This window comes from Lygodium microphyllum, chromosome 4, assembly GCF_053477565.2.
Source record: "Lygodium microphyllum isolate KBCC chromosome 4, Lygodium_microphyllum_v1.1.10, whole genome shotgun sequence".
Classification (NCBI taxonomy): Eukaryota; Viridiplantae; Streptophyta; class Polypodiopsida; order Schizaeales; family Lygodiaceae; genus Lygodium; species Lygodium microphyllum.
The window spans coordinates 172,245,710-172,389,888 of record NC_141138.1 but is presented as its reverse complement, the minus strand read 5'-3'; the positions used below and the strand labels follow the sequence as shown (position 1 = coordinate 172,389,888).

Below are 144,179 nucleotides of genomic sequence, written 5' to 3'. Positions count from 1 at the left end.
GCTCTGATTGATGAAAGAGCAGATTTTAATATCTTGACCTATGAAGCATGGACCCTACTAGGCCAACCAAAGCTCACACCGACTAATGCAACTCTTAGCCCTTACGGGGGACACCCACAAGCACTCATAGGGAAGTCCAAAATCCTTGCGACAATTGAAACTGAAAGCTTGCCTATCCTATTTCATGTTCCTCCAAATATTGCTAATTGTGGGAAGGAAACCCTCCTAGGAACACCCTTTAAAAGGGCGACCAAGTATGAGGCCGACTATGTAGCACAGAGAATACACCTGACACTACCAGGTGTGAGGATAGTCACAACCTTTAGCAATGGTAACCTCATCTAACCTCGAGGGAAAGGCAAGGAAGGTGCTGACATAACAGTTAAGCCTACTAACGAGAGCAAGGACTTGTTGGAAGAGTTGATACAAGCACAGGTCGAACAACGAGAACCAGTGAGTAAGGCCATGCTTGAAACAAGAAGGTCAAGAGACAATGCCAAGTATGGGCTTTGGACTTACAAATATCGTAGAAGACCCTAAAAGAAGCCCAAGCCTTATAGACGAAGGCATCGATGGAGAGTCAGCACAATGACGTGATGGATATCCAAAGCATTGTTACGTGCTCAAGGGTATTACGCAGGTAACCGATGGATTTGGGTGCAAAAACCCCCTGCTAAACCTCCTTTGTCGACTGAAGACCAAATCGTATCAAGAGCAAAGAAGCGTAGGAGGAGATCTAAACGAAAAACCAAGTCTCGAGTCAAAAACATTGGAGTGACCGAGCCCCTCACGGTCAAAATCAAGAAACCAAATGGGACTAATCGGAGGGTAGATCCTTAGCCTAGCATGCTTGACAAGCAGATATCAAGTGTAATTGTTGAGGATACGCAAAAGCCACTAGTGCCCAAGGAGCCTTTGATTCCCCAAGAGGATAGCAGGCATCATAGGCACAACATTGCTCATGGCAAGGTTAAATGCTCAACAAAGCAAATGGTAAAATCATCTAACAACCACCACGAGCAAATCTTCCAGCCAGTGTCGGATCCACTTAAGAGTCTCAAGTCTCCTACACTCTCTTTCCCACGAGCAAATCTTCCAGCCAATGTCGGAGCCACTTAAGAGTCCCAAGTCTTCTACACTCTCTTTCCTTAAATGGACACATGAAGCACAACACCAATCATCAAGTGCAGCTGCTCAATCCCAATCTCTATCTCCATGTAAGCTTCCAAATGTCCAAGAGGTGGGACATGATACCATCTATAGCTCTCGGCCCAAGGATATGCCTGTGCAACCTAATGTGACTAGATCAATTCATGCTCGATCTACACAGGTGAATGCTCAAAGGGCAACAAAAGACACGACCACTTTCGATCACCCTAGGGACTTGACACCACAATCCACCAAGAGTAGCCACCCCACTGAACTAGCTGCTACTACTTCCAATCAGGGATCACAATAGTCACAGCCCTTGGCCATGACAATGACCCTTGCGGAACGTGTCCTTAGCAGTTCACTTGTGGAGGAGGTGCCGCAACCAGCATCCTTGACAACTCCAGCGCTTCCAAAGCACTTGAAGCCTAGGCTTGAGGAGAAACCTCTCAAAGATGTGGCCAAGGAGATGGCGCATCTGACCAATCAACCTAGCAAGGCTGTCCAGCAGGTCGCAGCTATGTTCCATGAGGACACACCAGAGAAGGGGAAAGCTAAGGCCCAACCAAGCACATCAACGGGGCTGACCTAGTTTAGGGTCCCAAGTCATTAAGTTATGCACCTTCACTGACCAAGAAAAAGAGGAGAAAACAACGAAAACAACAGCAGCTATAGGTGGTTGTGGACCCCAAGAACATTGAGACCAAGAGCACTGGAGAGCTAAGGAATAAAGCATCGAGTCCATCCACCAATGAACCCATTGATGTCTCTCCTAATAGTGGTGAAACCTCAGACACATCCATGTGTTCTGAAAAATCAAAGCAACTGTTACCATCAACGGTTGCTTGCAACCCTCAATTCACCAACAACGGAACTCACATTGACCAATCAAGAGTGGATACAACACTGTCACAACAAGATGACAAATGTATACCAGTCATGTCCGAGGAGAACCATGACAAAATAGCAGCAAAACCTTAGGAAAAATGCACAAACCTCGAGAGCATAAGCAATCCTAGTGTTGACCAATCTTGCTCATCTAGGCCTGAGCCCCCAGCTATGCTAAAGCCTAGGGAAACTCCTAGAACCTTGCATGAGATAGCAACCAAGCAAGCCCTTGTTGAACATAGAAGTGTCGCAGAATGCTTAACCGAGTTGGATGCTAAACTCAGGGTATTTGCATGTATCTATGTCCTTGCAAACATGGGTACATTTCCTAAGGAGCAGCTTGAAGAATACTTGCCATTTCCCCTATCCTAAGAAGAGCAAGAACATCTTGACGAGCACTATGACAGGCTCCTACATGAATGCATGCAACTCACCTTTGATGAGGAAGCCAATAAACTACGCTTAACTATAACATTCAATGATGTGCTCTACCAACCCAATCTCTTAGAGATAGAGCAACTAAAGTGATAATCAGAGAGTCAAAGTCAATTTGAAAAACGTTGGTTTGAAAACCGTGTTGCAATGGCTAAACTAGGAGCCCAAACTATGACAGTCTCAAAGGAGCGATTGGCCAAATGGTGACCCAACCTATGTGGCACCAACTTCCTTTCGAGTGTACTGACTGCCATTCGAGGTACGAACTTAGCTGGAGCTAGCCAAGAGAAATATTTGGCTGATAAGGTTCTCACTGAGAAAGAGTTACATGTTGTCTGTAGACTCGGACAAGGTACCATGCTACTCGATGTTGCAAAATATCTATCGTTATTGAGTAAGCTACCACAAGTATTGGATGTGTGTGCCACACTCTAGTACAATCCGAAGTTCTACAATTGGTTTTTATCCTCGTGAAGTGACATGGATTCGTAAACATGTACATAAATACACAATGAATTTTGTGACCCTGTATAGATAATATCAACACACACAAGCAATGATAGTCAAGCGCAAGGAGAAGAGTTGGGTTTAACAGGCTGAGCTCCTTAGGTCCTACTCTCACCACACATTTAAAAGTCGTGTGACCATTCCTGCCTCCAGATGGAGGGCATGCAACCCTCATTACCGCCATAGGAAGCCATGACCAACATCTCTGGTAGTGTAGACAGGGCACCGTCCCTTTCTATACACCTTTCCCCTTTTTCGATCTATCCTTCCGAGGATGAGCCCTGGCCCACTCCATGACAACCAATCCATGCAACTTAGCATAAGCCAAGTTCTACTAATGGATGAACATCATCACGGGGGCTGTCCCTCTACAACAAACAGTGCATGCCTCACCTCTCCCCTCCTTGTCATATGCGCTTGATAACCCACTGTAGTTTTATCCTGCCTCAGGGGCCTAATCCTTGGTTTGCATTTTGTAGGTCCCCCTATGGTAGCAGTCATGGACCACATAGTGCAATTGGCATGCAAGGAAGCTATTCGCCGTCGGAGGGAGCATGCAGCACAAGCTCCTCCGCCGAAACGCTACGTACCTACCCTTAAAAGGTATGCAAAGAAACGAGGCCCCAAGCGACACCGCCCAAGACGTAGGCCAAAAAATCCCCAGGCTAGGGGAATAGAAGCTCAAGGGAGCACACGGGGCATGGCAACATCGATCGTACAGCCCCCCACCAGACGCTTGGGCACCAAGTGCTCGAAAGAGAAGAGGGCAGCTCGAGACAAGCAGGAATTTGATGCATTATTGAAAAGCATTCTGGAAACAGTTGCGGCTAGGGACTACACCATTCAGGTCCCGGTCGACATCTTCCCTGCCCAGCCTCATAGGAGCCGCTCACCAGTAAAGCCTCAATCGCTCGACCACCGGGACTCGCCCCGCCTCGTACAAATAGAGTAGCCCCATGTTGTATAAAAGGCTTATCAAATGCTACCTGACCATGACTTTTTGTCTCTAAATGGTTCCCCAATTGTACAAACTTTTCATATTTGCGTTTAATATATTTCACGGCTTTAGCAAAAGAAAAAGATAATCAAGCATAAGTGATAAGTATCTAAGTCAACACCATGGAATTCACATAAGTGATGTCTTCTTGCGTTGCACTGGTTTATTATAGTTGTGGCATGTGTTGTGCATGTACTCTCATGAAGTGACAAGTGGATGCAGGATGACACAGGTCTTTGTGTGAAAGTGTTCAATACCCAAGACACCACAAGACCACCAACCCCACGAAGAGCCACGACAAAGCCACGCTACCGAAAGTGAAAATCACCCTTGCTGATCACCCACATTGCATGGCCCAAAGCATGATCATAACCACTTTCTCTTTTTGGGTTACACTCTACACCAAGCACTCACAACAGCTCTTACCTCAATTGTACCAACATCACACGTTCCAAAGAGGGTTGCAAAATCTCAAGTGTATCTCCCCATCTCAACTACTGTTTCTCCAACAATGAGGCTAAGACACACTCAGCACTGTAATATCCATTTCCTGAGCCTTCAAAGCTTGACATTTTCCAATCCATTGAAAGGCTGATAGCCTCATCATATTGCAATGGTTGTACTCAGGCAAGTCCAAAAAAAAAAAAAAGAACAAGAAAAACAAAACAAAAAGAAAACGAAAAAAAAATAAAAGTAAAGAAAAGTAAAGAACGAAAAGATAAAAAGCACCCACGATCACAACACAGCACCTAGGGGTGCTCAAATTAGGTACGTTCAATGGCCTTGGTCGGCTGGCTTCGTCCCTAGTCCCCTAGCCCTTTAACATCACCCACAATTGTTCGGGGCACATCAAGGGCAGGACATACCTAGGGAGCTTGTCTCGCCTATGGTTAGACCTATCACCTTGACCCATTTGCACGATTCCCTCTTGCACTTTGCCTTAATACCATTGCAATCAATCATGGTAAGCACCACACGAATGGCCTTGAAAAGTACACTATCCTTATCACGCGAGTCCAATAGCTACCTGCTACCGAAAGTGTGGTACCCTTGTGTTCAATTATGCTACGTCGTGTAGTCACAATGCAAAGAATGTCTCATACATCTTCACGTGTACTTCTTCTCAACATCAAGAACTTTGCTTCACCCACACGTTGTTACAAGAAACGAGCTCGCGGTCTTCTAACTACATAATATCTAAGTATGCATGAGCACTCACATAATATCTACACCGAAATATATACACAGTTTGGGTCCTCAAGTACAGGACAATACTCTCAGCTTACTTAGAGTTCGACCTCTCTCCCAAACTAATTGAACTACGTCTTGTGCACAATAAAGAAGACTAGCACTATCCCTAGGGAGAGACCACATATGAGAGGTTTTCACTTGCAGGTATTGAAGACTCCAATGAAAGTGTCGTTCACTCTTCATCGACACTCACCTCTGAATTCTTATCCTTTATCATTCTGCAAGCCCGCCAAGAATCGTCATATGTAGAATCCCCAACAAACCAACACTTGTGCTGGTTATCAGTGAAATCCCCAGCAGAGAACAGCCCTACCACCAACTCCAACAACCCTACCACCAGCCACCTAGGCCACCAACCTGCCCCCAATGACCTTCCTCCACACCACCACCAACACTCCTTCATAGCAACCACCGATGTCCCTTCCATCCACATCTTCAATGTAGGCCAAAGCCTACTACCTATGAGTGCCATGGGACTGGCACTCATCTAGGAGGGGGGTAATGTTAACCGTCAGATGAACAAGGTGGAAAATCTGGAAAATCTAAAGCAGAAGACAAAGACTAAGGCAAAAGTGAAACAGAAAACGAAGGCGCGCCAAAGAAAATATGGAAGCACAAGAAGTGTAGACAAGTCCTAAATAAAGAAAAAAGGCGCACAAGAAAAAGCGCAAGTCAATACTTTTGTAAAAGAGCGCAAGCGCATCTTGATTTAATTTAAAGAGCATCGGGCTCTCACCTGTGCAATTTGTAAAGGTAGATGGGCAGTAGGAAGGAAGCTAGGAAGATAGAAGGACAATGGGAAAAAGGGCCTAGGCCACGATCGGCCATGTAAAAAAGGGGATAAGCGGATGACCGCCCAAAAGGGATTTAAGGTTTTGTATATAAAGTTGAAATGTGAATGAAAAGCTCATTCTTGTGTGTGGACAAAAGTGGCTCTCTTCTTCTTCTTCTTATTCTTCTTCTTGCTTGCTTGAGCTTGTGCTTGAGGGAGGGAGTGTGAGAGTGTGAGGGAGTAAGTATGTGAGGGTGACGGATTGAAGAGGAGACGCTCTCCATCTTCTCCTCTCTTCTTCTCTTCTCTTCTCTTGCTCGTGGCAATGGAGCTTGGAGAGTGGAGCTTAAGGATGGAGCTTACTTGAAGCTTGCACATTGGATCGTGGAGCTACCGGAGTGCGCGGGAGAGGAGGTAGCTCTATCGGCATGGAGGTAAGCTCACTACACCCGTAGATATGGATGGCGCATTGGCTATATGAGAGGTAGCCATTAGTGCTTGGCTTGGAACGCTTGAAACAATAAGTGGTCTGTGGGTCTTGGCGGTTGAGCAAAAGCTCCCACACCACTAAGGCTTTTTTCCATGCCAAGTCTCATACGAAATAACGAACTAGAAAGTCTTAGTGGAACTCCTGTTAAGTACATAGACTAGAAAGTCTTATTATGACTCCTATTACATCTTAGTGAGCCACAAATGACTTTTTTCCATGCCAAGACCCATATGAAATGAGAGACTAGAAAGTCTTAGTGGGACTCCTATTAAGTACATAGGCTACACATGAAACAACCTCAAGCGAGAAACTATCTGGTAAAGCTTGACTCTTAATCATACATTGTGCCATCTCTATGAGTGATCTATTTCTCCTCTCAAATACATCATATTTCCATGGTTCTTCATCCCACATTCAGCCAAATATGCATTAAAATCCTTAGATGTATACTCCCCCTCTTAATCTAAACAGAGAGTGCCCATTTTACATCCCGACAAATTTTCTACCATGTTGACAAACTATTTGAAGCACCCAAAAAAAATCAAACTTAGCTTTCAAACCATAAACCCATGCATACCTAGAATAGCCAAGAAGTCACATGTACAAGTAGTTACCAAAAGATGTTATTTGCATTAGACTGCAAACATCACTATATGTACAAGTTGCAATTTGCAAACAGCTCTTAATGAACATCTTTTGAAAATGAAGAATGTTGCATTTTTCCCAATACACAGCCTTTAAAAATATGTTTTCTATGTATCTCAAGAGTAGACAATGAAGTCACCATATCAAATTTCTATAGGTGCAGTAAGCTAGCAAAATTCAAATGACCAACACATGCATGCTAAAGTTTTGAATTTGAAATCACTTGCAAATTCACAAAATAGGCATGCCACATCTTCCACACATTCATTATAATGATTGAGCTTATAGGGCCCACAATATACTCGACCAAATACAATTATTGTATCGTTGTAAGAGAGATCATGAATTGTGCATTTGTCATCAACAAACTTCACAATCAAACCAATCTTGGTAAGTGCAAAAGTTGACATCATTTTCTTTTTTATCTCTAGCACATGCAATGAATCCATAAGTGTGAAAATACTAACATTTATAGAAAATTGCTCAATTTTTCCAACTCCTTTAATAGGATAAGAGGAGTTATTGGCACATGTCACAGTATTCTCCTTAGGGGCATGCTCAAGAGAAGTGAACAAACTGCATAAAGAAGTAATGTGCTTTGTGGCACCGCTATTAAAGTACCATACACATCAGAAGCCATAATAGACATGCAAGAATCATGTCAAGAAGGGTTGTAACTGCATTGCATACTAAATGCCCACTATGTATCATGCACAACATTTGCAGATTCTCGCTTAGAAAAAGAGGCATCTCTGCAAGCCATACTAGTATCTTTTTTCTTAGCCTCTTTTGCAGCCAATTTAGGATAGTCCTTAATGAAATAATATTTTGCCTTACAATACTTGCAAAATATCTTACTCTATTTTTTATTATCATCCTTATTAGCTTTCTTATTTTGAAAAACATTTTTTTATTTCTACTCACTAGTAGAAAAGGAAGCCTTTCCTTTATATTTCTGACTAACCACAAAAACTTGACATGCAATATGCATAATGGACGTATTTTTGTTGGATTGTTCTTCTTATAGCAAAACAAAAACCAAATCATGAAATGACAAAGCATTTGGATTGCCTTTCATCATCAAATGAAGGGTAGATGCAAAATTTTGATAAGAATTGGGAAGACCGTTGAGAGTAGTTTGCACAAGTGAACTATATAGCAAAATAGCACTCTAACTACTTGCACAAATAAGCAACATGAGCCTCATTTCTTCCTTGATACAAACATACAAGTGTATCCCAAGCACCCTTAGTCGTGTTACATGAGCAAATATATGGAATCATTGTATGTTTAACAAACAATGCAATCAAATTGTGCGCCTCTACATTCCTGACATCCCAACAAATCTTCTTGAGAGTAGGTGGTGGTAGTGCTCTAGCATTAACTAAAGAAAAACCTACAACATCCTCAACAAAATATACTTCAATTATTTCTTCTGTACTTATAGCTAATAGCAATGCCCCTTTTTCCATCGATACATGATGTATCATATAAGCCCAAAGTTGGATAGTTAGTTCCATCCAACTTGTCCTCAACAGCCAACATACAAAATAGATTATTGTTGCCAGCCATGGGCATCAACTATACTTGATGTAAAAAATTTCCTATTTGGAGGAAAATATACACAAAACCAACCTATGCTATGTAGCACAATAGGAAGGAGACTGTAAGGGTTCTTACTTAAAGAATTAATTGATGTCAAATATTCTACAAAAAATGACAAAATAGCCTACATAGTACTGGTAGCAGTGCAAATGGAGGCCAAAATGAACCTGAATCAAAAATTTAACAATGCTTAGATTAAAAGGGCTATGTACAATATATGTTGACCTAAGAATGCTTGTCAAATCTCATCTTAATATGAGAAAATCAAGTAGAGGGTGTTAATGAATCTACCCAAAAGGCCGAGGCTCACTCTAATAATAATTGTTGGTTTTAGAATCACGGGAATGATTGGCTAAAGGGGAAGCTTGAGACAGCACAACTCAAAGTGTATTGAGGGGTGTGGAAGAAGCAGATTTACAAGACTATGTATGCCCTAAAGTGAATAGGCATACATACAAGTATGAGGGGAAAAGAACCTCCTAAAGAGGGAAAAAATCACCGTGGCAATCCTAAGTGTGTTTATATACATCACTATTGAAATATCATAACACCATGAATCATGTACCAAGTTTTAGCTTTTGATACATAAGTTACACCTCCAATCCTCTCTATAAGGTAGCCATTCGGGGCTTAAGCCTCTATCATACAAGAAGATAACCACTAATGGATTAGGATGGGCAAGATATGGAGCTTTAAGATGGACGAGAACATATGGAGTGACCATTGGTCATGTTGATATCATGCCTCCTACAAATAAAGAGCTCAGCCACACATGAAATCATTAGAGCAAAGATGGGGACAACTATAGTGGTTGAGGCCTTACTCAAAGCAATGATTTTCATATGTAGATTATGGGAGCTCCTTTAAAATAGATATTGGTGGCTAGCATTGGCTTCATCTTGATAATTATCAATAGAGGGTGATGAGCATCCTAGGGTGTCACTCATAAATATGTAAGTGTATTATGTGGCTTCAACAAAAGGGATTTTTAAAATATCATTTTTACATACATGAGGATACCATATAAAGGAAATAGAAAAAGGGTGTGTTTTATTAAGGGAAAAATAATGGATAAGTGGTTTTTTTTAATATGCATTGAATGCATGTAATATAGAGGGTTTACATATAGTGAACTCCCTGATGATAGAGCAGACATTGCTAGTGTGCTCACTCAAGTACCTAGACGAGTTTTCATGGTCTAAAGATTGATATATTATCCACCTTTGATCATAGTCTAGATTTCCTTACACTCAACCTCAATTGAAAGTTGAATCATGTGATCAAAGCAAACATATTGAGACTAGATATTGAGAGGAATTGGATTAGAATCATTTTCCCACATGGACATGGCACGAGGATGGAACACTATCACAATCATTTTTGTTAGCTCCTTGAGGATGGTTTCATAACCTCACTGAGCTATATGGATACCCAGTTGCCACATGGGCTACATATAGCTATTAGCTAGATTTGTATCTCAACACATCATGTAAGGCTTGAGATGTATATAAAAAATTATGGAGATAGATCACTTGTACTAACCTTATGAGAGAGAGAGAGAGAGAGAGAGAGAGAGCTAGAAATAAAGGAGCATTACATATGTTATTATATGGTATAATACAACATGTGAGACGAATACCAATCTCTATTTCAAGAGGGTTTTGGCTATTTGTGACAAATGATATAGTTTGAGGATGAGAGGTGTTTCACATTCTTTATTTTAGAGCTTCAAAGGACTAGAGGCATTCTATGATATAAGAGTCCCTCATATCTATGTCCACCCAAACAGAGGGTTGTTATTGATTTTTTCACTACCACAAGATTGATCACCACTACAAACAAATAGCCAATTTTTGATACATCATAAAGAGCTTCATTTTCAAGGCATATTCCCTTGGATATAGTAGTGGCATTTAGTTGAGCAAGACTCCCATGTCCACGTTATTGAAGACCTAGAAATCCTTATCATAGATAGATCAAAGCTATCATTTGAGAAATCACAAGAGATAGATGTTGAGGCATCTCAAACACATAGAGCTACATTTCCACTTGAGGGAGATACTTCACTAAAGCATACCATCCATTTCTAGAAACTTCCCCCTTTTCATCTTCTTGACAAGACCATTTCAAGTATCTCAAGTTTGTTTAGATAAAAGGAGCAAGCCAATGTGTAACGTGCATAAGGGAAAACCCTAGACTTGCATGGTTTAAGGGACACTTGGAGAGTCTTCATGTAACCAACAAGGTCATCAAATTCACACCCAAAAATTTGAGAAAGGCATTGAACAAAGTCTTGAGCGACACAAAAGTTATCATAATGCATGACGCCATTAGAATCCCTTATGATGGAGATTATTCCTATGCTACTCTCCATTCCTACATAAACTTCCCCCTTTTCATCTTCTTGAGAAGACCAACTCGCTTTGTGAAATGACTTGAGAGGTGTAGAATAAGTGGGAGCCTTTGGCGCAAGTGAAATACCACTACTTTTAACGTTATTTTACTTACTCCGTGAGGTGGAGGCAGGGCTTGGCCCCTGCTTCTAGTCTTAAGGCATGCTCGCGTGCCGATCCAGGCGGAAGACATTGTCAAGTGGGGAGTTTGCTTGAACAAAGGGGTAGGCCAACATACTAGCACATGTGAGGGGAAACCCTAGACTTGGATTGTTCAAGGGACACTTGGAGAGTACCCTTATAACCGACAAGACCATCAAATTCACACCAAATTTTGAAGAAAGGTGTTGAACAAAGACTTGAGCAATATAGAAGTTTTCATGATGCATGGCCCCATTAGAATCCATTATGACAAAGATTATTTCTATGCTTCTCTTCGTCTCCATGGCCTAGAAGAAGAAGGGCAAGGTGGTTTCCCCTTAAATGTCAATCTTAGTGTTCAAGTTGGATTTTGAGGCCTCTAGTTGGTCTCTCCCCTAAACTTGATGATAATCCTCAATATCATGTAATAAGCACACGAGAAAGCTATCATTAGCACTAACAAAAAGGGAAGTAAGTACAACATCATGATAGTTGGTAGAAGCATCAACATGCATCCTTTTATATCTAGCTCTTGCCCTGCCATGGCTTTTAAATATTGCAATGATGGCTTCCATGCTTTTGTAGCTTAATTTAAATGGGAGTCCTCATTCAAGAAGGAGACATTAGTTTCAATTGCAATAGACTATAACATGATCCTCAAGGCTAAAGAATTTTGTGTGTCACCTACAAAGGGACATGATCCAAGGTTGTAAGTTCTGTCAATACTCTCACCTTGGATTTGGGAGTAATCCATAATGAGTTACCTCGTTTAGCCTTGCAACTCACCCTATTTCACATTTTTGGTGGTTATTCCACATGTAAGATTGATTTTTAGAGCTTTCAAACATGTGTTGCATGTCCACTAACTCATTAGATAAACATAGGGAATCCCATGAAATCTTCTTCTTCCTGAGCTGTATAGGCTACACGTGATATGTCTAGCTCGCCCCCCTCACCATGTTGAAAGCTCCTATGATTAGGGTAGACGAATGTGAGACTTTCCTTTCAATTATGCTCCACTTCTTAGCTCTATTGTAAGAAGCATTGGGCATGTCTCTTGTAGGAAGCATTGAGCATGTACACATAAATCACTTTGACATCATCTTGTCTAGGTCGAATTGGAATAGTGATCATATGGCTTTCTTTATCCTTCCACCTAAAGAAGGGTCTCTAAGAATCCTTGATTAGCAAAAGCATGCCTCTGCGACCCCTATAGCATGGCACCATGAAGCATCTATAAAAAGGGAAGTTATTCTCATTAATATCACCATCTTGTATTTTCATTTCTTACAAACTCGCTCCCATTGCACACTCATCCCAAAAAATTGGTATCAAAGTTGCGGAGAAAGTATGCACACTTCCCAAGGGACAGTGCGAGTCAGTTCAATAGCCTGCACATGCAAAGGAGTCAGGTCATCACTTTTCAGTCAGTTGAGGAACAACATGCATTTGTTTTGACTAGGCGACAAGGTTTCTGATTAGGTGACAAGTCAAGTTGGTCATGTTGGGGGTAAAGGCGCATGTGCCTAGCCGCCCATGTATTACTACACTGACAGTACCCACACCTACACACTATAGGCGATGGGCGCCCATCACTGTCACTTCATTCTTTATTCTTTTAGTGACATTTGAATAAAGGGAAGGTCAAATTAATATGTCAAGCTTTTACTTCTTCAGTAGGTTGCTATAGATCATCTTCTTCTTGTCCATATAGAGCTTTTTGAGGATTCCAACTCATGAAATTTAGTTTAATAGAGTTACATATTGAAGAAATTATCATATTCTTCTAGTGCCTTGTCACCACCAAGCATTAAAAATGTATTGCAGTCAACTAGTGGGATTCCACTTTTTTATGGTTCTATTTGGTAGCCTTTGTTTGAGTTGGATCCTATCTTCTAGTCTTTGTAATTCAAGTCAAAAAAATTTATGTAAAAACACAATGTGCCCATTCTAGTTAATATGAATTCAAAAATTTATTCATTTGCAAGTATGTAACTTCCCACCTATGCATTGATGCACAATATTCTTACCACTACATTTATAGAAAGCATAGCTATTGTAAGTATTATAAATATATATATGTGGAAACTGGTGAGTGTGGTAAATAAATGATACCTTGAGATAAGTAAAGTTGTATTTAACTAAGGAAATGCCTAAACCATAAAACAATCGTGCTAATACTCTAAGTGTAAGTTACAAAGATAACTAAATTCTAAGACCAAAAGATGCCATTTGTGTGCAACACATACATCCCAATGGGTCAAAAATATGCTCAAAAGAAAGAAGAGGGAAGTTTCTTACAAGGAAAGGGCCCTTCAAAAGTTAATCATTGGATTGATCCCATTGGAGGATAGTCCAATTTGTGCAAGCTAAATGGATTAAGCCACTCTCTAATATGTGCAAGCCTAGTTTTGAACTTGTGGCATCAATGATTAAGAGGATTATCTCATCTCAATAATAGGTGGTGACTAGAGCTATGATAGACAACTAAGGCTGAAAGCTAAGCAAGAAGTTAAATTGTGGAAATGAGCTAGAAGGAGGCACAATCTATAGTCTTAGCATGTTGACATCTTTGAGGATCAACTTGGAGTGGTTTCAAAGGTGTTAAGGAGAGGATTTTTGCTTGAAAAGTAATGCTAGGTGGACATGAGTTAGAAGAAGTAGGCCTTTTCTATGGCAAGTGCCAATGCAAAAGGGGGGAATCAATCTAGCATGTGTTCTAGGATGGTTGTCTTGCTTGGCATGTTCTTCATTCAAGTATACATGGAGAGAATAGAGAGAACATGTTGTTCAGTATATTTGGATTTCTATATGGATTGAGTGTAGTTAATCCTTATGACCTTCAAATTATTTAGATCTTTATCTTCTCAAAGCACTTGATGGCTAGAACTAGAGGGCTTTTTTAGGGCATTAACATAGTAGTAAAATGGGCATTTATTGTATCCAATTCAAATGGCTTTTGAGGATTTTAGACACAAATAGATATTTTGGATTTATAAATATCTGAGATTCCTAAGCCCTCTCATGTCCCAAGTTTGGTAATTCGATAATTGTTTAATACACAATATCTATTTTCACCCAAATACCTTCTTGCAAAAGGCTCTTATTGAAAAATACACCTTCTTAGAAAATTTCAAAGTACTCACTAATATGCCAATACTACCTTCATTGAAATTATGTACACCATATTTTACTATGGCAATGTTTAAATAAAGAAGAAGACAATAGACAACTCCCTACACCTCTACTTTTCCATGAGTCACCTACCAAAAATAACAATGATGAAAAGTGAACAATATGAGGCACATGGACCTTGCACATAATGGCACCCATATGTATGCTATCCATAGTCATAGTCATAATGCCCACCAACATTCTTATTTGAGTTATGGCTATCCAAATTCATAAAGGTAGGGATGTCTCCCTAGTTAAGTAGTAGCTTGAGACTATCACCACTTCTTCACCACACTAAGATTATAACATCAATTTTCTTTTTATTAGCTTAGTGATTCTCTAGCCAATAGCTTATAAGTAGTGCCTAAACATAGTCATTTAATGGAATCATATAAAAAGTCTTTATAACTTTGTGTCCAACTCATATGGTTAAAACAAAGCTAAAATACTCTTGGCAAACCCAATCATCAATATTATTATCGCATGGATGTTAAAGATAAGGGAGATTTGGAATCAAAGATGGATTTGCTTTTAATAGGAAGATCTCGACCTTCCATGTGTCGAGAAGTAAATTAGAAAAGCCTAGTAAAATAGGATGACAAAGTAAACTAGGTTAGCTGGTGAAGGGTGACCACCATTAGAAAAAAATAGAAACGAATTCCAAAAAAACAAACATACAAGAATAAAAAAGTTATCAATAGTGTAATGTCTGGCCCAATGGTTGAATCACTAGTCTATTAATAAGAGATCATGAGTTCAAACCCCTTTCCTAAGCTTAATTTTTTATGTTTTAGTCCCCTTTCAAGCTTATATATGTTTTTTTAATGTTCCTTGTTAAAAATTCTTAAAGATTTTGAATGTGGTAGAAGAATTTTATGTGCATGTCTCATAAGCCCAAAACCCTTCCAAAAAAATAAGGAGAGATTGAAAACTTTTACTCAGCCTAAATTTTTGAAGCATCAAACCACACATTGTGCATGTGTTATGAAAGAAACTTTCAACTTATTTCTACTTATGTTTCCACTTTTCCAAAACTTATTTTCCAATGGCCCTTGTCTATCCACACATCCTAAATTACTTGCGTGACAGGATATCTTAGTGAACTGATCAAGGTTTATTTAAAAGTGAGCCTCATTTTTAGTCGTCGATCCCAACTCTCCCCTAACTTAATTTCCCATGTGATATCATCATGAGTAAACCTAGTATCTAGGGTGATTCAATGGCACTTTAATCAACTAGTCAATTACTTAACAAGTTAGCTAGTTAACTACCTAGCAACATGTTAACCTTAGATGAACAAGGTGGAAAATCTGAAATATTCAAAGCAAAAGACAAGGCCAAGGAAAAAGTGAAATGGAAGACGAAGGCATGCCAAGAAAAATCTATAAACATAAGAAGTGCAAAAAAGTCCTGAATCACGGAGAGAGACACACAAGAAAAAGCACAAGTCGATACTTTTGTAAAAGAGCGCAAGGCACACCATGATTTATTTTGTAAAAGAGCATCATCCCGTACAAATTGTAAATGGTTAGAGGCACGGGTTGAGGCCATGCCAAGAGGAGGAGAAGGGTTGGAGGAATGGGCCAAGCTCGGACCAAAAAGCGGATGACCGCCCAAAGGGAAATAGGGTTAGGGTTTTGTATATAAAGTTGAAAAGTGAATGAGAAGCTCATTCTTGTGTGTGGCCAAAATTAGCTCTCCTCTTCTTCTTCTTCTTCTTCTTATTCTTGCTCGCTGGAGCTTGTGCTTAAGAGAGGGAGTGTGAGAGTGTGAGGGAGTGAGTGTGTGGGGGTGAGGGACTGAGGTGGAGAAGCTCTCCATCTTCTCCTCTCTTCTTCTCCTCTCTTGTCTTGCTCATGGCAATGGAGCTTGGAGCATGGAGCTTGAGGATTGAGCTCGCTTGAAGCTTGCACCTGGATCGTGGAGCTATCGAAGTGCTTGGAAGAGGAGGCAACTCGATCGGGCATGGAGGTAAGCTCACTACACTCATAGAGAGAGATAGTGTGTCGACTATGTGAGAGGTAGCCATTAGTACTCGGCTTGAAACGCTTCAGTTCGTGGGTCGACTATGTGAGAGGTAGCCATTAGTACTCGGCTTGAAACGCTTCGGTCCGTGGGTCTTAGTAGTTGAGCAAGAGCTCCCAACACAGCATTCACTAGATAGCTAGCTTATAAATACCTATCAATGTTGTTGTTATTCTCACACCCATTTCTTATTCTATACTACTAGAAATAGATGGATAATAGCATGGTCTTCATGTATGCTATGCTCATCACATTGGGAATGGGACTTGATCCAATGCTAGCATTCACGATATGCCTTATTCCTAAATTATCCTTTTGAATGGCCTTGTTTAGGGGGGCATATGTGAAACATATACGAGTGTGCTTCAACTCTTGGATGTTTGTAAGGAGCCATGAAGGAGACTTGGCTAATAGATTTTTATGTGCTTGTTGCTTATGACATGAAATAATATTTTCCCCTCAAGACATGGACTCCCTTTGGCATCTATAATAATCTCTTGCAATCACAACTTTGTTCTCTATATCAGAAGATTGAGGATACCCTCAACATGCCCCATTGGAGGGGGCAACAACTAGTAGACATCAAGTTGGGGCATTAAGATCCATGCCATGCCCAAGTCACAAGCTTGACTTGGCATAGTCATAGTTTGCAAAGAGACATGGACATGCCTAGGTCATTAAAGGGAGTTAAAATGTCTATTCAACTAGTTGGAACATTTTTAACATGTATTTTCCCAATTTTTCCTATGCAACTTGTTTGGCTACACAATGCCCAAATCAGCTTTCTTTTGCCCAAATCCATGTTCTATGCCTTGCCCCCATGTGCTTTTGCACCTCTCTCTCACTCACTCCCACACACACACACACACACTCTCTCTCTCTCTCTCTCTCTCTCTCTCTCTCTCTCTCTCTCTCTCTCTCTCTCTCTCTCTCTCTCTCTCTCTCTCTCTCTCTCTCTCTCTCTCTCTCTCTCTCTCTCTCTCTCTCTCTCTATGTGTGTGTGTGTGTGTGTGTGTGTGTGTGTGTGTGTGTGTGTGTGTGTGTGTGTGTGTGTGTGTGTGTGTGTGTGTGTGTGTGTGTGTGTGTGTGTGTGTGTGTGTGTGTGTGTGTGTGTGTGTGTGTGTGCGTGCGTGCAAGCTATCCATGCCTTGTCACAAAACCCACAAATCATGCTCTAGCTCCACTTATTAGCTGAGGATCTCTCTCTCTTCCACCCTCTCTCTATGCAATCAAGTAGTGCTTCCACACTATGTTCGTAGATTTTATCTACATCTCCCCTCCTGTATCTATCAGTCTCTCTCCCAGAATCTACCTCTAGCTATCCTTCATCTATGACCCAGCATGCATTGCATAGATGTATTCAAACATTTTGGATGTGGGTGTTCTATAGTTTCAAAATTTGTTTTAGACTTTGCATTTTCATTGGGCAAAAATGGAAGGCATTTGTTGCAATGGACTCAAATAAAGTTCAAGCTTATGGGGATGAAGGGGGGATTTCAATCACTCTATTCTTTTCCAAACTATTGTGGTGCCATTGATGCAACCCACCTTAAATGGGATCTACCTCCCCTTGAAAATTATCTTGATTGGTACAATCGATATGGATACTATAGCATGATTGTCCAAGGAATTGTGGATACAGGGACGCATTTTCTTAATGTGAACATAAAGTAGCAAGATGTGCTCATGACACAAGAGTGCTTTGTAACACTACTTTCTTCAAGCTCTACCATGGCCAAAGTAGATTGGTAGGTGCTCCATTCAAATTTGGTGATCTCTAAATCAAGGAATACATCTTGGGTGATGGAGGGTATCCTCTTCTTCATGGTTAATAACTCCATTCCAACATGACAAGCTTAGTGACTATTTCAAGCGCAATTACAACTACATGCAGTCCTCCACAAGGATCGTGGTTGAACGTGCTTTTGGCAGCTCAAGTGGTTGTGGATTTATCTTTGCAAAACCATTCAAAACCTTGACTTGTGTTCCTTGCCCAAAATTGTAAGTGTGTGTTGCATCTTACACAATATACTTATAGACATGAGGAGGAGGAAGTGGAAACCCATGAGTAAGTGGATTTGAATGATCCACTTATTGACAATCCCCATCTCTATACACACATTCACTTGGACATGGGTCTTTTGTTTAGAACATGTTTTCACATATTTTGTCTCTAAAAGCTAGCATTTAATATAATATCCATCTCAAGGTCACTTTTCTATTTTTCTAATTCAACTTAAGTGTTTGCAACCAATTTTGGATAGATACATCCGATTTGATTTGATTTCCTTTTCCTCTCTCTTTCCCCACACCATTATGTTACAATTATCATACCATATTGTATATGGCATTGCATTGTAAAATGTCAATCCACCAAATAGATAATATTTCCTCTCTCAATGTTAACCTTAGTGCAAGATAGAGAAAAAGAAAGCAAAAGAAAATTCAAAAATGTAGAGCAAAGCGGAGAAAGGTGGCCCCATAGAAGGATAAGATGAGAAAAGGCCAAAGCACAAGGGCAACCTTAAAAGTCAAAGCAAAGGCAAAGGCACATTTTAAAATGTAAAGGCACCCCCAAATTTTTGTAGAGGGTGAGGGATCGTGGTGGAGAAGCTCTCCATCTTCTCCTCTCTTATTATCTTCTCTTGTCTCACATGTAGCTATGGAGGATGGAGCTTGAAGGTGGAGGATTGAGGTTGCTTGAGCTTGCATCTCAGATCGTGGAGCTACCAGTGTGCTTGAAAGAGGAGGGTACTCAATCGGGCATTGAGGTAAGCTCACTACACTTGTAGGCTTGAGAGTGCGTACGGCTATGTGAGAGGTAGCCATTAGCATTGGGCTTAAAACGCTTGAGCAATAAGTGGTCCATGGGTCTTAGCGGTCGAGTGAAAGCTCTCACATTTTGGTTCTATTGCCGGGACAAACAGATTCGAGCCTTGAGTGCTTGCGTGCTCCAAATCAAGCATTGGAGGGTTTTTCCCAAACCAATGCTTGAGGCAGATAGGTAGGAAGAAAGGGCATTTTATCTTCGTTGCAAGTAAGTGTTTTGGATTTTTTAAGTTTGGATGAGTTGGTTTGATTAGCATTGGTGTTTGCTTGTGATTTGTAGGCATTTAGGTAGGAAAACATAGGGGAAGAGAAAGGAAACCACAGTAGGTTTTTGTGCAACAACAAGCCTAAATCGAAGAAAAAAAGAAGTTGAAATTCGATAAAGGAGAGGAAAAGGCATCCAAGGAGTGCTAAAGAGGGGGCCTAAAATCCTAAGAAAGGGGGAAGAGAGCTCACTTTCAGTTTCTGAGCTTTGAGAGAGAGAGAGAGAGAGAGAGAGAGAGAGAGAGAGAGAGAGAGAGAGAGAGAGAGAGAGAGAGAGAGAGAGAGAGAGAGAGAGAGAGAGTGTGTGTGTGTGTGTGTGTGTGTGTGTGGGAGTTCTAGGGAAAAGACGAGATGGAGCACACCGATTCATAGGTTTTCGACTACTCCAGGTACACACAAACCTTCCTCTATATCTAATCATTAATTCTGGAAGTTCTGAGCACTTGGTATCAACCACGAAGATTAATCGAATCGAAATTGCACCTCGCAGGCTGTTTGCACCGTGCCGGATAGCTATCGTGGAGTCTTATTCATAGAAGTTGAACACTCAAACTCGGACAGTCTGAGTCGGCCCACTCGAACACCTATAGCACTCCCTGTGATTTAACAATGTCGGTCAGTCCGAGTTGAACAAGTTCAAAATCAAACAACCAAACTTGGACCCCACCCGATCGACTTGGAGCGTTCAATACATATAATCACCTCAAACATGAGACTTGGACTTGAACCACCTGATTTTTGTGCAATCGAGCAAGCCTAAAATTGAACAATGTGATTCTGGAAATCAGACACACTAACCAAAACTTGAAAACTGACCAATCCAGCACATCTCAGGCCAAGTAGAGCTTAACCCAAGAAAGACAACACCCCTACAGGCACCCAGACACATCGAATGGCTGATCGAGTCTCCAGACTTCAAGACCATGACTCGGCCACCTAGGAAGCAACCTTGAACAAAAGCCCCACAAACCCCCCCATCCAAAACACTTCAAAGGATCCAACCGAACCTGTTAGAGTGAACACCTAAGGGAGCGGACTAGAAAAGTGTGTTGCATCACATTGTTTTTGTCACAATCATGCACTGCATGAATAAACAATTGAAGTGCACTCAGAAAGAAAAAAGCATGATTTTGCACTGCGCACGAAAAGAAGCACCCATGAACACTTGAGTGCACTTAAATTTGAGGACTGACTGAACTAACAAGGAACTCATATGCAAGATAAGTGACCTAAATGAAACCACTAATAGGAGAAGACCCTCAAATCGCAAATGTGTAGCCAAGGATACAGGTATCAAAAGTAAGCCTTTTGGAGAGCGAGAAGACTGGTGTATGATTAGGGACTCAACCTTACCTGAGTTGATTAATTTGATTGGCAATCTAGTGGCCAAGAGGCTAACAAGATGTCAAGACCAAGCTCCAATCATGAGAATGACCAGCTCAACTTGGGAGAGTTCCTAGTCGATATCCAACAAATGATTAATCAATACAATTTACAAACCAAGATTGAGCATCATGGTAGACCGATTGAGGATATCATAGCTGACCTTGAGGAAGAGCGAAGATTGCCCAAGAAGGCACTGTAGAGCATAGCTACTTACAACCACGAGTAGCAAGCTCAAAGGCTAAGGCAGAAAATAGAAATGTGAGTCAGCAAGTTTTAGTACTTGCCAATCGAAAATAAGACAAGACTCAATTTCGGAGAGGGAGACGGCACTAGAATCCAATCTCGCATTGAGGGAGCTTCTCACTAAGAAACTCATAGACAACATGGCTACTGCAGAGCAAAGTGGAGCGGGCCTAGTAACTTTGTAGCAAGACTGGGAATCGCTTCAAATTCGAGGAGCCCACCGAAGATACCCATGGTTGCCAAGCAACTCAACAAGTTTACCAACCCAATAATGACCCATATAGCTTCGTAGAGCAATTCAAGCAAGTGTGCAAGGTGAATGGCCTAACAGACCCTACTCAACATGTGCAAGCTTTCAGTCTTTGTCTTGGAGATAAAGGACGAATGTGGTATACCAGTCTAGATGATGCCGAATGCAACAACTTTAATGCCCTCAAGAGTCTCTTCATCAAGAGATTCTTTGAGGTAGGATATTCGGATAACCTTATTGTTCGACTTATGAATGTCAATCAAAAGGATAAGGAGGACATTAAAGATTACATCACCCAAGTACGAAGTCTTTTTAAGAGAATCCTAGCCTGTAGAGTGACCTAGTGAGCGAGCAGTCTCTACCATAATCATAAGCAGGATTAAGAGTGAAGAGCTCTACAAGGCCTTGGTGGGCAACTCGAACCTACAAAGGGATGTGCTAGCTAGGATCTTTGAGGAAGTCATACATGTAGACAACCTACTCAAGGAGAGGATCTCAAGAGCCACAAGCCGAGATAGTGCAGCCTCTAAAGCCTCAGAAAGAACTGCCACTACAAGAGAGAGAGATCTAGTCAGAGTAATCAAGAGAAAGGGAAGAGCATTGACCCTAGCCAAGAATTGGCATACGTAAAGCTAGAGCTACCAAGCTCCAAGAAATGATTAGAAGACCTGTGCAACCTCATGTGCAATGGGTCCATTGTGGAAGGAACCACCTCCCGACCGAGTGCACGGATCCTCGATCTAAACCTTGTGCCAACTGCAGTAGGTTCGGTTATCACGATGCTATGCATTGCCAATTATTGAGGAGATTACCATATCCATAGCTTTACAAACAACCATACTACTTAGGGAATAAACCACCACAATTCAAAGGGGAGCTCCATTATCTCTCTCAATGCCTAATAATGCCAAGCCAGCTATCCTTAGAATGGACATCAACCCTACAGGCATACCTAGACCACTTGGACCCTTTGTCACCCATCCACCAAGTGATGCTCTAATACATTACGAAGAGGAGCCGAATGAGAACGAGACATATGTAAACCCTTACATCTCGTACAGTAATGAGAGCAATCCCATCTTAATGGACTTTAGACTAGTACCGGTGATGGCATTTGATTTGGGAAGGGGTAGAGGCCTAGGAGGGCAAAGCCAAGACCCGGACTTGCAACCACCCAAGGGATATCTCATCTCATTGCCCTAAATGAGAGCAAGCTAACTGAGAAAAGGCCAATTTGAGGTGCCTCGAGTGTGGAATCACTCACTTATACACCGAATGTCCCAAGTGAAAATCATCTATGACCTCAGCCATCATACCTTTTGTACCTTTGGGGCTATTTGGAGTCGAAACACTTGATGGTGAGGCCACTCCCATCTTGTTGAAAGTCATGACTAGGACACAAATGAAGCAGACTGGTATTTCATTGTCAAGACCTAGCAATCTAGATGCAACCTCGATAGGAAAAAAGACTTGCAGAAGGAGGAAGAGGAGGGTGGACACCAAACTAACATTAAAAATGGACAATGTGACCACACTAATGAGAGAAAAGCAAGTGGCAAATGCAGAGGCTAAGATTTCAACACCTAAAACTGTGTAGAGAAGGGGAGTGCCAAGGTTGGGAAATACCCTGATCCAAAGCACCAACTAAAAATAGTGAACAAGGTTAAGGAGTGGATGAGAGAAGCCAAAGAGCATCGAGCCCATACTAGAAGACAAGATCAACGAGTTCTCCAATGTAAGCATGTCAGTCTCGCAAGCATGCATGAACTCAAGAGAAGTATCCACACTTCACGCAGAGTCATGAAGACGAGGCTTAGGTGCCACCTGAAAGTAAGCTGCCCAAGACTAGTGGAAAATAGTGAAGGGTAAGATGAAAGGCAAGCAACTGCTACTACTGATGGCCTACTTGCGACATTGCTAGTGACTCCTGTAACATTGCCAATGGGGGATCTGCTTAGGCAAAGCCCTTCATTATGGTGAGAATTGAAGCAATGGGTAGAGGGATCTAATAAGCTAGGAATAGCTGACTTGCATGAGAATGATGCAATCACATAAATACCCAACCTTACGTTGAACTCACTGTCTAAGTCCTTGCATGCGAATGCTTTGTGGGAAAGTATCAAGGTGCATGCAATCCTACTAATGGTAGCATTAGGAGATGTAATGAGAAAGGGGATCGTAGACACAAGAGTAAGAGTCAATGTACTTAGCCATGCAGTTCTGCAGGTTTGGGGTAACCCGCTAATGGAAATTGCAAGGTTTAATGTCACACTAGCTAATGGCATGAAAGTTATGCCATTTAGAGTGTTGAAGGACTAGCCCTTGAAGATAGCAGGTGTCTAGTTCTTGGTGAATTTCATTGTTATGAAGGGAGTAGACTAAGACAACTTGCTAAGCAAGCCGATTGTGGATGAGGAACATGCTAGCAATCAAAGACTAGGGTAATGGCCTCATATTCCTAGGCAACAAATCGGAGGCAGTGAGAGTCGAGATGGACATCTCCACGACCACATTGGTCGACTTAGATGCCATCTCCTCTATCTTGAAAGGAGACACCCAAGCCAGTAACTCGTGTGGACCATTGATGAAGTACATTCTTTGCCGCGAAGACGAGTGGGACTGGATGCACATATTAGCCACCAATGACCTGCCATTTTCAGATGAAGAAGAAGATTATAAGCAAGCTATAAGGGTAGCAAGTGAGTCCCACAAAGCCACCACACCAGAATTTCCAAGGAGCAAGACCCTACCATCAGTGCCACTTTGTATGATGGCCAAAAATCATAGCAGGCAATAAATGCCCACTCCTTTCCATGTCCCGTTTAGCAGGCTTGAACTCTAGAAATTCTTGAGTATCTAACAAGGGAGCTAGCGAATCACTCAGTTGCTAATTTCAAGCCACTCCAAGATCTCATGGATGAACCAAAATGGATGGACCAAAGTGCACAACCTATACCTTAGATACAATTGGGCATTTATCAAATATGAAAGGAGAGCCGAGAATGGAGACTCAAATGATGACAAGCAGTCAGAGAGTAGCAATTCAGATGATAAGTATGAGGATTGCTATTCCTCAAGTGAAAGCAATGAAGAAGAGGTCAAGACGATAGAGTACGATACTGATGGCTGAGTGATCAAACAAATAAAAGTAGAGTCCAAGCTGCAAAGAGCCAATGCAATTACAAATGAAAGACAAGGCCTCAGAACCAAATGTGATCGCACTTGGCTAGATCACTTAGGTGTGATGGACTACAAACAAGCAAGGCTAGTCCAACCAAGTGTCACACCTCTCTTTAGGATGGAGTCAACCTCAGAGTTGCAACCACCAAGGAAAACTCCATCGTCTAGCCAGGGTTGTGAGTTCAACTCAAAACCGGAAGTAAGCTCTGAGAGTAACCTAGAAATACCCTGACCACCTAGAACTAGATGCACCAAAGGGGACTTGCTGGTCCACCATAGGGGCAGATAGTTGGAGAAAAAGAGAGAACAAACCAAAGGGACAGAAATTGAATACCAAAAGAAACCCTAAGACCTACCAAAACGCTTCACTAAATTCAAGAAAGGGGACAGGGTATGGTCTTGTTGGGCACAAAAAGATAAGGACAGACGAGTGAACCAATAGGAGGACCTACTAAAGTCAAGGAAGTTGACTTAGCAAGGGAAGGGGAGAAACCTCGACCCGTGTTCTATACAGCTAATGACCTGACTAAGCAAGAGGAGGCTGATCTTATTGCTCTCTTGCTAGAGTACATAGACATGTTTTCCTAGTCCTTAGACGAGAACTCAAAGGAGTCTATCCTAGGTTCATGGCACATAACATCCCAATGATTCCACGTGCAACGCCAGTAAAACAACAACCTTATCTTATGAATCCAAAGCATGCTCATGCCATGAAGGAAGAGATCGATAGGCTATTGAGGGCGGGATTATGAGATTGAGCACACATACTGGGTGTCGCTCATTGTGATCGTCTTGAAGCAGAACGGAAAAATCTGAGTGTATGTCAACTACAAGAAAGTCAACATTGCAACTAAGAGAGACAATTATCCATTGCTCTATATGGAGCACATGCTCGAGAGAGTACTAGGAAAGGAGGCCTATAGTTTCTTGGATGGCTTCTCAGGTTACAAACAAGTTCAAGTACAATTATCCATTCACCACAGAGTGGGGTGTATTCACATACATAGTCATGTTGTTTGGGCTAATGAACACTCCTGCTACCTTTCAGTATATCTGGCATGATTAGACAAGAGCTAGAAGTATTTGTTGACGATCTATGCATGCAATCTAGCTGGAAGGAACACCTAGATAAGATTTGTGCAGTCTTTGAACGATGTAGGTTCTATAGTCTCTCTTTGAACCCCCTAAAGTGCCAATTTTGGGTGAAACACGGATGCATCTTAGGGCATGTGGTGTCCAAGAAGGGCATTGCCATTGACTTCTTGAAGATCAGGGTTATTGTTGACTTACCACTACCAACCAACTATAAGGGAGTTTAGTGCTTCCTAGGACAGACAAGGTACCATCAATGCTCGGTTCTGAACTACGCATTGATCGCTATACTACTGTACAAGCTGTTGATTATATTCAAGTGGACTAGGGAGTGCCAATGCACTTATGAGAAGTTTAAAAGGGCCCTCGCTACTTCACCAATTTTACAAGCCCTAGACTGGAACAAAACATTCCATATGCATATTGATGCGTCAAAGTTTGTTGTTGGAGTTGATTTGTGCTAGCCTAGGCGAGCATAACCTTGATTATCCACTAAGCTTTGCTAGCAGACAACTCGCAGATACATGGAGATGAACTACTCCACAACAAAGAGGGAAGGTTTGTCCATGGTATTTGCTGTAAAGAAAATTTGACACTACCTTTTGATTATGCCCTTTACCTTCTTTATTGTGCTCTATCTAGTAAACAAACATTGCGCTATGGGACGCATAGCTTGATGGTTACTTCTACATTTAGAGTTCGGCATTTCCGTGGTTGTATGCAAGGGCAAGCAACATTACATGGCAGATCACATGTCCTGCACACCCATAGGAGAGGCTGCTAGACAAGGCATTATAGATAACTTACTCGATGCACACCTTTTTAGCGTGTCTAGCAAGAAGGATTTGTTTAGAGTCGACTTGTTGACAACTTATTGGGCTAATGACATAGTCTAGATCCTAAAGCACGGACTACCAAAGAGACCTATCGAGAAGGCTAGGCTAAGGCACATTATCCTTAAGATTCAACCCTATCAATTGATCGCCGAGCAACTCTATAGGTTAGGGCAAGATAGCCTATTGTAGAGATGTGTGTGTGAGCATGAAATGCATGATGTGCTCATAGAAGCGCATGGTGGAATTGTTGTCACCTTGGAGATACTATGACCCACAAGGTGCTACAATATCAACTATGGTGGCCCACCCTATTTTGCGATGCTGCTAAATTCATAGAACCATGGCTAAGTTCCTTTAGGAGCAAGTGATCTCATGATTCAATTGCCCCATCGAAATAACTAGGAACCAAGGCACTCATTTCATTGATAAAGTCATTGCCCACTTGCTTTCCACGTGCTTGATCACCCATAGGAAATCATCATCCTACTACCCTCAAGCTAACAGTCAGGCAAAGTCCACAAACAAGATCCTAGTGAATGTCCTGACTAAGGTAGTCTTTGCCTCGTGCAGTGACTAGGATAACAACTCATGGCAGCACTATGGGCCTATAGGATAGCCTATAAGATGGTAGTTGGGAAAACACCTTTCAAGCTGACCTACGGAACCAAAGTGATTCTGCCAGTAGAGTTTTTCATCCCTAGTTTGAAAGTAGTAGTACAAGAACAATGGGATGGAAAAGAAGCATGGACGGAATGCTTTTACTAGAGCTAGAGCATCTCTCTGAGAACACAACTCCTAGCTACTCATGTGCTAATCTATGAGAAGGCAAGACACAAGAGTTGGTTTGACAAGCATGTCAAACAACATGACTTCAAGCAAAAGGACCTAGTATTTCTATACTCAATGAAGGGCCATAAGCAGAAGATGAAATTCAAAGAATTAGGGCCTTTCAGATTCTATAATATTAGTCGACCGAGCAGGCAATGTAGAGCTCAAAACCTTATAGGGAGAGGGCATAGGCTTCTTTAACGGCAATCCTCTCAAGAAGTACTACCCTACAACCCATCCATTGCACGAGTCACTCATGTTGCAAGCACCTGTCAATGTGAGAGTAGCCACCATCATCAAAATCGAGGAGATGGTCAAGGAGGCAGTAGCACTTGCTTATCTATAAATCACAGTTGTTGCTCAAAAGATATGCACTTTTGATGCGCTCATTGATGAGGGAGCTGACTTCAACATCCTTACTCACAAGCATTGGACTATCATTGGTCAGCCCCAACTGCAACCCACGAATTGTATGCTCAACCTGTTTGGGGGACAATCCTACCCTCTGCTGGGGAAATGCAAAGTAGTGGTCTCTATCAAGACTGAAAGTTTGCCCATGATTTTCTATGTGCTACCTAACACCAAGGCCCCATGTAAGGAATCGCTACTCTAGGACATGCTTTTAAGAAGCAGACACATTGCAACATCAACTACAACTCACTCTGCATTCACCGCCATTCTCACTATGAGGATAGTAATGGCTTTCAGCAAGGGCAGCGTGGCTCCACCCAAGCCCATATCACCATCGATAGTAATATCAGCACAAAGTCTAAGGAGGGGGGTCATGACTTGTCCCATCCTGCTAGGATGACTAACCAATCACAACCCAAGGAAAACACAACCAAGACCTCTAAACAATAGCTAAAATGGGTACCTAAACGCCAATCACCTCTCATCTAAGAGTGGACCCGCAAGGATCCATAACTTCCAAACATCACGAGGACAACAACTGGGTTTGGGTGCCTACTAAGACCAAGAGTAGCACACGCCCCTCAACCACTTGCTAGTAGCCCATCTCCAAATACGAATGAGCCACCTAAACCTGCTAAACCGCTTGAGTCAAAAACCAAACCCATCGAACCTCAATAGGTCTACCGACCATGGCTCTCCCTAAACTAACTAAACCTAACATTGCTCGCACCTCGACAACTTCACAAACAGCAAGCAGCACAACATCTGAGCCACAAACTACTCCCCTTACACAAATGGCTAGACCACACCCTAAGGATCAGTCGAAGTGACAGACACCACTTTGCTGAGCTCTCCAACCCACTAGCCAAACCCCAACCTCCTATTTCAAGCCTTAAACCCTCTTATGAGAGGATATCTATTCTTATGTTGGCCTCTAATCTAGCTATGAACACGAGGGATGACTTGGTCACATGCATTAGGTGCTTAGATGCTACCTTCACAATGCTCGCTAAAAGCTACAAACGGTTTTGACCTAGGCCTCCTAGACCAGCCTTTAGCGACTAATGTATGCACGATGCCATGCACATGGGAAGAATTCGAGTTCATGTTTATCAAATTTCCCATGGTAGCCAAGGAATTGATCGCTACTGAGATTACTCCCGAGCAAGCTCGTAAATGAAGGCTAATCACCTCTTATAACAAGAGCAAAGTCTCTGCCACCAGCCAAGTGCTAGAAGAACTTAAAAAGCTGGCTATCACTGACTCCTTCTTTCTACATAAATGGTACGCTCTACGTCTTCAATGGGAGCAAGAGGGCTGCCCAATCATGACTAACGTTGAGTAGAGATGCACCATCAAAACCTACGAGTATGACCCTACTTATGTAGCTCCTACCTCCTTTAGAGTATTGGCCATCACTCGCAATTGACCCTTAGAAGATCATAACATAGCCCACCCCTATTTAGATCAAGTCCTTACCAAGGAAGAACTACACATTGCCAGAAGGATCAACTCCAATGACTTCCTAACTGATGTCCTAACCTACATTATGCACGTAGGTATTAGACCTCACGACATGGACCATCATGCTCACTTGGTGTATAACCCACACTTCTATCCCTAGCTAATGCAAAGTGAAGCAGCACAACCCTCTGCTTAATACCCTTAATCCTTCATTCTCCAATCCTAAGAAGGATTCACATCATACCCGGGGGAGGGGGTAAGGTGGAAAATAAAACATGTCTCAAAGCTCAACCAATGTTTAAAGGAACAAAAACCAACTTATGACTGAGGAAAATTGACATAATTTCTTTTGGATTGTGTGGACTGCTTGAAGGAAAAGTCTTTATTCTATACTGAAGCACTCCACCTTTCCATAACTTACATTCATTGTCTGCTTATCAGTTTGCAAAAGTTATCTCAAGAAAACTAATGGTAAGCTATGGCATTGTGAAAGGAATCTACGATGGTAGGCCAGGACAACAAAGGCAAGCTTCCATTCATATAAGAAGAATAGGTAAAGTATGGCCTAATGGTGAAAATCGGGGCCTTCAACTGGTTCAAGTTTAGGAACATCATGAACTTGGATGACATGGTCATGGAAGAACTGGCCATGAAGCAACTTGTCAACTAGTGCAACGTGGGAAAGTACATGGTGAAGGTAGATGTAGACTACAGCATGTGCACAGAGTTCCTATGGACCTTTGATATGCTAATAGGAACCACGACATTGTAACAATGTGACAAGGAGAAGAGTCCCTAGATGAAGTGAATTGGAATGGCTACATGCAAAAAACCATTGAAGCTTTAGCAAAGGCACTAGCCACGGGGACAAGACTGGCGGGCGGGGAGTCTTCGGCTTCCACAATAGGGATAATAAGGAAAAAGTCATCATCAAAACCATTCATTATAGGGTTTGGCGGGGTGCTCACTGCTATAATCCAAGAGGCTGTGGGAGAGGTAGAAGGTGAATAGGAGTGGGGGAGACACTTGAAAGATCACCACCCTAGGAGAGCAGGAGCAATCAAGTGAAAGGACAGTGAGTGAGGGGAGAGAACCGAAGGTACCATCTAGCCAAGGAGGGCCTAGGAGTCCAAAGAGGACAACCCCTCAAAAGCAACAGCAAGCGACCAGGGAAAGAATGACCAAGGAAGAAAAGGCCCAATTGTAGAGAGTGCAAGCAGAGTCAAGGAGGTCTAAAGAAGAGAGAAGGAGGAAAGCAGTAGCACAAATAGAAGAGCTAGATTGGAAGGATGAGGAAGATTTAGCTCAAGCCATCCATATCTCGGTGGAACAGCCCTTGAGGGAGGAGGAGTTAGCCACAATGAGTCCACCAAGGGAAGAAGGCCCAAGCACCAGCACCAAAGTGCGAAAAATCAAACCACTACCAATGGTGTGGCAGAAGGCAAAGGCAAGGGCCTGCTATATCCAATCCCGTCTGCTCTAGTGCCCCAAAGGCGTCATTAGCACAGTGGATGCAAGCAACCTCATGGCCTGGGTGGTGCAATACCTAGTGAATAAGGTGCAAGAAATAGCCCCAGATTTGAGTGGGGGAGCTTCGATGATTGGGATGAAGAGAGCGGCAACTGCAAATATGCTGAATCTAGGCAAGACCTCAAGAAGTAGAGGATCAAGGCTTCTACAACGGCTGTACCTACAGCACTGCCACCATGTCCATGGACTATGATGAGTATGTCAAAGAGCTTCTTGCACAATTAGATAAGGCAAAGGCGGAGAAGAAGACAATTGTAGCTGAATTGGAAGCTCAAAGAGAAGCATTGGCAGCCTTCCAGTTGGAAAGAACTCACCAAATAGTAGGATACCAAAAAGAAATCTACGAGCTAAAGGAAGAGCTCAAGGCTAAGGAGAAGGAAGTAGATAACCGGTAAGGAAGGATCGAAGAAGAATGATAGGAACTGATAGGGCTACAAAGGGAGTACAAGCTCATCCTCGTGCAACATGAAGAATTGAGAGAGCAAATTGAAGAGGATAGAAGAGGCAACTGATAAACTTGAGGCAGCAAATGCAGAAAAAGCTCAGAGAGAGGAAGAGCATCAAAGGGCATGGACCTTAGGTTACTAACAGAGCTGGAAGAGCAGGGAAGGCTACAAAGGGAAATTGAGCACATGAAGAAGGAGAAAGAACAAGAAATCCAAAGGTGGAAAGAGCTGGAGCCGAGGATGGTGGCCTTGGCACAAAGGCAAAATGAAAGCCTAGAGAAGATGAAGTGGAAACCAAAGGAATGGGTCGCCAAAAGCAAGGGAAGAATGAGAGAACTGGCACGCTGTCTAGCCCATGCTGAAGGGAATAGGATGTTGGTAGAGATCACAGCAAAGGCCATATAGACGATCATGAAAGCCCAACAATGTACCTTTCTCAGCATTATTTTAGATGTCATGCATCCAGATTACCCACAGGGCCATAAGGCACATCCTGTGTGTCTAGGTGTACAAAGCAAAAATGAGCCCAAGCCAACGAGAGCAAAAGGAGTACCTGCTAAGGGAAGGACTAACAGTTCAAGAGACACAATGGCTATGGTATATGGAGGAGCAAGGACCATAAGAGCCAGTGAGAGAAGAAGAGCAGCAAATACCACTCCCTAAAGTAGGGTAGGATTTTGAAGGAAGGCAACAAGACAGGGAACAAGTTCCCCAACCACCCTCCTCCCATCTTTTTGCATGGCCCTACTAGAGGACATGAACGACAGCCGATTTGCTAGGTATAATCATCCATTTTTGTTAACAACCCCTCTAAATGTACGTATTAATCTAAAGGACTATATGCAGGGTAGGAACTTCCTTAGTAAATCACTTAAGCCCCCAGCCTCCTGCTCTCACGACCATGAACATGAGGACTAGTTCCTCGTGCACATTCAAAAAAGTAAACAAACAAAAATAGAAAAAGCAAAAAATGAAAGAAATAGAAAATAAGAAAATCAAATAGGAATCGGGAAAACACACCTCACTTGATGAGTGCCACAATCATTGCACCTCTAGGGGTCCTCAAGTTAGGCACGTTTGGTGGCCATGGTCAGCCAGTTCCATTCCTAACCCCCTAGCCCCTTTTCCCCCATTTCACACTTAGGGAATATTAAGGAGGGCAGGACACACCTAGGGAGGTTACACTCGTCTATGGTTAGACATGTCTCCCTAAGCTACACCCAAAGCACTTTTCCCATACACGAACTGGGTCCTCAAGTGTGGGACAACACCCCGGTTTGACTTAGCTTCTAGTTCCACTAGCACATGGACACAATGCATGACACGGTGAGGTAGGCACACTCCCCAAGTAGTGCACTCTCTTTTCTTTTTCAAGTGAATCTAACAACCTGCACCTAACCATCAACTTTGGAGGCCCCTATCACCCACTCAATATACCCTCAGTCTCCATAGCCTCAACCATTTTGACGTGCTTCTCTCCCATGTCCAATCCCCACAAAGGCCCCATCATCAACTCACCTAACCACCCTTCAATCATCCCAACCCTCATTGAACAAAGTCCCGCAAATGCCATGGATCTGGCACGACTAAGAGGGGGATAATATTAACCCCAATGAAATAGAGAAAAATAAAGCAAAATCAAGAAAATTCAAAAATGTGGAGCAAAGTGAAAAAACACGGCCCGACAAAAGGATAAGAGGAGAAAGGGCAAAAGTGCAAGGGAAACCTTAACAGTCAAGGCAAAGGTAAATTCACATTTTAAAATGTAAAGGCATCCCCAAAATTTTGTGAAAGAGTGCCAAACTCCCTCTTGTGCAAGTTGTAAAGAGTAGACATGTATGGGTGAAGGCATAATGTAAATAGAAGGGAGTAGGAAAAGAGGACCTTAGCAAGATGGCTGGTCATGTAAAAAAGGGGATGGATGCCCAAAGGAATGAGGGTGTGTATAAAAGCCAAAAAGTGAATAGAGAAGCTCATTCTTGGTATGTGGAAAAAGTGGCCCTTTTCTTCTTCTCCTTCCTCTTCTTCTTCTTCTTACTTGCTTGTGCTTGTGATTGAGAGAGGGAGTGTGAGAGTGTGAGGGTAAGGGTGAGGAATCGTGATGGAGAAGCTCTCCATCTTCTCCTCTCTTCTTCTCTTCACTTATCTCACACACGGCTATGGAGGATGGAGCTTGAAGGTCTTCTATTCTTTTCCTTCCTCTTTTTCCCTTCTTCTCCTCCTCTTCCCTTATTTTCCTCTTCTCCTACTTTCCACTTCCCCCTCCTTCTTCTCACTATCTTCTCCTCTCTATCTCCATCTTTCTTTCTCTTTGTCCCTCTTCTCCACCCTCTCTCTCTCTCTCTCTCTCTCTCTCTCTCTCTCTCTCTCATCTTGGTGGTTGCATGGAGGGGAGACACATGGTGGATTGGGTACTATGTACAATGCTTAGGGAGGGTAAAGCTCATGACATGGCATCATTGACTATCTTAGCGACTTGATGATGGTGGCAACACTGATGTAGAGCTCAAGAGGATGGTGGTAGGATGACTAGTATTGATGGCGACTGGAGGTGACTAAGGTAGCTTTTTATCCTCTCTTTTTTTAAAACTAAAGGCTTTTTACCCTTTAAAGATTCCCCCCTCCCAAGCCTTAATTCACACGTGGGTAGAGGGCCAAGACACTACATCCTCTCCCCCTTAGAGGAATCAAGATGTTGTCATCTCAAAGCTAGGGACTAAGTTAGATCATAGGGCTTGTGGATTAGGATCCACCATGTTCTCATTGCACTACTCAAACCAGGCATGAGTATGCGACTCCAAGATAACTCAATGGAGTCAAAGAAACATTTATTGCAACATGTTATAACTCAACTATTATTGCAATAGTAGGGAGTCATTACAAATTTAGGGCTTATTACATCTCAAAATCTTTCTAGGACTTCTAATTATCTTCAAGTATTTTTGGGAATTCTAGGCATTCAACATTATCTAACTCATGAGGGAAGCTGAAGGTTGAGCTTGTGTGAGCTTCACTTAATTGCCAATTCCTCTTCTTCTTGATCTGATTCAAGGTAATCGGCTTGGATATATCCTAGCTTATTACAAAGGAAGCATGGATGATTGGGGCATCTCCTTTGAAATTTCTCTATCCCATCTCACTCATGGCACTTCTTTCCTTGGTCCTTTAAATTATCAGTCTTCTTTAGGGTTCGCTACTAGGAAGTAGTCATCTTTAAGAAGTTGATCTTCGTTAGGCCCAATCAAAGTGTTGGCTCGTATGAGAGGTCTTGCAAGTTGGTCAGCCTTAGGGATTCTAGATTTGTGTCTAGCAATGGATTCAGTCCATGGTAGAATTTGGCCACCTATTGGGTAATATCCATTGGTGGCACACATTTTTGAAGTGTTGCAAACTAGAAATGACAAGCTTCTAGGCTTAACCCTAGCTAGCCCAAGGAGAAGAACTTGTTCATCTTGATGGTACAATAGGAAAGTGGCAAGTATCTCTATATTATGGCATTCTTGATATCCTTCTAGCTTACAAGTGTTTCAATGGTACCACTACTTCCACCATAAGTGTGCCTCACCTACCAGCTTTAGCTTAGCAATCATGGCCTTGTTAGCTTCACTTTTTAAAATGAAAATATTTTGCTAAGATATAACTCTGTTTAATATTTATTGTCACAAGAGGTTTAGCTTTATCTGCATATCTAATAGCACTAATGACCTCCACCATGTGAAACATATGAATATATATCTACAACCAACCCCTTCTCCATCAAGCATCTTTGGAGCTACATGAGGGAGTTGCCTTTGTTCCATTGGGAGTAGAAGTTGTTATTGTGATGCTATGATGAAGAAAAAACTCTCTCTCTTCGAGAATATGAAAGATTTTCAGTGTGGGAATAATTGAGGCAAGGGTTTCCTTACTCTAGTGATCATGGCTTTGGAGTGCCTATACCTTACCATAGCTAATCCTTATCATCATCAAGGTTTTCTTTCACTAATAAGTTTGGAAATTTGTGGTTTGAGTAGTGGTTCTTTTTCGACAAGGTTCACAAGGATGCTTCATGTTTTAGTGTGGAGGAAAGTAATGATACCCAAAGAAGCACAAAAATATCCATGCATACAACATCTTTCCATTTTTTTATAGAGAGAATAATAATCACATTATTATAAATTTACTAAAATGAGACCATAGACAAGGGAGCCATATCCATCAAAGTTAGTGGTATGCATAAATGTACAAATGTGTGCATTTGTAAGAGCTAAAAAGAATCAAAATTTAAAGGCCAAAAGCATTATAAAATTGAAATGTATCAAAAATTTTAAAAAACTTTGAAAATATGAAGAGGTGTTGCTATCTTTTGGAAAAAAGATTAGGTGGAGTGTAGAATGGGTTTTTTGTCTCTTTCTCTTTTCTTCCAATACTCACATATTCTCTTTTGTATGATGTTTAAAAAATTCTCTCTCTTCTTCTATGCGCATAAAGTTCTCTTTCTTTGTTTCCTCTTTTCTTTTGTGCAATGGAGGTGGATGTGTCTAATGAAGCTGATGAAGATGATGAATTTATTCATTATTAATAGAGATATGTGGTTCCTATAAGTTGTGAGATCAATGGCATGGTCATACACATAGGCTTTTTGTATTGCTTCCTGGGTTTCGCATTCATTTTTTGTTGTGGAAGAGTTGCTTTCAAGAAATATAGCCTACTTTGCAGGTACAAAACTATGTCATGTTCATTATCAACGTCCATCAAGGTTATGTGTAAATAGTTGGGTGTGTTCGGTGTATTGTGTATATGTGTGTGTATGAGTATGTGAGTGTGTTTGTGAAAGGTGGAAAGGGTGAGCAAGAATGAGAACACAAGTAGAAGAAAGAGTTATAGAGGTTAAAGCAAGATCATATGTGGGAACTCTAATAATCACAATGTGTGACATACCTTCCCTTTAATATTCAATAGTAAAGAATAAAAGATAAAGATAACAATAATGGGTGAATGCTACATGCAATGTACAAGTGTGCAAGTAATAACTAAAGGATAAACATAGGCAGCCAAGCACAGGTGACCTTTAACCCCTTAACAACCTCCCATTTAAAGGCAAACATACCAAGAGTGAGAATAAAGAAAATAGAAAATGTATATATGAGGACAAGTGGATAAGAAAAGACTTCATATCATCTTTCGCCCACCATCATCCTAAGGAAGGTATAAGGTTATATTGGGAGACTTTTAATGAGCAAATCAACATGATTCTTGTCTATAGAGATCTTGAAAAAGCTCTATATATATGTCCCTCAAATCACCTCTTTGATGAAGTGATAATGGGCCTTAATGTGCTCAATCTTTGTATGAAAGATTGGATTAAGGGATAGTTGGAGAAAAATATTAAAGATGATTCCCCCTCTTGCCAAACATGTAATCCTTGGCAAGGTCACACTTTGAGCTTTTCAACTAGCAAGTTTTCTTTCGACCCATTGTTGTAGTCTATTAAGTAAGCCTTGAATCATGGATATGAAAAATCAAAAGAAGATGATGTAATTGTAAGCTAGCAACCTCAAAACGTTGTTTGGTAGAAGAATTAAAGGTCAATGGGAGGTCAATAAGGCAAGATAGCTATTATACTTGAACCTTGATAGAGATAAGAAGGAACATGGTTGAGCATCCTCCCAATTGGATAGCAGCCATAGAGTCCCCAATGCAGTGTAGGAGTCATAGAATAGGGCCTCCTTGTAAGCCTCAATGTGGTTACAATGTAGTCAACCTCGGCAATAGACAAGGCAATGCATTTCTACATCCTAGATATCTAAGAAACATCTCTAGCAAAAGTGAAGATATTGCCAAAAGTGGACTTTCTACTATCTACATGTCCTACATAATTTTAGTCAATGTAGCCCACAATTCTAGTATCCTAGCTACCATGCAAAGACACAAGTTTGCAGTGTCCTTAAGGTATCTCATGATACCCTTCATGGTGTCCAAATGTCACCTATGAGGTGTCACCATATAACAAGCCACAACTTCCACTGCAAATGCTATGTTAGGTCAAGTGGCTATCATGGCATGCATCGAGTTGCCCACTATGAAAACAAATGGAAACTTGTCCATCTCAACCCTCTCATCATCTAACTAGGGACAACAATCTGCTTGACTAGCCTTCACATGGGAAGGCAAAATGGTGCCAATGGGCTTACCACCTTACATATAAAACCACTCAAGTACCATGTGAATATACTCCTTTTGTGATAAGTAGAGGAGTCCCTTAGAGTGATTATGTGTTATACACATGCCAAATATGTGTGAAGCATACCCCCCCTTCATCTCAAAATTCTTCTTGAGTCGAGTCTTCAAAGCGTCCAGTTTATCATGAGTGATCACGAAAATCAACATTAATACCAAAATGATAAGGCTACCATCATAGGTCTTCTTCGTGTAAAGACAAGGATCCATAGCATTATAGGTATAGGATTGCGAATGCATGAAGGTATCAAACTTATGATACAATCCCTTAAGGGCCTGCTTAAGTCCATAAAGATTCTCTCTCAACTTGCACACTAGATGTTCTAGTCCTTTTCCACAAAGCCCCTAAGCTACTACATTTAGATGTCCTCATGCAGATCCCTATGTAAGAAAGCCATCTTAACATGCATCTAGTATAAGTCCAAATCCAACTATGCAACCAAGTCCAAAACCAAGCGAAGGATAGTCATCTTGACTATAGGGAAGAATATCTTATCAAAGTCAACTCCCTTCTCCTATTTAAAAACCTTGGTAACCAATTTAGGCCTTATATGGTGGCTTATGGCAACCAAGGGTGCTCTTCAGCTTATACACCCACTTGCATGGCAATGCATGTTTTCCATTAGGCAAGGAAGCCAAAACCTAAGAGTCATTCTTTTGCAGTGAATCAAACTTAGACTGCATAGCTATTTCCTAAGAGGAATTATCACCTTTATGCATAGCCTCTTCATAAGTAAGAGACTCGTCAAAATATATCACCATGACACAATGCATAGTAGACTTATAGCAATTAGGAGGACACAAGGCTCTAGTAGAAAGTTGCAAGATTGGTTGTGAAGCCAATGCATCATATCCTCTCTATCCATCATCAACACAGTCCTACATAACAAATTGATCCTAGGCCATTTGAGCATCAATAACAACTACAAATTTTCTAATAAGAGTTGATTGCATAGTAATAGGAGGCTTCTCATGAAAGGTCACCCTATGTACCTCAATCACATGCTCAGATTGCTTATACAAATTGTCCTCATAAAACACTACATTCATAGATACGAATAACTTTCCTAGTGTGTGGATCCCAAAGACAATAGCCTCATCTTACCTTCATAACCATATCCAAGAAAAATGCATTTAACAAACTTTGAATACAGCTTGTTGCATTTATCTTTGGAAATACGATAAAATACCTCATATCCAAAGACTCACAAGTGAGCATACGAGCGAGGTATACCAGACCATACCTCCTCTACAACTTTACCATCAATAATAGTGCATGGGATCTATTAATCAAGTGAATTGTAGTAATAACTTCCTTAGCCCAAAATGTATGTGGTAAATCTGTCTAACTAAGCAAACTACAAACTCTTTCTTATAGTCATGTTCATGCGCCTTGTAATACCATTTTGGAGTGGGTGTAAAGGGCATTCAAGTGATGCTTAATACCTCTCTCATCATAAAAATACTCAAAAGCACACGAGATATATTCATCCCCATAGCCATATCTTAGGCGTTTCAACCTATAGCCAAGTTGATTCTCAACCAAGGTAACAAAGTGCTGAAATGTAGCTAAAACCTTTGACTTTTGCTTTATAGGATAGGCCCATATTTTATGAAAAAAGTTGTCAATGAATGTAATAAAGTACTTAGCACCACCCAAGGATGACCCTCAAACATCCGAATGAACAAGAGCTAGGGGCTCACCCATGTGCATAGAACCAGACTTCTTATGCATATTACGTGTTTACCTACTATATAAACAATGGTCATAAGAATCAAAACATAAGTAATCCAAGGGTGGGTGATACTGCAAACATGTAAACTTTCATTTCTTTGAGTGACAGATACCCATGGCAGCAATGCCACAGAGATACACAAGGGAGCTTAGTAAAAATAGCCAATATATGATTATTGGAGCCAAAGACAAGCAAATGATAAATACTACCAATCTTAGCACTTTTATAAAAAATGAGGTTGCCACAAGTGATTTTCCATACATAACCATATGATACCTAGAATTGGTCAATTGTCCTAAGGAGATAAGGCTTGTGATTAAAAACGATACATGATGTACATCATGAAGAGTAAAGGAAGTACTAGTAGAAAACCACAAATATACATCACCAATGCCAGCAATATCACAGACATGGTCAACCCCCATGTATACTAAACCGAAAATATTATGTGAAGTATAGAACCAACTACGATTGAGGGTCACATGAAAGGAAGCACCCGAATTGAGTAACCAACACTAAGAGAAACATCAATTAACTGCATATAGCACCAAGTGAAGAAGGAATCAAAATATATTTATCCAAACTGTCCTCTAGCATATTAGTCTCCTCGATCATTATAGTGGGCATATTATCGCATTAGTCTTCTCAATCTTTATAGTGGACTTAATAATATGCATATCATTAGATGTCTTAGCATTATCATACACGTTTTCCTTACCCTTATCCTGTCTATCTCGGTGCATTTTATGGCACTACGATTGAATACGACTCTTTTGTCCGCAATAATGAAATGTAAGAGATGACTTGGGAGGACCATGGGATTTACTATGACCCTACTCGTGAGATTGAGACTTTAACCTATCCTACTATGCATCTTTGCTGTGGCGGTCATTACCATATCTACCATCATTACGGCCTCTAACAATAAGTGCATGAGAGGCACTTGCTACATCAACATTCTTTATGTTTACTTTCTTAGTAAAGCAAGGCTCCCTGTACATCTTTGTGTTTAAAACTATATGTAGGAGCATTAGTGCTTATGGCAATGCGAAAGGTATCCCATGACTTAAGGAGAGTGACAAGCAAGAACATAGCCTTGATATTCTCCTCAAAGATAATCCCTTGTTAAATAAGCTAGTTGGAAATAGAATGAAATTCATTTAAATAAGAAGACATAGTAGGAAGATCCATGAGCTTCTTATGCTAATACAATTGCCAAGCAGGGGTTTGCTTATCATATAGATTACATATATTTTTCCATAATTGTCAAGCATCATCCTTAGTCTCAATGACATTAAAGTAAAATTGCATTGATAAAGATAAAATGATAATGGACTTGCTTAACTTATCAAGATTAGCCCAAGCTTCTATATCATACTCTTTAAGCTTTACCTCTTTAGTTTCCAACAAGCTATTTTGCTATTTTGAACCAAAACTCGCCATATTTGGGTCTTCCAATAGTTTAAGTCTTTGCCATCCAACTTGTCATTGTTAAAAATGGCACTATCCTCAAAAGCACTTGAAGTAGATGCCAATATGACTGCCAAGCAAAGAGAAAATGGGCTGCTGTAATAATAGTAAAGCAACCCCAAAACTAAATGGAAGAGATGTGGTGCAATAAATGTATGGGTATCCATAAAATGAATGCACTAAAGTGCTCAAACTAAGCGTTTGCTGTCAATGATACGACTCAAAATAGACTTTCAACATTGCTTACCATAAAACTACAATAAAAGAGTATGCGAGTGTAGATACGAGTCTAAAATGACAAGCTCCCATTGCTAGGGAATCTCCATAGCAATTGGGATATATAATGCAACTAGTAGTGTCAAGAGAGAGCATAAACCACCAAGTACCAACTATTGTCAAATATCCAAAGGTATCAGATACATAAATGCATACTAAAGTACTTAATATGCATGTATCCACAATGGACAAGCCATTGACATAAATAAGTACCAAGTATCCAAAGCAAAAGTATATTAGTCCACATTAGGGAATGTTTGCAAAGACTGTGTATATATAAACCAACTACGCATGCACATAAACAAGAGACTCCCATTATCTCTAATGAGCTAAGCTCTACAAGGAAATGCCAAAGTACTCCCACTAAAGCAAATCTGGAATGACAAAGTAAGCTCACTACATAAAGCTCATAGCATTAGAAGCCCAAATATATCAAGTGTACATCTAGGATCATATACATACAATAACTCTTTAAGCCCATGATTGAAAAACCAATGAACCAAGTAGCTACTACAAGTAGGTATGTAATCGAGCTTAAAACCAAAGCTCAAAGCTCAATAGAGAGCATAATGCATCCATATGTCCATGTAGCATCCCTAGGTAGCATGGTATTATAGAAATAAGACTTCTAATGGCTAAGCAAAGTCATTTATAATTGATCCATAAAGTCTTCTTTAGCATTAGTATATCATCTTAGCATTGAATATTTAGTGCATTAGCATAAAAGAAGCATTAATCTTCAAGGGTTTGTAGTTCCAAACTGTGAATAGTAGGTCTATCCACAATATTAAGTAGATGACTAATCACCTCTACCCGAAATGATGTTCAAGAGATGAAGTGCAAAGTGCTGAGAAGAACCCTTAAGTGTTGGACAATGATCAATAGGAGCCAATGGCTAAGGTAGGGGATGCGTGGAATTGCCCCTAAATTTACACTGAAAAATACAGTTGTTCCTTAGGGTGTTGCTTTGTTGTGTTTGATCTCAATGATCATTGGACAGTGATCAAAATTCCCTTCGGGAGTTGGGAAAGAAGTTGAAGAAGAATGGGAGCTTATGTGTACCTCAAGCAGAAGAAGACATGGTTGCCATGGTAGCTTGATTGAAGCTCTCTTTCTTGGGTCGAAGAATAATAGATGAAGCTCCACACATGTCCGCTCTTGATACCATTTGAAAGGTGGAATGGGTGAGTAAGAATGATAATACAAGTGGAAGCAAGAAGAAAGAGCTATGCGGATTGGAGCAAGACAAGAGAGCAAGACCATATGTGGGAACTCCAACTGTTACAATGTGTAACTTGCCTTACCTTTCTTATCCCATAGTGAAGAATAAGAATAAACATGATAGTGATGGGTGGCTATCACCTACATTGTACAAGTGTGTAAGTAGTAAATATAAGATAGACATAAGTAGCTAGGCATAGATAACCTTTAACCCCTAATATTTTGTGTGTAAATAGATGCATGTGTATGGAGATATGGATGTGTGTGTGAGGAGTATGTGTGTTGTGTATGAAAGGGTGTGTATGAAGAAAGTTTGTGAAAGAGTGAGTAATAAGAAACTTCATTGACACGAGATTTTTGAACACCCATAATGCCAATGCGATGTTGATAATGCCAATGCTAGCTATAGGAGGTGAGGTGCCTTCCCCACCAGTCCTCCCAAATGCCAACTATTAGACAAAACATCAACCTCAACGGGTTGAAACACTAACCCCAATCCCAAACACTAACTGTTTGCCACAAACACATATCGTAAGCCACAAATATTAGCTGTGATGCAAAATGCCAAAGCGCCAACATAATCAGTAGCCCTGCCACCCTAAATGATAGGCACAAATGCTAGACTTGCCATTTCTTCAAAATACCTTGGTTCAACAATGCAGTAAAGCCCATTGCATTTCTCTATCTGACACCTCTTCCTTCTTTACTTTCTTATTAAATCTCTTTTCAATTTTTCCTAAGGTTATTTCGCTCCCAAGGTTCCTTCACCCTTCACCTTCTTCTCATCTTCCTTAGCCCTAGCCTTACCCTTTCCACTGTTCTTGATAGAAGGAGGATGTTTGAGTTTGTATTTTCAGGGTATTTTTTGTTTTTTAAAACTTGTGTAATTTCTTTCCTTTCCTTAGTACGCATCATTCATGCTAAGCCATGATTTATCGAAAAGCCTTGACATTGCTATGTACATGTCCTTAAGTAAGGAAAGATGAGTTGCATATTTTGCATTTTTGTATTTGGTGTTTGTGTGCATATATGTGAATTTTTTTTTGGTTTTTGTTTGATTTTCTTTGTTAATCCTAACAAGTTTATTTTTTTTTTTGGTCCTTCTTCTCTACTTCATCCAAGCTCACTTCTCTTTCTCCTTATCACCTTTTCCACCTTCCTACCTAGCCATGTACACTTTGGACTGTGCTAGATGCAAATATAATCAATCAACCCCCCCAATTGATCCTTACTACACTTGACACCAAGCCTTCTAGTCCATTGTGCAATAGGAGTGTGAGAAGGCGGTTGTACCATCTTTTGGATTTGCATTGGTGATAATCTTTTACTTTATCTTCTTGACAATCCATTTTAACGAACAATGTATCCTCCTCTCTAAACCAAGAAAGCAAGAATACAAGACTAGCTTCGAGGTGTAGTGAACTCACTAACTTACCTTCCCCATATTGTGGTCAAAAATCTTGAAGACTCAAAGATGATTTCATGACTCAGACAACACGATTTGATACCATTGCTCCTTTAGGTCTACCACCAAGTATGCAAACAATAAGAGAAGCTAATAATAATAAGCTCATGTAGAGCTTTTTTGATCTAGTTCTTTGCTCAAACACACACACACACACACACACACACACACACACACACACACATAATGGAGATAAGGTGATAGAATAGAAGGAGTAAATGGTTGCTCAATAGTGCATTGGTAGAGCTTTTGCATTATAGATGCACCAAAAGGGTAAATATGAATGAGACCCCCCATCTTTATATAGACCAATATTAGGGTCAAGGTTAGGTTCCTCGTCTAGGGTGACACCTCAATTGCGTTTTAGGGTTTGTATCTCTTTTCTGTTTTACGGGTTCCACCACTATAAATTAGGGTTTACATCCTTTGTTAGGCTTCCCACCCACTTTGTGGACCCTTGGTTGGGCATTGCTTAATGCGTGTTTGTGCCTTAGCCTAATTAGACCTCACTTATGCTATTGCAATTACATATTTATGTACATGATCCACACAAGAGTTGCAAGTGCAATAAATACAATTATAGGAGATAATACAATGTGCATATGTGTAGTGAGCTTGGGCTTTATAAAATAATACAATCATGATAATGATATGTTTGTGAAATGATACAAATGCCCAATAATAATACATTGAAACTCTCCAAAATTAATATTCTTCCAAACATAATGTGTAGCTCTTATGCTTTGCTTTGACCTTCTTTGACTTTGCCTTTCCCATTTCCTCTTAATAAAGGGATACTCCCTATTTGCTTCCACCAAACTTAAGGCTCTTAGATCTTGAGCTCCTCTTACTTCTAAATAAACTTTTGAATGTTTTGAAGAAGAGTTGAAAGGATTCATTCCCAAGGAATAGCAAGCATAGCATGAAGAAGATCATTCTGGAGAGTAACTACATCTAAGTTTATTCAAATTGGAAAATGAAAAAAGAGTGAAAAGCCATAAAGAATATGAAAATTAGTCATCGAATGGAGCCACAAACGCATTTTAATCCATAGATGCCTTCTCTCATGACTGATGTTCGGAGCACAGTACATGCTCACATCAATGCCCACAAAAGAGATTTCGATGGCAAGTAAGATATCATTCTCATTGGAGAACAGACAAGAAGGATTGAGCCAAATTTTGCAAAATATGATGGTATCCTTGTACCGTGGAAAGGGACATCAGAAAAACCTGGAAAATCATTCATTTAAATATATGCCATGGTTATCACCTAGCTTACTAAATTCCTAAAGCGCAATCATATCATGCCTATGTTGGGCTAGAATTTGCACATCCGGACCCCTCTTCTTGAGATTAGCACACACACCTTGCATGTTCCAATCTGTGATTTTGATTTTCGTGATTGTGATGGAAAATTTAAGTGCTAGCTTCCAAGAACTCCTCCGGATGGGGCACAAAGAGTAGTAAATTTGTGATTCTTGGCCATATTTGCTCTTTTTTTTTTTGTTGGGTTTGGGCCATCCGCTTGGACCGCAATGCTTTGGGGAGAGGACCAAAAAAAGACTCAAGTGGGCATCGGCTCGGGCTGATGAAAAATGTGGACGTGAGAGCTGAATAAAGGTGGCGCGGCGTGCAAAGCGGTCTGACTTGAGAGGGGGCGACCTTTTTGTTTTTGCTTGCCTGAAAATGAAAGCGGGCCCGTCGGCGATCCGGAATCCTCACAAAACAACACACACACACACACACACACACATCCTATTAACTACATATGTATAGGTAGCCACCGGGAGATATTTTTTGCTCCCAATCGCCACAACCCGTCCCCATCATCGCCTACGTCCTTAAGCCTTATACTCTCTCTCTCTCTCTCTCATATTCTCATATCTTCATCGCCTACCTACATCCTCACTCACACACACTCTCTCTCATTATCATTTTCCATTCTCATTCTCATTCTGAGTGTAGCAACAGCAGGTGGCCATGGCCGCCGCCGCTTCGTCCCTTGTTGCCTCTCCCCTCTCTTCTCAGTACTCCCACAACCTCTCAAATCAGCAACCATGCCCGCAAGGTGCGGCCGACGCAATGCGCAGCGGCGCCTCCAGTCTATGCTCTCTTCTGCGCCGGCGATGCAACGATCCCAGCGGCAGCATCATCGGCGAATCCCTCAGGCTCCACCTCTTCCCTCTGCGATCTCCCCACCTTTCCCGCCGCCATTCCTCGTCGTCCGCAGCCATTCGTGCCGTTACAAGTGAACCGCGGCCAAAGCAAGCTCTTCAAAACGGTGCGTGAACATGCACTCGCCCGTACCACGTCCACTTGCTAAGCACGGTTTTCCTTTTACTTACGTACGTACACACACACACACACACGCGAACGCGCTCGGATGTAAATCACAAACTCTTAGAAACTCTTACACCTCCGTGATGATTTTCTGTTTCGCCCATTCTTTTGGCATTGTGCAGGATCGCCTTCTGTCCCAGGTCTTGCCTCTCCGGATGCCATTGCCTCCAGTATCACTCATCATGCCAAGTACACCTCTCCCTTTTCTCCCTTCAAGTTTGAGTTGAAGCAGGCATACGTTGCAACAGCTCAGAGCCTACGAGACACTTTGATTGAAAGATGGAACGAGACATACAAACATTTTGAGAAGGAGAACCCCAAGCAGGCATATTACCTTTCAATGGAGTTTTTGCAGGTAAATGGTATCGGTATCTCTTCACTTGACACCCATGTGTTCGTCATGTACCTAGTCACATTTTCTCAAATGTGACATGCTTGCTTGGATTTTAGAGTTGGAGGTTAGATTTCAGGTTGCAAGCTATGATACTGTTCCCTTCCTAGTAAACTGGTGCTCAGTACCTGTCAGTGTGCCCCGCCCTTGGAGATCAAATCAGTCACCTTACCTTAAAAAATGCTGACGTGCACCATTTTGCCACATGCATGCACTCATTGAAACATAAGCAACTTCAGAAAATTATTGTTCTGTTACAACCTCCCCTACTTGCAAATGAGTTGGTCCGACCCTATGATTGATGCCATTGTTAATACAACCACCATGTCCTCTAGTAGTCAGCTATCTATCTAGAGGCAGCTTTAGAAGGTGGAATGATTACTCAAATGGCAAAAAGAGAATATCATGTGTAGGGAATGGACAATAACACTAAGGAATGCTAGACCAAGCACAAGATTGCTCATGGTAAGAGGCTTTCATTTTGATTTAAGTCACCATTGTAGTGGTTGATCTTTGAGATGATTGCAAGGCTATTGTGAATGTGTCACCCATGACATAAATCATTTTCACATATTATGAACCTCTTGCTTCAATTGCTAGCCAAGGGTATCCTAGTTGGATATGCATGAGAGAGAGAGAGAGAGAGAGAGAGAGAGAGAGAGAGAGAGAGAGAGAGAGAGAGAATGATATATTAACATCTACAAAAGGCCAAAATGACCTTTGAGACTATGAGTTACTATCATGTGCATGATGGTACAGCTGGCTGGGCAAAATATGTAGGACAAAGCAAAATAAGAAAGGAAACTAACTATGGCTATCTTTAAAACATAGAGCTCTATCTAGTAACAATGAGCTCGAGATGGTACAATCTCATGTGGCTATGGAGGGCCTAGCTCTAGCCCGAGCAAAAATCCCTTGTATCTGCCTATGAAGGCGTCATTGGTGTCAGTGTCGAGGCTTAGGACGTTTGGACCTTGGCTAAGGTGAATGGCCCGATCAATCAGTTCTCCTTGTTTGTGTGTGGATTATGGCAGTGAGAGTCTCTCTTGTGTAGATTGGGGTTGTAATTGTATTGAAGTCTGCTGAGTCTCCTTTGCAAAGATGTCTATGAGTTGCATTTGCAAAGGGCCTTGGTGTCTTGGAGCAGTTGTACTCTTGAGATGCATGTCATGAAGCCTTCGTATTTCAAGGAGAAAGAGGCCAACCCATCGCTAATCGGTAAAATCCGTGACTTAAGATAGTGATCCAAATCCATTTCTAAAGAGATAGTGGAAATGGCCACGGATCTCATGATACGCTGGGCAGTAGTTGTAGATATAGTGTTCCTCTGCCTTTGGCTCTAACTGACATATCTGGCATATGCGCTCCTTCGGTGGGATGAATCTATATCTGCTAGTCTCAATCTCTAGCTGATGTGAGGGGGTGCACAAATGGCCAATAGTACATCTGATGGGAAAGGTGGGTGTCCATGTATCTCGGGCGAAGAATAAATCCATCGTTTGTAGTATGAAGGGAATGCTCATGGTAGGAAGCCATCTTTGTTCCTAGCTCTTGCCTTGGTATCAACCATGTTTGCTTGATATCCAACTAGGTAAGACCCATCCTAATGATCATGTGAATCTCTAATCTACTCAAATCAAGAGATGGTGCATCAAGGGAGTAATGGAAGGGGGGTAACTTGTTTATGCTAAAGCCATGTAGCTCAAACCAGGCTGACATTCGTATATACCAACATGAAGTATCATCCTCTTTGGCAAGCTATGTGGAGGACTCAAGAGCCAACCGTGCATATCTGTGTCTGGGTAAGACCTGTAAGCTATGTATGTGTGCAACTGATTGGGTGAGAGCCTCAACCACAATTAGTGTAGTTGCTAGCTTAACTCTGATGATCTCATGTGGAACCAAGGCCTTACATTTGATCATCCTAGATATCATGGACACTAGGGGTTTCTCCATTGACCTCCAACTATCATAAGTGTGTCCTGATAGATCTGCTATGGTGGTCAAGATTGGGCCGCCATATTTGTACTCCATAGAATAGTCTGGATGTGACTAGTGTATCAAAGAGCCATAGCTTGGTGCGGGGTTCCTGGAACTGCACTTGTGAGCACATTCTCTCTAAACCACCCCCATGATGTTTTTGAAGGGCTGTTGCCCATTACTTTTGGTGATTCAGCTGGAGCTTCAGAAAATGAACCTAATGTTCAGCCAGCTGCTCCTATGGAAAGGGTAGAAATTCAGCCATTGGCTGATCGGAATATTCAGCATCATGCTGAAACTGAAATTCAGCAAGAGCTTGCACACAATCAGGATGCTAGACAGTTACCTAGATGGTATTTGCAGACTATGCAAGATAGTCCTTTGGATGCATCCATGGCTGGTCGTACTAGAAGGCAAACTCGTTTACATGATTCAGCACATACCATGGAGTTTGTTATGGCAGCAAGTACTTTTGATAATGAAGAGCCTGAATGTTATGAGGATGCACAACACAGTGTGCATTGGATGGCAGCAATGCAAGCTGAATTAGATTCTATTACTAAGAATCAAACTTGGGATCTGGTGTCCTTGCCATTTGGGAAGAAAGCCATTGGAACGAAATGGGTCTACAAACTGAAAAGGAAAGCAGATGGATCCATTGATAAATACAAGGCATGGCTTGTAGCTAAAGCCTATGCACAGAAAAAGGGCATAGATTATGAGGAGACATTTGCTCCTACTTCCCGTATGACGACTATCAGGTCTATGATTTCTTTGGCTGCACATTATGGTTGGACAGTGCATCAGCTAGATATCAAGACTGCATTTTTACATGGGGAACTTCAGGAGGAAGTTTACGTACAGCAGCCCATTGGTTTTGCAGTTGAAGGCTCAGAACATTTGGTATGCAAGCTCAAAAAGGCACTATATGGTTTGAAACAAGCTCCTAGAGCTTGTGCAAAAATAGATGCTTTCTTGCTTGGTTAGGGGTTTCTAAACAGCTCATCTGACTCCTGAGTCTACCCTTTACGTATGTAAAGAAGGGGGGATCTATGTTGATTATATGTCTTTATGTTGATGACCTTTTGCTCACTGGAACACATGCTGATCAGATTTCAGCATTCAAACAAAATTTGCAGCAAACTTTTGACATGTCTGACTTGGGAGTTTTGCATTACTACTTGGGCATCCAGTTCATACATGATGCTCGAGGTATTGGGCTATCACAGTCAAGGTATATTGGGCAGCTTCTTGAGAAGTTTGGCTTATAGGATTGCAAGCCAGTTTGTACTCCCATGGAACCTGGACTGAATCTGTCATTACATGATGACAGTGATTTGTTTGATATACATACATATGCTCCTGCAGTTGGATGTCTTATCTATCTATGCAACACTAGGCCGGACATACAGTTTGCAGTTTCAGCTTTGAGCAGGTATATGCATCAGCCACGTATGTCACATTGGCGAGCTGTCAAGCATGTTTTTTGCTACTTGCAGGGTACTCGATCTCTTGGGTTGTTTTATGCCAAGGGGAGACCACTACAGTTACATGCTTACAGTGATTCTGATTGGGCTGGTGATTATGATACACGTCACTCCACTAGTGGCAATTGTTTCTTTCTTGGCTCTTCTTGCATTTCTTGGCTTAGCAAGAAACAATCCACTGTTGCCACATCGTCATGTGAAGCTGAATACAAGGGAGCTTTCACTACCACAGTTGAATGCGTATGGCTTAGACACTTGCTAGCTGATTTGGATGTATCTGTTACGGAGCCTACTCCTTTGTCCACTGACAATTAGAGTGCCATTGTAGTGGCACAGAACCTAGTGTTTCATGCTCGCACGAAACACATTGAGATCCATTATCACTTTGTCAGAGAGAGGCTATATGTAGGTGATATCAGCCTTGTCTATTGTCCTACCACCAGTAATGTGGCAGACATCTTCACCAAAGCTCTTCCTCGTGACAAATTTGAAGCATTTCGCGATGCTTTAAATTTGATATCCTTTGGAGGCGGATGATCCTTGTACTCTTGATCACTCTTCACTTTAGGGGGGTTTGTTGGGTATTTGACTCACGCCTCACTTACGCCTATGCTCATATGGGAGTGTCGGTGATCAGTAGGACACTGGGGCACTTTTTACTCTCGGTAGGAGAGGTTTTTTCCCCCAGACTTATAGTCTTATTGTTGTATGTGCTTATGCGCTTATGTTACACACTTATGGGCACTTGGTGTGTGTCGGGTGTGAACACCCCCTACAACCCTAAGTTTAAGGGTTGTACTTTGTACTTTCTGGACACACTCTTTCAATCTATTCTCTTGGGTGTCGTGCTTCACTCTGTCTCTCACTCTCACACTGTCTACTGAATCTCAGTTGCACCTCGATCCTTCCATCTCACAGGTTGATCTGTAATTTCTGCAGTAAACCCTAATTACAACAGAAATTAGGGTTTAGCAGTCACATTGGGATCCGTGCCAGAGATTGAAGACTTTAGAGACTGAAATCAGCAGCTGATAATTGAAGATTATCAACGGATTTCAGGAGCCAGCCCATCCCAAATTGATTTGGGGCAGCATTTGGCCAGCCAAGGATCAAATTGGAGAAGTCCTGGGTGAATCAAGGGGCAAATGACCCAAAAGGCTTGCTGGTCATTTATGATAGCAAGAGCAATTGGTTAGCAGGAGGAGATTGAAGAATCTCAAGTCGTACTCCTTTCAATTGAATGAAAGCTAAAGAAATACCGCAAGGGGCGCCAGTTTTGGGGCCAGCAGGGTGTCTACTGTCCAAGAATGTTATGGTAAAGTGTGTATTTCATTGTATGTGCATTTATTTATTGCTGTAATTAACTCTTAAATCAGGTTATCACCACCCATTCCAAGAAGGAAGGCTGGTTCCACGGTTCCATTACCGGTATACATCAAATCTCTTGATTTGGTGGGCCCGAGGCACCTGATTGCAAGCCAAAGCTTTGTGCTAGTGCTAATCTTTGTGCTTAGCTGAGACATTACCGTAAGATGTCTTCATACAATGGGATGCAATCAAGTAGTAACGATGCCTCTCATGATGCACATTCACATGGGGAAGAAGGAAATGCAATGCTTGATCTTGGACAAGGCACGAATCATGGACAACATGCTGAAAATGTGGCTGAAGGCCAAGATGTTGGACCCTCAATGCAGAAAGAGGATGATGATCAATAAGGGGAAATGGAACTCGATGATGCATTCAAGAATCGAATGAGAGCAGCAGCCAATATCTTTGCTGAATTGGCAAAAGATCCTCAATTTACTCGGTTTTTGAACACTCCTACGAAGGACAACAAGGGCAAGAAGAGAAAATCCTCTTCTAGAACTTCGGGACAGCAAGATGCGCCAAAGAACAAGCCAAAGCCTTCTCAAGATGCTCCTAAAGATGCTCATGGTGAAAAGCAGTTGGTGCTAGTTGGGCAAGAAATGCAAATGCAAGTTCATGATGTAAATGCTAATCTTATGGTTTTTGGACAGCAAGGTTTGCATGAGAATTTGGGGCAGCCAGCTTACTTTGGTGATAGCACAATTTTTCATGCTATGGTGGGTGAGCGACCGAATGTGGGAATGTATGGCACACCTTCCCATAACTTTCAGCAACCAATGCATGGCTTGCATAACCCAATGTACTCGAGTATGGCTCATGGAATGCATAATCCGATATATGGCGGCATCGGTATGATGCCTGGTGTGTAAAATCACGCATATAGGCAAGCATCGGTACCGTGTTGTGCTTTTGGGGCTCAAGGAATAAGTGCTGGTCATGCAAATGCTCCGTTTAATGCTGGCTATCATGGAAATTGCCTCTACACTAGTGGGTACACTATGCCTTTCATGTGAGCTTGTTGAGGCCTTTTTATGCTGATGTGCTTAGGGATATATCTGCTGAAATTCAGTCCAATGTAGAGGAGCTGAATGAGATATTGGTATGTGAGCAGATTTTGGCACATAAAGAGAAAAGGTCAAAGGTAAAGCTTCCATAAGCTATTGGGTGAAGTTTCACAACTGTTCACCAATGGATGCTAAATGGATGACTTGGCAGACCATCCTCAGTTGTTGCAGCTTTACCTTGATGCCTTTTAGTTAGAGCCGACTTTGGATCGGGCTCTTTCAGGTTTAGCAGGGCAAGGGTTCAGAGAACCACCTGATACTCAAGGGGGAGGTAGCACTTCCACTCCTCCAGGAATGGACTGCTCTTGTGTATAGTGGATCTCGGATGTATTTAGCATGTATCCAAGGTATTGTGCTAACAGTATGTTTGCCATGGGGTCACTATTCAATGTACTAGTCACTGTGTTATGTATGCAGATGGGTATGGTTTTCACTGCAGCTCTGAAACTGTACATTTGCATCAAGTTATGATCATGAGAGATTGATTGCCGAGTGCTAGTTTTCAGTGTATGATCATTATTTTCAGTGGTATTCAGCTGGTTCTTTGGACAACAGCATGTGTACTGAATGCCATTAACAATTCAGCCATGGTTTCGGCTTGGTTTATGCTTTACTATGGTTGTGTAGTCAGCACTGTTGAGAAATAAGAGTTTGGGATGCATCTGATGAGTTTTTGGCAACAGTTCTGGACTATTGTTGAGCTTTATGCTATGTTTATGCTGGCTGGAAATTTTCAGCAAATGGTGGGCATAAGAGATAGTTAGCCAATAGTGGCCAATGTTGTGTTGACTATGATGCCTTGTGAAAATTCCAGTGCAAAATTGTTTGCTTTGACACATTATAGTGCAATCGAGGACAATTGCAAGGATTTCAAGGGGGTGGTCTGGCATGAGGACGTGAAAATTTGATGCTTTGCTTATGTTTAATTGACATTTGATTAAAGGATTAATCAAATGTGCAATCAAAAGATGCACATGTGTTGCACATGTGAGGTGCAAGCTACTTTTTCACAGTTGAAGGCTGAAGGACCCTGTGAAAAAGATGGGTGTCAAAGGCAAAAGTTGTAACAAGTTACACTTGTTAGATTCTAGGTGAATTTTGGTGTCAGCTTGCCCCTAGGACCATTAATTGGCCATTAAGTGTCAGTGGTGACACTAGGGACTAGGCATTAATTAATGGATTAATGCTTGTCCAAGGGTCAATTAATGCATGGGGCCACTTTGGGTTGTAAATGGCCTAGCCAATTAATTTTTGGATGGGCAAGGTCAATTTTTTGGGCATGGATTAAGGGTTGAATTAATTTTCACAATTAATTAATTCTGAAAATTAATTAAATGGCTGGAAATTGCTGAAAATGGATTAAGAAAGCTGCCACTTGGCAAAATTTTCCCATGCAAGTGGTGGAAAGGCTAAATAGGGCTGAAGGGAGAGGGAAATCTCGTTTTTTCATTTTGGAGCTGTTGGAAAGAGGTTTTGGATTGTTGCTACCAGCTTTTGGGGCCATTTCCCAGCCATTGGAGACCATTTTGGTGGTGGAGATTGCATATTCTTGACCTTGGGAAGCTGGCAATTGCGGCTGATGCACTTTCTCCTGAAGATCACAGTCTCTGATGCTCCTATTGTTGTTGGTGCATCCATTTGGGGCTAGTATAGCAGGGCAGCAGCTGATTTTGATCAGTTCTTCGCGACAAATCTCAAAATTTTCTCTCTCTACAGCATTCTCTCATCTCCTTCAGCCTATGCTCAGTCATTCTCAGCAATCCTCAGCCATTTGGAGGAGATCTCAGCCATTTTTGGTGGGCTGATCTGTAATTTCTGCAGTAAATCCTAATTTACAGCAGAAATTAGGGTTTAGCAGCCACGTTGGGATCCGTGCCAGAGATTGAAGGCTCAAGGGACTGAAATCAGTAGTTGATAATTTAAGATTATCAAGGGATTTCAGGAGCCAGCCCATCCCAAATTGATTTGGGGCAACATTTGGCCAGCCAAGGGTCAAATTGGAGAAGTCGTGGGTGAATCAAGGGGCAAATGACCCAAAAGGCTTGATGGTCATTGCCCATCCCAAATTGATTTGGGGCAGCATTTGGCCAGCCAAGGGTCAAATGGGAAAAGTCCTGGGTGAATCAAGGGGCAAATGACCCAAAAGGCTTGTTGGTCATTTATGACAGCAAGAGCAATTGGTTAGCAGGAGGAGATTGAAGAATCTCAAGTCGTACTCCTTCCAATTGAATGAAAGCTAAAGAAATACCGCAAGGGGCACCAGTTTTGGGGCCAACAAGGTGTCTACTGTCCAAGAATGTTATGGTAAAGTGTGTATTTCATTTTATGTGCATTTATTTGTTGCTGTAATTAACTCTTAAATCAGGTTATTACGACCCATTCCAAGAAGGAAGGCTGGTTCCACGGTTCCGTTGCCGGGATACATCAAATCTCTTGATTTGGTGGGCCCGAGGCACTTGATTGCAAGCCAAATCTTTGTGCTAGTGCTAATCTTTGTGCTCAGCTGAGAAATTACCATAAGATGTCTTCATATAGTGGGATGCAATCAAGTAGTAATGATGCCTCTCATGATGCACATTCACATGGGGAAGAAGGAAATGCAATGCCTGATCTTGGACAAGGCACGAATCATGGACAACATGCTGAAAATGTGGCTGAAGGCCAAGATGTTGGACTCTCAATGCAGAAAGAGGATGATGATCAACAAGGGGAAATGGAACTCGATGATGCATTCAAGAATCGAATGAGAGCAGCAGCCAATATCTTTGCTGAATTGGCAAAAGATCCTCAATTTACTCGGTTTTTGAACACTCCTACGAAGGACAACAAGGGCAAGAAGAGAAAATCCTCTTCTAGAACTTCGGGACAGCAAGATGCGCCAAAGAACAAGCCAAAGCCTTCTCAAGATGCTCCTAAAGATGCTCATGGTGAAAAGCAGTTGGTGCCAGTTGGGCAAGAAATACAAATGCAAGTTCATAATGTAAATGCTAATCCTATGGTTTTTGGACAGCAAGGTTTGCATGAGAATTTGGGGCAGCCAGCTTACTTTGGTGGTAGCACAATTTTTCATGCTATGGTGGGTGAGCGACCGAATGTGGGAATGTATGGCACTCTTTCCCATAACTTTCAGCAACCAATGCATGGCTTGCATAACCCAATGTACTCGGGTATGGCTCATGGAATGCATAATCCGATGTATGGCGGCATCGGTATGATGCCTGGTGTGCAAAATCACGCATATAGGCAAGCATCGGTACCGCGTCGTGCTTTTGGGGCTCAAGGAATAAGTGCTGGTCATGCAAATGCTCTGTTTAATGCTGGCTATCATGGAAATTGCCTTTACACTAGCGGGTACACTATGCCTTTCATGTGAGCTCGTTGAGGCCTTTTTATGCTGATGTGCTTAGGGATGTATCTGCTGAAATTCAGTCCAATGTAGAGGAGCTGAATGAGATATTGGTATGTGAGCAGATTTTGGCACATAAAGAGAAAAGGGCAAAGGTAAAGCTTCCATAAGCTATTGGGTGAAGTTTCACAACTGTTCACCAATGGATGCTAAATGGATGACTTGGCAGACCATCCTCAGTTGTTGCAGCTTTACCTTGATGCCTTTCAGTTAGAGCCGACTTTGGATCGGGCTCTTTCAGGTTTAGCAGGGCAAGGGTTCAGAGTACCACCTGATACTCAAGGGGGAGGTAGCACTTCCACTCCTCCAGGAATGGACTGCTCTTGTGTATAGTGGATCTCGGATGTATTTAGCATGCATCCAAGGTACTGTGCTGACAGTATTTTTTCCATGAGGTCACTATTCAGTGTACTAGTTACTGTGGTATGTATGTAGATGGGTATGGTTTTCACTGCAGCTCTGAAACTGTACATTTGCATCAAGTTATGATCATGAGAGATTGATTACTGAGTGCTAGTTTTCAGTGTATGATCATTAGTTTCAGTGGTATTCAGCTGGTTCTATGGACAGCAGCATGTGTACTGAATGCCATTGACAATTCAGCCATGGTTTCGGCTTGGTTTATGCTTTACTATGGTTGTGTAGTTAGCATTGTTGAGGAGATTTATGATGGGCCCAATGGGTTTTTTAAGGTGCTTTTTCATACTTTAGACACTTGTGCTCAGATCATGCAGGAAATTCCATATCCAACTAGTATACCCATATCCATACTTTAGACCCAAATGGGACAAGCTTGCCCAAGAATATCTTGGAATTCCCCCATGGGCCATATCTAGGACACCTCTCTCTCTCTCTCTCTCTCCATACTTTAAGAACTTGGAATTTCATATCCGTACTAGTTCATGTTGTTCCATATCCATACTTTAGATCCAAATGGGACAAGCTTGCCTAAGAATATCTTGGAATTTCTCCATGGGCCATCGTGGAACAACATGAATTAGTTTGGGGTTCAGGGTCATGTTGGCTAGTCACTCTTCATTGTAGCCATCATTACTTCATGAAGATGCTTGAGGTGCATCTCGAGATCATTGTTTAGCTTTGGGAGGACCCATAGTGTCTCTCTATGGCCCATCAAGGGTTTGTGATGGGTGACTTCAAGACTTGCAAGCATTTAGTGCAAGTAACTTTGCCTCATTTTATGATGGATGGCCTTGAGCGCCAGGGCTGGGATGCTTTGGTAGCTTCCTCATTGAAACAAGATATGTGGTCTTGGCTCCATCCTTTTGAGTGTGGATTTACATGCCATTCTCTTCAACATCTCAATAGTTGGGCTAGATTGGATAGGATGTATATTTGGAAGGGTGACTCTTTCCTTCTTGTAGTTCTGAATATGTGGGTAGAGAGACAACATGTCCTTTCAGATCATTACCCTTTGGTCTTAGAAATGGTCCATTAGCTAGTGGATGCTAGTGATTTACCTTTGTGACTCAATCAGCCTATTTTGTTGCATGATCAGTTCTCATAGCATATGCTATGATTGATTGCTTTGTTTGGTAGGCAGTCCCCCTCTAAGGGTGTGGATGCATGGTTGATTTTTTGGGAGAACGTACATGGGACACCCATTTTTAGAGCCGAATTGTAGTAGTTTCAATCTTTGTTGGAGCATTGTGTGACCTTGCAATAGGATGGGGATAATTCTAATGACTTGGCCACTCGTTGGAAGTGGTTGTATTGTAGAATTCATGCCTTTTTCAAGATGATTAGTATGCAAACTATAAACTACTTGCTTAATTAGATGCTTTGCATGACAACAATTGGCTTGCCTCCATCAAAAACATGCACACAAAAAGTTTGTGTGCCAGTTGGATACTCAAGAGACTATGGTTAAGGAGCCTCAAAATATCATCCAGATGTGCCCAGATTACTATAAAACTTTGTTGGGTTTATTGGAACCTCTCACTAATGTTATTAATGCTACTCATCATTATATTATGGAGTGAGACCAAGTAATTCTTGAATGGGCAAATTTTATGGAGGTAGATATCACTGAGGTAGAGCTGGAAGAAGTCTTGTCACATTTTGTGCACGGGAGGTGCCGTGGATGGGATGAATGGATGATTCTTAGCTTATATTGATAAGCTCAAGGACCAATTGGCTTGACTTTGTCAGTAAGTTTGGAGAATAGGCTAGATGCCAGCTGATTGGAAGATTGGAGTGCTTTGGTTGCTACTAAAGGTTCCTTCCCCTAGGGCTTTGCTGTAGTAGTGGAGACCCTCTGTTATGGGATTGCTGCATAAAATCTTCTCCAAGATCATTGCTTACAAGCTTTAGAAAGTTTTTCATAGTTGATTCAGTAGTGGCAATATGGTTTCATTAAGGGTAGAATATTATACATAATATTTTGAATGTTCAATTGGGGATAGATTATTTGAAATCTTCAGGTTAGCAAGTTGTTATCATTCCACTGGATGTTGAAAAAGCTTTTGATAATGTTAGTCCTTTCTTTGACAATTAATGTCTTCCATGGGTTTTGGCCTTTTGAATGACTTCTCTTGGTGATATATGTGATGGAGTGGCACGCAAGGCTCAATGGGCTCAATGTTTTGAAACAATTAGCTTATTAGGTTTATCATAAAATGATTGAGGATAAGAGATGGGTGACTACAAAAGCAAATAAAGTTCAGTGTACTTGGGATAGTGAAGCTCAATTGCTTGATTAGTTGCTTCAATTGTGGAGGTCTAAGCTTCTTTACTAGGAGAAAGTTTTGATAAAGAGGCTTCTTATTTTATTGGGGGTCTTCCCACAAGGGATATGATGCATGGTTGCAAGATCTCCACTCATAGATGTGTCTTTTGTACCACGTGATGAGAATCTTGTTCATCTTTCTCTTGCCCAGTTGCTAGACATGCTTGGGGTGACATGTCAATGTACAATCATCTGTTCTTGGGTTTTGGCCAAGGTGAAGCCCATGGCCACCTTACAACCACAACATCCCTGTCTTTCTATGCTCGGGGGATGTTGGCATAGCTAGGTCATCTGGAATGCCTTCATTTTTGACTCCCATTCAGGTATTCAAAGTCACATTGCTCAATTGAAAGGCCCTCTTTAGTGGTAGCTTGATATGGTGCAGCATGCAGGACTTCTCCCCCGGGAGGATTTGGTCTTATGGCATACGACAATTTCCTTTGTTACATACATATATATATGTGTGTGTGTGCGGAGAGAGAGAGAGAGAGAGAGAGAGAGAGAGAGAGAGAGAGAGATGTTATGAGTTATGAGTTGTGTGACTGCTGTTCTGCACTGTGCAAATGGATGTCTGCTGTTCCAGGGCTTGTGGGCCCTGTTTTAACTGTGCCACAATGTGGCTTTGATGTGGCTGTGTGCTTCTTCCTGGGACAGGCTTATCTCTTTACTGTGTGGTGTTATTCAGATTGTTGTAGGTTCTTTTGTTCAGGATAGTCCCTAAGGAAAGCCTCTTTTGAGTGGTCTTTGGGGTGCCTTTTTCTGTGGCAGTAGACAGCATCATGCACTTGAATTCAAGCTTTACAATGATTTATGGGTTGATTCTGATAGTCTACCTGCAATGCATATCCTGGGTGGCATTGATGTGGAGTCTCTTGACCATCACATTGATGCTGGTATAGAGAAGGACATTGTGGATTTGGACGTCAACTCCTAGCCTACGGATTTTTATGATGATGGGGAAGCAAAAGAACCTGCAAACTCTGCAGGTTGCCAGTCAATCCTTCAGGCTCAAGCATTCTGGAGGCACCTCAATCTAAGGGGGGCCCTCTGCCTCCTCAACAAGAGAGAAATGAGAGGTTTCAATGTATGCTCTCTCAAGCTAATAGCCTGATGAGTGATTATGTTTATACAAATGAAGATAAAGCAACTAGTTTGCTAACAGGAGAATATGCAGTGGCAGTTTTGGGATAGACATTGTGCTGCGGCAAATTGCAGCCTTCTATTTTACAGGCTGAACTCCTTGAGTGCCTGCATCCAGGCATGGTTACTGGCCCTGTTTTGCATAATGATGTTGCTATTGGAGAGTTACAGGCTCCTCTCGTTGAGGAAATTTATGGATCCCAGGGGTTTCTTTGAAGTCTTCTTTCGTACCCAAGAAGCTGGCACCTAGGTCATGTAGCGCAATCCTTATCATTGAAAATGTATGTGTGGTCTTGGCTTCACCTCCAGAGCCTAGATTTACAATGTACATACTTTTCTCTTCAATATCTTGAAACTTGGGCTAGATTGGACAGGATGCATACTTGCTTGAGTAACTCTTTCCTTTCACCAATGCTAGTATGTGGAGCTACGACATGTTCTTTCAGGTCACTACCCTTTGGTATTAGAAATGTTCCATCAGGTGGTGGATGCTTTCAACTCCATTTACTTGCAAGTGAGTCATGCTCTGTCCTCTAGTCCAGTTTTGCAAAACATCCCTGTTTAGCATACTATATTACCGTGTCGATTGCTCAAAAGCAGGGATCCCCCTTCTGTGTTGATGAGTCACCTTACCTTCTTCATTTAAGGAAACATGGAGTGGAATGGAATCCCTTAGACGCTTAGACCTAGTCCTACCCTCCTTGATTGATTCTAATCATGGACCATGTGTGAAGTATGCTAAGGGTTTGGATGGAGAAAACACAAAATGTACAAACATGACTATAACACAATAACTCAGACAAAAATGCAAAAATGCAAACAAATAAGAAGGACAACCCTCAAGTAAATGTGTAAATGAGTGAATGTGCGTAGAAGATGCTCAAGTAGTGCTGTCCAATAACCGATGACTCTCATGGAGTGGGCTGGGGGAGTAGTCATAGAGTGACGTCCACCAAAGATGGATCTTCAGGGCTGTAACCACAAATTGGAGCTGAGATGATCCTGAAAATGACAAGGCAGCAGGCTGGAAACCAAAACGCACCAGGCTGGAAGGCTGGAACTGGTAAATGCAGCAGTGTCTTGCTTAAAGAACAGTGCAGCTGGTTACACACAGCAGTATGCAGATGGGTGGGTGATAGCTGGGAGAGTGATGTCGAATGCTAGGCGGCCTACACTACTGCAAAATGCAGCCTAGAAACTGATGTAGGTGATGCTGGACAGCAGGGCAGCTGGCTGAAATAGAAACACAACGGTACGGGAATCGAGTCACCAGTTGATAGAGAGGTCTCTTGACTATGTGAGAGTGGTTGGAGAAGGCTGCAGATAGGGTGTGTGGGGTCAAAGTATTTGTGGCAGCAGTCAGGCGAAGACTAGAAAGCCACAAGATGAAGGAGATTGATAGCTCAAATAAATAGGATGGCAAGTGGATAAGCAGGCCATCTATTTATAGATGAGGAACCAACCAAACTAGGAAAGTTTGCTTATGGGACGTAGAAACTCTTTTTAGAGCTAAAGTTTGAGTTTTGGGGCTGTTTTAATGAGCCAATTAAGGTTTAACAAGAAATGCTCCTTTTTTACCTTAGCACCCCCTCTTAGGCCCAAGTTTGGAAGCAGAAAGAGATTGCAAGCATAGTACACTTCATGTTTGCCTTGAGACATCCCAGCCTAAAGTGGCCAGGGCATTGGTCAATGGATACACATTGGCTGTCTAAGAATCTAGCAAGACTTTAGAGGCGATAGTGATCTTACCCTGAGAGTCCAAAGGGTAATGCCAGAGATGCCAAGGCCTCAAACAAAGGGTGCTTGTTGACTGCCTAGTGACCTACCAAGACTTGCAAAGGTGATGTTAAACCACTTGGAATTCCTTTTCTTGTGGTGGGTTTGAAGTAATTGTGCCCATGGGGGGAGGTGAAGGGATGGTTGGCTCACAAATTACCACAACAAATAATATGTATTTAACCACCCATGAGAGTGTTGATGATGAAGGGAGGGGTGTAGAGGTATATACTGCTGGTGGACACAACTTAGGATCCGCTCAAGGTGCATAGAAGAATGCTACATGATGAGAACGCGCATGCAACAAGATGCCACTTGGATAGTGTCCCTCCTGGGGAAAATTGTTCACTTGCCCAAGTACCCTTTTACAAAGATGATGATTATGCAATGCAAAGGGTGAGTACATAGGGAAGGGAGACAAATGTTGAAGACGAATGCCGGAACCTTTAGGTACTAAGTGAAGGGTAGGAAACCCCTCTCAACCATGGATGTCGATGGTGAAGGAGAAAGAGAAACTTGATGTTGGCTTTTATGTGGTGCCGAGAACCATGGAGAAGGATGATGATGAAGCACTCTAGTTGAAAGAGCTAGGGACAAGTAGCCATTGTGGTAGCAGTGAGTGAAGCATTCCAATTGAAAAAGCTAGGGAGAAGTAGCCACTATGGTATTTGTTGAGAAATCACATCATTTCTTTCAGTTTCTCTTCTTCATCTCTTTTTTGGTTTTAATTTTGTATCAGATTCACTTCATTATTTCATTCATTCATCTGAGTTTCTCTTTTCGCCTCCTCTCAGCCGTACACACTATGTTTCTCCTTGCAAACCCTACTATCTCTTTGGTTGCTCAAGTCATTTCTTGACATGGTATCAGAGCTAGAAGCGCTCGGTGAGCTGTGAAGATCCTTTGCATCAGTGAAGGTATCCACATTTGATTTCCTTACTACTTCCATTGCGTCACTAGGAGATATCCTTCTTCTCCCTTCCACCCTCCCTTTTATTGGCTCTACGGTATCATGGTATCTCCGTTGCCAGATTGCTTGTCTACTGGGTTCTTCTACTACGGCTAGAACGGTCACACCTTTGAAGATTGTTGACATTGACCTTTGCTCCCTACCCCATCGGAGTATATGCGTCTTCCACCAAGCACTCCTTGTGCTACCTATGCTTTTTGGGCCATAGAGATTGTTGTGCATCTGCTCTTAGCTTAGTGTGCTTAAGCCAATAAGTCGTGTTCGACACACACACTAAGTCCTCACGAACAAACAAAGGCTTTAAGACCTCTTGAGGCAATAGGTTCTCCTAGAGACCACCACATTGCGTGGAGGTTTCCCCCATCCATTTTCGGGTTAAATGGCTACCACGGCTCGCATCTCCTCCACAGTCCACTTCATTGAGAGCCCACGATTGTTCCCCATCCTTGGCTCCCCTCGAGCCTCCTTCTACCCCACCCTCTTCTCCTTAGGTTCAAGAAGACACCTTTGGTGGGTGCTCTTCAGCTTTTGCTCCTTCCAGCCCATATACTTTCTTTGGCACAATCTATGGTACTTCCTTCATCATCAGATTACTTCGGAGTTTGTGATCCATGAGTTGGAGTCCCTATCTCTCTTAGTGAGGGCTCCAAAGGGGGATCTTTTTCCTTTGCCCTCAAAGGGGGCATCTCCTTTTTCTTCAGCTTTAGAGTGGGCTCCTACTTCTCTAGTTTTAGAGCGGAACCGTACTACTCTCATAGTTCCTTTGAGGAGTGGCTTTCTTTTGAGCAATCCTTTCCTCTACTTCTTCCTAATCTTTAAAGGATCTATCTTTGATTAGGGCACTTGGATTTTCAGCTGCAACTTTGTGACTAGGCCTTCGTATTCCTTTCAACATGGTGTAATGGAGCTTGTGGCTTCTCACCCGAGGTTGTGTTTGAAGTTCTACTGCTCATCTAGTCTCCTAACTATCTTCTAGGTTTCCTCTCAGGTGGCATTCTGGGATTTTAGGGTGGTCCACATAGTTGTCTCCGTATGTCGCACGGCACATATCCATATGGATTCATATGTTGAAACAGGTCCTTTTTGGCCACCTCATCTGCGCGTCCCAAGACCCGCGTTCCGCTTGCCTTTAATCCGGTGCGTTCCGCTTGCCTTTGTGGCACTTTTTGGGGTGGGAAGCCTTGGATACCTCATCCCACCCCTTTTCTAGCTATGCGCTCTCTTTGACTGGCAGCCCTCTTTGATTGTTGATCCCTCTTTGATTGTTTGAACTTTGACCCTTCTCTCATCTACAAAAGGTGCTCCTCTCCTCCATACTTCCACACTAATTCAGCAAGCATTTACCATTCTCATCTTCCTCTCTTGGATGTTGAATGGAGTTGTGATTTATCATTCTCATCTCCCATCCTCTCTTTCCTGCACCCTATCAAAGCATTTGCCATTCTCAAATCTCATCTCCCATCCCCACTCTCTTACTCTTGCTTTCAACTTTACCCCAACCCTCGGGCCTCTTGAGTCTCCCTCTGTTACAACTTTCAAGACTAGTTTTAGGGGTCGAGACTCAAGCATCTCTCTCTCTCTCTCTCTCTCTCTCTCTCTCTCTCTCTCTCTCGCCTCTTTATCCGTCATCGACACCATGACTCATGAGAAGCACGAGGCCTTCAATTTGCATGCGATCCATGTGGAGAGGGACACAAAGAAGTCCCACTTCCACCATTGGACATGCGAGTATTGTAGGAAGCGCTATACAAGCGGTGCAACTCAGCTTCTCCAATATCTTTCCAAGATGGGAGAGTAAGTTGCTCCATGCAAGGAGATCCCTCAAAACATCCTGGAGGAGTTTCTCGCTAAGATGAGAGGCTGATCTACAAGAGGAGGAAGCGGCCTATCGGCACCAACTCCTATACCTACTAACAAGGAAGCATTGAATGTGGGCATATCTTCAACCGATGCGGAAGAGGCTTTTACCATTGATAGTGGGGGCTCCACATCCGCATCCAGCTTCAGTAGAAGACAAAGAGTGGAGGCTCATGCGGTGTTGGAGCTCTCTCTCTCTCTCTCTCTCTCAAGCTCCCAGTCGTGTGTGGATCGGTTGCCTTTCTTAGAGAAAGACAACAACTTGCGGACATTGAAATTGCATGTACGGTGATTGAGTGCAATCTTGCATTCGATGTTCTAAAGCAAGAGCAATGGAAGAAGATGGTAAAAGCCATTGCCAACGTGGGTCCATGTGAAGGATAAACCGGTGTCACATATGATGACACGAGGACGAAAAAGATTGATGAAGAGAAGGAGAGGATTGATAGAGCCCTTGATCCTATTTTGGCCATATGGATAAAATATGGTTGCTCCATTCTCATCGATGGATGGAGTGATCATAAGAAACAGGGCTTCATCGACATACTCGTCTCATGTCTACTCGGTAGTTACTTTTAGCGGGCCGTAGATATCGGCGAGAGGGGGAGGAAAACGAGGGGCGCATCCATCTACCGCCACATTTGACAAGTTATCATTGAGGTATACATTGCCTTTTAAGTTTGTATTATTAGCTCGACACCCCCTCTCAAGCCCAAAATTGCAACCAAGAAGGGTCTGTCAAGATAGATTAAGCCCATGATTTTGACTCCATGGCATCCCACCCCAAAGCAGCTGGGGCAACAGGCAAAGGGTGCTTGTTGGCTGCCCAACGATCTACGAAGACTATAGAGGTAATGGTTACCTTACCAAGGGAGCCCAAGTGATCACCTAGAGAGGCCAAGGCACCACACAAAGGATACTTGTTAGTTGTCTAGTGGTTGCAGATTATTGGCACTTGTCTATCTGCCATCCATATCCTGCATATGGAGGATATTTCAGTTAGAGCTGCTGCGTTTGCTGCTGTCACCCTGTTTTCAGCATGTGTTTGACCCTCTTCAGTTGTTGCGTACTATTGTTTGCTCTAGATCAGCTACATCTTATGTCATCATCATATGTGCATTTGTTGTCTAGGTTGCCATATCAGCTTGATTCTTGGCATAGTGCCTCTAGATGGTTACCCCAAAGGAGGTGACTGACTTGGGGATTGTCCACATGCCAAAAGGGTGCATTACGGCCCACTAGGTATGTTCATGTTGGCAAACTGTGTGGTCCATCTGGGAGATGGGAGAATATGGTGGGGTTGAGATGTGTGGATGGGATACTTGTGTGTATAGGTCCCTGTGGATGGTTGGTTTGAGATATAAGGCTCCACCACTAAGGCATCTCCACGTATAAAGGCAAAAGACCTAAAGGGACAGGATGTGCCTATGTTTGAAGATCCCTCCTATGTGGCGTGTGGTTGTATAGGTGGAATGGTGAATGGTGATATGGAAAATGGTGTGAATGTAGTTGTGGGTGCAGTGGAGAAGGGTGGGATTGGAAATTGAGATGTTGAAGGAAGGGAAGTGAATGGAAATTCATTTTTAGGAGGGAATTTAAAATTAGATGATGATGTTTCATTTTGACTTTGAAAAAAAATTTCAAGGAAAGAAGGGAGAAGGAAAACTTACAAAATGGTTCACTAATTTTTTCTTATACACACCTCTTTTGGTGTTAACATATAGAAATTAGTCCTCTTTAGGGCACCAACAGCGAACACAACCAAATCACCAATTGCCAGCTGTAGGGGAGTGTTTGGAAGTAGGCACCAGCAGTAGACATCAGCTCAAACTGAAATATCCTCTGTATAGGGGGTGTGGATAGCAAAGATAGGTGCCAACAATCTACAAAAGAGGAGGGAGTTTGAGTGGTGGGCAGTCTGTTTATTTATAGATGGATGGGTCCTCCCAAATTATGGTTAGGCTTATTGGACACAAACAAGGATGCATGTCTTTTTAATGAAAATTTGCTAATTTGACGTTGGGAATTATTGTAAAGAGCCAAAATGCATTTTTAGCTCAACAACCATGCCTTTCTCTAGGTAGTCTAGCTAGATCCTTAGGCTATACCAACTACTTAGGCAATCATAAGCTAAGTGTTACCTTCAGCACTCTTTATTTGTCTTATGTTGCATAATCATTCACTTACTCTGCTACACATACACTCACTCAAATCTTTTTTTAGCTTTAGCAAAGTACCAAAAGCATCTCAATATGAAAACAAACGGTATCCGATTTTTGGTTCCTCTTTTGGTTCTTACATGCTTGATTTTGAGTAAGGACCTCACATTGCAAGTATTTACTGGTCTTGATTGGGTGGAAGGCATGGCTTTTTTGTCTTTGCCTTGGTGAGTGTCTCCATATCCTTGATCCACTTGGAAATGGAGATGGTGTCTTCCATCCTTCCACTTATCATGGAAGGCATCTTTCTTCATTGTTCTTTCAGCTAAGGCATTTTTATCATTTGACATGAATTACTACTCCACTAGCTTGTTTATTTTCATGTTAGGTGAACCTCTATCTTGGTGCTTGTGCCTTTACATTCTTGACTAGCATAGGAGCCATCTCTTGAGGTTAAGTTTTAGGCATGCCTATTGTAACGCCCACCTAGGATCCAACCTGCACACGAGACCTAACACGAGCTATATCCATGAATATAAAGTGATTGGACATCAGACTTACGTTCAGCCATAGAGTGAAATGGGCTCACCCCTAAGCCTAGGAGCTAGCAACACTTTGGGTCACGACCACGTTCCAAGAAATGGCGTCCCATACCACTAGTCCACACCATCTTGGTGTACATATACATCAATCAACAAGCCAAGAGTCCAAGAGTGGTGATCTTATAATGATATGCACAATAGGGCCTTGAATCTTGTAAATAGGACTTGGCTGTCCCAACCGCGAACTGTCTTTAGTGCAAGTGGGCTAAATCACTTCATGACCAGTGTGACCAATGCTAGTAGCACCCATCCAGATGTTGCAGGATATAACCAATTGAGAGTCCAAGAGCGTTGATCACATAATGATATGCACAATAGGGCCTTGAGTCCTATAAATAGGATTGGGCTAACCTTAAAGTGTCTTTAGTTCATTCTCACTAAATCACTTCATGACCACTGTGATCAATGCTACTAGCGCCCATCTGGATGTCCAAGGATATAACACCTACAACACTTTGTCGGCACTGGTGTCATCTCTTGCGATCTAGTATGGGCATGTCCTATACTAGATGGGAAGCGTGAGGTTTTCCTTCTTCATCCACCATGTTCATTTTTATGGTGGACTCCTATCTTGGTGATTCTTGATTGTCCCTCAAGCCATCTACCAAGGTCAGGTTTTGGGCTCACCTATGCCACTTGGTTAGTATTGGATCCATCTTGTGAGATCTACTAGGAGTGAGTACCCAAATGGCCGATTCTCTTTCCAGCTCTTCCAATTGAGGGGTGTTAGGCCTACCCTCTACATCATCAAGCGACACTAGCCTTCACCATTTGATGAGGTTCTCGTCACCACAAGATTGGCATTAGCTCCTCCTCTACCTTTGACATTATCATCCATGATATAGCCACTTGATCATTATAGGATTCATATTATAGGATGTGCTAGAGGATATGGTTGATGAGATGTATGCATAGGCGGAGAAACTTGATGAGATCCTACTTCTAGAATAGATATTACCACACAAGGAAATGAAAATTTGAAGTATAGTTTCTTGTTCCTATTTGGTGAAGTTTCAAAATTATTGAGCAATGGATGCAAAGTGGATGAAGAGCAATTTAGAAGATTCACTTGCAGCTTTGTCTAGGGGCTCTTCAATTAAAACAATCTTTGGTAATGCCTCCTTGAGGCTTATCAATCACTTGATGACACAGTCTCACCCAATGTACTGCACATTGACTATGTATGTACTGCACATTGACTATGTATCTACTTGGGGATTTCTATGATCAACGTAGTAGTCACTTGAGTTCCTGGACTCGTGTATGGGTTGGCTTACTTAGGCTCATAGTACTATTTAGGCAACTCTAGTTTGCAAACATGTTGGGACATACATAGGCAGCAACAATTACAAATGCTGCTTGGATTAGTTATGTTACATTTACTTGGTTATATATGTGGATCCTATCTGAATGCAATTGGGGTGGTTTGCCATTTTCCAGGGGAGTATGTCACCAACTTTTTGATTTTCTCACAGCTATGAGCATGATGGGCATTGCAGTAGGGCCTTTGGAATTCTTAATCAGCAAAGGCTAGAAGCGAAAATTTCATTCAATGGAACATCAAATTGAAGGTTTGTTTGGCCAGCTGCTTAAAATCTAAATGTCTGGGCAGCCCAAGGATATCTGACTATCAGAAGTAATCCTTCCAGGAATAACACTTACTCCATTGATCCCTTTGATTTGTGATGTCATTGACTCATGCACACCATAGCTGTGGACCTTGAGTCATGGAGGATGCAGTTTCTTCTACCTTTGCTTCAAGTTTTCACTTCAGCTCCAGCTGTATTCCTAATGGTTGAGCATTGTTTCTCTCATTGATTCATTAAGGTCACTCTCGTTTCATTCCATTCTTTGAGCATTCTTTTGTTAGTCGTGCCAATTCATACAATTGTGCACTCTTTTAGCCCCAGGTTTTTCACTTTGGGTGCTATGATTTTATAGACTTGAAAGTTTATTTCCTCATGGAAAGTCAAGCACCTGTCCATCATCATCAAACACATTGTTAATACTAATATCTGATATCCAATTTAAAGATGATAAGATTTGACAGGCTCTTGGACTGCCAAGGGTTCTTCAAAGTGTGCCCCATTTATGCTATCATTGTGTATGTTGTTATCTTGTGATGGGTCAGCGAGACCATAGGATGTGGAATAATACCCTCGTCCAGTCTTGTATTAGTTGATCCAAAATATGGACAAATGATGTTTTCCCTTCAAAAATACCCAAAAAATACTTCCAAGTGATCTATAGTCCAATTTCCACTTGTACCCATATTTTCAGTGTATGTAATGCAACTGATATGATAGGCTGCTTTTGGTCAAAGAAAATGCCCAGTAAGGTAGCGTTCCTTGCCAGCACATGATACTGAATATTTAATGTTTGAGGCCCCATGCATCTTTTTAGTGCAGATCAAGTCTACCTTTAGAAATCTTAAACATTTTCCAATTTGTTTGAGTGGTCCATAAAAGCTCCATTGCTTGGGACATACATGCATGGATGTGTGTTTTGATCGAGGTCAAAAGAGGCAAGTAAAGTTGGGCATAAGCCTCAAAAAATTGATTGGACTATACAGACACGTAATGGCCAAGTTGATAGTTTCCAAGACTCTAATTTTTATATTGATTTTTGTGACAACCAATCCATTTGTCACCCGACATTGACTTTCCATCCAATAGGATAACAAAGTTGTAGCGTGCCAATCACAGGACTTTACGTAAAAGCATAGATTTTTCACAAAATCAATCTGCAGCCCTGCTGGCAATCGCAATGCAGTTAATGTATCCATAAGTATTTTTGATGGCATGAAAAAAATAGTTGTTAGCATAAGCTTAAGTTAATAATGTTTTTGTGCTAGATAATCGAAGCGTGTAAGAATCAATTCTGCACATGTATAATAACAATGGGGCATAGCAATCGCATCTAATAAGGCGCTCAATGAGCAGCCCTGCCTTAAAGACTTCTCTAAAGTCTAGGTGTTGAGAGATCCATACCAATGATGCATTGAGTAGTTGCATTTGAATGCAAGTGGTAACCCAATTTCCGACCGAGACCTAATTTCATCACATTCCTAGATACAAAATTGTACTTGATTGTATCAGACACTTTTGTCACATCTACTTGCATAATCAACATATTGTGCTGAATATATTTTGCATATTCTTAATGCTGTTTGCTATGTTAGTTATTTGATATGTAGGAACAAAGCCATATTGCCTTAGATGCATAATACATTTAATTTTATGAACTGACCAACATTATGACAAGGAGTTTGTATATTACAGAAATGTGTACTTGGCTGGAGTCATTGACATTTCATGCAACTGTCTCTTTGGGGGAAGCTTCGGAAATCAAATTTTATTATTGACTTTCACTGATCTCAATACACACACTTTGCTATCTTTTGTTTCGAGTATTTGGAAATCACACATTATCCTTTTTTATGTTTTATCCTTAAAAGTTTCCTAAAATTAAGACAAGCCTTAGTGCAGACATTCAAAATTTCCCTTGTCTATATTCTAATTGCAGGCTTGTGTGATTAGATCACCTTGCTCTTTGTAATAAACTCGTTGGTGGTCTTATGAACTTAGGCACATCCCGGCATTCTAAATACTCCCAATGCAGTCATTATTTTATGAAATACGGCATGATGATGATTTTAGTCATGGTCTTCTTAGTCTATCATCTTGCTGTTTTTGTCAGAACATTCTAACCACTTTGCACTTTACAGGGAAGGGCTCTTCTCAATGCTATTGGAAACCTTGGTGTGAAAGATTCTTATGCAGAGGCATTGCTTAGTCTTGGTCACAGTTTGGAGGATGTGTCTGAACAGGTTTCACAAACAGTGAAAACTTTATCTGAGGTCTAAAAACTCTTCTCTAGCGCATATTTTAACAGAGCATGTGATGTTGACAGGAGCCTGATGCAGCTTTGGGAAATGGAGGTTTGGGGAGACTTGCTTCCTGTTTTCTAGATTCTTTAGCAACATTAAATTACCCTGCTTGGGGTTATGGACTTAGATACAAATATGGATTGTTTCAGCAGAAGATAACAAAAGAGGGTCAACAAGAAGTAGCTGAAAATTGGCTTGAGGTAATTAGCAAGCCCCAATAACCATACTTTGGCTTGAGACATTCCAGATCACAACTTCTTCTATCATTTGCCTTTGCAGATGGGGAATCCATGGGAGATTCCAAGACTTGATGTGTCGTACCCTATAAAGTTTTTTGGTGAAGTCATTGAGGGTTCTAATGGCAGGAAACAATGGGTACACGGTGAAGATATAAAAGCTGTTGCATATGACGTGCCTATTCCTGGCTATAAGACAAAGAATACCATCAACTTGAGACTGTGGTCCACTACAGTGCCAGCTGAAAGCTTTGATCTTAAGGCTTATAATTCTGGGCATCATGATGAAGCTGCCAGGGCGCATGCTGATGCTGCAAAGGTATCTTCGACATTACTGTAGAACATTATAGCATGATTTATTTATCTGTGGTAAAGCTTTCACCTCTTTTTATGACATTTCAGATTTGTTACATTCTTTATCCTGGTGATGAAACAACTGAGGGGAAAATACTGCGGCTGAAGCAACAGTATACACTGTGCTCAGCTTCTCTCCAAGATATAATTTCTCACTTCAAAAAACGATCTGGAGACAACCCTGACTGGCTGGAATTTCCTAGCAAAGTTGCAGTCCAAATGAATGATACTCATCCAACTTTGTCAGTGCCAGAGCTCATGCGAATTCTTATTGATATTGAGGGATTGTCATGGGACGATGCATGGAACATCACGTGCAAGTGAGTGGGTTTTCTCTTGGAGGACTTTCAATCAGCACAATGGACATAAAGATTGTTGCAAGTGTAAAAGTGACCCTGTACTTGCTTTCATAACTGAGTTTGGCCTTGACTGATTTAACCATCTTATTTCTTTGCATTGATACAGAAAATCAGAACTGAGGGAACTTGTTAGTTCTCTAACCGTGTCCATGTGTGCATGAACTTGTGCTTGTGTGTGTGACTTCACCACTGCATTTGTTTTTCCTAGGAAATTACTTTATCAGGAAGTCTTTTCTAAGTGTATCTTTATGAGATAATGAACAGCCGTTTCACCAAAAGGAAAATGGCCATGTGTGCGTTTTTTGTGTTTTGTGTGTGTGAGATAGGCACGAGAGAATGCGAGCTGCTGCCTGCATGGAGAACCTTCTTGCAAACTGGCCTTCTAGGTTTTTGGGCCTGAGGTCTACAGTTTCGACATTGCTGTGGCCTGCCTCAGCCTGTTTTGGGCTTCATTTTGACTGTCAACCTGATCTTCAGCCTTGTGTGATCTGCTGTGACAAACTCTGCTGCCTTGTTGCAACCTCTCTTCAGCCTCATTACTGCATCTGCTCTGACTTCATCAACTACATCGTCTTCATCTTTCTGCCTTTGCTTTGGATTTGGCTTCACCATCTGTTGTGGATAGTCAGCCCTCCAGTTTCAGCCTACCGATTTTGGTTTCAATTCTGTACAGGTGTTTTGTGTGTGGGTTTCCATGAGAGTGTGTGATTCTCTACTTCGATTATACTCTTGGTTTTGGCTTTGCTTTCAGGCTCTGTGATCTCAGATTTCACAGGTTTTTTCTTACATCACTTCACAAAATGATACCTTTGCTTATGGTTTCTGTGATAGATCAATGGAATCAAAGCAAAGATAGATGGAAGAAAGGGTTGTCACACGAATGAACACTCCTGATGTTCAAGGTGTGTTTACAATTTGACACTCTTAATGTGAGGAATTTCAACAGAATTGATCGGCTTGGAGCAAACCTGTCCTTGTTAGATATAAATGAAACCGTGTGCTCTTATACACCTGACAGAAACTTGTCACAAACAACTGTGGTAATCTTTTCCCTTGGCAAAGTTCCTTCTGCAATTGATGTGACATAGGTGTGCTGTGTACAGTCGTATTTTGTCCACTTTTCTTTGGTCCCAGTGGTGCCTACAAATGGACCATCTGGGCATCGAATTCTCATGTTAGAAGGATATCTCCAAGGCTAGAGAATTTCATGATGTCAGTGTAGAGAGGTATGTATGGTGAGTCTCTTTGTATAGCACATCATGAGGTGGTTGGTGCAAAGGAGCATGCTTCTAGGTAGATGTCTCCACGGCTGAATCTAGATTCATATAAATCTTACCTCCCGATCTCGCTTAACAACTTGGACTAAATGTTATAGCTCCTCTCTGCATAGAATGGCAACTCCTCTTGGCCTTGTGCATCCCTTGCTAAAGGTGGTTGGTGCTAGTGCATTGACTCTTGTTTGTATCCCCGCACCTTTGGTAGTCTACTACCTTGGCATTAGTGTGTCTCCATGTAATGTGTAATATCTTTCCCTCTAAATGAATCCTCAAAGAGCTTTGCATTCGTTCATAGTGATCCATTATAATTCTATGCTATTATCTCTAGTCAGGTCTCATAGGTTATGCACCATCGTTGGATCATTGGGTGTGCCTTTTTTGTGCTATGACTTTACCATCTGTATATACTGCCTCATGCCCTCCTTTCTAGCATGGAGAATCTATGGTGTACACTCCTTTTGATGTGCTACTTGTGCAATCGTGAGATCATGCTCTTGGTAGCTCACTGCTCCTTTGAGGGCTCTCTTGTTGGCAAGGAAAGCTTTCCTCATCTCTAAATCTGCATATCTAAGAATGGGTGCCTCCTCCTTCTTAGTATCTTTCCTAAGTCTCCACACTCCCATGAAGGCTGATTGCATCTCATTTTAGTTTGTAGTGTCGCCGCATCTTCCATTGGATATTTCTCTTCTTTCTCGAACATTCCTTCTTTTCTCCCCTTCTAGTGGGCGTATACCAATTCATCTTTGCTTGGAACCTTCTTCACTACTTCAATCCATTTTTAATTCTGTTCCACTCCTTCGCACTTTCTTTGCTATTGTTGCCCAAGATTCTCCATGTGTGTGTTTATCTCTGAATTTCATTTTTATTGTCTCGAGCATGGTCTTCATGATTTCCCTTACATCTTTTTTGAGGAGATAAGCTGATTTTTTAACATTGCCACTTCCTTTCCCAATTCTTCAATTACTATGTTTCTTTGTCAAAGCGCGCGTCAATGTTAGCTTCCATGAGGTGAAACACAATCATGTCTCATTGTACACCTCTTTTCATGCTTGCATGTGTATGAGCATTTCTTCCCTCAATGCATTGCCTCATCACATAGGGCATGCGTGATTTCTTCATGTTGTTGATTTCTTGGTCTTGGATTTTACAAATAACTTGAATTGCCTCCATGATTTTTTAAATGTGGCAGCCTTTGATTTTGTTGATGCTACTCCATATTATGGAGTACTTCTTGCTTGTCTCTGCACATGTGTGACTTTGGGTGGTTATGCCTTGCAGTTTTTGGTTGATGATCTTGCCTTTTTTTTGGATGGAGAGAGAGAGAGAGAGAGAGAGAGAGAGAGAGAGAGAGAGAGAGAGAGAGAGAGCAAGGAATACTTTGCAAACCTTTTGGGTTTGGGACATATATCTTCTTTGTAGGTTGCGCAAGCCCGTGCACCCTTTTATGCTTTGGTCACAAAACAAGTTTCCCATGACATGCAATATTTCTTGGAAGCTGATATCTGTAAGAGCAAAGCTGTGGATGTCTTATTGCTCCTGCCAAATGATAAAAGCCTTGGTTGGGATGGCATCACTGATGAATTCTTTGGCACCTACACATCTCTTTTGGTAAAACCTTTGGCTGTTGTGTGCTAATAGATTTGGGCATTAGGCAACATGCCTTTATCATGGAAAGAAGGGCTCATCAAGATGATTCCCAAAGTCCCCTCCCATCCAAACTTACCCAATGGAGACCCATTTCATTGAGTGGCTTTATGTATAAGATCACATTTGATATAGGCCCATGAGAGGATTCAAACAAATCATGGTTCTAGAGGGGGGGTTTCCACAAAACAAACAATCCCCCCAACCCCCCCCCCCCCCCCCCCCCAAACAAGGTGATGCAAGAAGATGAGACTTAGGAAGAGAAAAAGAGAATGCGAAATAAGAAAGGTGATCGATTTGCTATTGTGAAGATAATGGTTACATATATAAATGATATCATGACTTTTGAACTCCCTTGTTTTCATGGCCACTCACATCCTTGAATATGACCTTTCACCTTGGGGTAGGTTTTTTTTTTTCTTGGGGGGGCGGGGGGGAAGAAGGTCACTTATAAAGCTAATATTCTTCATAATATCTCAATGCATAGATGGTCATAGACTATGCAGGGCACATGTAGCAAGAAGTGGTTTTGGTGCAATTGGATTTTGAAAAGGCCTTTGACTTCTTTAAATGGTCTTTGGTTGTAGATCTCATGGAAGTTATGGGTTATGGACATCTATGCATATTTGCTGGAATGGGGTTCTAGGGTTGCAAACTTCAATTCATTTTGAGGTTCCAGGGTTGCAAACGTTGGTTTATGAGCTGAAATGGGGCACATTTGTTGGACACTATTTTAGATGTGGCCAATTGGGCCATTTCATTTTAGAATGTGATAGAAGCCTTGAGGTGTTGCAGGGTTCTATGGATCCTGACATGGATATGCAAGAGCATCAGTTCATGGACATGATGATGGAAAGAAAAATGCTTCCCAAGCTCGTATTGAGCATGTATCTCTTTCGGTTGGTTGGAATTTGCCTCCTCAGGATAATTCTTGGGTCACTGTGGTTAGACGTAATGCTAGACAGGAGTCTCATTCCACCCACCTTTGTATCCTATCACTTAGACTTTTCAACGCAGAGGTAGGGGGTTCTACATAAAACCTCAATCTTTACGTGTTTCTACAGTTGGTGCGGATGATAAAAGGGCTTTTGATATTGCTTTGCACTTTGACGCACGTGGGAGGCAACCATCTTTGGTTTCTCAGCACCCTTGCGGCAGATTTTTGATTTTGGAAATTCTATATGAGGGAGAGGTTTTGTGGTTAGTGAGTGTGTATGCTACTTCTACTACTCGTGAACGTTGTCAGCTTTGGGATGACTTGCATTGCCTTACCATGGGCCATCAAGGATTTGTTATGCGTAATTTTAATGCATGTGTATCTGTGGATTAGGCGACTTCATCGCACTCGGTCATGGATGGTCTTGAGCGATAGGATTGGGATGCTCCGGCACAGGACATGTGGTCTTGGATGCATCCTTCTCAGTTTGGATATACTTATCATTCTCTTCAGCATAGAAACACTTGGGCTAGACTAGATAGGATCTACATATGTTAGAGTGATTCTTTTCTTCCTGCAATCATTGATATGTGGGTGGAGCGATAGCATGTATTGTCAGACCACTATCCTTCGGCCTTGGATTTGACCCACAGACCCGTTCATGCCTTTAAGGCTCTCCTTGCCCGTTTGCCTCTTTGTTTCAACCAATCCTTTTTGCTGCAAAATCAGTTTTTGGAATGTATTCAGCATCTGATTGCTTCTTTTAGCTCCAGGGTCCTATTTGGAGGGATGGAAGCATGGGCTGTTTTAAGGGATAATGTATGATCGTTATTCCAATTGTACGGTATTCAACATGCTTCCTCTTTATGAGCTGAATTGCAGCATGCGCAATCTTTGTTGGTCCACTCGTTGTCTCTGTGTCATTCAAGGGATACCACTGATGACTTGCTCACGTGCATTGAATAGTTGAAATGCAGAGTTCAATCCCTTCAAGAAGAGGAATATGCTAAATACAAATTGTTGGCTAGAGCGGAAGCTTTACACGATAAGAATCGCCAATCTCATCAATTCTTTTCTCGTTTACACTAGAAATATGCTTGTGAAAATATTGAGCATTTGCTTCCATCATTCAGATGTGTGTTGACTTTATAAATCATTGTTGGGCCCACAAGAGATCCTTTTTGATGCTATTCACTTTGCTCGTCGACACATGTGCGATTTGGTTGGTAACCAAGTTAAGCCAGAATGGGTTGATTTGATGGAGGTTGATATTTTGGAGAATGAAGTGGAAGAGGTGTAAAGAAAATTCCCTAACACAGAAGCATAAACAGAAACCGTACGATAAAGCACAGACTGATAAAGAACACAGTTAGGGTTGGGGTTAGGGTAACTCAGAGACAACGAACATAGTTAATAAATGAAATGATATGACTACTAATAATACGATGCTCATGCAGCAAACACACTATGCAGTGAATGAATACTGAACCTCGAACTCTTGTATCTCAAGGATCAAAGGCAGGGGTAATGAGCAGGAGAGTTTGTTGTACTCCGAACAGATCCCGAATCGCAGCAAGGCAGCCTCTGGATGTCAAACACCAGCAAACGCAGTAGTGAGAAGCTGGATCTGATGCAGACAGCATGAGAGAGAAAGACTAAAAGCGCATGCAGCAGGTGAGGAGAGAGAAAGAATAAAAACGCAGACAGGACAGCTTGTAGGAGAGAGAAAGACTAAAAACACAGGCAGGACAGCTTGCAGGGGAGAGAAAAAACTGCAGCGACTGCAGCAGGAGAGAGAAAACTGTTAGGGCGGCAGCTGGGGCCTGCAAATGCAGCAGTTTGCTGATGTGGCAGGCTATATGACAGCAGTGCAGATGATCAGCAGTCAGTCGCCAGGCAAAAACAGCAGCAATCAGCGTGTGGAGGGCTGGAAACAGGCGCCAGGCTGTAGGGAACAGTGATGGACAGCAAGGGCTAAGATGTTCTCCGCGAATGGGGTGTGGGCAGCAAGCTGGTAACACCTGAAACCTGCAAAAACGAGATTCAGAAAAGAGTGGAGGGTTGGCTGCCAATTTATAGAAAATTAGGGTTCTAGATTCTCTTCCACTTAACTCTCTCGATCCGCTCCCCATTTTAGGGCTTTGGCTAAAACAAGCCTAAAATAAACATGTTTTGGGGTTGTTTAAGTAGCTAAGAACAATTCTTAGCACAACACCCCCTCTTAGGCCCAAAATAGGGTGAGAAAAGTAGACCAGCCTAAATTTTGATTTACCCCAAGGCGTCCCACCCCAAAGCAGCTAGGGCATCGAACAAAGGATGCACGTCGGCTGCCCAGTGGTCTACCAAGACTACAAAGGCCATGGTTATCTTACCAAGGGAGCCCAAGTGATCACCCCAAAGAGGGCCAGGGGATCGGACCAAGGGTGCTCGGCGGCTGCCCAAGGGCCTACCAAGTCTTACAAAGACGGATGGAATTAATATATATATATATTTTTTGAAATGTTTTGAAAATATATAAGTAATATAAGGGCAGCAGCTGATTAAGTGACAGAGAGGAAAAGATAAAGAGAGTTTTAAACCCAAGTCAAGCACAAAACTAGCAGATCAATCCCTCGCATTGACTAGGATAAGTGCCTAAGGATGAGAACAAGTGTGTGTATGTGCCAATCATCTGGTGAATATGTGGAAAGGCAAAAAAGAGGATGGTGGGCTTAGCAAGGCAAGCAAAACAAGTAAGCAAGCAAGGATAGGGAAATTGCTATTAGGAGAACTGCCATGTGTTATGTTACGAATATGGTGGATCCTAGAGTCGAGCACTTCAAAAGACCGAAAAGGGATAAATGCGCACAGATGCATGTTTACCTGAACAGAATGTCAATGCATAGGGTAATGCAAAGGGAGATGCAAGATGTCATGCTTATGCAATATGCTATGCAACGATCCCAATGGGATAGTGTCCTCGCAGGGAAATTATTCACTTGTCCAAGTGCCCTTTTACAATTAGGTCATCCTGACGGTGCGGATGAAGTTACAAATGCCCATAATACAATATGAAAGAATAAGTGAATGTAATGTCTAAAAACTGTAAGCATTATCATTGTCACGATCAAGAGTAGAAGCCGTCCCCTCTCAAACTGGAAGGGAAAGCAAGAGGGAAGCACCCTCTTCCTTTCAAGTTGAAGAAGTAGGGGTGGGTGTATCCAAGCTGATCCTGGGTAGCAGGTATTAAAGAACCGGCCGCTTGACTACTTTGGTCAAGATATCTGCAAAATAATCTGATTTAGGCACAAACTCTATTCGAATAGTGTCTAGCTCAACCCACTCTTTGGAAAAGTGGAAGTGGACTCCCTAATACCATGTCCGTGGTGTGATGATCGGATTGCCCGTAAGGGCAATGGCACTCTGGTTGTAGATAACTGTGAGAGAGTCACATGGAAAATGAAGTGCCGCCAGTAAACTTCTCAGATAGATGGCCTTGGTGGTGCCATCGAAGAGAGCCCGGTACTCAGCCTCGGCCATGGAAGCCGCCAGTCTCTTGCTTATGGCTGGACCAAGAAACGGGAGCCGTGCCCATGGTAAAGAGGTAGCCGCCATGGGAACGCCGGGTGTTAGGATCTCTTGCTCGATCAGAATCAGTGTACCCCTGCAAACATAAAACGGAACCATATGTCAAGCCATTAAAAAAAGTACACTGCAAATAACACAACACATGAAGACATGCAATCCAATGTGACATCCTAGGTGCTGTGAAATACTGACTGAGTATGCTAATTGAGTAAGCTAAATCTGGCCTAGTGTGAATTAACCAAATAAGTTTTGCTACAACAAAACGATAGGTGTGTGTATCGAAGGGCTGTCCTAGGGTTTCCTTCGACAAGTGGACACTAGGATCAAGAGGTGTGGCCACTGGCCATGTCTAATTCGAAGTGGTAAGCTTACCTATCTTGTCATCAGGCGTGTGTGTGTACGCACGATACTCGAAGACTTTGAAATGGGAAATAATGGACCGAGAGCCAAAAAAGCCTCATACAGGGTCTTCTGAGGAAGAGCGGCAGTCGGGCACCGGTTGACGATGTACATCGAAGTGTTAACAGCCTCGACCCAAAGGCGCTTAGGAAGCTCTGTTGCGAACAGAATAGAGCGTGTCACTTCCATAATTGTGCAGTTCCTACGCTCTACGACTCCATTCTGAGAGGGGGAGTTGGTAGAGGTGAGCTGGCGAGAAATGCCATGCTTTTATAGAAACTCTGAAAACTCGTGGGAAATAAACTCACCACCACTATCACTTCTCATGCATCCGAAACGACGACCAGTTTGGTTATGAACCAGCAACACCCAAGCAAAAAAATATGTGAAAGCATTTGACTTATGCTTGAGGAAGTACACCCACATGTATCGAGAATGATCATCCACTATCAAAAAGAAGTATAGCCCGTCGTTCAAAGCGGCAGTGGATGTCGGCCAACAAAGAGCAATGTGAATCAATCTAAGAGGCTCCTCAGCTCTATTTGTAGACTACCGAGGAAATGGGGTACGGGGTTGCTTCCCGAGCTGACAGGATGTCCTCAACTAGCGCGTGACAACTCATAAAGTGAGTCATAACCAAGATGCCCTAAGCGAAAATGCCAAAGATGCTCATTGTGCGTAGGCTCTCGAGATGTGGCTAAGGCTTGGAAGCTATGGAACACGGAGCACTCTGCAGTCGGCTCGGTGAGAAAACGAGTCATTTGGTATAGGCCATTAGGCTGTGCCTCACCGCGAGCAATCACTAAACCAATTTGAGAGTCAAGGATCTCGACTGTGGTCGCTGTAAAGAAAATTGCTTGTCCCAACTGGCAACGTTGCTGAACAGATAACAAGTTTACCCCAAGCTGAGGGACATGATATACATTGTCCAGCGAAGCCAGATCCGGACGCTTGTCAGTGGCAAAATTGGCGCAACCTTGAGCCTGAATCTTGACCGAGGAGTTGTTTCCTACATGAACCTGTCCAACTGCAAGGGCTCGGGTACGGAAAATGTCCTCTATAGAAGTCATGTGATGTGTAGCTCCACTGTCCACAATTCAAATTGAAGCTAAAGTGCTCGGCTGTGATGAGTAGGCCTCTGCAGTATCCTCGTCAGGAGGCAACTCACAGATGTGAACGAGACTCACATCGGATGTCTCTATAAAGACGATGTGGGCCTCTGCAAACCAGTCAAACAAGCCCTCTGGAGTTGAGAACGTTGTCAACTGAGATGGTTGTGCGGTGGCAGTGTGAGTTTGATCTTTAAACTGTCCCTTGCCATCGCCTTGCCTCCCCTGCTGGAGATTGTCCGATTGAGGGGCGGGGGCTTGAGACTTAGGTTTTGGTGCTGTGCCTTGTGCCTTTGATCGACACTCGTCATCAAAATGGCTAGTCTTTTGACAATGTTGACAATACCTATTCTTTTTAGGTACATTCTGCCACCCTGGTTTAAGTTGTGACTGGGAGTTTTCTTGAGAATCCCTAGATTGATTTAGCTTTTGAGTTTGATTTTGATTTTGAGTGGAGGGTTTGTTTGGTTTGCCCTTCCCTTGTTGCCCTTTCTAAGAATGAGCAAAAAGAGCCCCCTCTGAAGAGGAATTCGTACGAAATTGATCGAATAATCGTGTGTAACGCAACAACTGACACTCAAATTCATAGAATGTAGGCATGGTAGGCTTTGAAACTATTCCTTCCACAAAATTGAAGTATTTCTTGGGGTGTTTATTTAGGAACAATGTGACTTGATCGTCAGAGGACTTGGGAGTCCCCGTAGTGGAGAATTCAGTGAGGAGACGCCGATACTTAGCCAACTTGACTTTCAAGTCATCCCGGTCAGTGATTTTGAAAAGTTGAAGCTCATGGTTAAGATTAATAGGACGGGTCCTATCCCGAGCCGTTTAGCGGTCAGTCAAGTGTGCCCATCGCTCTGATGCGAAGTCAAAATGTTGAAGCTGAGAATGAAACTCAGGCAATAAGCCCTGCATTAGCTCAACAATAGCGGAGGTATTTCTAGCCTTTCATGAGCGGACGACCTCGTATGGAAGAAATGCGGGATCGGGTTGGGGTTCCAACCCTTTCACAAGATCCCATAGGTTCTGTGAGTCAAGGATATGTCTCATCAAATTTGACCAAGTAGTAAAGTTTGACCCGTTAAAACGAGTCTTGTCATTAAATGCATTCTTGGCAGAAGATGAGCTAGAACCATGAGGTGTCGGGTAGGTGGTATAAGATGATGGTGGGAAAGATGATGGAAGTGGGTGTGTTTGATAAGAGTAAGAGGGAGGGGAAAGAGGTGGGTAGGCAGAAGTAGGTTGTGAGTATCCAATGAGTGCCGATTGATACGAAGGCACCGGAACATGAATGTTTCCATAAGGTGCCAGTGTAGGTGGAGGCTTTGGGACACAATAGCCTTGTCCAAAGTGAGACTAGGACACAACAAGATGCCCAGAAGGTCCACTAGGCAATGCCATGGAGGCAAACTATGGAGGAAACTAATCCACACTCAGGAGAGACTGAGTGGGATACCTAGGCTGCAATGATCCCGAAAGTGTGTATGAGGTAGGTGAAACACTACCCGGCTGAGGGAAGGATGAGGTCCTAGAGGATGTGCCTATGTTTTCATAACCCCCTGGTGTGATGTGCGGTGCGACATGAGGTGTCTGAAATGGAAATGTAAATGGTGTAAATGGAAGTGGTGAAGCAGCAAAAGAATGCGGTGGGATGGGTGGGTTTTGAAAGTGGGATGTATGAGGTGCAGATTCATTTTGTTCATTTTTATCATTTAAAGATTGAAAATGAAACTGTGAAGATGATGGTGCATCATATAATGAAGTGAAGGGAACACCAAATTCATTCTGATTATGTGAAGTAGACGGAAAAGAAGGAAGGGCAGAAGAAGAGGTACCTGACTTTTTCTTATAATCCCCTCGATGTGTGTTAACATATAAGAATTAGTCCTCAAGAGGACCTTTTCCGTAGTCAAGAGACTGGACTCTTTCTTCCACATGATCTCTACCAGTATATTGCAAAACAGAAGAGGTAAAAGAAGGCACAAAAGATGAATCAAGAGTACCTTGCACCGGAGAGGACGGAATAGTTTGAAAAATGGAAAATACTCCGGATCTTGCTCTCCAAGAGGGGGGCCCATCCCTGGTGGAGGTCTTGACGGCCATGCAACATCATTAGACTTACGTGCAACATCTGAAGAGTGAAAATCATGCATACCTTCATTCAGAAGCTTTTCTTGAAGGGCAATCCTTTGGTCGAGCTCCTCAATCTTCTTTCATCGATAGGCTATGATCAGTTTATATTCTTCAGAGGTCAGCTTGTCTATCTTTCCTTCTATGTACTCAGATGTGTCTTCCACCATGTCGGAACTTTGTGGAGCAAGCTGATCGGCCCACTCTCTCTTGGTTCTCGACATAGGTTGTTCTGGAGACAGAATCGGTGATACCATGTAAAGAAAATACGCTAACAGAGAAGCATAAACAGAAATTGTACAACAAAGCACAGACTGATAGAAGAACACAATTAGGGTGAGGGTTAGGGTAACTCAGAGACAATGAATACAGTTAATAAATGAAATGATATGACTACTAATAATACGATGCTAATGCAGTAAACACACTTTGCAGTGAATGGATACTGAACTTTGAACTCGTGTATCTCAAGGATCAGGGCAGGGGTAATGAGCAGGAGAGTGTATCGTGCTCGAACGGATTCCGAATCGCAGCAAGGCAGCCTCCGGATGTCAAACACCATTAAACGCAACAGTGAGAAGCTGGATCTGATGCAGACAGCAGTGAGGAGAGAGAAAGACTAAAAACGCAAGCAGGACAGCGTGCAGGAGAGAGAAAGACTAAAAACGCAGGCAACAGGTGAGAGAAAGACAAAACGTAGACAGGACAGCCTGCAGTAGAGAGAAAGACTAAAAACGCAAGCAAGACAGCTAGCAGGAGAGAAAAAACTGCAGTGATTGCAGCAGGAGAGAAAACTGTCAGGGCGGCAGCTGGAGCGTGCAAACGCAGCAGTTTGCTGATGTGGCAGGCTGTACGACAGCAGTGCAGATGAGCAGCAGTCAGTCGCCAGGCAGAAACAGCAGCAATCGGCGTGTGGAGGGCCGGAAACAGGCGCCAGACTGTAGGGAACACTGATGGACAGCAAGGCCTGAGATGTCCTCCGCAAACGGGGTATGGGCAGCAAGCTGGTAACACCTGAAACCTGCAAAAACGAGATTCAGAAAAGAGTGGAGGGCTAGCTGCCAATTTATAGAAAATTAGGGTTCTAGATTCTCTCCCACGTAACTCCCTGGATCCGCTCCCCGTTTTGAGCAGCTTAAGGACCCACTAACTCGCATGTGTCAGCAAGTGTGGAATTGTGGTGTGATGCCTTCAGATTGGAAGATTGCTGTCATTCGGTTATCGCCAAAGGTTCCCTCTCTAACAATTTTGAAACAATGGAGACCCATTTTTGCTATGGGTTCTTTATATAAAATCTTCTCTTAAATCATTGCCAACAGATTGTAGAAAGCATTTCCCCACTTGGTTCATCCACGTCAATACGGTTTCATTAAGGGCCGGAAAATAACGCACAACATTTTGAATGTTCAATTGGGAATTGACTATGCTAAAGCTTCAGGCTAGCAGGTTGTTATGTTTCAGCTTGATATTGAAAAGGCATTTGATCATGTTAGTTGGTCTTTTTTGCGGCAGCTTATGTCCACCATGGGATTTGGTCCTGGCATGATTTCTCTTGTTGATACCATTAGTTAGGGTGCTATGGCCCGTACTGCACTTAATGGAGGAATCACAGATGAAATTGCCTTATCTTGGTCTCTTGGGCAAGGCTGCCTTCTCAGCCCTTTGGTGTTTGCTTTAGTCAGTCACCCGATGTTCTCATTGTTGGATAAGCTGGTTGCGCAAGTTGAGATTGTTGGTTTGTCTCTTTCCAGTGGGGCCCAACTTGTGGGTCAATATTTGGTAGATGATTCCTTTATGTTCCTTAAGACTGATCGCTCGAATGCTAATTGGGCAATGGTTGCATGGAGTCTTTTTGCTTTGGCATCTCGACTTCATATTAATGCTTAGAAATCCACACTGCTCTCTTGTACGGAGAATGATTTGTAGGCCTTGGGGTAGCATGGAATTGTGATTTCTGAGGGAAATATATCTAGACACTTGGGTTATCCTATTGGTGTGGATGTAGGTCCCTGTCCCTTGCTGGATTGGATGTCATCCTGCATTCATGATTGGTTCATGTACTAGAAATCTCAAGGTTGGCTTCTTCATGTGAGACTTAAAGTTGCTCAAGGCATCATGATCAATATGATTTCGTTTTTTCTGCCATTGCTTTCTTGGACTAAGGAGTCTGAGAGAGAGAGAGAGAGAGAGAGAGAGAGAGAGAGAGAGAGAGAGAGAGAGAGAGATTAGTGTCTTCAAAAGGCCAAATTGGCTTATGAGACCAGAATGTTACATTTGAAAATTTAGGAAATTTCCTATGTCCCAAAAATAGTTGACTTCTAATGCTATGACTATCTAAATAGAAAACAAATAGTGAACAATACATAGTTGATGAGTACAAAATGATATCTAAACTAGATACAGTGTGAAGCTACTCAAGAAGCACTATTGTCTTAGGATATCTCTCATGGGTCTGTCCAGCATAGAGAGGCGGAAGCGGCGAGGTAGGGTCCCCTTGTGACGGTGTAGTATCCTTTGTTTCTATAGATGATACCTCTTGCAAGGGTGTGGACCAGTTAGACATGGGCGGTGGGCTTAGCATCTCTTTGTGGCCGTGTCTAAGGTGGTCCCTCGCGGTGGGGCCATCAGTCGGACCAAGGAGGGTTCTATGGTGGAGTAGTTGATGCTCTACAGAACTTCGTGAGTGCATGTTGGTGTGTGGCTCCGTGTCTCTACTAGTGGGTCCATAAGAGATGCTCTTTGTGGGAGTGTAGCTCTAGCAGGAAGAACCCAAGACATCTTTGATTTGGAAAATCCAAAACCCTAGATAGTGGCCAAATCCGTCTCAGAACAGGCAATGGAAGCACCCTCTGACCTTGTAATACATTAGGCTTCTGGATAAGTAGTACTCCTTTGTCTTTGGATCGAGTTGATAAAGCTGGGAAATCATGTCCTCCGGGGGGAGGGAGTTTGCGTTATATTTGCTAGTCTCAATTTGGAGTTGGTGTGAGGATGTATGGAGCTGCGATGGCATATCATACACCATGAGATAGGTGTGCATCCATGTATCTTAGGTGGACAACAAATCCATCAGGGTACATGGGGAGAAGATGTTTCGTGTATAAAGCCATTTTCATCCTCAAATCCTCAGTAGGTGTCATCCATGCCCTAGTTGTGTGTATTTGAATAATGTTCATCTTGATGATGTGGTTCATCTGCTCTCGGTTGAGCTCCAAGTGGGGGCAATCCAAGTTGTACTATAGTTGTGGGAGATGGTCCATGTGTAATCCATGTAACTGTAGCCATGCCTCTGTCCAAGCATACCAGCACTTAGTATCCCCTTGTAATGTAGTTGTCTAGATTACTTCAGTGTGAGCCGAGAGTATCTCTATCTCGGTAAGGTCCAAAGTCTATGCTGGAAAGTCACTATTTGGAAGAGGGCCTTTGTCACTAGAGGTGGTGCTCCCATCTTTGTTCTAATAAAAGTTGTAGAGAGGGCTTACTTCGAATCATCTATGAAATCATCAGTATTAGGGGTCTTTGTCAAAAGATGACGTACCAACGAGACAGTAGGGTTTATGGGGAGGAACACCGAGTGAACTTGACAAACATGGAGAAGACAAGAGAAGAGAGAAGAAACTGTGACGAATGGAATGATGAAGATCTGAATCATGGAGTGAATGTGATACAAGGGAACAAAGGGTGCTGTAGCACAAGGAAGATGATGATGACAACCATGAACCACGAACTGCAATGTCCTCCAGAAGGGGTGTGAGGGTAGTGGAGAGGTTGGAGAGAAGAGGTGACGGATTGAATGAATCAGCCGTAAGGAATGAATGAGAGAGTGGCCTATAAATAGGCACAGTCAGTCTAGGATGGTGCCCCTTAATGGGGCTGCAAACCCTAAACGCAAAACACAGAAACACAAAAAACGTAAACTGCAAGTGAAGAGTTTCTCAACACCCCCTCTTAGGCCCAAAACATGGGAACAAGGGAAGAGTGATGTGGAGATGCAATGCTACATGCTGAAGAATGCTGATGCAACATGTGCCACTTGGACAGTGTCCCTTGTGGGGAAATTGTTCACTTGCCCAAGCACCTTAGTACAAAGATGATGAAAACATGCAATGCATAGGAGGAATGTCAAACTTTGTGTGGTGCTGAGAACCATAAGGATATGCCCGTACTCGATCTCAAGAGTTAGCTTCATGTTGACCAAGTGACCAAGGCAAGAAGAAGAAGAGGAGAAAGAAGATGTAGAGGATCCCTAAGATCCAAGATTTCCACCGGAAAGGGAACTTGCAATAAAGAACAGTAGATAGAGTGAATTGGAGAACCCGAAACTCCATCTCAGGAGAGAAGCCACTAGCTCTGTGCATCCATGCTGGAAGGAATACAAAGGCCTCGTCACCAAGTTGCGGCTGAACCTCCAAGGTCCCGATCTAGGTGGTACCTAAAGATCTTGGATATCAATAGAAGAGATGACTAGTTGAAGACAGCCACCCTAAGAAAGTAGAGGATGGGTGAAGAACTTCATCTTCATGTGGAGTAGGTTTCCCCTCTGAGGTGGGAGGTGAGGTTGAAGACAGCCACTGTCTCTCGAAGGAGCGGACTGACGAGGAGACGGTATCAAACAATCACTGTCTCTTTGTGGAGCGGACTGCAAAGCCGTAGGTTGTGGAAGCCACTGTACCTGAAAATAAGTGGGAGAAGACTACCACTGGCATTGCGACGATCTCCAGGAGGTCGTAGCGCCAATCGATCCTCCATGTGCTGGAAAGGATTTGGTGCGCATCGGATGCGTCTTATTGCCTTGAGCATAGTACTCTAATTGCCGATGCAGAACAATCTCTGTGGCCCAGAAAGGAGAGGTGGCACAAGGAGTGCGTGGTGGAAGATGCATATACTCTAGGGGGTGGGGAGCAAAGGTCGAAGTCGGCAAGCATCAGTGGTGTGTTTGGTGATGCCACAGTAGGAGCACCGAGTAGTCTGGTCATCTGTTGGGGGAGACGCCATGGTACCGGTGTGACAAATTGGAGAAGGGAGGGGTCAGCCTCAAACCACAAGCCACAATGTCTGCCGCTCAAGGGGCTCCGGCAGGGGAAGGGGTGGAAATGGGGTGAACCACTAGTGGTTAGGAAGAACCACCAGCAGCTAAGGTGCAGCCGCCGGTTGTGGGAAAAAAAAAAACGCAAGCTGAGAGACAACAGTGCTAGTTGTGCCACCATTTGACTGGCCGAGCCACCAGCAGCAGCCTGTGCAAATGCAAGGAGATAGGGAGGAACCGCCAGCTGGCTGGGCAGAACCGCCAGTCTGCAGCCAGCGCCGCTAGTTGGCTGGGTGGAACTGCCAGTCTGCTGCCAGCATCGCCAGCAGCCGCTGCTTGAAAAACGCAGGCAGATTGGGTGTAGCCGCCGGCAGCAGGAGCTGAGCCGCTGGGGCAGACAGGAAATAGCTGCCAGGATGCAGGGCGGAGCAGGCCAGTGGCAGAAGACAGCCGCCAAGAGCTGGGTGGAGCCGGCCAGCGGTAGAAAAACAGCCACCAGGAGCTGGGCAGAGAAGGCGGAGGTCAACCAGCTGCAAATGCAAGCTGGGCTGAGCCTTGGGCTGGTTTGGCTGAGCTGCAGGCTGCAAACACAGTTTAGAACAGCCGCCAAAAAAAGTGTTGATGCAGCGGAAGAAGAAGAGAAGTGGATGCCGAACCCGCCACCGGTCTTTGCCTTCATTGGAGTGGAGGATCTTTGCCATTGTTTGAGTAGATCCAGCTCTGATACCATGTCAAAAGATGATGTACCAGCAAGACAGTAGGGTTTGCGGGGAGGAACACGGAGTGAACTTGACAAACATGGAGAAGAGAAGAGAAGAGAGAAGAAATTGTGACGAATGGAATGATGAAGATCTGAATCATGGAGTGAATGTGATACTAGGGAACAAGGGTGCCGTAGCACAAGGAAGATGATGATGACAGCCACGAACCACGAACCGCAATGTCCTCCTGAAGGGGTGTGAGGGTAGTGGAGAGGCTGGAGAGAAGAGGTGACGGAACGAATGAATCAGCCATAAGGAATGAATGAGAGAGTGGCCCATAAATAGGCACAGTCAGTCTAGGATGGTGCCCCTTTTTGGGGCTGCAAAACCTAAACGCAAAACGCAGAAACGCAAAAAACGCAAACTACAGGTGAAGGATTTCTCAACAATCTCTCCATTTGCTCCTACCTCTCCTCTTCCTTGGGTAGTGGCTAATCCTCTATGGCTCTCGTATGGTAGAGGTTCAATCCCCATGTGGGTGCCCCATATAGAAGTGCTGGTGTGACTAGAGTGTTGAAGAGCCAGAGGTTCGTTCGAGGTTCGTAAATCTGTATGTGTGCATATTGGCTCTTCATCGCCCCTAGAGTTGCATAGCTTCGTGTCAATCTATCTTTTGGTGCTCTCCTCAGAGTGAATCTTGTTCCTAAAAATGTAATCCCCAAGTAAACATATCTCTAGACCACCTCCGCTATCTCCTCTCCATATGTGAAATGGGTATTGATTGCTGAATCTAGTGGGAGGAGGAAGTGTCAAACACCATAATCTTGGTTTTCCCAATGTTCATTGCGAGATCCCTGTTTTGGCTGAAGGCCTATAGTGCATTTAGGTGGTGTTGCAATCCCTCCAGTGTGCTAGAGATGAGGACTATGTCATCGGTTTACAATAGTATGGGTATCAAAGCTCCCCCATACGCCAACTCCCTCCCCTCCAAGTCCATAAATCTAGTCGGATATCTAATTGTGTCAAAGGCCTTATGGAAATCCACAAAGCAATAGTATACCTGCCTCACCTGTGCCCTACTCTCCTCAATGATGGCTTAGAGTGTGAGGATATGACAAGAGTGGAGTAACCCCTCCTAAACCTTGCCTGCCAACATACACGATAGTGGTTCTTCTTTGCCCACTTGCTTAGCTTGTGCTCTAGTGTTGATCCATAAAGCTTGACTAGCATGTGGCCATGACTGTCCTATAGTTCGTAGGAACCATGGGGTCTCCGGCTTTCAGGATTGGTACTATAGTATTAGCTGACCAACAAGCAGGGAAGGCTTCACATAGGGCCTTGTTGAACAAGTGGGCCAGAAGGGGTGCTAAGATGTCTCTATCATGTGATAGGTGCTCTGCTACTAGTCCATCATGGTCCTGGGCCGTTTTAGAGTCTACTGATGGCATCACGAACCGTTGCTATGTTGAAGAAGGTAGATGATGTGGGTCTAGCCTTTGGAGGTCAAGGCAATGGGGGCTGCCCATGTACCTGGTATAATGAGGTAGCATATGCATGCCATGTGTTAGGGGAGGTGATGGGTGTATGGGTTTGGGGCACTTGGAATGCTTTCCACACCTCCATGCAATCGTGTCCCAAGAATAGCTCATAAAACTCATGCTCCAATTTGGATAGGAATGCCTTCTTCTTCCGCCACACTAGGAGGCAAAAGATCGAGTGTTTGGCTATGTGTATAGGTCCCTTGTGCTTTGCCTTGCTGGAGATGAAGATGGGTTTCCTTGCGTTCCTTGTCATACCAGCTATTCTGTGGGACATTCTTGCTTGGGGGGGTGGTATGGGTGTGTGCATGGAAAAAACACATAGCAGCTGAGGTGTGAAGTGCTGCTGCAAGCTGTGTTGTAAAATCCTCTAGGGGTATGTGGGGGTCCATCTCTTGCAAGCTCCAATAGAGACGATCTGAGTAAGCACTGGTTGTCAATTTGGTGAAGTGGTATCTGGGGAATCTTGGGTGGCTGTTCACTAGAGGGATCTCTTCATGTCTGCAGGTGATGGTAAACTGTCGTGAAATGTATGCTGAATACAGAAGGTAGTATGTACAAATGGCTGTAAGAATACGGATGGTTGGAACACTCTCTCAATCTGCACAAAACAAAAGATGATCATACCAATGGCAGGCCTGCCCTAAATAGGGCCAAATAATTAAATAAAAGTGATCAGGTTGGCCAGTTAAAACTAACCAACTGCTGCATAAACTGGCCAACAGCACCAAAAACAATAAAATATTGCTGTGAAATCTCCGGCTTGCCATGTTGTAGATCTGTCCCACCTGCCCAGCCTGCCCAACCTGATCTGCCTGTCTGGAAATCTGCCCAAGGTGCTGGCGACTGCAAAACTGCTGCCCAACCTGCTCTTGTACCTGGTGCGACTGCATAAACTGCCCTAAACTGACCTGATCCTGACTGTGCCTGTCGTGGAGGTGATTAAATCTCTAACTGATACATTCTTTGTAATTGATACAATTGCCATATGAGAGAGAGAGAGAGAGAGAGAGAGAGAGAGAGAGAGATATAACAACTATTGATAACTTCCAGAACATGTGCATACACAAATCATACAGTTCTTCCTGAAGCTCTGGAGAAATGGCCTTTAGAAATTATGAGAAAACTTTTGCCAAGGCATGTTCAGATAATAGAAAAGATTGATGAGCAGGTAATCAAATGGTCAGTCTATGAAAATGAACAGGAAATGTGACAAACAGCTGGATCTTTGTTTGGTTACTATTAAAATGATATCTGTCGACTAAGTCTTGGCTTGTCTGGTTACATTTGTCTTTGTGCAGTTTATTTGTTCAGTTGTGGAGGCTGAATCATCAGGTATGAATGATAAGATGGATAGAAATGAACTTGAGCAAAGGCTTCAAAAGATGAGAATACTTGAAAATTTGGCCCTGCCTGCATCTGTACTTCCTTTTTTTAGTACTCCAAAAGAGGAGGAAGTTGTGAATGATCTAGATGAAGTAAATGAGGATGAAGATCAGTCTACAAAGGGTGATGTGAAAGAAGAAGAAAATGTAAAATCTGACACTTCTGTATCCAAAAGTCCTGAGATGGTGCGAATGGCACATTTATGTGTTATTGCGGGCCACACTGTGAATGGTGTTGCAGCTATTCACAGTGATATAGTAAAAGACGAAGTATTCCATGATTTTTACAAGGTGAGAGAATATACCTTGTGTCATGTGTTGCAAGTGGCTTACAATGATTTATTATGGTTTATATATGGTAAGTTTTACTTTTCTTTGAATACGATGATAGAGCGAGTTGATCTATTGCTTGCTGAACAAATGACAGGATCAAGTTGCTAGAAGTAGGGATGTTCACATGAAAGGGTGGTCTTAATGTAATACATCCTTTGTCTTGGTAATAGGGAGGCTGTCAACACAACACATGTTCTGTGGAATGAACAAGGATCCTTGATGCTTTCCTGAACTGGATGTTTCTTCCCTTGTGTTGAGGGTTTGGAGTAGGAAAGCTCTATACTTGCCACTTGGTTCCTTTACCAAGTATTGAACTGTCCTAATCAAAGGTCTATACTTGGTTCCTTAAAACCAGGCTGGCTATTTTTTAAATCGTAAACAAAGTTCCTTGGGACCACTTTGTAATGATGAATGTTGAATAGGCTAGTTAAGGAACCCTCATAATATTGACATTTATACAGAATAGTGCTGGCTCATAAATAATCAACCACATAAAAACAAGACAAAGCAGTGGTCTATTGATCTTGCTGCATAGGTCTTGTTTGGGCCTTAGAAATTTAGTGGTCCTTAATGTGATTTGCACAATTTCACAATCAAGTATCCATCAGCTCTTCCAATGATGAATGTTCTAATATTTTTTTGCAAATAAAGTGTGGCTAATTATATTACTTCAAAAAAAACCCTAAATACAAAGAAGTGCTTATGCTCAATAGACTAGCTGGAGTTGATGCTGAGTCACAGATATATCAAGTATACAAGCCTCTCAAGGCGGTCTAGGGGGTATGGGGGCAAGAAGCCATGGAGAGGGGGGTGTATTGCCATCTGGGGCTCTGCCTGCATGCATCATGAAGAACATATCTTGGCCGCCCCAAGTGCGCATGAAATAAAAACAGAGCTCTTGATGAGCTCGAGACTCGCCCTGCACTTGGCCCCATCGGCTGTGGAGGGAGTGGACGATGGAGGTCCAGAGCTTTGCCAAAGTCGCTTGTACTGAAAGTCTCTCTTTGCCAAAAACCTCCTGACATCGTGCCTTCCCAGTGTGCCATCCAGTTAGACTTTCTATGATCTCCCATACCTCAGAGCGGTCTGCTGTGGGCTCCAGTACCTAGCGGATGGGTAGAGCCTCCAAGCCAACCACTGCGCACGACCTAGCCTCAATGATGAAGATCGTGTCTTGCATCCCAACCTCACACAAAAGGTGACGGCAACCTGGTTGACTGCTTGTTAGTAGAAAGATCCCCATGAGATACATCCAAGGTTGGGTGTTATACGGTGGAGAATGTGGCATGCTCCTCTCCACACGAGCTGCGCCGCCTCATATGACCAAAGGCAGTGCTTTGGAGTTTCGAGAGATTGTTGTGGGCAGCGTTTACAATCTCCATCCCTCTGCATTTGGGCTAACCAACTCCCCACCGCTAGGCCTCCATGTGCTAATAGCCATTAGAAATACGATACTCTCCTTGGTCTCCAGCTGTCCCATAGGCGGCGCCAGAAAAATCCATCGGAAAGTATCTGTAATGTTGTGCTTCACCCAGTACCTGCTACATGAAGGCGTCTAGTCCATGTCCTCCTGCATCAATATGTGTCTGACAATCTTGGCTGTGTACTCTAGGAACCTCGGTGGCTTCTTGGCGACCGCAGTGGCCGTCCATAGCCATTTTCCAGGGTCCCACTCCAGCTCATCAAGTGGCATGCTCTCCCATGTCCAAAGGCGCCACTGCCGGAACTCCTCCTAGAACACATAAGGGTCTAGATGCCATGTCTTCCCCTCAAGGCCAACTACCCAAATCCTCCTCCACGGAAGGACAACTATACCCTCATCCCGTTGTCCTGTGTCAAGAACCAGACACCCCCCCTCCTATACGGTGAAGAAAGTCGCATGTGGGGCACTGCCTACTCTACCTTCCATCTATAGCGGGATACCTGTTGGTGAAAACCTGGCAGCCCATACTTCACTAGGCTGTACCGGCTCTTGTATCGAGGGATCAAGCCACTCCTGAGGTATCACAGTGCCAATCTCCCTTCTCCTCAACTCAACTCCTCTCTGGTAACCTGATGCCCGCTGCAACACCTCCTGGTCCTCCATCTTGTACACCTTCCGCCATAGCAGCCAGAAACGTTTAGAAACGAAACGTCAGAAACATGTTTCGTAAGTTTCTTTCAAGAGGGGGTAAAATAAGAAACGCGGGTTTTTTTATATAGGGATTTTTAATAGTTTTGATTGGGGAAAGAGGTTCTAAACTTCTATGGAACTCTCTCTTAAACTAAATGACTAATTGAGCTTGAGTGATAATAGAGTCAATTGAGAATAATACATTATACGTTACATATCCATGATTCATTATTGACTTGCCACTTATGTCAAAGTTAGTCTTTGGACAAGTTATCCTATGGTTTAGAACTCAAACATTATGATTCATACATAGGACCGAGTCAAGTTTCAACATCATGATTCTCATTTCAAAACAAACTGATAAAATGTCAAAATCGAGAATGAATCGTAATATATCATAAATAACTCATAAATGAGACTAAAGTCATATAATATTCAAATCTCAAGACAAGAATAGATACTAGATTGACAAAGTCTAATAACTAAACAAAATCATAAAAAAATCAGTCTCTCGTTCAAAATCTTGAACCCTCACAAGTCATTACACATCATCATCATCATTTTTAACATTGCCCAATAGTTTTTGTCAAAAAAACCATGTTTGGGTTCCAACTCACCAAAAAAATAAAATAAAATAAAAATGCCCACGTTTTTTACTCTTAGAAACGTTTCGTACTTTAAGAAACGTTTTGTAAGTTTCAAATTCAAAGAAACGTGTTTCTTAGTTGCTATGCCTCCCGACATGTGTTGATGGTATGAGCCGGGCTGGCCTCCCAACCAGCCTATTGGATGTGGGGGTGCTCGCCAATTTGTACCCCCTCTTGATCTTTGATCTGGGGGTTTCAGATCACCGGCTGGCGGTCTATCTCCTCCTGGCAACTTGGGGGGACTCTGAATAAGGGCCTTACGGAGGCCTTGCAGTCAAAAGATGACGTATCAGCGAGACAGTAGGGTTGGCGGGGAGGAACATGGAGCGAACTCGGCAAACATGGATAAGAGAAGAGAAGAGGAAAAAAACTCTGATGAATGGAATGATGAAGTTCCAAATCATGGAGTGAATGTGATACAAGGGAACAAGGATGCCGTAGCACAAGGAAGATGATGAAGACAACCATGAACCATTGAAATTCGATACCTTCAAGACGGGAGTTTGACTCATGCATTTCTTCATCTGCTCAAAAGCTTCCTGTTGTGCACTCCCCCATGTAAAAGAGTGATCTTTTTTGGTGAGGTGGGAGAGGGGGGCAGTGATGAGACTGTAATCCTTGATGAACCTTCGGAAAAATACTGTGAAGCCGAGGAACTCTCGCACTTCTCTTACAGTTTTCAATGCAAGCCATCTTTGGACAACTTCCACTTTCTTAGGATCCACTTTGATGCCAGCTGCTCCTACAATAAAGCCTAAGAATTCCAACTCTTTCACTACAAACTCACATTTTTCATGCAATGTCCTCTTGAAGGGGTGTGAGGGTAGTGGAGAGGCTGGAGAGAAGAGGTGACGGACTGAATGAATCAACTGTAAGGAATGAATGAGAGAGTGGCCTATAAATAGGCAAAGTCAGTCTAGGATGGCGCCCCTTTTTGGGGCTGCAAACCCTAAACGCAAAACACAGAAACGCAAAAAACGTAAAACGCAGAAACGCAAAAAACGCAAAGTGCAGGTGAAGGGTTTCTCAACACCCCCTCTCAAGACCAAAAAGGGGAACAAGAGAAGAGTGAGGTGGAGATGCAATGCTATATGTTGAAGAATGCTCATGCAACAGGTGCCACTTGGACAGTGTCCCTCGTGGGCAAATTGTTCCCTTGCCCAAGTGCCCTAGTACAAAGATGATGAAAACGTGCAATGCATAGGAGGAATGTCGGACTTTGGGTGGTGCCGAAAACCATAAGGATATGCCCGTACTCAAATCTCTGGAGGTGGCTCCATGCTGACCAAGTGACCAAGGCAAGAAGATGTAGAGGACCCCTAAGATCCAAGATTTCCACTAGAAAGGTAACTTGCAGGAAAGAACAGTAGATAGAGTGAACTGGAGAACCCGAAACTCAACCTCGGGAGAGAAGATGCTAGCTCCGTGCATCCATGCTGGAAGGAATACGAAGGCCTCGTCACCAAGTCGCGGCTGAACCTCCGAGGTTCCGATCTAGGTGGTACCCGAAGATCCTGGGTATCAATAGAAGAGATGATTGGTGAAGACAGCCACCCCAAGAAAGTAGAGGATAGGTGAAGAACTTCATGTGGAGTAGGTTCCCCCTCTGAGGTGGGAGGTGGAGGGGCCCCCGTTGAAGTCGAAGAAGTAGATGCCCCCTCTGAGGGCAAAGAAATAACATGCCCTTCTGAATCCCCCTCTGAATTAGATAGGGAATCCAAAAATGCATGGATCACGGACTTCGAAATGTTTGATGATGAAGGAAGTGCCGCCGGTCGCGCCGAAGAAGGTATCTGGGGTGCCAAAGAGCTCCCAGAGGTGGCCTCTTGACCCTGAGTAGGCGAGGGTGGGGCTCAGAGTGAACAAGAGGTGGGCAACAATCGTTGTCTCTCAGTGGAGCGGACTGGGTAGCCGAAGAAGAGGAAGGAGTCGAGCAGCCACTGTCTCTCGAAGGAGCGGACTGATGAGGAGACGGTATCAAACAATCACTGTCTCTCGATGGGGTGGATAGGAGAACCATGGGCCGCGGTAGCCACTGTACCTGAAAACAGGTGGGAGAAGACTGCTGCTGGCATTGCGATGATCTCCAAGAGGTCGTAGCGCCAATCGATCCTCCATTGCTTGAAAGGACTGAGTGCACATTGGATGCATCTTATTGCCTTGAGCATAGTACTTTGATAGCCGATGCAAAACGAGCTCTGTGGCCCAGAAAGGAGAGGTGGCACAAGGAGTGCCTGGTGGAAGGTGCATGTACTCCGGAGGGGTGGGGAGCAAAGGTCGATGTCGACAAGCATCGGTGGTGTGTCCGGTGATGCCACAGTAGGAGCACCTAGTAGTTTGGTCATGTGTTGGTAAAGAAGCCATGGATACCAGTGTGCCTTGTTGAAGAAGGAAGAGGTTAGCCACCATGAACCACGAACCGCAATGTCCGTCTCAAGGGGTGTGAGGGCAGTGTGAAGCACGAACCGCAATGTCCGTCTCAAGGGGTGGGAGGGTAGTGGAAGGGTTGGAAGTGAGCTGCCTTGCAACCAATAGAAAAAATGTAGGTGAGGAGAGAGAAAGACAAAATGCAGTCAGCAGTAGAGAGAAAGACAAAAAACGAAGGCAGGACAGTCTGTAGGAGAGAAAAAGACTAAAAACGCAGGTAGGACAGCTGCAAGAGAGAGTTAAACTAAAAACGCAGGCTGCAGGAGAGAGAAAGACTAAAAACGTAGGTAGGACAGCCTGCAGGAGAGAGAAACTAAAAACGCAGGAAAAAACAGCAGCAGCAGTCAATATGCTGAAATCAGTTCCAAACAGTGTGTGATAGGCTGGAAACAGGCGCCAGATTGTTGTAGACAGCAATAGCCAGCTTGGACTGCGATGTCCTTTGCGTCCGGGGTGTGGGCAGCAAGCTGAAATACCTGAGATTTGCAAAAACGAGATTGTTTTTTGAATGGAGAGTGATCAGCAACAGTTGCTTTGCTGTAAATAGCTGCAAATTGTGGGTGGAAGGCTGGAAACAGGCACCATATTGTAGATGACAGCAAGGGACAGCTGAGACTGCGATGTCCTCTGCGAAAGGGGTGTGGGCAGCAAGCTGAAAACACCTGAAATCTGTAAAAACGAGATATTGATGCAATGGAAAAAGAAGAGAAGTGGATGCCGAACCCGCCACCGGTCTTTGTCTTCACTGGAGTGGAGGATCTTTGCCACTGTTTGAGTAGAACCAACTTTGATACCATGTCAAAAGATGACATACCAACGAGACAGTAGGGTTGGCGGGGAGGAACACGGAGTGAACTCGGCAACTTGGAGAAGAGAAGAGAAGAGAAGAGAGAAGAAACTGTGATGAATGGAATGATGAAGTTCCAAATCATGGAGTGAATGTGATACAAGGGAACAAGGGTGCTGTAGCACAAGGAAGATGATGAAGACAACCACGAACCACGAACCGCAATGTCCTCTTGAAGGGGTGTGAGGGTAGTGGGGAGGTTGGAGAGAAGAGGTGACAGACTGAATGAATCAACCGTAAGGAATGAATGAGAGAGTGGCCTATAAATAGGTACAATCAATCTAGGATGGCGCCCCTTTTTGGGGCTGCAAACCCTAAACGCAAAACACAAAAACGCAAAAAATGCAAACTGCAGGTGAAGGGTTTCTCAACACTTGCCACACATGAAGTAGCCTGCGGAGGAAGGAGGATCTGGGGGGGCGTGATCTGGGCTGTCGTGAAGATCCATCTCAAGGACGGCCTCCAATCACTGCCAAGCCTTGGTCTACACTCTTGGAGGCCCTCTTGCAATAGGACCTTCCATGTTTCCCCTCCTGGTGTGAGACTGCGTACTACTAGCTTGCCCAAAAGGGCCAAGCTCTGATGCTCTGGCTCTATGATCCAAAGCCCTCCCTCTGACCGATGCTGGATGATGGTCGGCCATGTCACCTTGGTTCGAGAGTCCCTGGAACCGTCGGACCCGGTCCAGAGAAAATTCTGCACTAGGCGGTGAAGTTGAACTACATAGGACAAGGAAAAGCACCAACACAAGGCAATGTACCAAGCTGTCGCTAGGAGAACCTGGTTAACCACTAGGGCTTGGCCCGCTAGGGAAAGGCGAGCTGTACTCCAGTAAGTTAGCTTCCGCCGAATAGAGTCGAGGACTCCGAGAAATTGCTGGGCAGGAGTGATGTCGAGTCCCACTTGGAACCCTATGAATGTTCTAATATGCTTTGGAACATTCAAAAGAGTTGAAATCTCAGAATGCTTGGAAGAATATGCTTCCTTTGAAGCAATGATTATTCTGATGGCTCGTCTTACTACATAGGGGAAGCTTTCGCTTAAAAAAAAGCATCATGGTGGCTGCCATCTCTAGAGGACTGCTGTAAAGAGATGTTCAAATCCTTTACTAGATTTCAGAAGATAGATCCCAATATCTCTTTGTTGTGGATGATTATTCGCAAGCATGATTCAAACTGACTTCAACAAGGTGGTCATCCTGTCCACACCTGTTGACAAGTACTCTGGCTTTAATCTAGTTGTCCTCAAATTTCATATACAAACATGGCCATCAAGCACTGTAGCACTGAGAGTCAAACACAGGATTTAGATTTTTATAACCCATGTGGTATGCAGCCTCATAGTCCATGCAAATTCCCTGCACTCTCAGAATACCATACATTTCTCATACTCCGTGCAAGACTAGGCAGTTCTTGTTAGCATGAATGAATGATATAACCTCAAAATTCATTTCACTTTTTGAAGTACGCCTTTGAGCTATTTGTACTTGCATCTGTACACATACGTTAGGTGTATAACAGGTGCAGTATTCCATGCACACTGCATACCCAATGTATCTAATGTTGCAATAGGTGCCATCTTGTGCCCCAAATCGGCAGTCCAGATTTTGACAATTTACCCCAGCATTACCTCACTTTGCCAATACATAAACAAATTTACCCAAACTTGTGTTTTTGGATTTCTTTGGATACTTATTACGATTCACTTTGTAGCTTATTTACTCCCTTTTGATGACACCGGTAATCTCTTAACTCTTCAGTGAAGCACTTTTCCACCATGGTCACCTTTAATGATGGGTGTCTTTTACTTTCCACTTTTCTGAATTCGATTCTTTTTGTTTCATTCAATCCTGTTAATTTTGAGTATAATGATGGTGTTGGGGAAGAGGGAGAGGGAGAGAGAAGGAGGGACACAGATTTTTACCTATTCTCAGCCTCTGTTGCTGGAAATGAACACAGCTATGGCCTGGAAAGTTCCAGAACAAAACAAATGGTGTAACTCCCAGACGTTGGTTAAGCTTCTGCAATCCTGAGTTAAGTAACGTCATAACCAAGTGGGTTGGTTCAGAAGATTGGGTCCTTAATACAGAGAAACTTGCTGATTTACGACAGGTAATATGCTATCTCATTTCTACCTCAATGGTTTTTGAACAGTAAATTGTGAAAAGAGCTTTTGGACTTTCCCTTTTTCTCCATGCACTATGGTTATCCTTCTATCATTTTGTTTTTGATAATGTAAATCCTTGACTGGAAGACTTTGCTTCTTTATCTTGAAAAAAGAATTCTACAACACTAGTACTTGTGTTATTGTGTGTAGAGCTTCTCATATACTTCATGTAGTCTTAAAAAGGAAATTGAACTCAGACGCCGGATGACAAAAAATTCTGTCTTAGGCTATAAAGGATCTTCTTTTACCCAAATGAAAACATTATCTGTTTACGGAGTTTGTCAGAAGTCAGTTTTCATTTTCTGGATGCAAATTTCCCAGTTTGCAGACAATAAAGATCTGCATAAGGAGTGGAGGCAGGCTAAATGGGTGAACAAGTTGAAGCTTGCATCTTACATCAAGGAGAAGACAGGATATACTATTAATCCTGATGCACTTTTTGATATACAAGTAAGGGTGAAGACTCTGGTTTCTTTAGTTTTGCTTGCAAACCTTAGAAGTTTGCGTTTTAAATGCGGGAGCTTAATAGGTGAAACGTATTCACGAGTACAAGAGGCAGCTTTTAAATATTCTGGGTTTAGTCTATCGCTACAAGAAGATGAAAGAGATGTCTCCTGAAGAGCGGAAGTCAAAATACACTCCCCGTGTCTGCATGTTTGGAGGAAAAGCATTTGCAACTTATGTGCAAGCTAAACGAATTGTAAAACTAATTACAGATGTTGGTGCTACAGTAAATAATGATCCTGAAATCGGAGATCTACTTAAGGTGAGCACTTTGATGTTTCCCTCAATATTTTCTTGGTGTAGTTCTCTGAATCTTACTAAAGGAACACCTTGGATATGATTTGCTCTTTCATGATTATGCTAGATTGTATGTTGAATCATGTAGTTTTAGGAAGTGTAGGTATATCAAGCAGCAGATCATTTCTTAGCAGATAAGACTGAGCTTACAGATATGGTCACTTTGTAGGTCATTTTTGTACCAGATTACAATGTGAGTGTTGCAGAGGTTTTGATTCCGGCAAGTGAGCTATCTCAGCACATTAGGTATGTTAAAAGTGTTGGCTACAGGGATTATGTGCATATGCAGGCTTTAGCCTTGTCAGCTTAAACTCCCAGAGAATATGCACTTATCTTGTCTTCTCAGGTAACCGGTGTGCCAACACTCTGTACTGTGTTCTGCTTTGTGTATGCAATCAAAGTGTTCATTGCCTAGTTTCTATTTCCTGAGGATACCTGGAATACAAGACTTTCTTATTATGTTGCAGGAATTTTTTCTTTCATTCTAGATTTGTAAAACTAGCAGTCTGTTTTATCTGTAAGTGATGAGAAGGTAGGAGTTTGTGTTCCAGCATTTATTTGCAAAAAGTCCCGGTTTAGGCTTCCTTGGAGGATCCATGGGCCATTTGAAAACTAACTTTTGTTTAAAGATGGTTAGAGGCCATCATATTTAATGTAGTATGAAACCATGCAAATGATTGTTTGGTCGTGTGCATGCTCCATTTACTATACCGTCCTTCCTAGTCTCTGAGCCAATGCAGAACAGTTGGTATGTTCATTCCATGTTCTTTTTAGATGGGATTAATGAGAGACTATTTCAATTCTCTCTGGCTTATATACTTTCTTTCAACTACTTGCTTTGTGTACACTCTTTTAACTATCTGACTGGTATGAATTCTGTAGCACCGCTGGAATGGAGGCAAGTGGAACAAGCAACATGAAATTTTCCATGAATGGATGTGTCTTGATTGGCACTTTAGATGGTGCAAATGTTGAAATTCGTGAACAAGTGGGTGAAGATAATTTCTTTTTGTTTGGTGCGTATGCCCATGAGATTGCTGGTCTTCGTAAGGAACGGGCAGCAGGAAAGGTATCGCTGCTTTGAAATCCATTTGGTGCTATTGCTGATGTTTCTTTCTACTGCCTTTGGGAGTATTGTGTGCCTAAGTATGTCACACACTTGTCTGCCAATGCAGTTCAAACCAGACCCAAGATTTGAAGAGGCAAAGGAGTTCATTCGAAGCAGGGCATTTGGTGAATATGACTACACAGATCTTTTGGGATCACTTGAGGGGAATGAAGGATTTGGAAAAGGTGATTACTTTTTAGTTGGAAAGGACTTCCCTGCTTATATTGACTGCCAAGATATTGTGGATGAGGCATACAGGGATCAAGAGGTATGATATTGAACTGTACATTTCACCTATGTTAAATTTCCTGCAACATGTGCACGTTTGTGTGTGGCTTGGTACTTGATTTTTTATAAGCAAGCAGACTGTACCCACACACACAGAGACCAAAAACATGAACATGATACAAAAACACAGTCGATAATCTCAATTAGTCTCATAATGAAGTTAATGACTGCAACAGAGATATTTAAGCTAGGGCCTTAAGCTGGGTGCTGATGAGGCAGCAGTTCAAGATGCCATTGATGTATCACCAATCCATCTTGCACCTTCTTAAGCTACTATTTTAACAAGCATGCTGCTGCAAGCGAGCTTAGAAGTATGATGTTGACGATTGTGATCAGTAAGAGTATCCATCCAAACCAGCATTTTATGTCAAACAAATTGCACATCTTGAATTGCAGCCACCTTTCTAATTAACCAATTGTGCAGTGCACTTGTGATGTGATGACAATCCCTGACAGACAGACGGTTTCAAGTGAGAGAGGGCCACAATCTTGTCAAGAGGGTCCCCAGACTATGATACACAAGTGGCCAAACATTTTCAACAATAAGAAATCTAGACGGTTGTTCTAATGGTCACAAAATGAGATTTAATGACTTAGTGACTTGTTTGGCTATCTAAATCCCTTTTCTTTTGAGCAGCCCTGTTTCCTGCATTTTAAGTAGAGCCTCTTTCTGCAAATTAGTTTGCACCCTTGTAAACTAGTAGAACAACTCTCTTTTTCTCAGTTTCCATTAGCAAGCAGCTCCAGTCAATTGCTATTCACATGAGTACTGCTGGTTCTCCTCCAGTTCTCTGCAGCTAGAGCTGTATTTTTCCTCTGGAAAGGTTGCCTAATGTAGACCCATCTCCTTCACATTTGCACTTTGATCAGCCCATTTTGAGTGCCCGAGTCACCATCCAGCTTGTGTTTTGCTATTTTCAGGCTTCATATTGCTGCCCACTTCAATTGCATGTTTCTGGGTGCATTTTAGCATGGATTGCTGGGCTGCTGGTGCATTTGGGATCTGTCCAAGTATGATACTCTTATATTATTCCCTTTTCTGAAAAAGACATCCAGGATCATAGATAAAGGTAGCCATGATAAGGACTGAGAGAAAGCTCCAATCCACACACTACAAATGCATTAGTCATGCGCCTTTAATTAGGCTTCCAGTTACAGCTAATGTGGCCGAGTGGCTCAATGGCTCTCTTGAGGACTTCACTAAATCATCTCCACCTCTCCTAATATTCACTCTACCTTCTTTGTCTTGATAGAGTGCTTATTTATTTGAAACTCTTGGCTGATAACATCATGGTTTAGTAGATGCTGCCATGCTAGAGACTAAGGTTCTAATGAATCCTAAACATTATCTACCCTTGCATTTTCAACACCCCTCCTCAGGGGTAGGTTGTGGTGGTTCATTTACATTCCACGATTGAGTAGTTTCCTCTTGATCCTAGCCTAACAGCTACAAAATTGATCCATGTGTGAGGATACACTAGGGATTACAAACAAAACACAGAGAGTGTACAGACATGACTAACACAATGAATTCAGGAAAAGCACAAGTGGAGATGAAAGAGATGAATGAATGCTGAATGATGAAACTCAATGAATAACCAAGTATGCGAGTTGTGATTTAAGGAGTGGAGGGCTATCCAATAGCCTTTTCTTGAGTGGGAGTGGGCTGAGGGCAAGTGTTGCCTGTAGAACTGAATGCATGAGAGTTGGTAGACACTAGGTATAACCACTGGTTGTACTAACAGGTACTAGTTACTTGTATTAGTTTCTATCAACTATACTATAAGAGGTAGCTACCAATTGTATTGATAGCTACCAGTATACTTGTACTTGTGCATAGAGAGGTTGGAGAGATGATAATCAAGGAAGAGAGTGGCAAACTGCAATGATAGTGATTCTCTTTTATATGAAATTTTAGAGCCAATTGTCTTGTCAAAGTTCTAGAATCTTGTATATACAAAACAAACCTTTTTCATCTGTTTTGAGAGCCAAAAAAATGCAAACAAATAGAATAAACTTGTAGCAATTTCTAGGTGGTTTAGAACGCCCTCTCAAGCCCAAAAATAGTGATTGAACCGAATGAGAAGTAGACTTGAAGTCTCACACACACACACACACACACACACGCACACGGTAACGGACCTTCAAGGGACTTTTAAGTTATAACTTGTCACGAGGCACATAAATGGCATAGTGGAAAGCCACACAAGATATATCAATATGGAATCCTTTGTATTCATGATATAGAAAGATACAACATTGAGGCACATCTCATAATAATACATTGTTGTTATGCCGCACTTGTGAGGGTTCACTATTGAGCCTAGGGAATCACATGTAGAACCACAAGTAGTAAAGCTCGAGTGATTACTACTCCCTATATAGGTGTTTCTAGTAGCATTGCCATGGTATACCTACGAAGCCCTTACACTCACCTTAGCTTAATGGATTGTTGTTCTCAACAATCTAACACAACTCATTCTATCAAGCTGGTCAGTGTTTGCTGGTCTAGGACTTGATTCATCAATGGGGTTTAATGCAATCTTTTCTATCAAGTTGGTTAGTGTTTGCTCTACTACAACTTGGGGGCTCTTAACATAGCTTTTTCTATCAAGGTGCTTAGGGTTTTGCCCATCTAGACTCAACTTTTATTATTTTTCATTCTAGTCTGCCCTTGACTCAACTACATTTTAGGAGTGGAGGTTTCATAATCCTAACTTTATTTGGCTTGATGCTTATGGCTTTGTATGCCAAGCTTTGTAGGTGCGCCAAGTTGTCATGTTGTTGGAGTCAAGGCATGGTAGCTCGGTTGGTACCATATTGTGCCACACCTTAAGGCAATAGCCCATTGGGTTGCTCCTTGTGCAGTTCCTTCCTTTCTTCTTGCCTTTGCCTTGGGCCTTGGAGACTAGGGTCTCTTGGTTCATTTGCCAAGGTGCTTTGCCCTCATCTCCAAGTCAAGTACTTGAGCTGTTCTCCTGGGCATCTTTGTTGAATCTTTTTTGCTTGCCTTAAAACTTAGACAAGTTGCTTTATTCAGCTTGTCTTTTCGCACGAAAGGTGTGGTCTTGGTGCATGGCACTTGTTTGGGTCTTCTTAGCCTTATTTAGAGTTGAGGTTCTTTGCGGGGCATGGACTTAGTCGTCACACTTAGCTCGGATTCGAGGTTGTGGAACTAGAGGTATCATTGAAGTTCTTGGGGTGATGGCTATGTTTGGAGTGCTTGTTGTATCACGATCCATAGAATCGAGATGACAACTCCTTGCATTCCTTGTGGCTTGAATGTTGAGATCTTAATCTTTACCAGCAATGAGTATGGTTTCAATGGGTTCCATAGTCCAAAGACATTCACCTTTAGAGCAAGTTGGAGAGTTCTTCAAGGCTCAACTAGCAAGGTTCCCTTCCATGGCACTAAGTTACCTTGGTTGCACCATATTGTGAGTACTCTCTCATGCTCTCCCTTCTTTGAGGCTTCATTCTTTGACTCATTTTGTCCAAGCTCATAAGGGTTTACCTCTTTGGGCTCAAAGGCATAGCCAATGACTTCATTGCTGAAGTGCACTTGGTTCCTACTTTGATTCGATTTGGCTGGGATGGGATGTGGCCTTGGATAGGAAGTTGGGTTTGCTTCATCCTTAGCCACGAGTTTAGCTTGGGTTTTTTGGAGGCATCTTTATTCTCATCTCTCATCTTGGCTCTATTGGCTTGCCTTTATTTCTTGACATTTGGTTTGTGTTCTTCTTTTTCTTCTCAGACTCAGTCTCTCTTTTTTCTGTCTTTCCTTCTTTTCAGCCTTGCTCTTTCTCTTTCTTGCCCAAGTCTAACTCATCTTCTATCTTTTCTTCTTTGGCCTTGATCCCTAGGTCTATCTTTTCTTGCTCTTCTTGTTCTAGCCTATCTTCTTCCTTCGGCTTTCTAGCTCCCCGCACTCTTTCTTCTAGCTTGGCTCCTCTCCTTTTTTCTATTTGCTCATTCTTCTTCCTAACTTTCTTCTTATTGTTTTCGTCTACTTGCTTCCTTTCATTTATCTCTCTCTCTCTTCTTTCTCTTCTAGCTTCTTCCTAGCTAACTCTACTTATTCTTCGATCTCTTTTCTACTCTTTTCTTATCTCATCTTTTCCTTGATCTTCTTTATGGTTCTATCTAACAAGTATTTTTCTTCTTCTTTCCTATCATTTTCTTCTATCTCTTCTTGGGTTAGGGTTGTTGGGGTAGAGGTGTTCCAAGATCTAGGCTGTGAGCTCGTCTTCGCTTTTCTTTTTTCCTTTGGGTTGTTGGGGTAGAGGCGTTCCAAGATCTCTCTCCCTTTTCTTCTTCTTTTTCTTTTAACTCTTTCTTTTTCTCTTCTTCTTTTCTGAACTCCTGGATGCCTTGCCCAAGTTGCTTTCACCCTTCTATTTTCATCTTCTAAGCATATATCCTCATCTACTTCCTCATCATCATCTTTATCAAGGACATCTGGTGTCTCAAAGGAGGGTGCCAACTTGGCCTCATTCTCAATCTCAACGGGTGGAGGTGTTCTAAGATGAGGATCAAGCTTATCCTCCCCCTTCTCAAACTGCATTTTTTCTAAGGTTGGTTCTTCTTTCAACGGGGTTGTAACCTATGGGTACAAGGGCTTATCCTTCTAACACGACCATCTATCTTTATCTTCTTTCTTGTATCCTAACTGCACGATATTTTCTACCTTTGAACTAACATCCATTTTCCATCCTTCTCCCTTCACATAATCTTATCTTTTATTCTTCTACTTGACCGCCTTTGGGGTGGCATTCTTAGGATACAACATTGAGACACATCTCACGATTACACCCTTGTGATGCTGCACATGTGAGGGTTCATTGCTGAGCCTAGGGAATCACATGTAGAAGCACAGCCCAAGCATAGCTTGAGTGACTACTACTCTCTGTACATGTGTTTCTAGCAGCAATGCCATGGTATACCCACAAAGCCCTTCCCAAAAAAGTGAAATCAAACCTTTGAACCAAGGGTGCATTGTGTCGTGAAGGACTACCCAAGGGCTGGCCATGATCTTGTATGTGATGGAATGCTCCTGTGGGTTTGTTTAGAAAATAAATAAATAAATATTTGGCTTGGCTCGTTAGTTCACATAAAAGTGAAATGATAATGTACAACTATCATTAAGGGTGTTGATGATGAAGGTACGTTGCAAAGAATGGGGTAGGTGCTTGGGATCTTGGGGTAAGAAAAGAAGCTCACAATTCTATGCTTGATGAGATAAAAGGGGAACATGCTACACAATGCATGGGTTTTTACTTGGAAAGATGCTCACAAACATAGGTTTTCATCTATTAAGGTGTTGAAATTCCTAAACACAAGGCTATGCAGTGGGAATGTAGTAAGCGGTGTGCTCATATAGCAAGGTTTCACTTAGATAGTGTCCTTGTGGGGGTATTGTTCACTTGTTGAAGGGCTCATTTAGAATAGAAGAATGAATGCATGGATACAGAAGAAAAGGAGTGTTGATGTCAAAGATAAGGAAGACAAGTCGAAACTTGAATGCAACATGTGGGCAACCCCTTCTTAAACCTCCTACATGGATACTGAAGGAGGAGCCGAAGTTCACTAAGGTAGTGACAACATCACGTGGGAAATGTAGAAAATGGAGCACCTTTGTGAGGAGCTATGAGGTAGTTGCAAGGTTGGATGAAACTCAAGTTTAGGAGAGGAAACACAAGCTCCCTCTTTGTGTTAATCAATAATGCAAAAGTATGTCCAAAACTCAATCCTAAGAGAGAAAGCATTACCTCTATTCCCTTGCTAACAAAAAATGCAAAGACTCAACCACCAATGAGGGATGAAAATCCATGCCTCTAGTCTAGCTAGGATTTGTACATTCTTGCAATGTTATTCCTTGCTAGAAAACAAAACACAACATATAAGTACCAAAGAATAGTACCAAAAAAATGCACTGGTGCAAATCTAAGATATGTAGCAAAGTTAAAGAGAGGATGTGTAATGGAAAAAGTGAAAGAAGAGGCCTAAAAAAGTGTGCAATGGAAGAAGATTGAATAGACCTTAATAAGAACTTAGCCTAAGGAGTTATAGAATGATTGGCCTATCTTAGCATAAAGATACCTGAAAGGAGATTAGTCCAAAGGTCTACCTAGACTAGCCTAAAGATGGCTTAACTTGGCCTAAAGAGCCTAAGTCTGATTGGCCTAAGAATCCCAAGTCTAGTCTAGGGATCTTAAGTATCTAGCCTAAAGGGGGAGGCTTGAATGAGGAAGATAAGCCATAAGACCCTACTTGAGGGGTTGGAGCGTAGTGCCAATGTGAAGCCCTTGACACATGTATAGGGGATGGAGAAATTGCACCACCACCTTGGGGAGTATTCCCTCTCAACCGCCATGAAGTAGCACTACCATTGTTAGGATGGGGCCAAGATTGGCTTAGGAGAGGAAATCTTAGATTTGGGTAAAACACCCTTGGCACCCTTAGCACCCTTGGCCTTGGAAAGACAATTGTCATTAAAAGTGGCCAAATTTTTGGCAGTAAGGGCAATCCCTATTCGTTTCAGGCATGCACTGCCAAGGAAGTTTCTTTGTATGTCCTTACCACTCTTACCTTTCTTTATGGAGGTATCAATCATGGATCTGCGGACTTTAGATGATTGCATGTCTCTATAATGGTTTGGGTAGGCACTTTAAGGTCTATGTGTACCGGGTTGCAATGTACTGGTGGAGTGCACTCGGTGCACTAGTGTGGTTAATTGCACATGCTACTTGTGTGACAGGTCCTAAGGGTTGGTGTAGATGTGTGGCTTGTGCGTAGTGAGTGCACTAGTGCATGTGTCCATTGGTGTAGGATGTGGGTGGCGCAATTTCTTAGTGTGAAGGGATCCCTAGTCCTTGGGTGCACTAAGTGCACGTGTGTCACTAGATTGCGCATATGAAAATATGTAACAAATGTGAAATCCCTCTCATGAGCATGTCATGCCTAACGGTTCCCTCGTATACAGAAGTATAGGGAGTATAAGGTACCATCATAGGTAAACTTGAAGACAACAAGTTAGATGGAGGCCAGGGGGTGAGACAAGAAAGAGGAGGGCTGGTTGAACAATGACTGAATGGAGGGAGCAGCCAGGCTGCACATAAATAGGGAAACCGAGGCCACAACTGGTATACAAACTGGCTAGGCCCAAACGTGGGTGTCTAGGTCAGCCTGCCCAAATGACCATTGCCCTAGAAACAAAATGCATCGATGTCACCTCCATCTTAAGTGTCTAAAAGACATAAAATAACTGAAACTCAATGTTAGAGCTTCAACTGTCCTTGCCAATCTCTCATAGGCAAGAGATGATCAGACATATGTTGTAGCCATTTGATGAATCGATAGCAAATCACACGAGGTGGAGAATGGTGGATATAGGCCGTAGGGGTGTTGGGTGTAAAGGCCCTTTACGTGCTCTCTCGTGTATATATTACTTCACACATGTGAACCCACCCTAACGGGTGTAAGTGTACCGTACCCTAAGTATAAATACATTTTTTTATTCTTTGTGCACCACATTGGTACACACCTATCTGATGACTCACTCTCACTCCATCACTGTCAAGCTCTTCAGCTCTGGGTCATTGAACTCCTCGATCACTGTGTCTGCTCTTAGCTCATAGCTCTCTCTCTCTCTATCTGCTTCTGCTTCGCCTTTGAAAATCGGTATCGGAGCATATGGCTCATGCAAGCTGTTGAGGAGTAGATGAGCAGGCATCAGGTCGAACGACTAGTCGGGTGCAGGCATAACAGGTGTAACAGTTTGGTGGACTGTTGAGGGGTAGACGATAGGTAAGCGAAGACAGTCGACGGTAGATTGACAACTGATCGACAGGCAGCTGCTACACGAGGTTATAGCGCGACGGGGCCGGAGGCGACGTTGCTGTGCGACGGGGCTGCACGACGACCACTGCGTGACGGGACAGGAAGGCTTCCACTTGACGCGTGACAGGTCATCCTGTCACACGAACGACGGGGAGAAGGTCAACGACACATTTTTTTTCTCTTTAATTTTCTTCACCTTATTTTCCCCTCTTTACTGGGTGTTCACACCTACAAGCACAGAGTGCAAATTTGTGCTAATCTGTGTCTTGAAATTTGGGGCTTTTCCCAAATTTGGTGCATAACACATATTGCAATGACCTTTGGACCATAAATTGCAGACATTGAGTGCACATGCCTTAGAAATTTTTTGGGGATTCTCAAACGCAAGTGAAATTTTTGCTTGGATGAGCCAATTTCTTGGAAATTGTGCACTGTTGGACCTCAAAATTTGGGGCTTTTGTAGAAATCGTGAAATTTCTGCTGCATTAGCCCGCATTTGATGCTCAGGATGATGTATTTATGCAATTGGAGCAGATTCACTGCAGAAATTTTGGGGCTTTTCACATTGGTGATGTATTTTTGAGTCGTTTTGAGACTGGACAGTGAAATTTGCAGCAGATTCACTGCTAAGTGGGAGTCTTTAGAGTTTTGGATGCTTCAAATGTTGAAAAAGGGCAGCTTCTCTTGGTACATGCATTGCTGAATACTCATTATGCAGTGAAACAGTGGTAGATACAGCATTTGGGTCATTGCATTTGGGAATTTTTGTGATGTACTACTGAAGTGGGAGCTATTCTTAATGTAAATGTATCAAATTTGATACGTGCATATGCTGTAATCAGTACTTGAGACTGAAATTTGCAGCTAAACATCTGCTTCTTGGACACTTTAAAAGTACGAAAGTGTGTACTTGTTGTTATAATTCAGAAACCTTGCTATTGGCTGAAAGCACTCAGCCCTTCATTACAGTTGTGTATTGCTGAAGATGGCTGGCAGTGCATCTACATCTGACACAAAGAATCTCTTTGAGATTCGTAGATTTGACGGAAATGGTTTTGATCTTTGGAAAAATAGTATGCAGGGTATACTCTTTCTAAAGGATTGTGATGATGCTTTAGAAGAACATAAGCTTGTTACTTTGTCAGACGAGGATTGGGCTAAAATGAATAAAAAGGCCATTACTTACATTAAAATGGCCATCACAGATGATATCTTGGTTGATATAAAGGGGCTTGATACTGCCTATGTAGTTTGGGAAAAGCTTAAGGCTACTTATGAGAATACAACTCCTGTCAATCACGTACATCTCATGCGGAAGTTGGTCAACTTGAAGCTTAATGAGTCCAAACCTGCCTCAGAGCATCTGAATGCTTTCACTAGTATTTTGAGTCAGTTACAGGATGCAGGTTTGCTAGCTTTTGATCTGAAATTGAGGGCTATCTTCTTGGCCATGACCTTGCTCGATTCATGGGAAGCATTGGTTGTGTCATTGAGCAATAATCCCAACTTGACATTTGATGGTGTGTGTGGTTCTATTCTGAATGAAGAGATTAGGCACAAGGCAAGTGGGGAAAAAGTGGATCAGTCTCTATAATGTAAGAGGAAGACTTGAAAAAAGGTATAATGTTGCAAATAAAAACAAAAATCGTAGCAAAAGCAAGAAAAAACATCAAGGTGTAACTTGTTATCAATGATGTTGCAAAGGGCATAAAAAGCCCGATTGCAGGTACTTTAAGAAGGAACAAGAATGTAAGAAGCAAGCTAATGCAAAATGCAAAAAGAATGATAAGCATGGCAGCTCTACCCCTAAAGAGATAGAAAAAGCAAATGTGGTATCTAGTGTTGTTATTGAGGAGATAGAAGATGATAAAGATGCTGACTTGCTAGTTGCATATCCAGATGTGCTTGCTATGATAGTTGAGGACATGTATATCACTAAAACAGATGTGATAGATGCCTTGTTGTCAGCTCATGATGGTTTTTCACAATCATGGATTGTTGACAACAATGTTTCTTTTCATGTAACTCCATCTTTGGAGTGTCTTTCTACCTATGTAGAAGGTAATCTTGGAAAAGTCTACCTTGGCAACAATCATGCATGTGATATCAAAGGAATGGGCACCATACACTTGGCTCTAGAAAATGGTCAGGAATTGATACTTGATGATATTAGATATGTTCCAGGCATCAAGAAGAGCTTGCTTTCTGTTGGGCAGCTAGACAACAAAGGCTATTTCACTACTTTGGGTGGTGGTATGTGGAAAATAGAGAAAGGATCTATGCTAGTCACTAGAGGTGGTAAAAAGGGGATTGTGTATTATCTCTATTGCAAGGCACTTCCTGGAAGGTTTGTTGTCGTTGTTGAAGTACAGTCACACATGGAGTTGTGGTATAAGTGTCTTGGACATATGAGCCAAAAGGGTTTGCAGGCACTCTCTTCACTTAGAAGAGTTGATGTGAAAAGTTCAAAGCTTGATTTTTGTGATGATTGTATCTTTGGTAAACATGTAAAGAGTTCCTACTCTCATGGAGCCTCTAGGAAGGCATGTATCTTGAATTTAGTCCATTCTCATGTTTGCACCATGCCAATAAAAACTCATAGTGGTTTCCGTTATTTTGTGTCTTTTATTGATGACCATTCTAGGAAGCTATGGGTCTACTTGCTTAAGCAAAAAAGTGAGGCATTGGATACTTTTAAAAGGTTTTATGCATTGTTTAATACTCAAAAAGGCCTAAAGCTAAAATGCATAAGAACAGATGATGGGGGAGAGTATGTATCTGAAGAATTCAATAAGTTTTGTGATGACAACGGGATTAAACGAGAGCTTACAACTCCTTACAATCCATCTTCTAATGGTGTGGCTGAGCGAATGAATCGCACGTTATGTGAGAAGATTCGGTGCATGCTATCCACAGCTAATCTCTTGGAATCTTTTTGGGGAGAGGCACTTAAAACGCGATGTATATTTGCAACCAATCTCCACATTGTGCACTTGATAGTGGCATCCTTGAAGAGGTTTGGTTTGGCAAACCTGCTTTATAAAACCACTTAAGAGTCTTTGGCTGCGAATGCTATGTACATGTACTTTTTGATAGCAGAATCAAACTTGACATGAAATCTCATGGAGGCATCTTCATGGGTTATGGAGATGAACGTGAAATGGGCTATCGAGTTTGGGTTCCAAGCATTAAAAAGGTGCTACGCAGTCGAGATGTGATATTCAATGAGTCAAAGCTGCTGAAAAATGTCACACCTAATAACTCAAACAAAAAAAACGTTAAATTTCAGCATGATTAGTTATTTGAGTAGCCATTAGTCACTGAAAATTCAGCTCCTTTTGATACTGATTGTGACAATCAGTGCATCATCATTGAGCCTGATGAAAATGGGCAGCAAGGGGAGGCTGAACATCAGCTTGAGCACCAAAATTAGCATTCTGAAAATGAATTACAACAGCCTGAAATTGTCTGATAGCAACCCGAACATGCAGTTCAGCAGCCAAACAATGAGGTCATTGGCATTCCCTTGGATGTCGATCCATTACCTGATAACACAGATCATTGGGTAAGAAGGTCTACACGTGTTAGAAGACCTATAGAAAGATTTGATTCTTCTTTGGACTGCATTTTACTCACAGATGAAGGTGAGCCTTTTACTTATAAAGAGGTCTTATTATGTAAGTTAAAGAAAAAGTGGGAGCTAGCTATGCAAGAAGAAATGAAGTCATTGTATCAGAATGATACTTGGGATTTGGTTGCATTGCCCAAGGATAGAAAAGCCATTCCTAACAAATGGGTCTATAAAATCAAATGTGTGGATGGTAAACCCAAATACAAAGCTAGACTTGTGGCTAAGGGCTATACACAAAAGGAGGGCATTGATTTTCAGGAAGTGTTTTTTCTTGTTGTCAAAATGACCACTCTTCGAGTGTTATTTGCCATTGTAGCATCTATGGATCTTGAACTTGATCAGATGGATGTTAGAATTGCATTTCTGCATGGTGATGTGGAAGAAGAGCTGTATATGAAATAGCCCGAAGGCTTTGTTATACATGGAAAGGAGCATTTGGTATGTAAGCTTTAGTGAAGCTTGTATGGTTTGAAACAAGCTCCTAGACAATGGTATAAAAAGTTTGATGCTTTCATGCTCTCACATGGTTTTAATAGAAGTAGTGCAGATCAGTGCTTATATATTAAGAAAGGCTGATGATGGAAGCCTTACTATACTTGTACTTTATGTGGATGATATGCATATTGTTGATAAGCATAAAAGTCAGATTAATGTATTAAAAAAGCAGCTGAATTCAGTCTTTTCTATGAAGGATTTGGATGCAGCTGATCATATTTTGGACATGCGTGTAACACGAGATAGAGAGCAACAACTCTTATTTCTCTCACAAGAAAAGTACATCAGCAAAGTACTTGATCGTTTTTCTATGGCTGATGCTAAGCCTCTTGGTGTACCTTTTCCACCCTATCTTAAGCTTAGCAAAACAGATTGCCCAAAAGATGATAAGGCAACCAATACTATGAAGGGTGTTCCTTATGCTTTAGCTTGTGGTTCACTCATGTATGCTATGGTTGCCACTAGACCTGACATTGCTTATGCAGTGGGAGTTGTAAGTAGGTTCATGTCAAATCCTGGCAAAGCACATTGGGAAGTAGTGAAATGTATCTTACGGTACCTTAAGGGCACACAAAGTTAATGTATTTGCTATGGCAAGGGTACATTGGATCTGCAGGGGTATTGTGATGTAGACATGGCAGGTGGCTTGGATACTCGCAAGTCTACTAGCGGGTATATCTCTACCTTGACGGGTGGCGCGGTTTCTTGTTGCTTTAGATTGCAAAATATAGTAGCACTCTCTACCACTGAGGCTGAATATATTCCAGCCACTGAAGCTTCAAAAGCAGCAGTTTGGCTTAGTCGTTTGGTCAAGGATTTTGGGCTGCCCACCAAAACACCTGTACTTAGATGTGATAGCCAGAGCGCTGTATGCCTGGCTAAGAATTCCACGATTCATGCACGTACCAAACATATTGATGTTGGGTATCATTTTATCAGACAGGTTTTGGATCATGGTCTAGTCACCCTGACTAAGATCATATTATAGGATGACCCTGCAAATGTTCTCACTAAAAGTCTTGCAAAGGCTCAACATGAGCATTGCATTAGACTTGTGGGAGTTGGTTAAAGGTTTGCTTAGGACCTTTAAGTGGGAGGTGGTGTCAAGATTGTGGGAGAGAAGGAAGGAGTCTCACTTGTAGCTTTCTTGCTTGCACAATGGGGGAATACACACAAAGGTGGAGGTTGAAAACAATTTTCATCTTCTTAGTTGTGTAAGCCAAAAAGAACTCAAGTACATAGAAATAGAAGAACCCTATATATGGGTCTCAAACCAAACTCAACTAACTAAGGTGGCATACTAACTGAGCCACGAACTAGAGTAGATAAGGATAGCTGTCATCTAGCTATTATTCATGGGTGGTGTATCAACCGCATGTGCACAACTAACAAGTCGGTGACATAAATGCACAACGGTCACCTTGGCATATCACAAGTGGAGCTCGATATCTCAACACTCCCCCTCGAGCTCAATCCCAATTCCTGTACACCAAGCAGGTCTCTGAACTTGCGCAGCTTCTCTGCGCCCAATGCCTTCGTGAATATGTCAGCTACCTGATCCTCTGTGCTGACATAAACTAGATCAATAAGACCTAGTAAAACCCTCTCCCGCACATAGTGATAATGCACCTCAATGTACTTTGTTCTAGCATGATAGACTGGGTTATTTGCCAAGTGTATACTACTCATGTTGTCACAATAAATGACAACTGGCCCATCTGTAGGCTGATGCATATCATAAAGTAGCTTATGCAACCAAGCTACCTCACATGCAGCAATTGTTGCACCCCTGTACTCAGTCTCTGTGCTTCACAAGGCAACTGTAGGCTGTTTCTTGCTGCTCCAAGTGACTGCAGCACTCCCAAAAGAGAACACATATCCACTGGTAGATCGTCTATCAGAAATACTACTAGCCCAATCAGCATCAGTATATCCATACAACTGTATCTGAACCCCAGTCTCATAAAGTAGTCCATACTGCAATGTGGACTTCACATACCTGAGTATGCGTCTAGCCGCATCCAAATGCGGTTTCCTTGGAGCCTGCATAAACTGACTTACCAATCCAACAGCATAGCTCAAATCTGGCCTGGTAATAGTCATATAAATAAAACTTCTTACTATTCGTGTGTACATAGTAGGGTCTTTCAGAAGCTCACCTGCATCTACGCTCAGCTTCACATTCTGCTCCAAAGGAACTGAAATAGGCTTAACAGCCTGTCATCTCATATTTAGACAGCATGTCCAATCCATACTGCCTCTACAAGAGCCGTATTCCACTTGGTGATCTAATCACCTCAATGCCCAAGAAATAACGCAGCTCTCCCAAATCCTTTATCTCAAACTTTTGCTTCAATAGCATTTTCACATGAAGGATATCTTCATTACTGTCACTTGTCATAATCAAATCATCAACATAAATGATAAGTAGCATAATACATTTCTCTGTTTTTCTCACATAAAGTGAGAAATTGCCTTGGAAATCTGAAAGCCAATAGTAACAAGATACTGTCCTATCTTGTCAGACCATGCTCTAGGTGCTTGCTTCAAGCCATACAAGGCTTTCTTCAACCTGCAAACAAACTCAGGATGAACAGCATGCACATAACTTGGTGGCTGCTCCATATAGACCTCTTCTTGCAAATCACCATGCAAGAAGGCATTCTTTACATCCATCTGATGTAAAGACCATCCCTTTGATGCAGCCATAGCAATGACTGCTCTTACGGTTGCCATCCTTGCAACCGGACTGAATGTTTCTTCATAATCAATGCCATATATTTGTGCATACCCCTTGACTACTAATCTTGCCTTGTATCTATTCACAGAACCATCTACATTGTGTTTCACCTTATAAATCCACTTACAACCAATTGCATTCTTATCTTTAGGCAAAGGTACCAATTCCCATATAGCATTTGCTTCCAAGGCATTCATTTCTTCATCCATGGCTTTATCCCATTTTTCTTTTCCTATGGCTTGCTCAAAAGAAGTGGGTTGTGGTTCCTGTATCACTTTGACCATATATGTATAGTGAATGGCTGTAAATCCATCATATTTCAGCTCATCCATAGGATACCTAGCTCTGGTAGACCTGCGCAAAGTAGGTTCACTCCCAGGTGCTCTCAAAACATCCCTGGTCTTCCTTACTCCACGTGTAGCAATAGAAGGAATACCCAACTCATCATCAATGCTCTGTTCTGAGCCACTTGATTCACCTGCATTGCTTTGAGAAGATTCTCCTGATCTCAATCTGCCTGTCCATGGTGAAGAATGTGAACCACTGCTAGAGGACACTCCAGGTCCACTAATATCTTGTGACTGCTGCTATGAATTCTGTGTAGCATTACCATTTTGTGCATCTACATTATCAATCACATTTACTGGTTTATACCAGCTACTCATCTCATCAAAAACATCTCTGCTCACTGTAAACTTACGAGTAGAAGGGTTATAGCATCTATACCCTTTCTGATGCAAAGAGTAACCAATAAAGATGTACTTCTCAGCTTTTGGATCCAACTTGGATCTCAACTCATCTGGCACATGAACATAGGCAATGTAACAAAAAATTTTCAAATGAGAAATATCTGGTTTCCTACCAGTATACCTCTCCTCTGAAGTCATCCCATGTATTGCTGCAGTAGGAGTCTTGTTCATTATGTAGATTGCTGTAGTAACTGCCTCAGCCTAATAAAAATCTGACAGGTCTTTTTCATTGAGTATGGCACGAGATACCTCTCCAATATGCCTGTTTTTCCTTTTTGCAATTTCATTTTATTGTTGGGTATGACTGCATGAATATTGCTGCTTTATGCCATGCTCCTGCACGAACCTTGCAAACTCATTTGAGAGGTACTCTGTCCCTCCATCTAACCTTAGGCATTTTATTTGCAAGCCTGTTTCTTTTTCAACCATAGCTTTAAGAGTTTTAAAATGCTCAAAAACTTCACTTTTCTTTTTCATAAAATACACCCAAACTTTTCTGCTATAGTCATCAATAAAAGTGACAAAATAATGACAGTCTCCAAGAGATGCATCTTTAGTAGTCCACACCTCAGAGTGGATTAATTCCAATGGCTTCTTACTCTCTTGAACATGTCTAGGAAATGGTTTCCTTGCCTGTTTTCCAAACTGACAGGCTTCACATACCTTATGCATTTTTCCAACCTTGAATTTAGGCAATCTTGCAACAATATTTTAGGTTTGTATTGATTTAAGTCGCTGTACATTAATATGACCAATGCGTTTATGCAAGATATCAATATCTGCAACTACACCGGTCCCATGTGCAAACATTGCTGTACTCAATTCAGGCATGTCTGCATCCAACGTAAACATTCTGTCATTCTTCTTTCCTTTTGCTATCAAGCGACCTTTATTTTTCATATCCCCAACAAAGCATCCATGAGAATTAAATCTGACCTGCAAGCCTTGCTCAACCATTTGATCAACAGAAACTAGGTTCTTGGTGATATTCGGGACATGAAATACATCCGACAGGTATTTCTTTTTCCCATCCAACATAGACAAAGGAATTTTTCCAATCTGCACAATAGGATGTGTACTATCATCACCAGTCTCCACAAATCTTGGTTTTTCCATTTTCCTTGCATCCTGCATCCATTCTGCATGACCTGTCATGTGGTTTAATGCACGTGAGTCAACATACCACACATCATTGCTTTTTTCTGTACTTGTCACAGAATTGGTCATGTGCTGCACCATAAACAAATGCTCATTTTTGTCATCACCCTGTCTACTAGATGCATAATTTTCTTGTTGCAAATTTTCATTCATGATGTCATTCTGCTTTTTATAGCAGTCTTTAGCCATATGACCCATTTTACCACAGTAGTAGCATTCAACATTGTTGTTTGCATTTTGGCCTCTTTGCCATCCACCACGACCTCTTTGGCTCCCCCTGCCTCTAGAGTTACCACGTCCTCCTCCATAGGACTGGTTTTCTTGAGTTTGCTGTATATTCTGATTTCTACCACGGCCTCTAGATCGGCCTCCTCTACCCTTGCCTCAACCTCTTCCAACATTTGAGTAGAAGACAGCTTCTTTTGAAGTTCCTCCTGAAGAAGATGCACCACCATTTCTCTGCTCCTCAGAAATTAGAAGAGCAATGAACTCCTCAAAATCAGGAAATCTTTCACGGACGGAAATGGATGTTCGGAATTGTGCATAATCTTTTTCTAGACCATTCAAGGTCACAGAAACTAAATCATCATCTTCCACTCGCGACCCAATGGAAGCAAGTACATCTGCAATCGTCTTCACCTTCATGTGGTAGTCATTGATGCTCATACTTTCTCTTTACACATTGTGCAACTCTTGCTTGAGCTGCATTTTCCTGGCTTGCGTATTTGTGCTATACATTTTTGACAAAGTATCCCATACCTCCTTTGGCGTACTTGCATCTTGAATATGCACAATCATAGAGTCTGAAATGCTGATAGACAGCCAGTACATAACTTTCCTGGCTCTCTCATGCCATGCTTTAAATGCCTGCATTTGCTGTTGATTGGGAACATCAAGAAGAACTGGTTCTTCTTCATTTCCTGTAACGAATTCCCAATATCCTTTTTCCATAAGGAAATTCGTCATTCTGAACTTCCATGCTTGGAAGTTGTTATTGTCAAGCTTTTCAGTGACAATCAATGAAAGAGAATCAGACGCCATTACAGAACACTGCAAAAAATTTTGTCACTGTAAAGAACACAGCTTCAGCCTCACAAGGGCAAATCTGCAAAACTGACGAAAGCGGTATTTGTCCACACAGTCACTTCCTAGTGGCGATTTTGCATCAACAGGCAACAAGGATGATTCTGTAACTCCCAATGTCTCTGCGCACATGCATACGATGCAATTTCTACAGTAACTTTTCACCGCCCTGTAGATTAGTGGTCGCACAGTAAAAACACGGCCTTTTCGTGAGTGCATACAGAAAACTTCCGCCTCCAAAACAGGCCCCGAAATGGCCTCAAATAAAAAAAACAGAGCAACCAAGGGCTAAAGCCCTTGTCCCGCAGCATATACTGCCCTCTTGCTATACTGCGAAGGGCGTCTCAATCTGAGACAATGCACTCTTGCACTTTCCGGCTGTGCTACCTGCAAAGACTTGCTCCCAAAACAGAAAAATAAAAGCAACACTGGTCCTCTTACCAGAACACCGCGAACTTGGTTTACTTTCTTGAGCTCCTTACCACGAACAAGTCTCTGATACCATGTCAAGATTGTGGGAGAGAAGGAAGGAGTCTCACTTGTAGCTTTCTTGCTTGCACAATGGGGGAATACACACAAAGGTGGAGGCTGAAAACAATTTTCCTCTTCTTAGTTGTGTAAGCCAAAAAGAACTCAAGTACATAGAAATAGAAGAACCCTATATATGGGTCTCAAACCAAACTCAACTAACTAAGGTGGCATACTAATTGAGCCACGAACTAGAGTAGATAAGGATCGCTGTCATCTAGCTATAATTCATGGGCGGTGTACCAACCGCATCTGCACAATTGACAGGTCGGTGACATAAATGCACAACGGTCACCCTGGCATATCACGAGTGAAGCTCGATATCTCAATAGGTGGTTGGGTGTAAAGGCTCTTTATGCACTCTCCCGTGTATATATTACTTCACACATGTGAACCCATCCTAATAGGTGTAAGTGTACCGTACTGTAAGTATAAATACATTCTTTTACTTTTTGTGTGTACGACACTGGTACACCTATCTGACGACTCACTCTCACTCCATCACTGTCAAACACTCTTCAGCTCTTGGTCATTGAACTCCTTGATCACCGTGTCTGCTCTCAGCTCACAGCTCTCTCTCTTTCTATCTGCTTCCGCTGTGCCTTTGGAAGGGGATGTCTTGACGCCTATGCTCAAGATGCATATGTATTGTGCACTACGAATCCCAGGGCTGCAAGGTAACAGTAGCAGTATCTCATAGTTGCACGAAACTCCGTTTCTTGGCCCAAAAAATGCGTTCATTTTTTGACCATCTGGAGAAACAAGAAATGTGTTTATTGCTCGAAGGGTTAAAACCCTAGCTAGCAATGAAGAACATGTTTATTTCGAGAAGGCATGGATCTGTCAGGAGTCACCGTTGATTTTCGAAGTCCATGTCGCGTTGTACTGGAAAGAAGGGCACTCAAAGCGAAGCGGAAAAGAGAGAATGAATGTGTAGAAATATCTTAGTAAGTATTTAAAGTACAGTAAGCTCGCAGGTGACATACATGGAACGCCATTTCCCACAGGTTAACCCTCAATCATGCGTCCTGTAAAACTTCTCATTCATAATTCATGTAGTGACTTTGGATCAGGGACTTAGGAGAGGCCCTTTTGAGAGACAGGAGATCAGTAAACAGTAAACATCTTTGAACTCCCTCGGCCTCTAGAGCTCCCCTCACGACCCACTTTCTTCTTCCGGAACTTTTTATAGGCCTATCTGGCCTAGTGCAAATTTGTTTTCCCCTGTTGTAATGTATTGAAAGATACACAGTCAAGCAAGCACTCATTTGGATTGGTATGAAATTGCTGCAATCATGAGCATCTCACTTCTGTGGAGAGAGAGAGAGAGAGAGAGAGAGAGAGAGAGGGAGGAGTAAACAGTTTCTTCTTCCGGAACTTCCAGAGGTGGACCAGAATGTCTATAATGAATACAGCGGGGTCCTTCAGTTTCAGCAGTGATAGGACCATACATCAATATGCGAATGAGATCTGGGGAATCAAACCCCTTCAAGTTCCATAAATTATACTTTACAGCCTGAAAAACCAGCCTGAGAGTGTAAAGGATAGAGAAGGCAGCAGCATTGCAATGATTCCAGGTTTTGATGAGCTCGTGAGGATTAAAATGCAGCAGCAGAGCAATGATTCCAGATTTTGACCAGGTTGTGAGATCTTGTATATGGAACTTGGAAGTAAAGTTAGTTCAATTGTTCATTTGGTTCTTCTGTTGTAAGTAGATCATGATTTTATCATCCGTTTGTAATCCATGACTCCTTATGTTCGCCTTTCGTCCAAGTTTGAGAAGTTCCAAGAACAAATTCTTCTCTTTGTTAGCATTGCTCTTGAGGGCATATGCTTACACAATGGTGCAGTGACAAGGCGGTGCAGGTCCCAATAAAAAGTACACATTGTTAACTTCAGTTAAGTGGTCCACTTAGTCTTAATTTATGTGCAAATAACTTGATTTTTGAGAAAGAGGAGTTTAGTTTAAGAAAATTAAAGAAAAAAGGTGTGCTCTCTCTCTCTCTCTCTCTCTCTCTCTCAAAAAGGCAATGCTCTTGCACGAGATATTCTCACCATAGGTAATATGGTTTGATTAAGTGGTGGAATGTTGATTCACCCTAGGCAATATGGTTTGATTAAGGGATGGAATGTTCAATCAGGACTTATGATTTTCAATCCCTTGACCATAAGTTGTCAAGTGGGAGTTATGATTTTCAATTGCAGATAGATTATAGCAAAGCTTATACTCGAAAGAACTTTTAATAATGTAGAGTGATCCTTTATTTATTAATTTATGTCTTTTGTGGTTTTTGGCTTTCTAATGACTTAATACAATAAGCTTTAATGGAGTGGCATGCATAGCACTTAATTTGGGTAAGGGGTAACTCAATAGATTGCTCTCACTAAATTGCTTCATTATGGATGTCCCATTCCTTTGCTATTTGTGTTTGTGAATACTCTCCCTATTGATAAGTTGGCTTCTAATCTTGAAATCACTTGCACATGAATAATTCATGTTTTTCAAGGTTGAGAAGTCTAATGTGGATATTGCAATGGCCATTGGGAGATTGTTTGGTTTGGCCATGGAATTTAATATCAATGCATAGAAAACCAATCTCATCAGTTGTACAGAGAGACTTGTATGCTTTGGGTTGACATGGTGAAATTGTCTCTCCAGAGCAAGCTCTTTGTGCATGGCTTGATTGAATGTCTCTGCATTCATGATGAGTTTATGTATCAAAAATCTTAGGGTTGGCCTTTTATGTGCGCCTCAAAGTTTCTTTGTCAAGTAGTTTTGGTTCATGAAAGTGTGACAATGCAAGGCCATTAGAGTGACATTCAAGGATACATCATTTGGAGGTTTAACAAAATCCACTTGACATGGCTCAAATGTGTCATAGTCTCGTGGTTGAAAGTTATATTTCTTTAATACAAAAATGTCATTGAATTGGAGTTAGGGTGCACTTCGTCTTTGGGGGTGTCATTTTATTGGTGTGATGACCTTAGAGAGGTGTTATGTTGAGAGTGAAGACATTAAGTCATACATGGTCGTACTCTATTATAATTGTTTAAAAGAGTGCCTACTTAGGACTCTATGTAGGTGATGCTAAGCGAAATTTCATATTCTTCCATACAACATGACACTATCGTTCATCATGAAATCAAAGGGCTATCTTGTTCATCTCTCTTCATATGACCACTACTACCCCCACAAATTATATTGGTATGTACTATGATGCATCTAAGTATCACCTATATAGAGTCCTAAGTAGGCATGTATCCTTACATCCTTCCATAAAGGAGCGTGCCACATCAGCGTAAACCAAGCACTTCTCACGCGCCTTAGTGTTGGGATTGACCTAACAACATTTCACAAGTAGCCTTTACTAGTGTTATGAACGTATCTCAGTTGTGGCATTTGCGTTGCATTTGGTCCCTTTATTTTACATGTTAAGAGGCTTCATGCTCAACAAAAAGAATCAAAACTAATGCATCCATTCTTTGAATTCCTTTCATGGAATTATTATGTGCAACAGAACAGACACACACAAGTGAGCAAAATAAGATTATGTTATTTAGGTTGGATTACATGAGCGCTATGTTGGTTTAATTACATGTTGGTCACCTTCATGCCAATCAAGCCACATGGTAAGGTCATGAATGTAACAACGCTAACATTCTTTGCCATCGAATTTTCCTTTTCAGGCACATTAATCGATCATAACTTCAAAAATTCTATCTACCTTTTAGCATGAACGTTCTTAGGGCACATTTTGAGGCACATTAATCAATCATAACTCCAAAAATTCTACCTACCTTTTAGCATGAATGTTCTTAGGGCAGCCTTCCTTTCTTTGAACTCTTTTAGGGTGTGATTGCAAGTCAATTTGCAAAAAAGGGTTTGTATGATGGCTTGAGAAAGTAAGAAGCACTTCCCAATCACATGATGGTAGTTAGATGTGCAAATGGTGGATAGGAAGCATATAAAGACATAAGTCTTTAGGACACAATACATCCCAAGGTAATATGAGCCCTCAAAAGGGGGACCTTGCATTCGTTCAATATCAACTCCAATAGGGTTCTTTGAACTCTTGCATATGCAGGGACCACTAAGTTGCTATGTAGTAGCTTTGCATGATACTTGCCATGACAAATTCATTTGCAAGTTAGACTTCACTTGTAAGGATCTCTTCGCTAGGATTTAGAACCATATTGAAACATAATAGGAACATAAAGATGTAAAAGTATGTGCCATCAATTTAGCACTCAAAGAAAATCACTAATCAATTAATATGATCAACACACTTCAAGTGTGCAACAACATTGTGTATAAAATAAACTTATATGGTTATAATGTTAAACTTATAGAGACACAATAGCCAATTACTTATCAAGCATAATCTTTATTATATTTTGTAGATTTAACCAAAAGTTAACAAGAATCAGAGCTATATGGAAATCTAACAATGTGGTTATGGTAGGACTCTCAAGACCATGAGAAAGCAAACTAGATGGAGATCGAATTATGTGGCCACCCTTGAATGACCTTCACGAGAGAGAGAGAGAGAGAGAGAGAGAGAGAGAGAGAGAGAGAGAGAGAGAGAGTATCTAAAATTTATTGTTTTAGCTTCTTGTTTGAAGATCGTGCCTTTGCTATAGGCCTTGTGATAATAACTCATACACCCACATCTAACTCTCATGTTTGAACAAGGCAATAAAGAAGCATAAGCATCTCTTCAATCTAAAATCTATTACAAGTTTTTAATGGTTTAAAACATTAATACAAAAGTCCATATATGTGCATATGCAAAGTAAACTCAATGAACTAAGTTTCTTGGATTTGACTATAATTAATCATATATTGAAAGTTGAGAATTGACTCATATTTGTAGTAGTGGATGCATTTTAATTACTGGAATGAAATATGTGAAAAATGAATCAATTGCATATACTTTTGGGCACACAGCATGGAACTAAATCATCTATGTTGTAAAGAAAATAACTCAATGCAACATGGTTTAGTTGGTGATGAGGGGGATGAACTTGGTCCTCCAATCAAAGAATAGATGTTAGTTATTAGTCAGATTCTTACAAAACCGGTTGAAATTAAAGCTTGTGGTGACGAAAAGTAGGTTAACACGTGCAATTAGATTTAGGTAGTGGTATTGTGTATATATTTTTTCCTAGTCCTTGTTCTATCTTGTTTGAGATTCAAAGTTGAGCATTTGAAATTGTGAATGGCCTATAAAATCATTAAAACCAAATGAAGGGAACATATTCAGTTCATGGATGTTTAAAAATTACTTTCTTTTTCTAGAAGGCCTTAATGAGGCCTTGTGATTTGGTATTTGCATGGAGTGCATTGTTGTTGTGAAATTTACTAGCATAAGAAGATACATTGATTCATAACAAGAGTAATCATTCTATGATAAAAAATGCTCAATAGCATTCTATGATTAAATATGCTCTTATATCCTAATCTGTATGTCCAAAAAAACTACATGATTTTTAAAAATGTTTTGTTGGATTGTAGTTTTATTAGAAGTCTTTGAAGCTTATCAAATTTTATTGCAAACTTGTCATATAGCTTAAGATATGGTGTTCATGAAGAGTATCTTACAAAGCATACAACCCAAAAAAAAAAAAAAAGGTTACTCGGTTAAATAGACATGTTATAGAAGCAGCATGTCGAAGAGTTAGCACAAGTCTCTTTGTTGTTTTATAATTGTAGGGGAAGGTGCGATTCCCACGCCTTTCAAAAATATATGTAATTTTTATTCCTTTTCTTTATGTTCCTTTATTCCTAAACATGAGAAAAAGGAAAAAGGGTAGATTCTAACCTTGTGGAAGATCATACATATGAAGATTGTGGTTGTCCTTGCTAAGGTGGAACCTACAATGATGAGACAATCAGATGAACAAACTACATTAATTTTAAGTATAACAATTATTAGTTTCATATGTTAAAATAATCATAAATTATAAATTGTTTAACCATAAATGACTAAACTATTAGTTTAACTTTAAACTAACTAACTAAATATAATGATGTATGTAATAACTAAATAAATGAGTCTTTGCTCAAATGCAAAACAACACATCATCTTAGAAAGCAAAAACAAATAATTTCCATTTTTCTTGAAATACATCAAAATATCAAGAGATTGTAAAATAGTAGTTGGAATTCAAAAAATTATGCTTTTAAAACAAACTATCCATATTGAAATACATGCAAGAAATATTAACATACTTGATAGACTTATTGATGGAGCTAATAAAAGCTTTAGACAATATAGTGACGTACTAGATGGGCTTATTTAGATTAAGTTTAACAATTCACAGCTAGTGCATGGCAAAAGAGTTGTAAATATGTAATGATACTAGTAGCAACACTTCTAGATCCCAAAATGTAGGACTAAAAATAGCATAAATAATCCATAAAAATTAAGGATTGCCAAAAGCCCCATTCCATTCTTTACAATGAGCCTTGCAGTTCTACTTCTACTCTTTCTACACATGCATTCGAATCCAATGGTTCCACATGCTCTAATGTGTGTGTCATGACTATAAGTGGTTCTACACATGTTTCCTTTGTTGGTGGGAAATGGTCATAACTAGGCTCTAAGGGTGATGATGACCAAAATCCCATTTCTCTCAAGTCTTAGCCATTGTAGCACATGAGATGAAAACGATCCAATAATCTTTCCACGGTAGGCTCACAAGATATGATCTTGAACTCGATGTCGAAAATCACCTTCTCTAGGGCTATGGTGGCAAGACTGAGTTGAGCACTCAACTCCTCCATTGTGTTCTATCTTGGCCATAGAGGTGGTCATGATGGCTTTTTGATATAATTCTTGTTGCAAGGAGATCACATAGATCCACACGATTATTTGTTCCTTGAATTCGCTTTCCTAATATAAGGAATTGACCAGTCCATGGCCATTCTCTAAAGACTTTCTACATGTGCTCCATTATCTCCCTCCTCTACCTTGGTTTCTAATCTTATAAAGCTTGCATCCCAACCTATGAAGGCCATTTGGAGGTGTATTGGCTTGGAAAGTTTCCTCTAGTACTCTTACTAGAGCCGTTGTTTTTGCTTTCTCTTGCTCCATTGGGACCTTGAACTCTCCTACTTGTAGTCGGACTTCCCCACTCTACATTTTGATTGGCTTTATGCCTTGCACCTATCTTCTCACTTCTTCAAGCTCCTTGTTTTTATCCTCTCACCAGACTTGGAGGTCCTAATGTTGCTATGTAAATTGTTGCAAAATCTCTTGATATGCATCTTTTGCTTCATCTAGCCTAAGCTACAATTATTGTCTTCTATGGCCACTTATGCCTCATCTTTTCTAAGCTTCTCACATAGGTTCTCTAGGGTGGTTGAGCCCCCAATTGCAAGTGTCATTTTGTTGACATATTTTTGTGAGTCAATAGCCAAGTTAGTGAGTTGTTGTCAGTCTCCCTATCAGGTGATAGTAACTTCTTGTGCTAACCTTCCTTTTTTCAACTCAAACAAAATTTTCTACATGCTTAGCATAATTGCCACAAGCTATTGCATTTGACTAGGGCCCTCTCAATAGCCTTGTTCTTAATCTTATTGAAGCCTTTTTCCCATTGGACCAGTTTTACATTAAATCTTTTTGCTATGGCTTCATCCTTCTACACATTTCTTCTTGATAGGATACTCATATAGCCCATAGATGCACATTAGGTGATGACCCTTGTCAAAGTGGCACCATATACTAAAACACTCGCCTTGGCTTCAATACTTATGGGATGTTTGCCAAGTTGCTTGCAATGTAGGCTTTGGGCTTTGATGATTGACTCGACCACTACATCCATCCATAGGTCACTTAAGTTCTATCTCACTATTCCTCATGTCATGATATCCTCCATTAACCCTCTAGGAATCTTGTTTGCTTGCACATTGGGCTCGAGGTATGTAAACATTGTGTGGAAGACCTACACCATAATACACAAATCTTTGTTGGGATGGCATTGAATGGCAAGCCATTGTTGTTTATTTCAAACTTGTCATGCCATCTACTTCTATACTCCCTCATCCCACAGTGTTGTGTCATATATGATGTGCATTGATAGCTCCACCCTCACCCATGACATGGTCCTATTGGGGGTAAAGGCGCCTCTACCTAGCCACTCGTGTATTACCACACTCACAGTACCCGCACTTGCACATTGCAGGTGCGGCGGGCGCCCATCACTGTCATTTCATTCTTTATTCTTTCAATGAAATTTGAATAAAGGGAAGGCCGGTCACACATTGTGACGGTTGGAGTTTCCACATTGTGCATGTCTCTCTCTCTTGCTCTGGCTCCTTCCACCATAGCTCTTGCTTCCGCTCGTGCTTCCACTTCAAGACTCACCTCCCCTCAACTAGTATCAGAGCCTTCTTCTTCACGAGCTTGAGCTTGGTCCATGGCACATTCTCATTCCATTCGAGTACCTACAGTAGTAATCTCTTTGTTGGCAGCCATAGCCACTCCGTTCAAGCTTCCTACGATTACAATCGTCTTGGGAGCCTTCTCGAGTAAGTTGGAGTAGCCCCCATAGCCCTCACCTTGTTGGTGGAGCATCACATTATGTGGAACATGTCCCTTTTTTAGTAGCAGCTCACGTTTTTCATCTCCTATAGCATATCTTCTTCATTGGGCAGCTATACAGGCACTTATACACTTGGTTTTGATTGCTTGGCATTGATCCTCCCACTCTTGGCATTCCATTTGGGCGATAAGATTCAGCTTTAGATTGTTATAATAGTCCACAAACTATCATAAAATAGAACAACACTTATCTTTGATGTCTACACTTATTGCCATTGGTTGGATGATGCCTGGTTATGCCCAGTTGATGCTTATATATTTGGGGATTTTACGTCATTTCTTGGAGTTGATTTTGGAGTGATTTAACCACTTCATTTACTCTATTTTGGTTGAGATTTGCTGGCTGGAAATACAGGGTAGTACTCTATTTGATGCTTCTATGGTCAATTTTGTTGGTCTTATGATGCCCAGTTATGCTAAAGTGATGATTACATGTATGGGAATGCTATGCCCATGTTATGGGTTGGATTTGGAGCTGATTTTGGTATTGAAATAGCTTGGTTTGACAGTGAATTCACTGCTGTATATAGCATGGCTGAACCTCTTTTAATAGGGATTTTATGTACCTATTGCTTCTAGCTATGATTCGCGTGTTCTATATGCACTCCTGATGTGTACTATTGATGCTAGTACATTGGTATATCATATCCCATGATTTGAGGTGGCTTTGAGCTTCATTTGAGGACCGATTTACTCAGTTTTGACAGTGAATTTATTGCTGTAATAACTAGGGCTGAAGCCTATTTGGTCAGTGTATGCTCTACCTATTGGTCATGGGTGCTTCCCAGGTGACTGATATGACTACACAGATGTATACGGAGGTTGGCAAATGTCTTGGATGGTTCCGAAATGTATTTACAGCCTCCCTTGAGCTCTGCATTGGTTGGCACTTACTTGACATTGGACTACACTGGCATGCTTTGTGACAAAGATTATACCTATGGCTTATGCATGACCCGTTGGTATATGCTTTGAAGCATATGTCAGTGATGCATGCTACCTACATTGTTTGAGCTTCTTTGCCACTAGGAGCTTCAGTTGGGCTTGTACTTGGATACTTTGGAACCTCTTTTGGATGTTTCTTGGCTTGTCAAAGATCGAATTGGGTTCGTACATGATGTACTTGGATGCTATTAGATGCTTGATTGCTTACATGCTCTTGGTGCTCTCATGATGTATGGTCTTGGCTATGAGATGTCTTATGCATTTACATACTATCTCTGAGCTTGTTTGCTCATTTTCCATTGACTTTTGTGCTAGTGGGAGCTTTATGCTTATGGTCTTGGATTTAGCCAGAGCTTGCGGATTATGCATTTGAGCTATTACTTGAGATTTGAGATAGGGATCTCTTACACGTCCTTGACTATGATATTTTCCTGGTAGATGCTTCCATGTCTACTCTTGGATGCTTATGAGCTGATTTGATCCATCTTCATTGAGCATACACTGATCTCTGTCAGGTCTTGCTAGTGGTGTATACATCTTGCTTATTACTCAAGGGATGTATCAGTTGTATTGACGGACTCTCTTGACACATTTGGGTGTTTAGCTCATGTTCATCGATTGTCATAGTGCCTCTGTTATGCCCGCTTGATGTAGGATTGGACTTGGCAGTCACTATTGTCATTGGATCTCTATTAGCTCACTGTTTAAGAAGGACCCATCTCTTGTCCAATGCCCACATTCTCAACTCGTTGCCCAATAAGGTGCCACAGCCAATGAATTCAAAGATTTTGATGGTATCCCAATAATGGAGCCTTGAAATCAGTCGTCCTTCTCAACAAGGGTGATATATAACCAAATAAGCATTAATTTAAAAAAACATAAAATTCATAAATTGAAATGCAAATGTTACGACTTAATCTTGGACATTGAACACCCCATTGGCCCCATAACACATGCCCCTTGTGGTATATCATGTCCTTTTGATGTACTTTTGGTACTATTTGGTGGAAAATTGGTCATTTTCATAGTTTCTCTTATTTTCAGCATGTTTTGGTAGTGGTTTTTTGCATAGTTTGCCTTAGTTCGACCCATTATGGCTGGCCATCTCAAAGATACGACTTTGTTGAACAGTGCCAAGTTGGATGGCACCAACTATGGCTACTGGAAGTCTCAAATATGGCAGGTTTTGGTGCAAAAATTACAGATTAAGCCATTAAGAAACAAATGTATTAAACCCGAGAATATGGATGATGGTGACTGGGCTGATTTAGATGCACTATGCAAGTCCACTATCATTTTATCACTCTCTAAAGAGGTCCATAATAATGTTGTTGAAGATGAAGATCAGAGTGTATGGAATCTATGGGAAAAGATTCAATAACTTTATGCAAAGCAGAGACCTTCTTCATAGATGTATTGGCTTAAAAAGTTGATAGATCTCTACATGAAGGAGGGGACTCCATTGTCTGCTCACTTTAGCCAATTTCACTCTATCATGAAGAATCTCCTTCAACAGGGTGTTGAGTTTTAGGATAATCTGCATCCTTTGTTTTTGCTTGGCACTTTACCTGAGCCTTGGGATGTATTTCGAACTACGATTTGTATCAACAAACTTGATGGACTGAAATTACAAGATGTAGAGAGTGCTTTTTTGACCGAAGAAATTAATAGGAAAAACAATGATGCTTCTTGCAGTTCACATGCTTTATCCGTTAAAGGTGGCAAGAAAAATAACGATTGTCATGAGAAGGACTCAGAAGTGTCGGTCTAAGTCACGTGGACGCAGCAAGTCCCGTGGACGTAAGTTTGATCTTATATGCCACTATTGTGGGAAAGCAAGACACATATAGCCATAGTGCCGTTAGATGTGTGATGACAAGCGCAAAGAAAGGGGGAAAGAAAAAGTGTAAGAAAAATCCAATGATCGCAGCATTATACTTGCAAAGTCTAGCGTAAAGATTGAGGAGATAAATGTCATGCAGCCTGAGGAGTTTGATGATGGTGACTATATCTTAGCCGCCTCTTCATGTGATGCCTCTTAGTTGACCAAGGCTTAGGCTTAGTCTATTCATGCACAGTGTTGGCTCTTGGATTCGAGTGCGTCTTTTCATGTGACCCCCTACCGTGAGTGGTTTCATACCTATCGTAGTGTATCTGGTACTGTGCGCTTAGGTAATGATCGTTATCTTGCTATTGTTGGCATTGGTGATGTCACTCTACAATTTCCCTTTGGTAGCACTTTTATTCTGCATAATGTACGTCATATACCCACACTGACTAAAATCCTTATGTCTGCTGGGTAGCTTGATGATGCAGGTTATTATACCCGCACTTTTATTCTGCATAATGTACATCATATACCCGCACTGACAAAAATCCTTCTGTCTGCTGGGTAGCTTGATGATGCAGGTTATTATATATGCTTTGGTGATTCTGTATGGTAGATAACTCGTAGTGGCAGGCTTATTCTTGCAAGAGGTGCCAAGTCTGGCAACCTCTACCCCTTGGTTGTATATGGTTCTACTCTTCATCACGTTTTGGCAGTGCGTTCTATCCAACATGTATCTCTTTGGCATGCTCATTTGGGGCATATGTCTCTTAAAGGAATGAAAATGCTTTGTGCTTTGTAGTATATTCTTCCTTTTGACTCTTCTCACTTTGCATCATGTGATCATTGTTTATATCGCAAGCAGATTAGGAATTCACATAAGAAATCTAGTCATGCATAGGTGAGCCATTGGCTTTTGTGCATTCTGATGTTTGTGGACCCATACCCTATCAGTCACTAGGGGGTGCGAAGTACTTTGTTACAACATTTTTGGGTTGAGGCAGTCTCTACTATTACGCATCTCATTAATAGGTCACCTTGCAATGGTATTGACTTCTAGGTTGTAGAGGAGGTATAGATATCAAAGCCTCCCTCATATGCTCATTTGTATGTCTTTGGATGTGAGGTATTTCGCCATGTGCCCAAGGATAAACGCAATAAGTTGAATCCTAAAAGTGTGAAATGCATTTTTATTGGCTATGGAGATGCATGTGAAATAGGATATTGTCTTTGGGATCCACAGGTGTGAAAAGTTATCCACATCCATGATGTTGTGTTCTATGAGAACAAAATGCATATGCAACTTGAGAAAGTTGAGATTCGCAAGGTTATCTTTCAAGAGGAGCCCCCTGCTCCTACATAGCTAGCTAGACAACCTGCACCAGCAGCTGATCCTCATGGTGGCCAAGATGTTAGACAGGATGTTACATAGGATGTTAGACAGAATATTGGACAGGCAGCACAGCTTGCATTGAGGCATTCTACTAGAGATAGATGACCTCATGACCACTAGAGCCCTCCATAAATTATGTCTTGGTTACAGATACATGAGAGTCTCTCACCTATGATGTAGCTATATGCAAGGGTGACGGTCACTCCTGGGAGAGGGCTATGCAGTCTGAGATTGACTCATTGCATAAGAATCGTACCTGGGATTTGGTTTCCTTGCCTAGTGGCAAGAGGGCTTTGCCTTGCAAGTGGGTGTACAAGTTAAAAAGTACCCCTGGACACCCCATGCCAACATACGAGGCCAAATTGGTAGCAAAGGGTTTAAGTAGGAGCATGGTGTTGACTTTGATGAGGTATTCTCTCCTGTGGTTAAGATGACCACCCTACGCTTAGTCTTGGCTTTGGATGCATAGCTTGACTTGGACTTGTATCAGTTGGATGTCAAGACGGCTTTCTTACATGGGGACTTGCATGATGAGATTTACATGGAGTAGCCTAAGGGCTTTGTAGAGCCTGGCTAGAAACACCTAGTATGTAGATTGAGGAAAATTCTTTATGGCTTGAAGTAGGAACCTAGGCAATGGTATCATAAGTTCGATGCATTATGCAGTCACAATGCTACAGCCGTAGCGCTATTGATGTGTACTTGTATACGAAGGATCTTTATTGATTTTGGTACTCTATGTGGATGACATGCTTTTGGTAGGGAAAGCTCATGATAAGCTAGATGCTCTTAAATCTCAACCCAAGAAGAGCTTTGAGATAAAAGATCTGGGATAGGCCTCTCATATTCTTGGTATGCGCATTACGTGTGATAGGCATCAAGGACTACCCTATCTATCATAGAGAGAGTACATTGATAAGTCCTTGAGTGCTTCCGTATGCAGGATATAAAGCCTATCGGTTGTCCATTGCCTTCTCATGTGAAGGTATCATAGGCTGATTGTCCGTAGACAGATGAGTAGAGGGCCGAGATGGCCAAGATTCCCTATGCATCCACTGTGGGTAGTCTTATGTATGCCATGATAGCCAACCGTCCAAATATTGCTTTTGCAATTGGTGTTGCAGCATGTTAAATGGCTACACCTGGCAAGCGGCATTGGGATGCTGTGAAGGGTATCATGAGGTACCTGAAGGGCACTGCTGATATGTGTATATGTTATGGCAACTAGGATACAAGAATTGTGGGATACAGTGACTCTCACTATGCAGGACATGTAGATAGTAGGAAGTCTAGCTCTTACTATGTGTTCACTTTTGCTGGAGGTGTTGTTTCATGGATGTCCAAGTTGGAGAAATATATGGCTATTTCTACTACTTACAGAGGCCGAGAATGTTGCAGCCACTGAGGCTTGCAAGGAGTCCATTTGGTTGGGTCATTTGGTTGCTGACCTTGGTATTGCAAATGCTATCCCTACACTGCATTTAGATTCTATAAGTGCTATCTAGTTAGCCAAGAATCTAGTCTTCCATGCGAAGACAAAACATATTGAGGTGAGGTATCACTTCATTTGTTGGGTCGTTGAGGACAAGTCTGTTGACCTTGTCAAGATCTCAACTGACCAGAATCATGTAGACTTGCTCAGGAAAAGCCTATCTATAGAGAACTTTGCCTTCCTTAGGAAGTTGATGACGTCTTTCCTCATCCTCTTGTATCTATGTACATGTTGCACTACCTTTTTTATTTTTTTCTTCTCACTCCTCACTAAGGCAGCTTCGCCTTTAAGTGGGAGGTTGTTGGGGGTAAAGGTGCCTCCACCTAGCTGCTCGTGTATTACTACACTGACAATACCCACACTTACACATTGCAAGCATGTGGCAAGCGCCCATCGCTGTCACTTCATTCTTTATTCTTTCAGTGACATTTGAATAAAGGGAAGACCAGTCACGCATTGTGACGGTTGGAGTTCCCACATTGTGCGTGTCTCTCTCTCTTGCTCTTGCTCCTTCTCGTGCTTCCACTTCAAGGCTCACCTCCCTTCAGGTCCCTTGTTGTGGCTTCGACTTACCTTGTACATGCTCTCTTGCTATGAATATGAGCTCTTTCCCTCAAGATGGGCCATTCTGCAAACTCTTGTGCCTTCTTGAGTTCTCTTGTGCATGTCCTGTCGTGTTGTGAGCATTTCATGTCATATTGAGTTGGTGATGTCACGATGCAGCATGGCAGGTCTAGTGCCCTCTGGAAGCTTGGATGGGGTTGTGGGTGTGCCTCGTGTGGGATTCCAAGGGCTAGACCATCACACTTGGAATTAGGAGAGGTAGTTACTCCTCTCTTCAGCTTATCATATTTATCCTCTCTTATCATAGGACCATAGCATGTTCCATTGATTACAGTGCAAGTGTTATTGGACAAGTTCTTTTTCATTGCATGTTCCACTAACTAGTGTGTGTTACTGGCAAGTTTTTTTTTAGTTGCCCTACTATGAATCTAATTAGAGTAGATTTTGTTTCTAGTTTGAAATTCAAACTAGTCCACACATTGCTTTTTTACATATTTTATTAAAAGTCAAACTTTAGGTCTCCAACACTCTACTTACCCGACGCCTACGGCTTGATGCATTTGTCTTGGCACAGTGTACCATGTACCTGTTGAGCTTTAGTGCTCTCTGAAGACTTGACTTGGATTCTCATTTTCTATTCCGGAATTTTGTATTGGATGTCACTTTGATTGTCAGAGATATTTATTGGGATGTATGTCTTGCTCATGGATGCTACCTACAGTTGCTTTATAGCCGTCATGCTCTTGGGCCTTGATATTGAGCCTAGTGGGTAATGTTTGAATGCAAACCATTCTCTTTCATACTGGAACTTCTTGTTCAGTAATTTGATGCCTTTTATATCATAATTTTGGAAAAAAGCACCTAATTTCTGTAGTAAGGCTATTGATTACTGTTTTAAGGATGCTTATGCTCTAAACCTTTGAACCTTCATTCCTTCATGCAATTGAGGTTTTCCTTTACGGATGAAACTCAAGAAACGCCTAAAAACATAAAATTTAATGTCAACATCTAGCCTTCCTATTGGACAATCCGAAAGGCTCACCTCTTAAACTATAATATTTTTAAGGGTTAATTTTTTAGTTTATTTTTTTCTTAATGCTTCACTTTATAGGCCATCAAGCATTATAATATCTAGTGAATAAACCGTGTGCCATAGGCCAATCTAGCTTAATGGCTTCTACTGTTACTAGAATTCGACTTACATTGATTAAGCAAAAATGAAAATAGTACTATATTACTGATCACATGCCTTGACTAATGAGTGTTAAGGAAGCAAAAAGTTGCATACACAGCTCTTGATTCTGAATAAGTTTTTAAGATTGCATTTAGATTATACTCACTCTATCAAGCCTACATCACTTTCATATGCATGCATTAAGAAATGTGAAGAACTCCTTTCAAGAATGGGATTTAATAGCAGCCATGTGCGACTTCAAAAAGATATGCAATAGTCTAGAAAATCAGGCAATGTCTTGCCCCCTATATTAATGGGAGGGGCAAAGACTAGGAGATTTCTCTCCAACTTTGATCATGTCCAAAAAAATTCAATATGGAAATGCTAGAAAGAATTGTGCGCATGTATAACCAATGTATCAAGTTATCCTTTAGTTGCAAATAATCATGTGAAGGTCTAGATGGAGCTCAATAACTTATTAAGACTTTTGCACCAAAGCAAGAGTAGTGTAAGCTATTGTTTAGACTACAATAAGGCTATAAAAAGTTTGGTGGAAGCAATAGTTATTAAAGCTTGAGCAAAGAAAGACATCACATTTTACTAGGTGAGTATACTACTTGGAAAATATTTATCTTATAACCACATTTTTTCTTTGACTTGATATGTTCCTTTTTTGTACATCGCATTTTCCTAAAGCATGAAACATACTTTCTTAACAACTATGAATCATTATCTATATGGAACAAACAAGTCATGGAGAAGTCTCACTATCAAGCAAGGATGTTCTACTTCAAAACCACGAGACATGGTGGTGGACAAAGAAAAGCAAAATCATTGTGTGAAATTATGTATATGGAACACACAAGTCATGGAGAAGTCTCACTTCTACTTGAGAACCACGAGATGTGGTAATGGACAAAGAAAAGCAAAATCATTGTGTGAAATGTTCAATACTTTTTATAGAAAAAAGCTTATGCATGTTAAAACAATTGGCAGCACTACATAGGAAACTGAGGAATCCACAGAGGATCAATATAAAACTTAGAAAGAATATTCTCATTAGCATTATGACTTTGCACATGATGTGATTGTCATCGCATTTTCTTGGAGAGCATTCACTCTTTATGAAACTATATAAATACATTTAAGTATATTATATACATATGGGTCAGAGGTTCCACCTTCTTTTGCTATTCTGTGCTTCCCCATGTTCTTTTTCTTTATTATCCTCTAGCAAAAATGCACTACTTTTGTTTTGCATGAGGTATCTTTGTCTCTTATACCCTTGCAAAGGGGGGTTTCTCAAGGGATTGGTAGCTTGGGCAAGCATGAACAATATTGTAACATAGGAAGCATCCACTCCTTGAGCCTTGCATCCTAAAGCAAAGCCAAAAAATCTAATTGTGGCATACCTTTCAATAAGTATAATTTTATCTCTAGTTTTTGCTATGTGGGAGTGGCCTAAAAATCTGGACAAGGTCTTAAGAAGAGCAGTCATTGGAAGTGATGGATCATCACTATACTTTGAATGGAAAATCTTTACAATATTTGGATCAATCCTAGGGAAGTAGTGTGCAAGGGCAGAGTCTTGCCCAAACTTGGTCCATGTGTCACCAGAAGGGGCAAGAAAACTATCCTAATCATACACTAATACCTGTGGAAAATATGAGATTGTTATTGTCAATTGAAGATTCAAGCAATTAGAGAAATCGAGAAGGAGAAAATAAAAGATTTTGAGGATTTCCTTCCTCTATAACTTTATCATTGGCCCTCAAATTGATGTAATCTTGATGAGGTTCATCGACGATGAGCTTCTACTCCACCTTCTTACCCATAGGCTCAATTCCAATTTTCCTTTGGGTCTCCAAAAACTCCTCTTTAGTTGGAAGTGTCTCGGAGTTCTCAAGAGCTTTTTGTAGATAGAACTGTCTCGGAGTCCTCAAGAGCTTTTTGTAGATAGAACTATCTCGGAGTCCTCGAGAGCTTTTTGTAGATAGAACTTCAAAGCATCATTTGCAAGAACAAAATCTAAAGTGTTGCAGTCTCATATATGGAATTCCTCTTGGGAATCATCAATAAGGTCCCTTTCATGCTCACAAGACTATGCAATCACTCCAATCCAAAAAACTTCCCTTGGACTTGTAAATTTCCATATAAAAGTAAGCATCAAGAACTCCTTCCTGAGAATGGGAATGGTAGGGAGATTGGCAAGGGAATGTCTTTTTGGACCTCTTCCATCAGATTACCTACATTCAAATTTACTTTGTCAATATCATTTCACATTTTCTCCTCTTACTCAATAGGCAGGACCTCTTCCATGTCAATGTGTGCCTCTTCGATGTCAATTATGCTTTTCCAAGAGGAGGCTATCTATTGAAGCCTTGTAGGTTTAGGAGACTCCTCCTATGAAGCTAGGTAGCTTAGGAAACCAAAGAATAGTTCATAGAACTCACATGTCTTTTGATGGAATGGAAAATCTAAAGTCTTCTTACAATCCACAAGGAGTTGCTAGAGTCACTTCCTTACTCCTCTTGAGATTACATTTATTTCCCTCCTATGGAAAATGTATAAAGTACTTGGAACTTTCTACGACTTGCTCTTCCTTAATGTCTTTGAATGCCTCGAACTCATCCTAGATGAAACCCAAGTTGTCTAAAATTACCTCTCTCGCATTGAAGGGGGCATTCAACATAACCCTTACATTATCAAAACTTGATGAATGCCTAGCTTTGTGAAGGAATGATAATAGCTTCTCTACAAGAGTTTCCTCAGCAATGACTTCCTCTCCAACACTAACATTGCCTTGGAACTCAAGATTCTATTGACCCTATGGAATTGCTCTAGATTCCATCAGTGGGCTGACGGTTATGTAAACATGGGATACATGCCACATGGACAATTGTTTGCCGAGATTTATGGCATGCTTGACACATAGCAATGCAAGATTTTTGGCATGTATTGCCATGTGACAACCCGTGATCCTCGACATGTTTTGCCACATGGCAACCCGGGATATTCAGCATGTTTTGCCATGTGGCATCTGTGATACCCAGTTTTCTTGACACATGGCATCCAAGATATCTAGTTTTCTTGACACGTGGTAGAGTATTGTCTCGTGGCTCCCATGGATAAAGATCAACCACCTCTTTTTTTTTTACTATTGAGTCGCAACTCATAGTGAAGAAATCTAGTCTACTCCTCGTCTACTAATTCATGCCACTTCTCAAGTCAACCATTCGTGTACTATAGGTATTGTTATCTCACATTCTCGATGCTTTTCAAGTCGGACCCAACAAGAGAGCACATAGCGTGCTTCTCTCTCAATGAAACCACTATTTTGCACACCATGTGGTCCAGAATTTTAGATGGTCATGAGGAAAAAGAGGTGATCCCTCCTATTCCAAATTCTTATTCCATTTTTTACATTTAAGTCAAACCTCACTATGCGCATATTGTGATTCTAGTTGCTCTGGTCCACACTAGTGGGCTCTGAGGTCCAAAATTTCAAACAAACCCTAGAGCATGCACATGTTGGTTCCACTTTCTTTGGTCTAGACTTATGCGCATCATAAGGTCTAGATGTCTCCAAATCAAAGTTTATTTGCATTTGTTGATGCAGATTCTAGGAGTCCATACAATGGCAAGAATAAAAAACGCAATGAAAAAAGTGTGCAAGGAACACATTGGTAGTTTATTAGAGGCCACCTTTGAAGCAAAGAAAACCCCGACTATCCAAACTCCTTCACACAAAGAAGATACCAATCGCACTCCTAAAGCGGTACCTCCTGCTAAAGCTAAACTTCAGGGCAAACGAGAAGAAGTGTTGCAGGATGAGTGAGTCATTGGAGGAGCCAAAGTTCTTGATGCTAGAACACCTGGAGCCTTGATGGCACACATGGAATCGGCCATTCCAAGCTCACTAGCATCAAATGGCTAAACCCAAAAGGCAAGGAATTTCAAAAAGGGCAATCAAGGTGCATATGCATATGCATTAGCCAGCAGTGCCAAGGATAGGCAGCCAAGTTAGTGAGGAAGAGGTTGACCTAGTAAATGAATGCCTTGAAGGATATTCGCGAGGCCCAAAAGTTCTTTGACACACTCATTCCTAAGGCTTGTTAAGAGCATTTGTGATAGATTGGGGCTGAGGGTTAGGTAATAATCTTCGATCGTGGCATGTCTATAGGAATTAATACCTATAGTACACGACAATTATTGATATCGATACTTCTAAGGTCGGTTAGTTACTCATTTTTCATTGAATTTGTCTCTCGCAAACCGGCGTGTAAAGTGACCCCACTTCTACTTAGGAAGTGCGTCATAGACTGCGGTAGTCTTGAAGATAAGCAGACCCTACACAGCACACAAACTGACTCTGCTTCCACTTTTTGGAAGTCTGGTAAACATTCCACCCATGCTTCTCATTCATGTCCACCTATTTCCAATTTTAGCTCATCAAAGTTCCTCTACAATTCCATATCATGAGGGTACCGGTACCCTTTTATCCAATTTACTCTCATGCAAAAGAAAAAGAATTAATCATTGCTCCGGTATATAGTGCTCAAACATGTGGAGCACGTGAGTGTTGGATCTAAAATTCCGGAAATTTTATCTTATGGATTCCCTCAATGGTTCCCATGGCCGAGTCAGACTATTTTCCTCTACTCCTATTTTCCAAATGAGTTTCTTTCTAATCAGTGTCAAAATCATACTGAACGGGTTTTCTAAAAGGATGTTTACTACCATTCAGGACAAATTTCCACAACTTAAATCAAAGTTTTTCTCCAAAGGCACGTTAGAAACTCCATTGACCTAAACTCCCCTAAGCTTGAAATAATACCTAGAGCCAATAAGAAAGATTCATCCAAGAAACCAAAAAAGAAGCCAACTGCTGCAATGAAGCCTGATGCATCCAAGAAACCAATGGCAACCAAGAAGCCAACTACCAAGAAACTAGCAACAACTAAGAAACCACATGTTGCCAAGAAGCCTACATCTACAACCAAGAATAAGAAGCCTCCATCTGGCAAGCATAAGAGAACAATTGAGGAAGGGTTGATGCAACCAATGAGATAGCTAGCAAGAAACATAATCTTGGTGATGACGAAGGCCCAATGCCACCACAATTTTTCCCAAAAGCATCACCACAAAGGGAAAGTGGAGCTCAACACTTCCAAAGTACACCTAAAGGCCCCCAACATGTCCCACTAAACTCCCCACAAAGGAAAATTGGAGCTAAAATCTCCCCCAAAAGATCCCTTGGTTCAACAAGTACGTAGCCAAAGTCCGGGTCATCTCCTTAGAAACATTGTAATACCCCAGGTGGGAATGTATCAAATAAGGCCCTTGTAAATATAGATAACTCTTTGTATTCATTTTTGAGAACCGATACCTACTTGATGATTTTTGATAATTTTTTGAGTTTCTTTTATTCTCTTTAGAAAAGTTAGTTTTTACAATTCTCTCTATTTCATTATAAGCATGCTAGTCTTCTATAAACTAAAGCACTTAAAAGGCAAATGAAAAAGGATATATAAAAGAAATAAGTCTAACTCTTTGAAAATCTTACAATGCCCTCGTGGGGCAACTGAAAATATGTACACGCTTTTTCTAGACTTTTTCCAATCAATTCACCATTTGTCTCAAACAAGATCTTGTATGTGTCTCAATAAACATTACAGTGCTTCTCTGACATTTGCCTATGTCCATTTTTTGTTTACTCGCAAACATATTTGATTTCCATCCTCCAAGTATACAATCACTGTAAAGTTATCATTGCTTTTCTCATAGTCCAAAGGTATCCGTGCACCTTGTATCTTCTTCCATCTCCTATATTGGAAAGAAAGATGTAGTATTTGCTTTGGAATGTTATATGGCAAGGTACTGTGTTCCTTTGAACATTTGCAGAGAAACAAATCATTTTTGTCTTCTTTCTCAACTAAAAATGAATTTTCTCCAAATATTTTAATTATTGTACTAGATGACATTCTCGTACACCCAACCATTGTTTTTATCCTATGTAAACATGCTCCTTGAAATATTAATCCAAAACATGAATTGGGATGAACTAAGATAAGTTGAGTCTCCTTTGATATCCTCCCAATCTTCATGGAATTTTGAATATCTTCAAGAATCTTTAATTTGAAGCCTTGGATGGTTCAATTGTCAAGATTATCCCAAACTGTTAGTCCATTGAGTTCTAGTACATGAAGCTCTTCCAATCTTCCAATTTGTGTGTGTTTGGTGGAACAACATACGATGCAAATATAAAATATATATTTCTGCCAATGAAAAGGAGGAAGGGTGATCGGGAACAATAAGGTTTTCAATTCTAGCACGCATTACACATAATGTACTTATCAAGGATTGGCTACCACTCCACGCTTATTGATGGAAGCACATCTGCATTGACTAAAACGTACTCTCGAATCTCTAAAATAGCCATATTAACTAAAGTAAAAAGTCCTATAAGAAGATAATGTTATGAAAAGTAAATTTCATTACCTTACAATGAGCAAGGAACTATTGTTGCATGGCAAGTGCCAAGTGCAGATCCTTCATTGGATACACATGTTGGATCCTTACACTCCATTTTTTTATAGTGTATTTTGAACCCTAGAATTCTTCCTTTCCAGTGAAAGCTCGTATTTTCTCTTCTCTGTTTATTAATCTTGTGAGGACCTTTATGAGATAAAAGCATTATTATCCAATCTTGCAGCTTGTATATTAAAACAGATACCACATATAATCCTCTCTTGTATTATGGCACATATATGCATGTATGGAGTTACATCCCCATCTTGAAGAAGCACTAGAAGAAACCATAGAAGACAAATGATGAGGTATTGATGAAAAATGAGGTTGAGATAGAATAGAAATATTGCAAATGTGAGTTTAGATAAGTTGGGACAATAAAATAGTGACAACTATGAGATGAATACATATAAAAAAGGTAGGAACTATAAAAACTTCCAAATAATCCATTGCTTTGAGTTGTAAAATTAAAAGTAATCTGCCTTTATTATTTTCAAGCAACTTTAGAGTACCCACTTTTCAAAAAGTCACATCAAGGAGGATAAGTTTAGAGGCTTAGTTTCACCTTTTTGCTAGTTTTAAATGCAATTTGGCAAAATTAGTAGAGAGCCAAATGTTACATTGGACCACACATGGCAATGTCCCATTGGCCTAGCCTATTAATTAATCTCATCATTAGTGAACACTAATTAAAATGCCCTTTTTCTCTCAAAATCAAGTGTCGTGCTAAGTTTTATTTTAAGTAATCGACTTGCAAAGTAGCACTTCTTTCTCATACGAGTCACAAAGCTTTTTCCATACATCCTATAAACCAAGTCATGTGTCATTTACATTAAAATACATGGACTTTGAGAATATCAACATTATGATGAAACTTGCCAATTTTTCCACCTATTTTCATACATTTGCATCCATTCCTTTATGCTTAACACCATTGCATTTGATTGGCTTTACCTACTTCTTTCGAAACAATACATTAAAATTTTACTCTTTCCAGTAAGAAAATTTGATACCATCCAAATTTTCCATATAAAGAAATGCATTTTCAAACATGATGAAGAAGCCATGATAGTTGCAATATGTCATGCACACCAAAATACTAAATATGCCCAATTCAAAGCTCAAAAGAGACCAATAGTTAACACATCATAACATTATAAGCCAATCAAAAATCACAATTAACTAACAAAAGATATTCAAACGATCCAAACTCATACCAACACCCTCAAAAGT

The 144,179-nt window shown here is 41.8% G+C and overlaps 1 protein-coding gene across 3 annotated transcripts; it reads left to right on the top strand.

The window, feature by feature from the left end:
- The first annotated feature begins 45,436 nt into the window (after positions 1 to 45,436).
- Positions 45,437 to 122,370, top strand: LOC148037912 (Glycosyl transferase, family 35). Of its 3 annotated transcripts, XM_087676919.1 has the most exons (15): positions 45,442 to 45,901; positions 46,083 to 46,315; positions 70,637 to 70,738; positions 70,822 to 70,998; positions 71,078 to 71,353; positions 71,437 to 71,708; positions 91,129 to 91,246; positions 91,377 to 91,751; positions 99,786 to 99,938; positions 100,315 to 100,443; positions 100,523 to 100,759; positions 100,964 to 101,040; positions 101,677 to 101,863; positions 101,970 to 102,170; positions 121,798 to 122,369. In XM_087676919.1, the coding sequence occupies exons 1-15, from the start codon at positions 45,601 to 45,603 to the stop codon at positions 121,912 to 121,914; spliced, it is 2,955 nt and encodes a 984-aa protein (XP_087533045.1). In that variant the 5' UTR covers positions 45,442 to 45,600; the 3' UTR covers positions 121,915 to 122,369. The 3 variants fall into 3 exon arrangements, 2 of the variants coding, with proteins under 2 accessions (XP_087533045.1, XP_087533046.1); XR_015690732.1 differs by lacking the exons at positions 100,964 to 101,040; positions 121,798 to 122,369 and having other exon boundaries at positions 45,437 to 45,901; positions 101,970 to 102,109; XM_087676920.1 differs by lacking the exons at positions 100,315 to 100,443; positions 100,523 to 100,759 and having other exon boundaries at positions 121,798 to 122,370.
- The last annotated feature ends 21,809 nt before the right edge of the window (positions 122,371 to 144,179 follow it).

What these genes read in the sequence shown, in the direction of transcription:
- LOC148037912 (XM_087676919.1), top strand. Translation starts at nt 45,601, where the DNA reads ATGGCCGCCGCCGCTTCGTCCCTTGTTGCCTCTCCCCTCTCTTCTCAG. An exon ending in TTTCAATGGAGTTTTTGCAG is followed by an intron (nt 46,316 to 70,636) that starts GTAAATGGTATC and finishes TGCACTTTACAG; the next exon opens with GGAAGGGCTCTTCTCAATGC. An exon ending in AAATCGGAGATCTACTTAAG is followed by an intron (nt 100,760 to 100,963) that starts GTGAGCACTTTG and finishes GTCACTTTGTAG; the next exon opens with GTCATTTTTGTACCAGATTA.